At 45.9% G+C, this 144,179-nt stretch overlaps 3 protein-coding genes across 7 annotated transcripts in view; all 3 read right to left on the bottom strand.

The window, feature by feature from the left end:
• LOC129864864 (E3 ubiquitin-protein ligase pellino homolog 1) overlaps nt 1-41,848 on the bottom strand; it is an 84,931-nt gene extending 43,083 nt beyond the window's left edge. Inside the window, exon 1 of the mRNA XM_055937162.1 lies at nt 41,250-41,848. The gene's annotated coding sequence lies outside the window, so the exon portion shown is untranslated. The remainder of the gene's footprint in view (nt 1-41,249) is intronic.
• Nucleotides 41,849-50,102: 8,254 nt separating this feature from the next.
• Nucleotides 50,103-111,881, bottom strand: LOC129864836 (ABC transporter G family member 20-like). 5 transcript variants are annotated; one of them, XM_055937129.1, is made up of 20 exons: nt 111,732-111,881; nt 108,342-108,493; nt 97,256-97,415; nt 96,515-96,669; nt 92,335-92,442; nt 91,688-91,781; nt 81,635-81,709; nt 74,246-74,426; nt 72,468-72,564; nt 72,000-72,168; nt 70,657-70,757; nt 67,222-67,292; nt 66,776-66,825; nt 65,634-65,690; nt 65,132-65,202; nt 61,792-61,880; nt 60,641-60,744; nt 59,237-59,396; nt 58,274-58,378; nt 50,103-55,568 (listed from the first exon to the last, which is right to left on the bottom strand). In XM_055937129.1, the coding sequence occupies exons 1-20, from the start codon at nt 111,807-111,809 to the stop codon at nt 55,462-55,464; spliced, it is 2,184 nt and encodes a 727-aa protein (XP_055793104.1). In that variant the 5' UTR covers nt 111,810-111,881; the 3' UTR covers nt 50,103-55,461. The 5 variants fall into 5 exon arrangements, with proteins under 5 accessions (XP_055793104.1, XP_055793097.1, XP_055793110.1 ...); XM_055937122.1 differs by lacking the exon at nt 111,732-111,881 and adding an exon at nt 111,202-111,654; XM_055937135.1 differs by lacking the exon at nt 111,732-111,881 and adding an exon at nt 111,065-111,651.
• A 6,399-nt stretch (nt 111,882-118,280) lies between these two features.
• Nucleotides 118,281-144,179, bottom strand: part of LOC129864826 (ABC transporter G family member 23-like) — a 41,971-nt gene continuing 16,072 nt past the window's right edge. The window contains exons 7-20 of the mRNA XM_055937112.1: nt 138,862-138,936; nt 137,548-137,728; nt 136,146-136,242; nt 135,802-135,970; nt 134,238-134,338; nt 132,554-132,624; nt 131,310-131,359; nt 131,122-131,178; nt 130,686-130,756; nt 130,060-130,148; nt 123,323-123,426; nt 122,767-122,926; nt 121,801-121,905; nt 118,281-120,025 (exon numbers count right to left, since the gene is read on the bottom strand). Of these exons, the coding sequence (XP_055793087.1) occupies nt 119,919-120,025; nt 121,801-121,905; nt 122,767-122,926; nt 123,323-123,426; nt 130,060-130,148; nt 130,686-130,756; nt 131,122-131,178; nt 131,310-131,359; nt 132,554-132,624; nt 134,238-134,338; nt 135,802-135,970; nt 136,146-136,242; nt 137,548-137,728; nt 138,862-138,936 (1,437 nt within the window). The 3' untranslated portion in view covers nt 118,281-119,918. The remainder of the gene's footprint in view (nt 120,026-121,800; nt 121,906-122,766; nt 122,927-123,322; nt 123,427-130,059; nt 130,149-130,685; nt 130,757-131,121; nt 131,179-131,309; nt 131,360-132,553; nt 132,625-134,237; nt 134,339-135,801; nt 135,971-136,145; nt 136,243-137,547; nt 137,729-138,861; nt 138,937-144,179) is intronic.

The raw sequence follows: 144,179 nt of genomic DNA, 5'->3' as shown, positions 1-144,179 counted from the left end.
TGTAGCTTGTTTTTGTTAGTTAATCAAAGCTTCACTAGGCCTACAGTCAAAGAGGCTCACTACAATACATTTTAATAGAAAGTTAGCAAAAATAGATAAGCTCTTGCTGCCGTAGAAAGGAAAATACCTGTCTATTCATGAAAAAAAAAATCACTCTGATTAACTCTATAATCATATCCCAGTTTTCCTATTTGCAGAAATATTCAATTTTATTTGGAACGGTAAGCCAAACAAAATTAAAAACGGGCCTATTAATATAATGAATATGAATTTGGAGGGCAGAAATGATTAAATATGAAAGCATTAGACCTCTCACTAAAGGCTTCAGTCATACAAAAGTTACACTTAAATCCGAACTGGTTCTCTAACAGATTAGTAAGAATGTCTCACCCCATGTTCAAGAATGGCCTTTTTCCCTTTATTCAGATTACAACCTCACTTTCGGTTATTTCAAAATGAAAACCTCAAAAATACCGCTATTTTTAAAACAAGCCATAGACAGTTGGTTGCAATTTCAGTTCCACCAGAAAATCCAAAAGAAAAGACTCAAATATAGTAATTGATTAAATAATTCTTTTTTGAAAAAATCTTTAAACATAAGGTATAATCTTTGTAAATTATATCATAAATAGGACTGGTGGAGTTGTCACACAAAAATATGGAAATGTTTGCTCTACTCAAAATTACAACCAACTAATTGCAGCATTACAGCACCAATGGAAGAGGCGAGCAGAAGGGGGAGCAAGTAAGGAACTTGTCTGTTGGCCCTGCATTAAAATCCAAAAATTGTCTAAAGAAAATTGTGATAAATAAAAAAGTATACCATTTTCATTTAGGGACAAAAAAATTACAGCTGTGCCATATTGATTGCAAAATAGTTGGGAAAAGATTTACAATGTACCGATTTCCATGGAACATGGTTTATGAACTGATACACAAAATTACGCTGGATTCAAAACGTACGTTTTTCCATTTGAATAATTGCAACCAATAGAATGAGATATATATATATATAACAGTTGAAGTCGGAAGTTTTCATACACCTTAGCCAAATACATTTAAACTCAGTTTTTCACAATTCCTGATATTTAATCCTAGTAAAAATTCCTCGTCTTTGGTCAATTAGGATCACCACTTTATTTTAAGAATGTGAAATGTCAGAATAATAGTAGAGAATGATTTCAGCTTTTATTTCTTTCAACACATTCCCAATGGGTCAGAAGTTTACATACGCTCAATTAGTATTTGGTAGCATTGCCTTTAAATTGTTTAACTTGGGTCAAACGTTTCGGGTAGCCTTTTTGGAGGCAAAACATTACTGAACATAACGCGCCAATGTAAACTGAGATCTTTGGACATAAATATGAACTTTATCAAACAAAACATACATTTATTGTGTAACATGAAATCCTATGAGTGTCATCTGATGAAGATCAAAGGTTAATTAATTAAGATAAATTTTCATCTCTATTTCTGCTTTTTGTGACTCCTCTCTTTGGCTGGAAAAATGGCTGTGTTTTTCTGTGAATAGGTGCTGACCTAACATAATGATATGTTGTGCTTTCATCGTAAAGCCTTTTTGAAATCGGACACTGTGGTGGGATTAACAACAGGTTTATCTTTAAAATGGTATGAAATACTTGTATGTCTGAAGAATTTTAATTATGAGATTCCTGTTGTTTTGAGTTTGGCGCCCTGCACCTTCACTGGCCGTTGTCATATCGATCCCGTTAACGGGAGCCCAGCCATAAGAAGTTTAAGAAGCAAGGTTTGGCGGGTCATGTTTCGGAGGACACATGACTCGATCTTCGCCTCCGAGCCCGTTGGGGAGTTGCAGTGATGAAACTAGATCAAAACTGGGGAGAAAAAGAGAGTAAAATACAACAACAACAAAAAAGAAAAGAGCGTTGAGACTAACTGAAAAGTCACTGGTTTGAATTCCTGAGCCGACGACGTGAAAATCTGTCGATGTGCCCTTGTGCAAGGCACTTAATCATAATCGCTACTGTAAGTCGGTCTGCATAAAAGCGCCTGCTAAATGACTAAAATGGAAAAATGTAAATGATAACACTGTGGCTGCTACAAGATAGCTAGTCTTGGCTGTAGCCGAGTTGGCATGGCTAATTTGTCTCGCTCTTCCCCTCCCAGCTCACACGACCCCTCACCCGCTGCAGAAATAAAGGGGAAGCCATGTTCAAGTTAAAAAAGTAAAAGTTACAAAAGTAAACATCAGAATTTAAAAAATAATATTAGAATAGTGAAATCACTGCAAACGCCCATCCCTACTCTCTACCTTCGATGAGGACTAGCTAGGCCAACACTCTAGTACTACCCCAGGCAGCGCTAGCTGTAGGAAGACAGCAGCAGTGTTAACCCACAGCTCAGTTCCAACAGTATACAGCCACGTGGCTCTGGTTAACATTCTGCCCTTGATGGTTTTTACAGAGAAAGGAGGAAAACAAAGGCTTTGTACAATTACCAGGAATTCCTTTCATGGTTTTCCCAAATGGTATCTAGACTGGCGCATGATGCAGACGTTTTTAAAGTGGCGGAAAGAGGGGTAACCACTTCTATACTACTCGAACAAATATTACACCCCCAAGACATTCTAACCTCTCACCATTACCAATAATAGGGGAGGTTAGCATTTATAGCATTTAGCATTTGGGGGGGGGGGGGGGGTTACTTTGATGCCTCTAATTTTCTCACTCATCATTGTTCACGATTCATTCAAAATCATGGTAGCATCCACATCAATAGAAGTGTTCAGAAACATATTTTATTCTTATTTACAAGAAAAGTGACTCCAAAAATGACCCAATATATTATTTACCATTCATTTCTATTGGGTACGACAGACCCTGAAACAACCAAAAACTGTAAATGCATCCAACAAGTTGGTAGTCACAAGCTTGATGTGAATCACTGTGTGCTCGGATTATGGGACCAAATAGTAAACGTTTGACTACATTTTAAGTCAATTTATCCAAACACTTATGACCCTTCAAAGGACAGCTTCGAATAGATATATAAAGTGCTTTCATTTCTAAACGGTAAAACATATGTATGAAAATACCCTCAAATAAAAGGTGACGTTCTGTACTGTCGCTTCATATGAAATATTTGATCTCAAATCCAAAATGCTGGAGTACAGAGACAAATTAAAAAGTTTAAGTCCGGTCCAGACTCCTTACGCCCTGCGTCCGGTCCGGACTCCTTACGCCCTGCGTCCGGTCCGGACTCCTTACGCCCTGCGTCCGGTCCGGACTCCTTACGCCCTGCGTCCGGTCCGGACTCCTTACGCCCTGCGTCCGGTCCGGACTCCTTACGCCCTGCGTCCGGTCCGGACTCCTTACGCCCTGCGTCCGGTCCGGACTCCTTACGCCCTGCGTCCGGTCCGGACTCCTTACGCCCTGCGTCCGGTCCGGACTCCTTACGCCCTGCGTCCGGTCCGGACTCCTTACGCCCTGCGTCCAGTTTGGACTCCTGAGTGTGTTGGTTGTTGCTTACGCCCTGCGTCTGGTCTGGACTCCTGTGTTGGTTGCATGGAGGGATCAGAGGAGGAGGATGATTGGTTTGCACACGCTGAAGACTACAAGTCTGATGACCAGGTAATCAATCTGAGGGGACGCTCGGGAAAGGAGATCAACACTAACGATACCTCGCACAGTCTCTCTTTCCCTCCCTCTCACAGACTCCCCGTCTTTGTCTCCCTCCCTCATTCTTCCTGTGTAACCCATCTAATCGATGAGCAGGGATGTGTAAAATATCAAAAGAGAGGGAAGGAGAAGAAAGAGAGGAGGAATCATATCTCAGTCACCTGGGATTTGGGAGGGAAATCGTGTTCCACACAGGGAGAGGGGATGTGTGTAGGCTACCTGGGATTTGGGAGGGAAATCGTGTTCCAGGCAGGGAGAGGGGATGTGTGTAGGCTACCTGGGATTTGGGAGGGAAATCGTGTTCCAGGCAGGGAGAGGGGATGTGTGTAGGCTACCTGGGATTTGGGAGGGAAATCGTGTTCCACACAGGAAGAGGGGATGTGTGTAGGCTACCTGGGATTTGGGAGGGAAATCGTGTTCCAGACAGGGAGAGGGGATGTGTGTAGGCTACCTGGGATTTGGGAGGGAAATCGTGTTCCAGACAGGGAGAGGGGATGTGTGTAGGCTACCTGGAATTTGGGAGGGAAATCGTGTTCCAGGCAGGGAGAGGGGATGTGTGTAGGCTACCTGGGATTTGGGAGGGAAATCGTGTTCCACACAGGAAGAGGGGATGTGTGTAGGCTACCTGGGATTTGGGAGGGAAATCGTGTTCCAGACAGGGAGAGGGGATGTGTGTAGGCTACCTGGGATTTGGGAGGGAAATCGTGTTCCACACAGGAAGAGGGGATGTGTGTAGGCTACCTGGGATTTGGGAGGGAAATCGTGTTCCAGGCAGGGAGAGGGGATGTGTGTAGGCTACCTGGGATTTGGGAGGGAAATCGTGTTCCAGGCAGGGAGAGGGGATGTGTGTAGGCTACCTGGGATTTGGGAGGGAAATCGTGTTCCAGACAGGGAGAGGGGATGTGTGTAGGCTACCTGGGATTTGGGAGGGAAATCGTGTTCCAGGCAGGGAGAGGGGATGTGTGTAGGCTACCTGGGATTTGGGAGGGAAATCGTGTACCAGACAGGGAGAGGGGATGTGTGTAGGCTACCTGGGATTTGGGAGGGAAATCGTGTACCAGACAGGGAGAGGGGATGTGTGTAGGCTACCTGTGTTTCCTGTGATGTTCCATACGGATGATAAACAATGTTTTTACTGTGGACTGGGATGGGGTTCTGGAGCACTGGTCTGGGGCCTGGCTGGGAGAGCAGGGAAGGCCGTCTGTATTATGAAACTAACCTGTGGGTTAGGAAGGCCGTCTGACCCCCTGCATTGGGGCGGCAGGTAGACTAGTGGTTAGAGCGTTGGGCCAGTAACCGAAAGGTTGCTAGATCGAATCCCCGAGGTGACAAGGTAAAAATCTGTCGTTCTGCCCCTGAACAAGGAAGTTAACCCACTGTTCCCCGGAAGACCGTCATTGTAAATAAGAATTGCAAATTTGTTCTTGCCTAGTTAAAGGTTAAATAAAATAATGGTTGAGAGCTGAGGGTTGTGTGTGTCTCTCCACAGATAGGCTTAGTCTATTATAAATCCACTGATAACTTTATGATGGGGAAATTCACTAGCGAATGATCCTACCAGTGCTGGGACGTTAATATAGTGCAAGTTATTGGTCATGAAGCAGAGGTCGCCTAAAGCCTACATCAAGGTAATCAGCGTTTATGTGTCTGTGTTTCTAAAAGTCTGTTGCCAAAAGTGTCATGTTGTTCAGGTTTAAAACTGCATTGTTGGTTAAGGCCTGCTGTATTCCGGGCATGTAACAAATACAACTTGATGTCTAGATGTTTGTCCGTCTTTCTAAAACCCTCCTCTACAGGCTGATGTTCTGGACGTTAAACCCTCCTCTACAGGCCGACGTTCGGGACGTTAAACCCTCCTCTACAGGCTGACGTTGGGGACGTTAAACCCTCCTCTACAGGCTGACGTTCTGGACGTTAAACCCTCCCCTACAGGCTGACGTTCGGGACGTTAAACCCTCCTCTACAGGCTGATGTTCTGGACGTTAAACCCTCCTCTACAGGCCGACGTTCGGGACGTTAAACCCTCCTCTACAGGCTGAAGTTCGGGACGTTAAACCCTCCTCTACAGGCCGACGTTCGGGACGTTAAACCCTCCTCTACAGGCTGAAGTTCGGGACGTTAAACCCTCCTCTACAGGCCGACGTTCTGGACGTTAAACCCTCCTATACAGGCTGACGTTGGGGACGTTAAACCCTCCTCTACAGGCTGACGTTCTGGACGTTAAACCCTCCCCTACAGGCTGACGTTGGGGACGTTAAACCCTCCTCTACAGGCTGACGTTCTGGACGTTAAACCCTCCCCTACAGGCTGACGTTGGGGACGTTAAACCCTCCTCTACAGGCTGACGTTCTGGACGTTAAACCCTCCCCTACAGGCTGACGTTGGGGACGTTAAACCCTCCTCTATAGTCTGACGTTGGGGACGTTAAACCCTCCTCTATAGGCTGACGTTGGGGACGTTAAACCCTCCCCTACAGGCTGACGTTGGGGACGTTAAACCCTCCTCTACAGGCTGACGTTGGGGATGTTAAACCCTCCTCTACAGGCTGACGTTAGGGACGTTAAACCCTCCTCTATAGGCTGACGTTGGGGACGTTAAACCCTCCCCTACAGGCTGACGTTGGGGACGTTAAACCCTCCCCTACAGGCTGACGTTGGGGACGTTAAACCCTCCTCTACAGGCTGACGTTGGGGATGTTAAACCCTCCTCTACAGGCTGACGTTAGGGACGTTAAACCCTCCTCTACAGGCTGACGTTAGGGACGTTAAACCCTCCTCTACAGGCTGACGTTCGGGACGTTAAACCCTCCTCTACAGGCTGACGTTGGGGACGTTAAACCCTCCTCTACAGGCTGACGTTGGGGACGTTAAACCCTCCTCTACAGGCTGACGTTGGGGACGTTAAACCCTCCTCTACAGGCTGACGTTGGGGACGTTAAACCCTCCTCTACAGGCTGACGTTGGGGACGTTAAACCCTCCTCTACAGGCTGACGTTGGGGACGTTAAACCCTCCTCTACAGGCTGACGTTGGGGACGTTAAACCGTCCTCTACAGGCTGACGTTCGGGACGTTAAACCCTCCCCTACAGGCTGACGTTGGGGACGTTAAACCCTCCCCTACAGGCTGACGTTGGGGACGTTAAACCCTCCCCTACAGGCTGACGTTCGGGACGTTAAACCCTCCTCTACAGGCTGACGTTGGGGACGTTAAACCCTCCTCTACAGGCCGACGTTGGGGACGTTAAACCCTCCTCTACAGGCTGACGTTGGGGACGTTAAACCCTCCTCTACAGGCTGACGTTGGGGACGTTAAACCCTCCTCTACAGGCTGACGTTCGGGACGTTAAACCCTCCCCTACAGGCTGACGTTGGGGACGTTAAACCCTCCCCTACAGGCTGACGTTGGGGACGTTAAACCCTCCCCTACAGGCTGACGTTGGGGACCTTAAACCCTCCCCTACAGGCTGACGTTGGGGACGTTAAACCCTCCCCTACAGGCTGACGTTCGGGACGTTAAACCCTCCTCTACAGGCTGACGTTCGGGACGTTAAACCCTCCCCTACAGGCTGACGTTCGGGACGTTAAACCCTCCCCTACAGGCTGACTTTGGGGACGTTAAACCCTCCTCTACAGGCTGACGTTCTGGACGTTAAACCCTCCTCTACAGGCTGACGTTGGGGACGTTAAACCCTCCTCTACAGGCTGACGTTCTGGACGTTAAACCCTCCTATACAGGCTGACGTTGGGGACGTTAAACCCTCCTCTACAGGCTGACGTTGGGGACGTTAAACCCTCCTCTACAGGCTGACGTTGGGGACGTTAAACCCTCCTCTACAGGCTGACGTTGGGGACGTTAAACCCTCCCGTACAGGCTGATGTTGGGGACGTTAAACCCTCCTCTACAGGCTGACGTTGGGGACGTTAAACCCTCCTCTATAGGCTGACGTTCGGGACGTTAAACCCTCCCCTACAGGCTGACGTTGGGGACGTTAAACCCTCCTCTACAGGCTGACGTTCGGGACGTTAAACCCTCCTCTACAGGCTGACGTTCTGGACGTTAAACCCTCCTATACAGGCTGACGTTGGGGACGTTAAACCCTCCTCTACAGGCTGACGTTGGGGACGTTAAACCCTCCTCTACAGGCTGACGTTGGGGACGTTAAACCCTCCTCTACAGGCTGACGTTGGGGACGTTAAACCCTCCCCTACAGGCTGACGTTCGGGACGTTAAACCCTCCCCTACAGGCTGACGTTGGGGACGTTAAACCCTCCCCTACAGGCTGACGTTGGGGACGTTAAACCCTCCCCTACAGGCTGACGTTCGGGACGTTAAACCCTCCTCTACAGGCTGACGTTGGGGACGTTAAACCCACCTCTACAGGCCGACGTTGGGGACGTTAAACCCTCCTCTACAGGCTGACGTTGGGGACGTTAAACCCTCCTCTACAGGCTGACGTTGGGGACGTTAAACCCTCCTCTACAGGCTGACGTTCGGGACGTTAAACCCTCCCCTACAGGCTGACGTTCGGGACGTTAAACCCTCCTCTACAGGCTGATGTTCTGGACGTTAAACCCTCCTCTACAGGCCGACGTTCGGGACGTTAAACCCTCCTCTACAGGCTGAAGTTCGGGACGTTAAACCCTCCTCTACAGGCCGACGTTCTGGACGTTAAACCCTCCTATACAGGCTGACGTTGGGGACGTTAAACCCTCCTCTACAGGCTGACGTTCTGGACGTTAAACCCTCCCCTACAGGCTGACGTTGGGGACGTTAAACCCTCCTCTACAGGCTGACGTTCTGGACGTTAAACCCTCCCCTACAGGCTGACGTTGGGGACGTTAAACCCTCCTCTACAGGCTGACGTTCTGGACGTTAAACCCTCCCCTACAGGCTGACGTTGGGGACGTTAAACCCTCCTCTATAGTCTGACGTTGGGGACGTTAAACCCTCCTCTATAGGCTGACGTTGGGGACGTTAAACCCTCCCCTACAGGCTGACGTTGGGGACGTTAAACCCTCCTCTACAGGCTGACGTTGGGGATGTTAAACCCTCCTCTACAGGCTGACGTTAGGGACGTTAAACCCTCCTCTATAGGCTGACGTTGGGGACGTTAAACCCTCCTCTATAGGCTGACGTTGGGGACGTTAAACCCTCCTCTATAGGCTGACGTTGGGGACGTTAAACCCTCCCCTACAGGCTGACGTTGGGGACGTTAAACCCTCCCCTACAGGCTGACGTTGGGGACGTTAAACCCTCCTCTACAGGCTGACGTTGGGGATGTTAAACCCTCCTCTACAGGCTGACGTTAGGGACGTTAAACCCTCCTCTACAGGCTGACGTTAGGGACGTTAAACCCTCCTCTACAGGCTGACGTTCGGGACGTTAAACCCTCCTCTACAGGCTGACGTTGGGGACGTTAAACCCTCCTCTACAGGCTGACGTTGGGGACGTTAAACCCTCCTCTACAGGCTGACGTTGGGGACGTTAAACCCTCCTCTACAGGCTGACGTTGGGGACGTTAAACCCTCCTCTACAGGCTGACGTTGGGGACGTTAAACCCTCCTCTACAGGCTGACGTTGGGGACGTTAAACCGTCCTCTACAGGCTGACGTTCGGGACGTTAAACCCTCCCCTACAGGCTGACGTTGGGGACGTTAAACCCTCCCCTACAGGCTGACGTTGGGGACGTTAAACCCTCCCCTACAGGCTGACGTTCGGGACGTTAAACCCTCCTCTACAGGCTGACGTTGGGGACGTTAAACCCTCCTCTACAGGCCGACGTTGGGGACGTTAAACCCTCCTCTACAGGCTGACGTTGGGGACGTTAAACCCTCCTCTACAGGCTGACGTTGGGGACGTTAAACCCTCCTCTACAGGCTGACGTTCGGGACGTTAAACCCTCCCCTACAGGCTGACGTTGGGGACGTTAAACCCTCCCCTACAGGCTGACGTTGGGGACGTTAAACCCTCCCCTACAGGCTGACGTTGGGGACCTTAAACCCTCCCCTACAGGCTGACGTTGGGGACGTTAAACCCTCCCCTACAGGCTGACGTTCGGGACGTTAAACCCTCCTCTACAGGCTGACGTTCGGGACGTTAAACCCTCCCCTACAGGCTGACGTTCGGGACGTTAAACCCTCCCCTACAGGCTGACTTTGGGGACGTTAAACCCTCCTCTACAGGCTGACGTTCTGGACGTTAAACCCTCCTCTACAGGCTGACGTTGGGGACGTTAAACCCTCCTCTACAGGCTGACGTTCTGGACGTTAAACCCTCCTATACAGGCTGACGTTGGGGACGTTAAACCCTCCTCTACAGGCTGACGTTGGGGACGTTAAACCCTCCTCTACAGGCTGACGTTGGGGACGTTAAACCCTCCTCTACAGGCTGACGTTGGGGACGTTAAACCCTCCCGTACAGGCTGATGTTGGGGACGTTAAACCCTCCTCTACAGGCTGACGTTGGGGACGTTAAACCCTCCTCTATAGGCTGACGTTCGGGACGTTAAACCCTCCCCTACAGGCTGACGTTGGGGACGTTAAACCCTCCTCTACAGGCTGACGTTCGGGACGTTAAACCCTCCTCTACAGGCTGACGTTCTGGACGTTAAACCCTCCTATACAGGCTGACGTTGGGGACGTTAAACCCTCCTCTACAGGCTGACGTTGGGGACGTTAAACCCTCCTCTACAGGCTGACGTTGGGGACGTTAAACCCTCCTCTACAGGCTGACGTTGGGGACGTTAAACCCTCCCCTACAGGCTGACGTTCGGGACGTTAAACCCTCCCCTACAGGCTGACGTTGGGGACGTTAAACCCTCCCCTACAGGCTGACGTTGGGGACGTTAAACCCTCCCCTACAGGCTGACGTTCGGGACGTTAAACCCTCCTCTACAGGCTGACGTTGGGGACGTTAAACCCTCCTCTACAGGCCGACGTTGGGGACGTTAAACCCTCCTCTACAGGCTGACGTTGGGGACGTTAAACCCTCCTCTACAGGCTGACGTTGGGGACGTTAAACCCTCCTCTACAGGCTGACGTTGGGGACGTTAAACCCTCCCGTACAGGCTGACGTTGGGGACGTTAAACCCTCCCCTACAGGCTGACGTTGGGGACGTTAAACCCTCCCCTACAGGCTGACGTTGGGGACGTTAAACCCTCCTCTACAGGCTGACGTTGGGGACGTTAAACCCTCCTCTACAGGCTGACGTTCGGGACGTTAAACCCTCCCCTACAGGCCGACGTTGGGGACGTTAAACCCTCCCGTACAGGCCGACGTTGGGGACGTTAAACCCTCCCGTACAGGCTGACGTTGGGGACGTTAAACCCTCCTCTACAGGCTGACGTTCTGGACGTTAAACCCTCCTATACAGGCTGACGTTGGGGACGTTAAACCCTCCTCTACAGGCTGACGTTGGGGACGTTAAACCCTCCTCTACAGGCTGACGTTGGGGACGGTAAACCCTCCTCTACAGGCTGACGTTCGGGACGTTAAACCCTCCTCTACAGGCTGACGTTGGGGACGTTAAACCCTCCTCTACAGGCTGACGTTGGGGACGTTAAACCCTCCTCTATAGGCTGACGTTGGGGACGTTAAACCCTCCTCTACAGGCTGACGTTGGGGACGTTAAACCCTCCCCTACAGGCTGACGTTGGGGACGTTAAACCCTCCCCTACAGGCCGACGTTGGGGACGTTAAACCCTCCTCTACAGGATGACGTTCAGGATGTAAAAGATTAAAAGACTGGTGAGAGGAGGGGGGGATGATAATAGGGAGAGGTACTGTTTTTGGAAAGGACTGCCTGTGAGCGTTTGATGTGTTCGTGAGCGTGCGTATGTGGATGCGTGTTGCTAGGGAACGTAGGGGGGCAGCTCAAAGCCTTTTTCTTTCTGCCGGTTAGCTAACCAGGGGAAGCCAACTGAGGGAGTGAATCAAACTGGTGAAAAACGGAGAAACCTGAAAGTACTGCATGTCAGGATGCCATAATGCCATCAGGGTCAGGTGATTAGATATCTGTTGACAAAAAAGTAACTGTCCAGTCAAAATCTCACTTTTAAAAGTTAATATTCTGTTAACTCATACCCAAATAATGTTGACTCATTCTATACTCAGGTGGCCAAAGCATAAATTGGAGAAAACCAAACACATAAAAAAAAAACACCTCACAAATTGTATCTCAAACAGACCGTAAAAAAAAATGCTTCAGACCGTAAAAAAAAATGCTTGCTACTTCCTCATAGAATGCAGTCAGATGGCCAATCAGCAGTCTACTCGAATGAATATTTTTAATGGCCGGTATACGCCAACACCAGTGTGTTGTTGGGGTACACCCAACCGATGCCAACTAGGGACCTCAAGATACCATATTATCATCATAATTAGGTGTCGATACAATTCGATACTGTGATTTTATTCAATCAATTTGATGTTGAAACATATTGCTCACTATATGAGTGCTGCAGAGAGACAAGAGAGAGCATGAGAAAACACCTTTTGATCAATCAGGGAAATGATAGTGCTGAAAACATGTTGGCTGACTATTTAAAAAGAAGATGGACAACAGGCTGTAGACAACTTTCCAGATCACGACACACTGACGTCACACACAGATGCACGAGGCTGTAAGAAAGCCATCGCACTCTGCACCCATTCAACACAGAAATAATAAAAACATAAATCTTAGGCTAAACAAAATAACTTACGCTTACAATGATGTTTTGATTCTTGCTTGAACAGTCGCTAAGAGTATATTCGGTTGTGATCTTTGCAAAATAACTGTTTTGGATGCAGCAGTTGTTAGCTAGAATGCTAACGCTCATTGATATAGGCTGTAGCAAAAGCTAGCCAAAGAGCCATTTTACTGGTTGAAGTGATTTTTTTTTAGTTTGGTGAGTATGTGTGTGTCTGTCTGTGTGATGTCCCCCTGAGTATCAGAAACAAGAAGAAAGTGAACACGGGCGCCCTTTAATGAGACAGGAAGTTAGATAGCCTCAGATCAAAACTCTTGCACGTCCAACCCATCCAAACTGTCAGGAGACCGGAGTACAAACCAGCCTAACTGTCAGGAGACCGGAGTACAAACCAGCCTAACTGTCAGGAGACCGGAGTACAAACCAGCCTAACTGTCAGGAGACCGGAGTACAAACCAGCCTAACTGTCAGGAGACCGGAGTACAAACCAGCCTAACTGTCAGGAGACCGGAGTACAAACCAGCCTAACTGTCAGGAGACCGGAGTACAAACCAGCCTAACTGTCAGGAGACCGGAGTACAAACCAGCCTAACTGTCAGGAGACCGGAGTACAAACCAGCCTAACTGTCAGGAGACCGGAGTACAAACCAGCCTAACTGTCAGGAGACCGGAGTACAAACCAGCCTAACTGTCAGGAGACCGGAGTACAAACCAGCCTAACTGTCAGGAGACCGGAGTACAAACCAGCCTAACTGTCAGGAGACCGGAGTACAAACCAGCCTAACTGTCAGGAGACCGGAGTACAAACCAGCCTAACTGTCAGGAGACCGGAGTACAAACCAGCCTAACTGTCAGGAGACCGGAGTACAAACCAGCCTAACTGTCAGGAGACCGGAGTACAAACCAGCCTAACTGTCAGAAGACCGGAGTACAAACCAGCCTAACTGTCAGGAGACCGGAGTACAAACCAGCCTAACTGTCAGAAGACCGGAGTACAAACCAGCCTAACTGTCAGGAGACCGGAGTACAAACCAGCCTAACTGTCAGGAGACCGGAGTACAAACCAGCCTAACTGTCAGGAGACCGGAGTACAAACCAGCCTAACTGTCAGGAGACCGGAGTACAAACCAGCCTAACTGTCAGAAGACCGGAGTACAAACCAGCCTAACTGTCAGGAGACCGGAGTACAAACCAGCCTAACTGTCAGGAGACCGGAGTACAAACCAGCCTAACTGTCAGGAGACCGGAGTACAAACCAGCCTAACTGTCAGGAGACCGGAGTACAAACCAGCCTAACTGTCAGAAGACCGGAGTACAAACCAGCCTAACTGTCAGGAGACCGGAGTACAAACCAGCCTAACTGTCAGGAGACCGGAGTACAAACCAGCCTAACTGTCAGGAGACCGGAGTACAAACCAGCCTAACTGTCAGGAGACCGGAGTACAAACCAGCCTAACTGTCAGGAGACCGGAGTACAAACCAACCTAACTGTCAGAAGACCGGAGTACAAACCTCACAAGAACAACACTCAATACATTTTATGTTCTAATCTTTTTGTTCCATCTCCTAGCCTACGTGTAGACCTATGTAATAGACAGACACTGGTATGGTGCTGAAAACAGCATAGTAAATATTAGGTGAAAAAGTGGCAATTTGTCCCTTTTAACCAACACAGACTATGGAATCTACCAGTGGGCACCAGTGAGTACAAAGGATGAGATGCATTGTTGTGGGCGAGTGTAGATGGTTCGCCTCCAGACATGGGAACATGCAGTGTATTGATGTGATTTTCCTCTGGCTGATGTCATGTGGTGGTTTGTCTGATGCTGCTGATGCTGATATCCTGGTCTCTCTTCAAACAGAGATGTTAATCTCAACAAGACAAACCTAATAAAAAGGTTAAACATCAGTAGACGTGTCCAACTCAACTCAGAAAATTCTCCCACACAGCCACCAACTTGTCTAACGGAAATGTATCAGAATAGTTCCATTGTACCAAGCATCTGACCTAAAAAAATGGTTTCCAGAATGTAGGTGAACGTATGAAAGTTGAATGACGCTTTCACAATTCCATAACTTTTCACAATTTCAAACATTTCTCAGACTTTCAATCAATCTCTGTGTCTGTCTGTGTGATTGCCAGAGTCTTCCTCATTCTCAGATCTATGATCTACCAATGTAGTGCTGGTTGCTGTGTTTGAGATAACCCACATCTATATATCATCTTTCTGAGCAGGTTGAAATCCTTCTCCTCAGTATTAAAATTAGCTTGGTTAAATAAACCATGTTTCAGCTGGAAACAACACGGGACCCGCTTGCCAAGAGAATCTGGGACCAAATCGGTGCCATTCCCACGACAACTGGGTCATCCGTGGCAGCTGATGTCGTTGGGGGAATGGACTGACTGACCACAGTAAGTAAGTAGCCTTGGCTTGTACGAGCCGGAGCCCATCTCCTGTTGCTGTAGCGCGGCAGCTTGTTGTTAAAGTACACCCCCTGGACAGGACACTAGTCTATCTCCTCAGTACACCCCCTGGACAGGACACTAGTCTATCTCCTCAGTACACCCCCTGGACAGGACACTAGTCTATCTCCTCAGTACACCCCCTGGACAGGACACTAGTCCATCTCCTCAGTACACCCCCTGGACAGGACACTAGTCCATCTCCTCAGTACACCCCCTGGACAGGACACTAGTCTATCTCCTCAGTACACCCCCTGGACAGGACACTAGTCTATCTCCTCAGTACACCCCCTGGACAGGACACTAGTCTATCACCTCAGAACACCCCCTGGACAGGACACTAGTCTATCTCCTCAGTACACCCCCTGGACAGGACACTAGTCTATCACCTCAGTACACCCCCTGGACAGGACACTAGTCTATCTCCTCAGTACACCCCCTGGACAGGACACTAGTCTATCTCCTCAGTACACCCCCTGGACAGGACACTAGTCTATCTCCTCAGTACACCCCCTGGACAGGACACTAGTCTATCACCTCAGTACACCCCCTGGACAGGACACTAGTCTATCACCTCAGTACACCCCCTGGACAGGACACTAGTCTATCTCCTCAGTACATCCCCTGGACAGGACACTAGTCCATCTCCTCAGTACATCCCCTGGACAGGACACTAGTCCATCTCCTCAGTACACCCCCTGGACAGGACACTAGTCCATCTCCTCAGTACACCCCCTGGACAGGACACTAGTCCATCTCCTCAGTACACCCCCTGGACAGGACACTAGTCCATATCCTCAGTACACCCCCTGGACAGGACACTAGTCCATCTCCTCAGTACACCCCCTGGACAGGACACTAGTCCATCTCCTCAGTACACCCCCTGGACAGGACACTAGTCCATCACCTCAGTACACCCCCTGGACAGGACACTAGTCCATCACCTCAGTACACCCCCTGGACAGGACACTAGTCCATCACCTCAGTACACCCCCTGGACAGGACACTAGTCCATCACCTCAGTACACCCCCTGGACAGGACACTAGTCCATCTCCTCAGTACATCCCCTGGACAGGACACTAGTCCATCTCCTCAGTACACCCCCTGGACAGGACACTAGTCTATCACCTCAGTACACCCCCTGGACAGGACACTAGTCTATCACCTCAGTACACCCCCTGGACAGGACACTAGTCTATCACCTCAGTACACCCCCTGGACAGGACACTAGTCTATCACCTCAGTACACCCCCTGGACAGGACACTAGTCCATCTCCTCAGTACATCCCCTGGACAGGACACTAGTCCATCTCCTCAGTACACCCCCTGGACAGGACACTAGTCTATCACCTCAGTACACCCCCTGGACAGGACACTAGTCTATCACCTCAGTACACCCCCTGGACAGGACACTAGTCTATCACCTCAGTACACCCCCTGGACAGGACACTAGTCTATCACCTCAGTACACCCCCTGGACAGGACACTAGTCTATCACCTCAGTACACCCCCTGGACAGGACACTAGTCTATCACCTCAGTACACCCCCTGGACAGGACACTAGTCTATCACCTCAGTACACCCCCTGGACAGGACACTAGTCTATCACCTCAGTACACCCCCTGGACAGGACACTAGTCTATCTCCTCAGTACACCCCCTGGACAAGGGAATAAGAAGGAAATCCGGAATCAGAAGGGAATAAGAAGGAAATCCGGAATCAGAAGGGAATAAGAAGGAAATCCGGAATCAGAAGGGAATAAGAAGGAAATCCGGAATCAGAAGGGAATAAGAAGGAAATCCGGAATCAGAAGGGAATAAGAAGGAAATCCGGAATCAGAAGGGAATAAGAAGGAAATCCGGAATCAGAAGGGAATAAGAAGGAAATCCGGAATCAGAAGGGAATAAGAAGGAAATCCGGAATCAGAAGGGAATAAGAAGGAAATCCGGAATCGGGATATCGGGAAAACCAGGGAATTTATTGAACGTTCCCAGAATCCTATTTAGAACAATAGCCTATAAGACTAACAGAAGAAAGTCTTCCAATAGTGGACATGTTTCTTTGGACTGCTCAAATTTAGGCTACAAAGGCAGAGGTTGTCTTAATACTAGACAGTGTATTCCATTAAATGGAGAAGTGGGCTGTAGCCTGAACTCGTATTCAAAGCAATGTTTCTATCCACTCAGCCCAGTCACATGCTGTAATGGACCTAAAACGCATGAAAACTACACAACGTAGTGTAGGTCAATGTAATTAGGTACAGAGACCCCCCCCCCCCCTTCCATCTTCAAAGGCCATCTGGCACCGATTATACAGCCCCACCCTACCACCACCCTGTGTGTGTGTGTGTGTGTGTGTGTGTGTGTGTGTGTGTGTGTGTGTGTGTGTGTGTGTGTGTGTGTGTGTGTGTGCGCGCGCACAGGCGTGGCCGCATTAACAGTAAATGATTGTCACTAGGTAGGTAATCCCCATCAAACACACCCAGGGGAGGGGAGAGAGGGGAGAGAGGGGCCTAGAGAAAGAGAGAGAGAGAGAGAGAGAGGTGTACTGGCTCCAGTAGGAAGTACTGGGATGTAGACTACTGGTGACAGATGGAGAGACTGGGAGATGGAGAGGAGGGGAGGCGTTCAAGTTACAGGCTCATCAATAATTCACTGAGTTGAACACAGACCGACAGCGGACAGACAACAAACAGAACACACACACACACATCGCATGCACTCAAAACCACATGGGCACTCACACTGTCTAGGTACTACTTCCTGCCAGTAGAGAACACACTGTGTGACCTTCCCAGAAATCAACCACCCATTCCAGTGACCAGAAGCTTGGGGAACGTGTGGCTCACTTGACTCACTCTGCACAGGAAGATAGCAGGGAGGGGGGCTGACCTGATAGGGGCAGACTGATCGTAAATCTGTGCCTAAAGCACAGCCTGTACTGGCAGCAGCAGCCCCTGAGAGAGGGGGGAGAGACTGGGGGATATGGGGAGGAGAGAACTACTACCAGCCCTCCTCTCTAACCCTAACTACTCCTACCAGCCCTCCTCTCTAACCCTAACTACTACTACCAGCACTCCCCTCTAACACTAACTACTACTACTACCAGCCCTCCTCTCTAACACTAACTACTCCTACCAGCCCTCCTCTCTAACCCTAACTACTACTACCAGCCCTCCTCTCTAACCCTAACTACTCCTACCAGCACTCCCCTCTAACACTAACTACTACTACTACCAGCCCTCCTCTCTAACCCTAACTACTACTACTACCAGCCCTCCTCTCTAACCCTAACTACTACTACTACCAGCCCTCCTCTCTAACCCTAACTACTACTACTACCAGCCCTCCTCTCTAACCCTAGCTACTACTACCAGCCCTCCTCTCTAACCCTAACTACTACTACTACCAGCCCTCCTCTCTAACCCTAACTACTACTACCAGCCCTCCTCTCTAACCCTAACTACTACTACTACCAGCCCTCCTCTCTAACCCTAACTACTACTACTACCAGCCCTCCTCTCTAACCCTAACTACTACTACCAGCCCTCCTCTCTAACCCTAACTACTACTACTACCAGCCCTCCTCTCTAACCCTAACTACTACTACTACCAGCCCTCCTCTCTAACCCTAACTACTACTACTACCAGCCCTCCTCTCTAACCCTAACTACTACTACTACCAGCCCTCCTCTCTAACCCTAACTACTACTACTACCAGCCCTCCTCTCTAACCCTAACTACTACTACTACCAGCCCTCCTCTCTAACCCTAACTACTACTACCAGCCCTCCTCTCTAACCCTAACTACTACTACCAGCCCTCCTCTCTAACACTAACTACTCCTACCAGCCCTCCTCTCTAACCCTAACTACTACTACTACCAGCCCTCCTCTCTAACCCTAACTACTACTACCAGCCCTCCTCTCTAACCCTAACTACTACTACCAGCCCTCCTCTCTAACACTAACTACTCCTACCAGCCCTCCTCTCTAACCCTAACTACTACTACTACCAGCCCTCCTCTCTAACCCTAACTACTACTACTACCAGCCCTCCTCTCTAACCCTAACTACTACTACTACCAGCCCTCCTCTCTAACCCTAACTACTACTACTACCAGCCCTCCTCTCTAACCCTAACTACTACTACCAGCCCTCCTCTCTAACACTAACTACTCCTACCAGCACTCCTCTCTAACCCTAACTACTACTACCAGCCCTCCTCTCTAACCCTAACTACTACTACCAGCCCTCCTCTCTAACCCTAACTACTACTACTACCAGCCCTCCTCTCTAACCCTAACTACTACTACTACCAGCCCTCCTCTCTAACCCTAACTACTACTACCAGCCCTCCTCTCTAACACTAACTACTACTACCAGCCCTCCTCTCTAACCCTAACTACTACTACCAGCCCTCCTCTCTAACCCTAACTACTACTACCAGCCCTCCTCTCTAACCCTAACTACTACTACTACCAGCCCTCCTCTCTAACACTAACTACTACTACTACCAGCCCTCCTCTCTAACACTAACTACTCCTACCAGCACTCCTCTCTAACCCTAACTACTACTACCAGCCCTCCTCTCTAACCCTAACTACTACTACCAGCACTCCTCTCTAACACTAACTACTCCTACCAGCACTCCTCTCTAACCCTAACTACTACTACTACCAGCCCTCCTCTCTAACCCTAACTACCAGCCCTCCTCTCTAACCCTAACTACTACTACCAGCCCTCCTCTCTAACCCTAACTACTACTACCAGCCCTCCTCTCTAACCCTAACTACTACTACCAGCCCTCCTCTCTAACCCTAACTACTACTACTACCAGCCCTCCTCTCTAACCCTAACTACTACTACCAGCCCTCCTCTCTAACCCTAACTACTACTACCAGCCCTCCTCTCTAACACTAACTACCAGCCCTCCTCTCTAACCCTAACTACTACTACCAGCCCTCCTCTCTAACCCTAACTACTACTACTACCAGCCCTCCTCTCTAACCCTACTCCTACCAGCCCTCCTCTCTAACCCTAACTACTACTACCAGCCCTCCTCTCTAACCCTAACTACTACTACTACCAGCCCTCCTCTCTAACCCTAACTACTACTACTACCAGCCCTCCTCTCTAACACTAACTACTACCAGCCCTCCTCTCTAACCCTAACTACTACTACCAGCCCTCCTCTCTAACCCTAACTACTACTACTACCAGCCCTCCTCTCTAACCCTAACTACTACTACCAGCCCTCCTCTCTAACCCTAACTACTACTACCAGCCCTCCTCTCTAACCCTAACTACTACTACCAGCCCTCCTCTCTAACCCTAACTACTACTACCAGCCCTCCTCTCTAACCCTAACTACTACTACCAGCCCTCCTCTCTAACCCTAACTACTACTACCAGCCCTCCTCTCTAACCCTAACTACTACTACTACCAGCCCTCCTCTCTAACCCTAACTACTACTACCAGCCCTCCTCTCTAACCCTAACTACTACTACCAGCCCTCCTCTCTAACCCTAACTACTACTACCAGCCCTCCTCTCTAACCCTAACTACTACTACTACCAGCCCTCCTCTCTAACCCTAACTACTACTACTACCAGCCCTCCTCTCTAACCCTAACTACTACTACTACCAGCCCTCCTCTCTAACCCTAACTACTACTACTACCAGCCCTCCTCTCTAACCCTAACTACTACTACCAGCCCTCCTCTCTAACCCTAACTACTACTACCAGCCCTCCTCTCTAACCCTAACTACTACTACCAGCCCTCCTCTCTAACCCTAACTACTACTACTACCAGCCCTCCTCTCTAACCCTAACTACTACTACCAGCCCTCCTCTCTAACCCTAACTACTACTACCAGCCCTCCTCTCTAACCCTAACTACTACTACCAGCCCTCCTCTCTAACCCTAACTACTACTACCAGCCCTCCTCTCTAACCCTAACTACTACTACTACCAGCCCTCCTCTCTAACCCTAACTACTACTACCAGCCCTCCTCTCTAACCCTAACTACTACTACCAGCCCTCCTCTCTAACCCTAACTACTACTACTACCAGCCCTCCTCTCTAACCCTAACTACTACTACCAGCCCTCCTCTCTAACCCTAACTACTACTACCAGCCCTCCTCTCTAACCCTAACTACTACTACCAGCCCTCCTCTCTAACCCTAACTACTACTACCAGCCCTCCTCTCTAACCCTACTCCTACCAGCCCTCCTCTCTAACCCTAACTACTACTACTACCAGCCCTCCTCTCTAACCCTAACTACTACTACCAGCCCTCCTCTCTAACCCTAACTACTACTACTACCAGCCCTCCTCTCTAACCCTAACTACTACTACCAGCCCTCCTCTCTAACCCTAACTACTCTACCAGCCCTCCTCTCTAACCCTAACTACTACTACTACCAGCCCTCCTCTCTAACCCTAACTACTACTACCAGCCCTCCTCTCTAACCCTAACTACTACTACCAGCCCTCCTCTCTAACCCTAACTACTACTACCAGCCCTCCTCTCTAACCCTAACTACTACTACCAGCCCTCCTCTCTAACCCTAACTACTACTACCAGCCCTCCTCTCTAACCCTAACTACTACTACCAGCCCTCCTCTCTAACCCTAACTACTACTACCAGCCCTCCTCTCTAACCCTAACTACTACTACCAGCCCTCCTCTCTAACCCTAACTACTACTACTACCAGCCCTCCTCTCTAACCCTAACTACTACTACTACCAGCCCTCCTCTCTAACCCTAACTACTACTACCAGCCCTCCTCTCTAACCCTAACTACTACTACTACCAGCCCTCCTCTCTAACCCTAACTACTACTACTACCAGCCCTCCTCTCTAACCCTAACTACTACTACTACCAGCCCTCCTCTCTAACCCTAACTACTACTACCAGCCCTCCTCTCTAACCCTAACTACTACTACCAGCCCTCCTCTCTAACCCTAACTACTACTACCAGCCCTCCTCTCTAACCCTAACTACTACTACCAGCCCTCCTCTCTAACCCTAACTACTACTACCAGCCCTCCTCTCTAACCCTAACTACTACTACCAGCCCTCCTCTCTAACCCTAACTACTACTACTACCAGCCCTCCTCTCTAACCCTAACTACTACTACTACCAGCCCTCCTCTCTAACCCTAACTACTACTACCAGCCCTCCTCTCTAACCCTAACTACTACTACCAGCCCTCCTCTCTAACCCTAACTACTACTACTACCAGCCCTCCTCTCTAACCCTAACTACTACTACCAGCCCTCCTCTCTAACCCTAACTACTACTACCAGCCCTCCTCTCTAACCCTAACTACTACTACCAGCCCTCCTCTCTAACCCTAACTACTACTACCAGCCCTCCTCTCTAACCCTAACTACTACTACCAGCCCTCCTCTCTAACACTACTACTACTACCAGCCCTCCTCTCTAACCCTAACTACTACTACCAGCCCTCCTCTCTAACCCTAACTACTACTACCAGCCCTCCTCTCTAACCCTAACTACTACTACCAGCCCTCCTCTCTAACCCTAACTACTACTACCAGCCCTCCTCTCTAACCCTAACTACTACTACTACCAGCCCTCCTCTCTAACCCTAACTACTACTACTACCAGCCCTCCTCTCTAACCCTAACTACTACTACCAGCCCTCCTCTCTAACCCTAACTACTACTACCAGCCCTCCTCTCTAACCCTAACTACTACTACTACCAGCCCTCCTCTCTAACCCTAACTACTACTACTACCAGCCCTCCTCTCTAACCCTAACTACTACTACTACCAGCCCTCCTCTCTAACCCTAACTACTACTACCAGCCCTCCTCTCTAACCCTAACTACTACTACCAGCCCTCCTCTCTAACACTAACTACTACTACCAGCCCTCCTCTCTAACCCTAACTACTACTACTACCAGCCCTCCTCTCTAACCCTAACTACTACTACTACCAGCCCTCCTCTCTAACCCTAACTACTACTACCAGCCCTCCTCTCTAACCCTAACTACCAGCCCTCCTCTCTAACCCTAACTACCAGCCCTCCTCTCTAACCCTAACTACTACTACCAGCCCTCCTCTCTAACCCTAACTACTACTACCAGCCCTCCTCTCTAACCCTAACTACTACTACCAGCCCTCCTCTCTAACCCTAACTACTACTACCAGCCCTCCTCTCTAACCCTAACTACTACTACCAGCCCTCCTCTCTAACCCTAACTACTACTACTACCAGCCCTCCTCTCTAACCCTAACTACTACTACCAGCCCTCCTCTCTAACCCTAACTACTACTACCAGCCCTCCTCTCTAACCCTAACTACTACTACCAGCCCTCCTCTCTAACCCTAACTACTACTACTACCAGCCCTCCTCTCTAACCCTAACTACTACTACTACCAGCCCTCCTCTCTAACCCTAACTACTACTACTACCAGCCCTCCTCTCTAACCCTAACTACTACTACTACCAGCCCTCCTCTCTAACCCTAACTACTACTACTACCAGCCCTCCTCTCTAACCCTAACTACTACTACTACCAGCCCTCCTCTCTAACCCTAACTACTACTACTACCAGCCCTCCTCTCTAACCCTAACTACTACTACTACCAGCCCTCCTCTCTAACCCTAACTACTACTACTACCAGCCCTCCTCTCTAACCCTAACTACTACTACTACCAGCCCTCCTCTCTAACCCTAACTACTACTACTACCAGCCCTCCTCTCTAACCCTAACTACTACTACTACCAGCCCTCCTCTCTAACCCTAACTACTACTACTACCAGCCCTCCTCTCTAACCCTAACTACTACTACTACCAGCCCTCCTCTCTAACCCTAACTACTACTACTACCAGCCCTCCTCTCTAACCCTAACTACTACTACCAGCCCTCCTCTCTAACCCTAACTACTACTACTACCAGCCCTCCTCTCTAACCCTAACTACTACTACTACCAGCCCTCCTCTCTAACCCTAACTACTACTACTACTACCAGCCCTCCTCTCTAACCCTAACTACTACTACTACCAGCCCTCCTCTCTAACCCTAACTACTACTACTACCAGCCCTCCTCTCTAACCCTAACTACTACTACCAGCCCTCCTCTCTAACCCTAACTACTACTACCAGCCCTCCTCTCTAACCCTAACTACTACTACCAGCCCTCCTCTCTAACCCTAACTACTACTACTACCAGCCCTCCTCTCTAACCCTAACTACTACTACTACCAGCCCTCCTCTCTAACCCTAACTACTACTACTACCAGCCCTCCTCTCTAACCCTAACTACTACTACCAGCCCTCCTCTCTAACCCTAACTACTACCAGCCCTCCTCTCTAACCCTAACTACTACTACTACCAGCCCTCCTCTCTAACCCTAACTACTACTACCAGCCCTCCTCTCTAACCCTAACTACTACTACCAGCCCTCCTCTCTAACCCTAACTACTACTACCAGCCCTCCTCTCTAACCCTAACTACTACTACCAGCCCTCCTCTCTAACCCTAACTACTACTACTACCAGCCCTCCTCTCTAACCCTAACTACTACTACCAGCCCTCCTCTCTAACCCTACTACTACCAGCCCTCCTCTCTAACCCTAACTACTACTACCAGCCCTCCTCTCTAACCCTAACTACTACTACCAGCCCTCCTCTCTAACCCTAACTACTACTACTACCAGCCCTCCTCTCTAACCCTAACTACTACTACCAGCCCTCCTCTCTAACCCTAACTACTACTACCAGCCCTCCTCTCTAACCCTAACTACTACTACCAGCCCTCCTCTCTAACACTAACTACTACCAGCCCTCCTCTCTAACCCTAACTACTACTACTACCAGCCCTCCTCTCTAACCCTAACTACTACTACTACCAGCCCTCCTCTCTAACCCTAACTACTACTACTACCAGCCCTCCTCTCTAACCCTAACTACTACTACCAGCCCTCCTCTCTAACACTAACTACTACCAGCACTCCTCTCTAACCCTAACTACTACTACTACCAGCCCTCCTCTCTAACCCTAACTACTACTACCAGCCCTCCTCTCTAACACTAACTACTACTACCAGCACTCCTCTCTAACCCTAACTACTACTACCAGCACTCTTCTCTAACCCTAACTACTACTACCAGCCCTCCTCTCTAACCCTAACTACTACTACCAGCCCTCCTCTCTAACACTAACTACTACCAGCCCTCCTCTCTAACCCTAACTACTACTACCAGCACTCCTCTCTAACCCTAACTACTACTACCAGCCCTCCTCTCTAACCCTAACTACTACTACCAGCCCTCCTCTCTAACCCTAACTACTACTACCAGCCCTCCTCTCTAACCCTAACTACTACTACTACCAGCCCTCCTCTCTAACCCTAACTACTACTACTACCAGCCCTCCTCTCTAACCCTAACTACTACTACCAGCCCTCCTCTCTAACCCTAACTACTACTACCAGCCCTCCTCTCTAACCCTAACTACTACTACTACCAGCCCTCCTCTCTAACCCTAACTACTACTACTACCAGCCCTCCTCTCTAACCCTAACTACTACTACTACCAGCCCTCCTCTCTAACCCTAACTACTACTACCAGCCCTCCTCTCTAACCCTAACTACTACTACCAGCACTCCTCTCTAACACTAACTACTACTACCAGCCCTCCTCTCTAACCCTAACTACTACTACTACCAGCCCTCCTCTCTAACCCTAACTACTACTACTACCAGCCCTCCTCTCTAACCCTAACTACTACTACCAGCCCTCCTCTCTAACCCTAACTACCAGCCCTCCTCTCTAACCCTAACTACCAGCCCTCCTCTCTAACCCTAACTACTACTACCAGCCCTCCTCTCTAACCCTAACTACTACTACCAGCCCTCCTCTCTAACCCTAACTACTACTACCAGCCCTCCTCTCTAACCCTAACTACTACTACCAGCCCTCCTCTCTAACCCTAACTACTACTACTACCAGCCCTCCTCTCTAACCCTAACTACTACTACTACCAGCCCTCCTCTCTAACCCTAACTACTACTACCAGCCCTCCTCTCTAACCCTAACTACTACTACCAGCCCTCCTCTCTAACCCTAACTACTACTACTACCAGCCCTCCTCTCTAACCCTAACTACTACTACTACCAGCCCTCCTCTCTAACCCTAACTACTACTACTACCAGCCCTCCTCTCTAACCCTAACTACTACTACTACCAGCCCTCCTCTCTAACCCTAACTACTACTACTACCAGCCCTCCTCTCTAACCCTAACTACTACTACTACCAGCCCTCCTCTCTAACCCTAACTACTACTACTACCAGCCCTCCTCTCTAACCCTAACTACTACTACTACCAGCCCTCCTCTCTAACCCTAACTACTACTACTACCAGCCCTCCTCTCTAACCCTAACTACTACTACTACCAGCCCTCCTCTCTAACCCTAACTACTACTACTACCAGCCCTCCTCTCTAACCCTAACTACTACTACTACCAGCCCTCCTCTCTAACCCTAACTACTACTACTACCAGCCCTCCTCTCTAACCCTAACTACTACTACTACCAGCCCTCCTCTCTAACCCTAACTACTACTACTACCAGCCCTCCTCTCTAACCCTAACTACTACTACCAGCCCTCCTCTCTAACCCTAACTACTACTACTACCAGCCCTCCTCTCTAACCCTAACTACTACTACTACCAGCCCTCCTCTCTAACCCTAACTACTACTACTACTACCAGCCCTCCTCTCTAACCCTAACTACTACTACTACCAGCCCTCCTCTCTAACCCTAACTACTACTACTACCAGCCCTCCTCTCTAACCCTAACTACTACTACCAGCCCTCCTCTCTAACCCTAACTACTACTACCAGCCCTCCTCTCTAACCCTAACTACTACTACCAGCCCTCCTCTCTAACCCTAACTACTACTACTACCAGCCCTCCTCTCTAACCCTAACTACTACTACTACCAGCCCTCCTCTCTAACCCTAACTACTACTACTACCAGCCCTCCTCTCTAACCCTAACTACTACTACCAGCCCTCCTCTCTAACACTAACTACTACCAGCACTCCTCTCTAACCCTAACTACTACTACTACCAGCCCTCCTCTCTAACCCTAACTACTACTACCAGCCCTCCTCTCTAACCCTAACTACTACTACCAGCCCTCCTCTCTAACCCTAACTACTACTACCAGCCCTCCTCTCTAACCCTAACTACTACTACCAGCCCTCCTCTCTAACCCTAACTACTACTACTACCAGCCCTCCTCTCTAACCCTAACTACTCCTACCAGCCCTCCTCTCTAACCCTACTACTACCAGCCCTCCTCTCTAACCCTAACTACTACTACCAGCCCTCCTCTCTAACCCTAACTACTACTACCAGCCCTCCTCTCTAACCCTAACTACTACTACTACCAGCCCTCCTCTCTAACCCTAACTACTACTACCAGCCCTCCTCTCTAACCCTAACTACTACTACCAGCCCTCCTCTCTAACCCTAACTACTACTACCAGCACTCCTCTCTAACACTAACTACTACCAGCCCTCCTCTCTAACCCTAACTACTACTACTACCAGCCCTCCTCTCTAACCCTAACTACTACTACTACCAGCCCTCCTCTCTAACCCTAACTACTACTACTACCAGCCCTCCTCTCTAACCCTAACTACTACTACCAGCACTCCTCTCTAACACTAACTACTACCAGCCCTCCTCTCTAACACTAACTACTACTACCAGCCCTCCTCTCTAACCCTAACTACTACTACCAGCCCTCCTCTCTAACCCTAACTACTACTACTACCAGCCCTCCTCTCTAACCCTAACTACTACTACCAGCCCTCCTCTCTAACCCTAACTACTACTACTACCAGCCCTCCTCTCTAACCCTAACTACTACTACTACCAGCCCTCCTCTCTAACCCTAACTACTACTACTACCAGCCCTCCTCTCTAACCCTAACTACTACTACTACCAGCCCTCCTCTCTAACCCTAACTACTACTACTACCAGCCCTCCTCTCTAACCCTAACTACTACTACTACCAGCCCTCCTCTCTAACCCTAACTACTACTACTACCAGCCCTCCTCTCTAACCCTAACTACTACTACCAGCCCTCCTCTCTAACCCTAACTACTACTACCAGCCCTCCTCTCTAACCCTAACTACTACTACCAGCCCTCCTCTCTAACCCTAACTACTACTACCAGCCCTCCTCTCTAACCCTAACTACTACTACCAGCCCTCCTCTCTAACCCTAACTACTACTACTACCAGCCCTCCTCTCTAACCCTAACTACTACTACTACCAGCCCTCCTCTCTAACCCTAACTACTACTACCAGCCCTCCTCTCTAACCCTAACTACTACTACCAGCCCTCCTCTCTAACCCTAACTACTACTACCAGCCCTCCTCTCTAACCCTAACTACTACTACCAGCCCTCCTCTCTAACCCTAACTACTACTACCAGCCCTCCTCTCTAACCCTAACTACTACTACCAGCCCTCCTCTCTAACCCTAACTACTACTACCAGCCCTCCTCTCTAACCCTAACTACTACTACCAGCCCTCCTCTCTAACCCTAACTACTACTACCAGCCCTCCTCTCTAACCCTAACTACTACTACTACCAGCCCTCCTCTCTAACCCTAACTACTACTACTACCAGCCCTCCTCTCTAACCCTAACTACTACTACTACCAGCCCTCCTCTCTAACCCTAACTACTACTACCAGCCCTCCTCTCTAACCCTAACTACTACTACTACCAGCCCTCCTCTCTAACCCTAACTACTCTTACCAGCCCTCCTCTCTAACCCTACTACTACCAGCCCTCCTCTCTAACCCTAACTACTACTACCAGCCCTCCTCTCTAACCCTAACTACTACTACTACCAGCCCTCCTCTCTAACCCTAACTACTACTACTACCAGCCCTCCTCTCTAACCCTAACTACTACTACCAGCCCTCCTCTCTAACCCTAACTACTACTACCAGCCCTCCTCTCTAACCCTAACTACTACTACTACCAGCCCTCCTCTCTAACCCTAACTACTACTACTACCAGCCCTCCTCTCTAACCCTAACTACTACTACCAGCCCTCCTCTCTAACCCTAACTACTTCTACTACCAGCCCTCCTCTCTAACCCTAACTACTACTACTACCAGCCCTCCTCTCTAACCCTAACTACTACTACCAGCCCTCCTCTCTAACCCTAACTACTACTACCAGCCCTCCTCTCTAACCCTAACTACTACTACCAGCCCTCCTCTCTAACCCTAACTACTACTACCAGCCCTCCTCTCTAACCCTAACTACTACTACCAGCACTCCTCTCTAACCCTAACTACTACTACTACCAGCCCTCCTCTCTAACCCTAACTACTACTACCAGCACTCCTCTCTAACCCTAACTACTACTACCAGCCCTCCTCTCTAACCCTAACTACTACTACTACCAGCCCTCCTCTCTAACCCTAACTACTACTACCAGCCCTCCTCTCTAACCCTAACTACCAGCCCTCCTCTCTAACCCTAACTACTACTACTACCAGCCCTCCTCTCTAACCCTAACTACTACTACCAGCCCTCCTCTCTAACCCTAACTACTACTACTACCAGCCCTCCTCTCTAACCCTAACTACTACTACTACCAGCCCTCCTCTCTAACCCTAACTACTACTACCAGCCCTCCTCTCTAACCCTAACTACTACTACTACCAGCCCTCCTCTCTAACCCTAACTACTACTACCAGCCCTCCTCTCTAACCCTAACTACTACTACCAGCACTCCTCTCTAACCCTAACTACTACTACCAGCACTCCTCTCTAACACTAACTACTACTACCAGCACTCCTCTCTAACCCTAACTACTACTACCAGCCCTCCTCTCTAACCCTAACTACTACTACTACCAGCCCTCCTCTCTAACCCTAACTACTACTACCAGCACTCCTCTATAACCCTAACTACCAGCCCTCCTCTCTAACCCTAACTACTACTACTACCAGCCCTCCTCTCTAACCCTAACTACTACTACCAGCCCTCCTCTCTAACCCTAACTACTACTACTACCAGCCCTCCTCTCTAACCCTAACTACTACTACTACCAGCCCTCCTCTCTAACCCTAACTACTACCAGCCCTCCTCTCTAACCCTAACTACTACTACCAGCCCTCCTCTCTAACCCTAACTACTACTACCAGCCCTCCTCTCTAACCCTAACTACTACTACCAGCACTCCTCTCTAACACTAACTACTACTACTACCAGCCCTCCTCTCTAACCCTAACTACTACTACCAGCCCTCCTCTCTAACCCTAACTACTACTACTACCAGCCCTCCTCTCTAACCCTAACTACTACTACCAGCCCTCCTCTCTAACGCTAACTACTACTACCAGCCCTCCTCTCTAACCCTAACTACTACTACCAGCCCTCCTCTCTAACCCTAACTACTCCTACCAGCCCTCCTCTCTAACCCTAACTACTCCTACCAGCACTCCTCTCTAACCCTACTCCTACCAGCCCTCCTCTCTAACCCTAACTACTACTACCAGCACTCCTCTCTAACACTAACTACTACTACTACCAGCCCTCCTCTCTAACCCTAACTACTACTACCAGCCCTCCTCTCTAACCCTACTCCTACCAGCCCTCCTCTCTAACCCTAACTACTACTACCAGCACTCCTCTCTAACCCTAACTACTACTACCAGCCCTCCTCTCTAACCCTAACTACTACTACCAGCACTCCTCTCTAACCCTAACTACTACTACCAGCCCTCCTCTCTAACCCTAACTACTACTACCAGCCCTCCTCTCTAACCCTAACTACTACTACCAGCCCTCCTCTCTAACACTAACTACTACTACCAGCCCTCCTCTCTAACACTAACTACTACCAGCCCTCCTCTCTAACCCTAACTACTACTACCAGCCCTCCTCTCTAACCCTAACTACTACTACTACCAGCCCTCCTCTCTAACACTAACTACTACTACTACCAGCCCTCCTCTCTAACCCTACTCCTACCAGCCCTCCTCTCTAACCCTAACTACTACTACTACCAGCCCTCCTCTCTAACACTAACTACTACTACTACCAGCCCTCCTCTCTAACCCTACTCCTACCAGCCCTCCTCTCTAACACTAACTACTACTACCAGCCCTCCTCTCTAACCCTAACTACTACTACTACCAGCCCTCCTCTCTAACACTAACTACTACTACCAGCCCTCCTCTCTAACCCTAACTACTACTACTACCAGCACTCCTCTCTAACACTAACTACTACTACCAGCCCTCCTCTCTAACACTAACTACTACTACCAGCCCTCCTCTCTAACCCTAACTACTACTACCAGCCCTCCTCTCTAACCCTAACTACTACTACTACCAGCCCTCCTCTCTAACACTAACTACTACTACTACCAGCCCTCCTCTCTAACACTAACTACTACTACTACCAGCCCTCCTCTCTAACCCTACTCCTACCAGCCCTCCTCTCTAACCCTAACTACTACTACCAGCCCTCCTCTCTAACCCTAACTACTACTACTACCAGCCCTCCTCTCTAACACTAACTACTACTACTACCAGCCCTCCTCTCTAACCCTACTCCTACCAGCCCTCCTCTCTAACCCTAACTACTACTACTACCAGCCCTCCTCTCTAACCCTAACTACTACTACCAGCCCTCCTCTCTAACCCTAACTACTACTACCAGCCCTCCTCTCTAACCCTAACTACTACTACTACCAGCCCTCCTCTCTAACCCTAACTACTACTACCAGCCCTCCTCTCTAACCCTAACTACTACTACCAGCCCTCCTCTCTAACCCTAACTACCAGCCCTCCTCTCTAACCCTAACTACTACTACTACCAGCACTCCTCTCTAACCCTAACTACTACTACCAGCACTCCCCTCTAACCCTAACTACTACTACCAGCCCTCCTCTCTAACCCTAACTACCAGCCCTCCTCTCTAACCCTAACTACTACTACTACCAGCACTCCTCTCTAACCCTAACTACTACTACCAGCCCTCCTCTCTAACCCTAACTACTACTACCAGCCCTCCTCTCTAACCCTAACTACTACTACTACCAGCCCTCCTCTCTAACCCTAACTACTACTACTACCAGCCCTCCTCTCTAACCCTAACTACTACTACTACCAGCCCTCCTCTCTAACCCTAACTACTACTACCAGCCCTCCTCTCTAACCCTAACTACTACTACCAGCCCTCCTCTCTAACCCTAACTACTACTACCAGCCCTCCTCTCTAACCCTAACTACTACTACCAGCCCTCCTCTCTAACCCTAACTACTACTACCAGCCCTCCTCTCTAACCCTAACTACTACTACCAGCCCTCCTCTCTAACCCTAACTACTACTACCAGCCCTCCTCTCTAACCCTAACTACTACTACCAGCCCTCCTCTCTAACCCTAACTACTACTACCAGCCCTCCTCTCTAACCCTAACTACTACTACCAGCCCTCCTCTCTAACCCTAACTACTACTACCAGCCCTCCTCTCTAACCCTAACTACTACTACCAGCCCTCCTCTCTAACCCTAACTACTACTACTACCAGCCCTCCTCTCTAACCCTAACTACTACTACTACCAGCCCTCCTCTCTAACCCTAACTACTACTACTACCAGCCCTCCTCTCTAACCCTAACTACTACTACTACCAGCCCTCCTCTCTAACCCTAACTACTACTACTACCAGCCCTCCTCTCTAACCCTAACTACTACTACTACCAGCCCTCCTCTCTAACCCTAACTACTCCTACTACCAGCCCTCCTCTCTAACCCTAACTACTCCTACTACCAGCCCTCCTCTCTAACCCTAACTACTACTACCAGCCCTCCTCTCTAACCCTAGCTACTACTACCAGCCCTCCTCTCTAACCCTAGCTACTACTACCAGCCCTCCTCTCTAACCCTAACTACTACTACTACCAGCACTCCTCTCTAACCCTAACTACTACTACCAGCACTCCTCTCTAACCCTAACTACTACTACCAGCCCTCCTCTCTAACCCTAACTACTACTACCAGCCCTCCTCTCTAACCCTAACTACTACTACCAGCCCTCCTCTCTAACCCTAACTACTACTACCAGCCCTCCTCTCTAACCCTAACTACTACTACCAGCCCTCCCCTCTAACCCTAACTACTACTACCAGCCCTCCTCTCTAACCCTAACTACTACTACCAGCCCTCCTCTCTAACCCTAACTACTACTACCAGCCCTCCTCTCTAACCCTAACTACTACTACCAGCCCTCCTCTCTAACCCTAACTACTACTACTACCAGCCCTCCTCTCTAACACTAACTACTACTACCAGCCCTCCTCTCTAACACTAACTACTACTACCAGCCCTCCTCTCTAACACTAACTACTACTACTACCAGCCCTCCTCTCTAACACTAACTACTACTACTACCAGCCCTCCTCTCTAACACTAACTACTACTACTACCAGCACTCCTCTCTAACCCTAACTACTACTACCAGCCCTCCTCTCTAACCCTAACTACTACTACCAGCCCTCCTCTCTAACCCTTACTACTACTACCAGCCCTCCTCTCTAACCCTAACTACTACTACCAGCCCTCCTCTCTAAACCTAACTACTACTACCAGCCCTCCTCTCTAACCCTAACTACTACTACCAGCCCTCCTCTCTAACCCTAACTACTACTACTACCAGCCCTCCTCTCTAACCCTAACTACTACTACTACCAGCCCTCCTCTCTAACCCTAACTACTACTACCAGCCCTCCTCTCTAACCCTAACTACTACTACTACCAGCCCTCCTCTCTAACACTAACTACTACTACCAGCCCTCCTCTCTAACCCTAACTACTACTACTACCAGCCCTCCTCTCTAACCCTAACTACTACTACCAGCCCTCCTCTCTAACCCTAACTACTACTACTACCAGCCCTCCTCTCTAACCCTAACTACTACTACCAGCCCTCCTCTCTAACCCTAACTACTACTACTACCAGCCCTCCTCTCTAACCCTAACTACTACTACCAGCCCTCCTCTCTAACCCTAACTACTACTACCAGCCCTCCTCTCTAACCCTAACTACTACTACTACCAGCCCTCCTCTCTAACCCTAACTACTACTACCAGCCCTCCTCTCTAACCCTAACTACTACTACTACCAGCCCTCCTCTCTAACACTAACTACTACTACCAGCCCTCCTCTCTAACCCTAACTACTACTACTACCAGCCCTCCTCTCTAACCCTAACTACTACTACTACCAGCCCTCCTCTCTAACCCTAACTACTACTACTACCAGCCCTCCTCTCTAACCCTAACTACTACTACCAGCCCTCCTCTCTAACCCTAACTACTACTACCAGCCCTCCTCTCTAACCCTAACTACTACTACCAGCCCTCCTCTCTAACCCTAACTACTACTACCAGCCCTCCTCTCTAACCCTAACTACTACTACTACCAGCCCTCCTCTCTAACCCTAACTACTACTACCAGCCCTCCTCTCTAACCCTAACTACTACTACTACCAGCCCTCCTCTCTAACCCTAACTACTACTACTACCAGCCCTCCTCTCTAACCCTAACTACTACTACCAGCCCTCCTCTCTAACACTAACTACTACTACTACCAGCCCTCCTCTCTAACACTAGCTACTACAACCACCAATCAGCTCTTTGTTATTCACTTTCCAAATCTGAGGGGTGAAAGTCAAAGACAACATCATAAATGTTGTGTTCACAATACAAACGACTTAATAAGGCGAACCTTATTGGAGTTGAGTGAAGTTGCTCCTAAATGCTGATTTTGGGACAGTTTAGCATCCCCTCCTAATAGTTTTAGTTAGCATTGGGGGAGGGAAAGCTGATCCTAGATCTGTACCTTGAGCTCCCGAGTGGCGCAGCGGTCTAAGACACTGCATCTCAGTGTTAGAGGCATCACTAGACACACCCTGGTTTGAATCCAGGCTGTATCAAAACCGGACGTGATTGGGAGTCCCATAGGGCGGCGCACAACTTGCCCAGCGTCGTCCGGATTTGGCCGGTGTGGGCCGTCACTGTAAATAAGATTTTGTTCTTAACTGACTTACCTAGTTAAATAAAAAGGTTAAAACATAAAAACCCAGGGGAAACTTCACCTCAGAGCAGCATTTGTAATGTTGTGAACTGCTAGACTAAAAGGTAGAGCTTCACAACACAAACCACAAACACACTTAGATGTTTCCCCCATTCCAGTCAGGTGCAGAAGCAAACTGCTCCAGTGTCCAGATTTAACATTTTCTTTCAGCTCAGCTGTTCGTAGGCATGTCCTTCCATGACTGTATGAATGACCTAACGTGCATGAATAAGAAAGAGAGGGATGGAGAAGTAGGAGAAGAGGGAAGCAGAGAGGGTGAGGGAGAGAGACTGTTTGGAATATACCTAAAGAATTAGAAGGGAAGAAGTAGAGAAAGAGAGACAGAGAAAGAGAGACAGAGACAGAGAGACAGAGACCGAGACCGAGAGAGAGAGAGAGAGACCGAGAGAGAGAGACCGAGAGAGAGAGACCGAGAGAGAGAGAGACCGAGAGAGAGAGAGACCGAGAGAGAGAGAGAGACCGAGAGAGAGAGAAAGACCGAGAGAGAGAGAGAGACCGAGAGAGAGAGAAAGACCGAGAGAGAGAGACCGAGAGAGAGAGACCGAGAGAGAGAGACCGAGAGAGAGAGAAAGACCGAGAGAGAGAGAGAGACCGAGAGAGAGAGAGAGACCGAGAGAGAGAGAAAGACCGAGAGAGAGAGAAAGACCGAGAGAGAGAGAAAGACCGAGAGAGAGAGAAAGACCGAGAGAGAGAGAAAGACCGAGAGAGAGAGAAAGACCGAGAGAGAGAGAAAGACCGAGAGAGAGAGAAAGACCGAGAGAGAGAGAAAGACCGAGAGAGAGAGAAAGACCGAGAGAGAGAGAAAGACCGAGAGAGAGAGAAAGACCGAGAGAGAGAGAGAGACAGAGAGAGAGAGAAAGACCGAGAGAGAGAGAGAGACAGAGAGAGAGAGAGAGACAGAGAGAGAGAAAGACCGAGAGAGAGAGAAAGACCGAGAGAGAGAGAAAGACCGAGAGAGAGAGAAAGACCGAGAGAGAGAGAAAGACCGAGAGAGAGAGAAAGACCGAGAGAGAGAGAAAGACCGAGAGAGAGAGAAAGACCGAGAGAGAGAGAAAGACCGAGAGAGAGAGAAAGACCGAGAGAGAGAGAAAGACCGAGAGAGAGAGAAAGACCGAGAGAGAGAGAAAGACCGAGAGAGAGAGAAAGACCGAGAGAGAGAGAAAGACCGAGAGAGAGAGAAAGACCGAGAGAGAGAGAAAGACCGAGAGAGAGAGAGAGACCGAGAGAGAGAGAAAGACCGAGAGAGAGAGACCGAGAGAGAGAGACCGAGAGAGAGAGACCGAGAGAGAGAGACCGAGAGAGAGAGACCGAGAGAGAGAGACCGAGAGAGAGAGAAAGACCGAGAGAGAGAGACCGAGAGAGAGAGAAAGACCGAGAGAGAGAGACCGAGAGAGAGAGACCGAGAGAGAGAGAAAGACCGAGAGAGAGAGACCGAGAGAGAGAGAAAGACCGAGAGAGAGAGACCGAGAGAGAGAGAGAAAGACCGAGAGAGAGAGACCGAGAGAGAGAGAAAGACCGAGAGAGAGAGACCGAGAGAGAGAGAAAGACCGAGAGAGAGAGACCGAGAGAGAGAGAGAAAGACCGAGAGAGAGAGACCGAGAGAGAGAGAAAGACCGAGAGAGAGAGAAAGACCGAGAGAGAGAGACCGAGAGAGAGAGAAAGACCGAGAGAGAGAGACCGAGAGAGAGAGAAAGACCGAGAGAGAGAGACCGAGAGAGAGAGAAAGACCGAGAGAGAGAGACCGAGAGAGAGAGAAAGACCGAGAGAGAGACCGAGAGAGAGAGAAAGACCGAGAGAGAGAGACCGAGAGAGAGAGAAAGACCGAGAGAGAAAGACCGAGAGAGAGAGACCGAGAGAGAGAGACCGAGAGAGAGAGACCGAGAGAGAGAGACCGAGAGAGAGAGACCGAGAGAGAGAGACCGAGAGAGAGAGACCGAGAGAGAGAGACCGAGAGAGAGAGACCGAGAGAGAGAGACCGAGAGAGAGAGACCGAGAGAGAGAGAGAGACCGAGAGACAGAGACAGACCGAGATAGAGAGAGAGAGACCGAGAGAGACGCAAGGTGTAGAGACTGAGAAAGAGAGAGCAACAGTCAAATCTGCTTCAGCACTTTGGAAAAACGTCTGATGATATTTTACCAGGCCGTTGTCTTTCTTACCCCACGAACAGAAACGACAGTAAAAACATACCCACTGTCTGACCCACTTTCCATGACAAACCCTGGTAATCCTCCATCTCACACGCACAAACCCAGCTCACTGAATGGAGCGAATAAGCTGAACTGGAGAGTAGTGTGCCAAGCTTCACATACACTGCAGAGTGTAGCCTACAGCCTAAGCTGCTCAGATGTCCCGAGCCTCATACACGCACAGCTACGACCTGGGGAACTTACCCAGACATGTCATTCAGAGTACAGACTCAGAAGCTTACAGTATGCACAAACGTAAGCAAAAAACACACACCTACACACCCACAGTTATGACCTGGGGAACTACCCAGGCATTCCATCCAGAGTACAGGCACATACAGTGTGCACACACACAGGCCAAAACACACAGGCCTACAGTGTGCACACACACAGGCCAAAACACACAGGCCCTACAGTGTGCACACACACAGGCCAAAACACACAGGCCCTACAGTGTGCACACACACAGGCCAAAACACACAGGCCCTACATTGTGCACACACACAGGCCAAAACACACAGGCCCTACATTGTGCACACACACAGGCCAAAACACACAGGCTTACAGTGTGCACACACACAGGCCAAAACACACAGGCCTACAGTATGCACACACACAGGCCAAAACACACAGGCCTACAGTATGCACACACACAGGCCAAAACACACAGGCCCTACATTGTGTACACACACAGGCCAAAACACACAGGCCTACAGTATGCACACAAACACACAGTACCAAGCCTCATGAAGCAACAGCTCCAGAGAACAGTACATCACGTACACACACAGGATGCCTAAATTGAAAACCAGATTGATGTATATCTTACACGCCGTACAGGCGGGGCTTCCTACAGACACGCTGGATAGGCGGGGCTTCCTACAGACACGCTGGATAGGCGGGGCTTCCTACAGACACGCTGGATAGGCGGGGGTTCCCACAGACACGCCGGATAGGCGGGGCTTCCTACAGACACGCTGGATAGGCGGGGGTTCCCACAGACACGCCGGATAGGCGGGGCTTCCTACAGACACGCGGTGGACAGGCGGGGGTTACTATCGATACACGCTGGACAGGCGGGGGTTACTATGGATACACGCTGGACAGGCGGGGGTTACTATGGATACACGCTGGACAGGCGGGGGTTACTATGGATACACGCTGGACAGGCGGGGGTTACTATGGATACACGCTGGACAGGCGGGGGCTACTATGGATACACGCTGGACAGGCGGGGGCTACTATGGATACACGCTGGACAGGCGGGGGCTACTATGGATACACGGTGGACAGGCGGGGGTTACTATGGATACACGGTGGACAGGCGGGGGTTACTATGGATACACGGTGGACAGGCGGGGGTTACTATGGATACACGCTGGACAGGCGGGGGTTACTATGGATACACGCTGGACAGGCGGGGGTTACTATGGATACACGCTGGACAGGCGGGGGTTACTATGGATACACGCTGGACAGGCGGGGGTTACTATGGATACACGCTGGACAGGCGGGGGTTACTATGGATACACGCTGGACAGGCGGGGGTTACTATGGATACACGCTGGACAGGCGGGGGTTACTATGGATACACGCTGGACAGGCGGGGGTTACTATGGATACACGCTGGACAGGCGGGGGTTACTATGGATACACGCTGGACAGGCGGGGGTTACTATGGATACACGCTGGACAGGCGGGGGTTACTATGGATACACGCTGGACAGGCGGGGGTTACTATGGATACACGCTGGACAGGCGGGGGTTACTATGGATACACGCTGGACAGGCGGGGGTTACTATGGATACACGCTGGACAGGCGGGGGTTACTATGGATACACGCTGGACAGGCGGGGGTTACTATGGATACACGCTGGACAGGCGGGGGTTACTATGGATACACGCTGGACAGGCGGGGGTTACTATGGATACACGCTGGACAGGCGGGGGTTACTATGGATACACGCTGGACAGGCGGGGGTTACTATGGATACGCGCTGGACAGGCGGGGGTTACTATGGATACGCGCTGGACAGGCGGGGGTTACTATGGATACGCGCTGGACAGGCGGGGGTTACTATGGATACGCGCTGGACAGGCGGGGGTTACTATGGATACACGCTGGACAGGCGGGGGTTACTATGGATACGCGCTGGACAGGCGGGGGTTACTATGGATACACGGTGGACAGGCGGGGGTTACTATGGATACGCGGTGGACAGGCGGGGGTTACTATGGATACACGCTGGACAGGCGGGGGTTACTATGGATACACGCTGGACAGGCGGGGGTTACTATGGATACACGGTGCTGTTTCATCTCCATTCCTGTCTGATCCCATCAGGACTTAATTCCGGTTTCCTGACTGAAACTGAGACGCACTGTGTCTGTGTGTGTGTCTGTGTGTGTGTGTGCGTTACACAGCGAAAACTGTTGCACATGTAAGCCGATACCTGCATCAGGCAGTCATTTTGACTGACCACAAGCTGTGTTTTATCTGAAGACCTGATTTAGAGACAGATTCAATAGAGGACAGACCCCCCCCCCCCCTCAGACCCCCTGGAGTGGGACAGACACCCCCCTCAGACCCTCTGGAATGGGACAGACCCCCCCCCCCCTCCCTCAGACCCTCTGGAGTGGGACAGACCCCCCCCCCCCCCTCCCTCAGACCCTCTGGAGTGGGGCAGACACCCCCCTCAGACCCTCTGGAATGGGACAGACCCCCCCCCCCCCCCCCCCCCCCTCAGACCCTCTGGAGTGGGACAGACCCCCCCCCCCCCCCCCCTCAGACCCTCTGGAGTGGGACAGACCCCCCCCCCCCCTCAGACCCTCTGGAGTGGGACAGACCCCCCCACTCAGACCCTCTGGAGTGGGACAGACCCCCCCACTCAGACCCTCTGGAGAGAAACAGACCCTCTGGAGTGGAACAGCCCCCCCCCACTCAGACCCTCTGGAGTGGGACAGACCCTCTGGAGTGGGAAGGGGTGTGTGTATTACTATCCTTGAGGGTACTGGAAATGCCCACAAGTCCCCACTAGGACAGTAAAACAAGGAACATTAACCCTAGTGGGGACATTTCCCACATCCCCAGAAGGACAAATGCTATTTTAAGTTTAGGGGTTAGGTTTAGTGTTTTGGTTACAATTAGGGCTAAGTTCAGGAGTCAGGTTAAGGCTAGGTACCCACAAGGATAGTAAAACATATGGTGGTGTGTGTGTGTGTGTGTGTGTGTGTGTGTGTGTGTGTGTGCGCACATCCTCTAGTTTAAAAACAAAAAATATTCTGACCAAAAATCAGTTTGTAAACAACAACCTTTGGCAATGCAATGATGACAACGTTTGTAGCTAAACAATAGCTGAGTGGCAAGTCAAATCACAATTCGAGCCATTGATCCGCAATAAAATAAGACATAAGATCATTGGAAAGGGGGAACCGAATGATTGATACGACAACGGGACATGGATGTCAAAAAGGCTGATCCAAGTCATCGCCAGACCGGACCAACAAAGGCAGAAGCGGGACTAGCCAGCAGATCAGATGCTTGAACAAGGGAATGATATCCCATTCCAACTTGACATGCAAAACCTAGTTTGTTAGCTAGTAACGTTAGCTCAGTTGGTAGACAAAGCCGGAATAGTGCGTTCGATTCCCGGGACCACCATGCGTAAAAATGTATGGATTTATGACTAAATAGCTTTGAATAAAATATTATTATATATTACAATGGCCCAAAATAAATAGTTATGACTAACGTTAAGAGAAGATTTGGTTATAGCCTAAATGATGACCATTATTAGTTAGCTAGCTAGGTTTTTGAGAGGAATAACTAGCTACTGTAACGTTAACGTTACCTGGCACATCTCTCCACCAGCAAACAAGCAATAATATTAGCTAGTTATTCTACTGTCCTTATGTTAGCTAGCTAGCGGGTTCACAAAGGAAAACAGGAGATTGTCAACTGATTGGCACGCTAATATGGTTAGTTATATTGTGTAAATGAGAGGAAGGTTAGCCTTAGCTAGTTCTACTTACAGCGGAGTCGATGAGGTGGTTCCCGTCGATTCTCTCCTCCCCGAGCCACACCGCTCAGTGAGCAAGTGACAACAATCTCCCACCAGCCGCTTCAGCCCAACTTCGTTCAGCTAGCTTGTTTACTAGCTAACAAAGGCAATTTGTCAACAAATCTCTCAATGTTTGATACAAAAAAAACTGTCAGAATGGCCAATCATACGACGTTTTCGTGTTAGCTTTCTTCCTGTACAAAGTTACATTCCCAAAATGTATTTAAGAAATGCTTCGCTCTCCGTGCCGACAGCAGAGTACTATGTTGGAGGTATGTTGAACACAAACAGGTACGTCTCGTTTTGAATTGTAGCGTACTCCGATCCGAGAAAAACCTGCCGCGTATGATGCGAAAGGGATTGTGGATATCGTAGTTGAGCTCTCGACCTAACAAGGCACCGCAGAGAGTATCTAAACCTGTCATTGAAGCCACCATGCAAGTACTTGTTTTGAAATGTGAAGTGCAAGTTGTTTATATATTATGCATTAATGTGGTAGCCTACAGCTAATGTAATGAAACTGAGTAAAACCACGCAGTCCGTCAAAGAAGAAGACAGAGCATGCACCCTCCTAGGCCTAACGCCCACCTATCTGAGATACCTACTGCAGCCCTCATGTCCCCAAAGCACACACATCCCTGCGTCGCTCCTCTTTTCAGCTCTCTGCAGCTAGCGACTGGAACGAGCTGTAAAAAACACTGGACAGCTGTATCTCTTCATTCAAAGACTCAATCATTCACACACTTAGTGACAGTTGGACTGCTTCATTCAAAGACTCAATCATTCACACTCTTAGTGACAGTTGGACTGCTTCATTCAAAGACTCAATCATTCACACACTTAGTGACAGTTGGACTGCTTCATTCAAAGACTCAATCATTCACACTCTTAGTGACAGTTGGACTGCTTCATTCAAAGACTCAATCATTCACACTCTTAGTGACAGTTGGACTGCTTCACGTGATGCATCGTTGTCTCTACCTTCTTGCCCTTTGTGCTGTTGTCTGTGCCCAATAATGTTTGTACCATGTTTTGTGCCGCTACCACGTTGTTGTCATGTTGTTGCTACCATGCTGTGTTGTTGACATGCTATGTTGTTGTCTTAGGTCTCTCTTTATGTAGTGTTGTGGTGTCTCCCTTGTCGTGATGTCTATTTTGTCCTATATTTGTATTTTATTTTTAATACCAACCCTGTCCCCGCAGGAGGTCTTTTGGTAGGCCGTCATTGTAAATACGAATTTGTTCTTAACTGACTTGCCTAGTTAAATAAAGGTTAAAAAAAGCAGAAAAGGGCAATATAATATCGCTCATTCAGGTGAACCTAGTAATTTACTGGTCTTATGTCAATCAAACCGTATGTGACAAGGCAGGAACCAAAGTGTTGGTCAGTGTTTCCCAAGGGACCCATAGTTACTGGGGAGCATTTAAAATGGTATTAAACCACTTCCCATGAACTGCTTCCCATTGCTATGTACATTTATGTTGTGGGGTGTGGTCCTGTGTTCTGAGATGGTATGTTTCTTTGTCAGTGCTTGTTCGTAACATGCCGTAGGCGCTTGAATATTAGGTCATGTTTCTGTGGATAGATCCTAGCTCTCAAACTCTAGGCAGAATTCTGCCTTCTCCCTACAGTTTTCAGCAGTTAACTTCACCCATGACTGGCTCATGTGAACTACAATCCCGATGCTGTTGAGAAATGTCAATAATCATTGCTTGCGATACTGCTTTCGAAACATATGGCCCTTTCATCAGCAACGAATAATCTTTTAAATAAAAATGATACTTACTGCAACAGTTTTGCACATATCCTTTTGTGCGTATGGAACATTTCTGGGAACTTTTATTTCAGCTCATAAAACATAGGACCAACACTTCTTGCGCTTATTTTTGTTCAGTATATTCAAAATTCAGTAACTTAAACCGCCAAAACTATTCCCGAGTTACACTTACACACAGGTGTTTGGAGCACACTAGATAGCACAGGTGGTCGCCTCAGTCTTCCGTCTGTTTTCCATAAACACGCACTGTAACATGGAGATATGGCTGTGTGGAAGCACTAGCCCTACGAGGGCCTGTATCAATTTAACTTTTTGTTTTTTTTAAATCAATTCTCACTAATATAAAAGATAAGGCCCTTAAGCAAGAGTATAAGGACTTTATGGGTAGACTGGCCCTCCGCTGTTGCGCCGGGCCGAACAACACCATCTACCTGTGACCATATGTGTGATACAGAACTCCCTACCTTCATGCTGAGGTATAGATCTTGGGCTCGATAGATCCCAGATATAATCTCACTCTACTCCAGACCTTCATGCCACACAGATGAATCATTGTATATGTGGCAAATTCCCTCAAATCTAGTATACTATATAGGGAATAATAGGCTGCCAAATTCATTTGGGACTCTCTCTCTCTCCCACAGAGGAGTTTGAGACGGGCTGTAACAAGCCACCGAAGCCTGGTTGCATGGGGCTCACGGTCTACTGCCCTCACAGCTGATGGTGGACACTCATCGTGTGTGACAAATATGTCACCCGTGTGAACCTGTTCTATAGATGCCAGCACCCTAGATGTCAATGGAAGGGAGAAATTGAAAGGAGTCATAACATAAGCCTACAGGCAGAGGACTTTCCTTCCCATTCCCTAGGAGGGTGTATGTGCTTGTTTGTGTGTGCTTGGCTGTGTGTTTGCCTTTTTCCGTGTATGTCACTTTTTCCTTGCATTGTTCTGTGACTTTTTGTGTGCATTTTTCCATGCACTGCCATTCTTGGTTCCGTTACACAAAGACAAAATGCATCCAAAAGCTGTAAAATGAAGGTGAAAATGAAAGTGTGTGTTTGAAAAATGTTTGTGTGAAGGGAACGAATGCACCATCATCCCTTTGATCACGACCTGGTTTACCTCATCACGTCATGTCTCTTACTCATTCCCCTGGCTCATACAAGCCTGTGTGTTAGAGAGAGAGAGTGAGATAGTGTGTGTGTGTGTCCATGCCAGCGTTTGTCTATCTGTGCAGGGTTGGGGAGTAACTCATTACATATCATCAGTTACATGTCATCTGATTACAAAAAAAACTGTAAATGTAATCAGTTTTGCTACCAGAAAAAATATTGTAATCAGATTACAGATACTTTTGAAAAACTAGATGATTACTTCTTGGATTACTTTTAAATTCAGAAAGGATGTTTGCGAGAAAAAAAAATACATTATGACACCTTTCTGTGTTGTCAATGACAAATTCAGCATTGAAAAAAGGTACAAGTTAAAGTTTGTTCCACCGGAGCGAGTCTGAACACAAGTCAGAGACAACTATGATGAAATCAAATGTGTTGAGATGGGTCCTTTTTGTCTTCTTGTAATGCCTCTTAAGGGGAAAGTAATCCAAAAGTAACTGAAAGTAATCAGGTTACATTACTGAGTTTGGGTAATGCAAAAGATATGTTACTGATTACAATTTGGACAGCTAACTAGTAACTATAACTATAGAAAGTAACTTACCCTGCGTACGTGCGTGCGTACGTGTCTTCTACACCAGTGGTTCCTAAACTGTGGGTCGGGACCCACTTGTGGGTCGCGGGCAGACATTGCCTGCCCCCCAACATTTTCGAGATAGAAAAACACTTTCAGTGTCAACTTGAACAACTAAAACCAAATATAAAGTATGTAAAAAGATAATGGACCTATACATTTGTCAATAATAGCCTATAATCTTTGAGAATTTCTAAACAAATTAGCTTAAAAATTGCAAATGTGTCTCTCAGCTCAATGGAAAAGTGTATAGAATTTCAGGAAATTGGCTTTAAAATTGCAACATTTCTTTCAGCGCCGTGCCAGGATGTGTGGAATTGCAAAAGAATAGCTTTGAAACTGCAACATTTTCTCTAATATTTTTGACTTATTCTTTGGTCTGTGTATGTTTTTTGGGGGTGTGCGGCTCAAAAGACACCTCAATTCGTGGGTCACAAAGGAAGAAAACTTGGGGACCCTTGCAGTAAGTGGGAAAATTCAACTGGGGCCAAAGACAGATGAAATACTAATTAAACTAGACCGTGGTCAAGTTAATCAAAAACACACGATTCCTCACCCCTCTCACTGTCAGAGGGCTATAAAACACACAGCTACGGCCCAAACGGCACCCTACTCCCTACTTTTTACCGGAGCTCTGGGCACTATATAGGGAATAGGATAGGACATAGGACTACAGCAGGGACTACACACATACTCTCTAAGCCTTTACCTAACACGCTTACATAAAAAAATATATTTTAGTCATTTATCAGACGCTCTGCAACTTACAGTAGTGAGTGCATACATTTTCATACTGGTCCCATGTGGGGAATCAAATCCACAGCCCAGGCATTGCAAGTGCCATGCGCTACCAGCTGAGCCACACGGGAACATACAGTACATAGGCCCATGTTCTAATCTCTGTTGGAAAACTACCTGCTACTCCTGTTTATGTTGCCATAGCTACAACACCAACACAACACCTCCCTTTAACATTTCCAACATTGGGACAGAGCACCTCTAGAGTCAAGACCTGGGATCAAATACTATTTGAAATAATTGTAAATACTTTAGCTGGTCCTTGAGCTTGCCTGGCGCAATCGACCAATAGAATAGTTGCAACATGCAAACTTCACCCACGTGGCACGCCAGGCAGGCTAGGGAAAATGCTACAAGTATTTAAAAGGTTGCACATGGTATTTGAACACAGCAGGTCTGACGCAGGCGCTTTGACTCCACGTGCAAAAGCACACAGGACGCTTCAGGTCTGATGGATGTTTAGCAAATAGTTATCTTTTCCAAAAGGCCACTGAAGTGAATACACCTCTGTATGAGGACTCGAGAAACATCACATTGGAACTCAAGAGTTACATTCTGAAGGGGCTCAATTCAAAGAGACCACTGTGTTCTGTTCCGCTCTTACCAAGAGTGCATTTCAGGGTGTTGTTGTTGTTGTCGGGGCTAAAGCAACAAAACATAGCAACGACAGGATTGCGTTCAGCAGCGGCGCAAAGGGCACCTAAAGCACGTGTGTGTGTGTGGAGGGAAGCCTGGTGGTGTCACAGGATTATCACAGGCTCTGGTGTTTAGGGGCCGGCTCGTGCTCTGTTGTCGGGCTGCCATGGAGACAGTAACCATGAACACATTTTTAGAATGTTTAGCATATTGCAGGGAATTTACAGGGAGCATGCGGGTGACTGGGCAGCCACGTACGTGATCTACCTGTATTTGTTTAACACAGTTTGGTGAGAGAAGCTATTAGTAGAAGTTCAAGTGTTAACGTTGGCATCTGTAGGTCACATGACACCAAGGGATTCACACCAACAGAAAAAGCCCGTGCTCTAAATAAGACATCCAATTTAAATAAAGTGTCCTTGACTTTTGAACCAGGACCAATACCATCAGACATCAACAGAGACAACACAGATCAATACCATCAGACATCAACAGAAACAACACAGATCAATACCATCAGACATCAACAACACAGATCAATACCATCACACACCAACAGAAACAACACAGATCAATACCATGAGACATCAACAGAAACAACACAGATCAATACCATCAGACATCAACAGACACAACACAGATCAATACCATCAGACATCAACAACACAGATTAATACCATCAGACATCAACAGAGACAACACAGATCAATACCATCAGACATAAACAGAGACAACACAGATCAATACCATCAGACATCAACAACACAGATCAATACCATCACACACCAACAGAAACAACACATATCAATACCATCAGACATCAACAGAAACAACACAGATCAATACCATCAGACATCAACAGCACAGATCAATACCATCAGACATCAACAGAGACAACACAGATCAATACCATCAGACATCAACGGAAACAACACAGATCAATACCATCAGACATCAACAGAAACAACACAGATCAATACCATCAGACATCAACAGCACAGATCAATACCATCAGACATCAACGGAAACAACACAGATCAATACCATCAGACATCAACAGAAACAACACAGATCAATACCATCAGACATCAACAGCACAGATCAATACCATCAGACATCAACAGCACAGATCAATACCATCAGACATCAACAGCACAGATCAATACCATCAGACATCAATGGAAACAACACAGATCAATACCATCAGACATCAACAGCACAGATCAATACCATCAGACATCAACGGAAACAACACAGATCAATACCATCAGACATCAACGGAAGTAACACAGATCAATACCATCAGACATCAACAACACAGATCAATACCATCAGACATCAACGGAAACAACACAGATCAATACCATCAGACATCAACAACACAGATCAATACCATCAGACACCAACAGAAACAACACAGATCAATACTATCAGACACCAACAGAAACAACACAGATCAATACCATCAGACATCAACAACACAGATCAATACTATCAGACATCAACAGCACAGATCAATACCATCAGACATCAACAGAGACAACACAGATCAATACCATCAGACATCAACAACACAGATCAATACCATCAGACATCAACAGAGACAACACAGATCAATACTATCAGACATCAACAGAGACAACACAGATCAATACCATCAGACATCAACAGAAACAACACAGATCAATACCATCAGACATCAACAGAAACAACACAGATCAATACCATCAGACATCAACGGAAACAACACAGATCAATACCATCAGATATCAACGGAAACACTGATCAAAATCTAAATTTGAATCAGATCAAACCAGGTCAAAATTAGTTACCAAATAACCTTTTGAAGGCTCATTAGGCACCAAAGAAAAGTTTACAAACAGACAGGGACTGCCTGAAATTGTCCAATAACAATAATATTATTATAAAAACATTTGACCCCTTTTTCGTGAAAACCAATTGGTAGCTAGTCTTGTCCTATTGCTGCAACTCCTGTACCGACTTGGGAGAGGCGAAGGTCGAGAGCCGTGCGTCCTCCGAAACACGACCCTGCCAAGCCACACTGCTTCTTGACACACTGCCAGAAGCCAGCCGCACCAATTTGTCAGAGGAAACACTGTCCAAATGCCGACCGTGTCAGGGTGCATGCGCCCGGCCCGCCACAGGAGTCTCTAAAGCGCGATGGGACAAGGATATCCCTGCCGGCCAAACCCTCCCATAACCCGGATGACGCTGGGTCAATTGTGCGCCGCCTCATGGGTTTCCCGGTCGCAGCCGGCTGCGACACAGCCCAGGATCGAACCCGGATCTGTAGTGACGCCTCACTGCTTCTTTTAAGGAGTTGCCTTAGACCGCTGTGCCATTCGGGAGGCCCGTAAGAAACCCACAATTTTGTTTTCTGTTGCACATAATTTTGAAACGTTTTGCTACAGTGGGCCCTAATGAATATTACCCTGGTGTTTTGAGAGAGGTGAGGTTCTTTAAGTAAACAGAGCTGATTAAAAGCCATGCTCCCTCGCTGAGTCCCCTCCTTGAAATGCTAATAGCAGCTGTAATGGAGGTGAGATGAGACGGACTGGATATGGGGAGGAGGACGGGGAGATAGGGAGGAGGACGATGGACGAGGAGAAGGATGGGGAGGAGGGCGGGGACATGGGGAGGAGGACGATGGACGGGGAGAGGGATGGGGAGGAGGGCGGGGAGATGGGGAGGAGGACGGGGAGGAGGATGGGGAGTAGGACAGGGAGGAGGGCGGGGAGGAGGACGATGGACGGGGAGGAGGAGGGAGGGGAGATTGGGACTGACTGAGAAACGCCCCCAGGTATAAACCATGCAGGTGACTACACCCTGACTGAGAAACGCCCCCAGGTATAAACCATGCATGTGACTAAAACCCTGACTGAGAAACGCCCCCAGGTATAAACCATGTATGTGACTACACCCTGACTGAGAAACGCCCCCAGGTATAAACCATGTATGTGACTAAACCCTGACTGAGAAACGCCCCCAGGTATAAACCATGTATGTGACTACACCTGACTGAGAAACGCCCCCAGGTATAAACCATGCATGTGACTAAACCCTGACTGAGAAACGCCCCCAGGTATAAACCATGTATGTGACTAAACCCTGACTGAGAAACGCCCCCAGGTATAAACCATGTATGTGACTACACCTGACTGAGAAACGTCCCCAGGTATAAACCATGCATGTGACTAAACCCTGACTGAGAAACACCCCCAGGTATAAACCATGTATGTGACTACACCTGACTGAGAAACACCCCCAGGTATAAACCATGCATGTGACTAAACCCTGACTGAGAAACGCCCCAAGGTATAAACCATGTATGTGACTACACCTGACTGAGAAACGCCCCCAGGTATAAACCATGTATGTGACTACACCTGACAGAAACGCCCCCAGGTATAAACCATGTATGTGACTAAACCCTGACTGAGAAACACCCCCAGGTATAAACCATGTATGTGACTACACCTGACTGAGAAACACCCCCAGGTATAAACCATGTATGTGACTACACCTGACTGAGAAACGCCCCAGGTACAAACCATGCATGTGACTACACCTGGCTGAGAAACACCCCCAGGTATAAACCATGTATGTGACTACACCTGACTGTGAAACGCCCCCAGGTATAAACCATGTATGTGACTACACCTGACTGAGAAACACCCCCAGGTATAAACCATGTATGTGACTACACCCTCACTGAGAAACACCCCCAGGTATAAACCATGTATGTGACTACACCTGACTGAGAAACACCCCCAGGTATAAAGCATGCAACATGAGTCAGTAGACCACCATCAGCAGGAAAAACAACCCAACCAAAGACACGTTACTCATGAAGGTTTTATTGTTTGAGAGACATGAAGAGTATTTCAGAGCATGTTTGCTGTCACAGCATATACATGATGTCACATGATGTCACAGAGGAGTATGGATCAGACCTGGGTTCCAACACTACACTGAACAAAAACATAAACGCAACATGCAACAATTTCAATGATTTCACAGAGTTACAGTTCATATGAGGAAATCAGTCAATTGAAATAAATAAATTAGACACTAATCTATGGATTTCACATGACTGGGAATACAGATATGCATCTGTTGGTCACAGATACCTTTAAAAAAGTAAGGGTGTGGATCAGAAAACCTGTCAGTATCTGGTGTGACCATCGTTTGCCTCGTACAGCGTGACACATCTCCTTCACATAGAGTTGATCAGGCTGTTGACTGTGGCCAGAGGAATGTTATCCCACTCCTCTTCCATGGCTGGGGGAAGTTGATGAATGTTGTCCCACTCCTCTTCCATGGCTGGGGGAAGTTGATGAATGTTGGCAGGAACTGGAACACACATCCCAAAGATGCTCAATAGGGGGTGAGATGTCTGGTGAGTATGCAGGCCATGGGAGAACTGGAACATTTTCAGCTTCCAGGAGTTGTGTACAGATCCCTGAGACATGGGGCCGCGCATTATCATGCTGAAACATGAGGTGATGACGGCGGATTAATGACATGACAATGGGCCTCAGGATCTCATCAGGGTGTCTCTGTGGATTCAAATTGCAATCAATAAATGCAGTTGTGTTTGTTGTCCGTAGCTTAGGCCTGCCCAAACTATAACCCCCCGCCACAATGGGGAACTCTGTTCACAACGTTGACAGCAAACTGCTCACCCACACAAAGCCATACACGCTGTCTGCTATCTGTCCTGTATAGTTGAAACCAGGATACACCTGTGAAGAGCACACTTCTCCATTGTGCCAGTGGCCATTGAAGGTGAGCATTTACCCACAAAAGTGGGTTATGACGCCAAACTGCAGTCAGGTCAAGACCCTGGTGAGGACGACGAGCATACTGATGATCTACCCTGAGACGGTTTCCGACAGTTTGTGCACAAATTCTTTGGTTGTGCAAACCCAGTTTCATCAGCTGTCCAGGTGGCTGGTCTCAGACGATCCCGCAGGTGAAGAAGCCGGATGTGGAGGTCCTGGGCTGGCGTGGTTACACATGGTCTGTGGTTGTGAGGCCGGTTGGACGTAATGCCAAATTCTCTAAAATGACATTGGAGGCGGCTTATGGTAGAGAAATTAACATTCAATTCTCTGACAACAGCTTTAGAGGAGATTCCTGCAGTCAGCATGCCAATTGCACGCTCTCTCAAAACTTGAGACATCTGTGGCAAAACTGAACATTTTAGAGTGGCCTTTTATTGTCCCCAGCACAAGGTGTACCTGTGTAATGATCATGCTGTTTATTCAGCTTCTTGATATGCCACACCTGTCAGGTGGATTGATTATCTTGACAAAAGAGTAATGCTCACTAACTAGGATGTAAAAAAAATTGTGAACAAAATTTGAGAGAAATAAGCTTTTTGTGCGTATGGAACATTTCTGGGAACTTTTATTTCAGCTCATAAAACATAGGACCAACACTTCTTGAGCTTATTTTTGTTCAGTATATTCAAAATACAGTAACTTAAAATCCTTTAGCTGGGCTTGATCATGTTTGCCTGGCACAATGGAACCAATAGAATATTTGCAAACTGCAAACCCCGCCCATCTCACATTCCAGACAGGCTAAAAGCAAAGGATCAAAGTATTTGAAAGATTCTAAATAGTATTTGAAGCCAGGTCTGGTATGGATACATATATAAAAGGCCCTTTGGGGGGAACATAGAGGAGGTAGAAGTATAAATATGCCACGTTAAACAAGAACGTTTAAGAACGCACCACAAATGACACCCTATTCCCTATACAGTGCACTACTTTTGACCAGAGCCCATAGGGGTTTGGTCAAAAAAATAGTGCACTATGTAGGGAATAGGGTGCCATTTGGGAAGCACAGTAAATGTAACTTCTGCAGTCACCTTGATAAGTTGCCTTACGGTCTAAAATTCACAATTCTGCAGAAAACATCAATCAATTCTGGTTCATACAGTAACACACATGCTGGTGTAGATGCTTTAACTTCATAACTTAACATGGTAACTTCTCTATAATAATATTTATAAACAACAGAGTGACGTGAACTAGCTCCTTCTGCCGTGAGCTATTTTCAGCCTTTGTCGGTTCAAGTCATCAGCACTTTGTCGGTTCAATGCGTGTAAACATATTTCTCATTCAGTAATAGTGGTCAATGGCACGACTTGGAGGATGGACACTAGAAATACAAGATATGAAATCTCAGAACCCCCAGAATACCATGAGCAGCTGTCAATCATACCCACAACCCAATAGAAACTCTGAAATATATAGAGAGCTCCCATTGGATCAGAGAAATTGATTGATCCCGTCCAGGGAAGTTAAGAGACTTCAATATCTGTTGTTGGACACTTTGTTTTCACATATGGAATAATACATTATAGTACCAGCAGTAATAAAACCCAATGAATGGACATGCTGGAGAGATGGTATTGAAACAGAACTGACTGGATACTCTTTGCTATTGTACATGTCCAAGGGTTTTACCCAGCAGCCACCACTCTGTCCAGCAGCAGGGGGGTGATGGGAAGACAAAAGTAATTAAAAGCTGATGACCTTCTCAGGTAACACACACACACACACACACACACGTTGTTGTATATTATTGTATTTTAAATGTGTGTGACTGTCCTTGTCTATCAGTGTATCAGTGTTTTGTTACTTGTCATGTTTTGTGTTTTTTGTGGACCCCAGGAAGAGTAGCTGCTGCTTCTGCAAAAGATAACGGGGATCCCAATAAACAAACAAATCAACACGATCACTGACAGAACAGTCAACCACGACGGGACAAGCCCCATGCAATCACCATCAGGACAATCAATCAAACTGCCTTTTTTTATAAGGGGTATGCTGCAAGCACAGGCACAAAACAGACTCCAGCAATACAGAATTCCACCAATAACCAGAAGCCAAGGCTACTTCAGCAGCAAGCCAATACTGCGAGGTTAGATCACCTGGTAACCAATAGAGACAGGGTCACCACTTCCTGTCAAAACAGGCAACAGGAAGCAAAACAGAACAAAATACAGACCAGAGACCAGAGCTCATATCCACAAATAACCTCAGAGTTGGTGAGCTGGTCTAGGATCAGGTCCCCTCCTGTCCATGTAATCTTATTCATTATGATCTAAATGGCAAAACTGATCCTAGATCAGCACTTCCACTGTGCTTTATTAATTCAGACCCAGAGGCCCCTGGAAATAGCAGAGGACAAACATTGAGTTTAGCATTTCAGTTCATCAAAATACACGTCTATCCATACTGTAGTGCAGATGACATAGCTCCTTGTTCTCCCCGTGGGTTCTAATGTCCACCGTCTGATAGTCGCTCATTGGTTAGTGGGCGTGCCATGATGAGGTTAGCCAGTTGTTTGGTTTTCCCACAGTTAGTTGGGAGGTTTGCTCGCATGCTAATCGCACGGACGTGGACATCGTTCTGTGGCCGAGCGCCTGGACAGAGCCGGGCCGAGCGCCTGGACAGAGCCGGGCCGAGCGCCTGGACAGAGCCGGGCCGAGCGCCTGGACAGAGCCGGGCCGAGCGCCTGGACAGAGCCGGGCCGAGCGCCTGGACAGAGCCGGTGTCGACACCAGAACGTGAATTCCCATCATCAGAGAACATCCTTCAGTAAAACGTCCGTCAAACGGCAGTCCTTGTTGTCGTGGCCATTCTTTACCCAGGCGTCAGTAGCGAGGAAGAGCTCTATCCAGTAACACCACAATACAAAAACATTCAAATTGTATTTCCTTTTTTTACACACAGTTCCCTCAAAAAATATGAAATATATAGTATAATATATCTCTCTATCATTTGTGTAAATACAGTCAACCTATACTGTAGAAGAGGTTATTCATAAAACGTCAACAGCAATTCTAAATATAAACCTCCAATCAATGCATTGTTATGTTCAGAACAGATGGTCCAAGTGAAACATGCCTCAGGCCTATAATAACCTGTACTGTGTACGGTGTGTTCCGGACCAGATAACACATGACGGTGATCAGGGACCCTATTTATCAAGCGTCTCAGAGTAAGGGTGTTGATCTAGGATCAGTTTAGCCGTTTGCATCATAATACATTATTATTATGGACAGGGAGGACCTGACCCCAGATCAGTACTTCTACTCTGCAGTGTTTCTCAACCTCAGTTCCCCGGGTCCACCAGCCGTTTGACTGATGTCTGATTCACACTATAGCAACGACCTGAACCGTACTGGCTCTGATATTTTATCTTCACGTTATCCTTTCCAACATGCTTTCAGCAACTATGGTGGACGCATAACCACGCCAGCCCAGTACAGCTTTGCCCGGCCCTGTGAATCAGACAATACTCCCAGCAAGCACATAACGTTCTGAGAACCATATGTTACTTAGAACTTGGTGAGAGAGTGGTTGTTCTATGGTTATTTAGCATACAATCTTCCCACAACTTCTTGGGAATGGTGAAGGATAGTTGCTTGGCTCTGGAACATTCTCAGCACATTTAATGACAAAAAAAACAACGTATTTTGGTATTTCATTACATTATGTATTTCAACGTTTCATATAAGTACAAATATAGCTACATTTCATTTACATTTTGGTAATGTTCTCCAACTGGTTTGACATTGGGAATGTTCTGAAATAGTTCCGAGAAGTAAGACGTGACAATTTTGCTTGTTCTTGGAACTTCTCTTCTCAGAATGTTTGAAGAACTTTCAGTTTTACCGGTCAGGAAACTATGGCTTCCTTCCCACAACCAATGTGAAACCAAAAACATACGTTCCTTCAACTTCAAAGGAACCAAATGTGCTAGCTGGGCTGTATGTAAAACAACTGGGTTGAGAAACATTGCTGCAGGGCAGATTCAGGCGGCTGAAACATTCAAAGCATTGCAGCTTGAAAGACGACAACATAAAAGAGCAGCCACAACTCTCTAAATGGAATAGCGAACGCTATCCTTTCTGTGAAGTAGATTTCTACCTGCAAGATTTGGAATGATTCACCTCACCTAGTAGTCCTTCACCCATAGACTCTGGTTCTCAGGGTTAGCTACTTTGAGTTGACAAGCAGGAGGGGGGAGGAGGGTGTGTGATTGTGCGTGTCGGTGTGGGTGTGGGTCTGTCTACAAGAGGAACTCTGGAATACCAGCACTTTCTCCCTTAAAGCACAGTGTCCCCCGACACAGACATCCTGAGACTAGGATGCCCCCCCCCCCCCCGGGTAGACGTCTCAGGTCCTCAGCTTGAGGATGACGGTGGCCAGGATGAGGAAGAAAGTGTTCCAGCCCAGGGTGACAGCGAAGCCTCGCCACACCATCATCCTGGAGAGACCCCAGCCTGAGGGAGAGACGTCATCACATGATGTGTGTGTGTGTTGTGTCAGTTTGACTTGGAAGCTCAGGTCCTACTGTGACGTGAAGATGAGACAGACAGACAGACAGACAGACAGACAGACAGACAGACAGACAGACAGACAGGATATCTGTCCTCCACTAGAAGCCTATGACTAAGCCACGTGTGTCTGTCTGACTACTGGCATTGTGAATCATTTAGAACACTGTGTGACTACTGGCATTGTGAATCATTTAGAACACTGTCTGACTACTGGCATTGTGAATCATTTAGAACACTGTGTGACTACTGGCATTGTGAATCATTTAGAACACTGTGTGACTACTGGCATTGTGTATCATTTAGAACACTGTGTGACTACTGGCATTGTGAATAATTTAGAACACTGTCTGACTACTGGCATTGTGAATCATTTAGAACACTGTGTGACTACTGGCATTGTGAATCATTTAGAACACTGTGTGACTACTGGCATTGTGTATCATTTAGAACACTGTGTGACTACTGGCATTGTGAATCATTTAGAACACTGTGACTACTGGCATTGTGAACCATTTAGAACACTGTGTGACTACTGGCATTGTGAATCATTTAGAACACTGTGTGACTACTGGCATTGTGAACCATTTAGAACACTGTGTGACTACTGGCATTGTGAACCATTTAGAACACTGTGTGACTACTGGCATTGTGAATCATTTAGAACACTGTGTGACTACTGGCATTGTGAACCATTTAGAACACTGTGTGACTACTGGCATTGTGAATAATTTAGAACACTGTGTGACTACTGGCATTGTGAACCATTTAGAACACTGTGACTACTGGCATTGTGTATCATTTAGAACACTGTGACTACTGACACTGTGAATAATTTAGAACACTGTGTGACTACTGGCATTGTGTATCATTTAGAACACTGTCTGACTACTGGCATTGTGAACCATTTAGAACACTGTGTGACTACTGACACTGTGAATCATTTAGAACACTGTGTGACTACTGGCATTGTGTATCATTTAGAACACTGTGTGACTACTGGCATTGTGAATCATTTAGAACACTGTGTGACTACTGGCATTGTGAATAATTTAGAACACTGTGTGACTACTGGCATTGTGAATCATTTAAAACACTGTCTGACTACTGGCATTGTGAACCATTTAGAACACTGTGACTACTGACATTGTGTATCATTTAGAACACTGTGTGACTACTGGCATTGTGAATCATTTAGAACACTGTGACTACTGACATTGTGAATCATTTAGAACACTGTGTGACTACTGGCATTGTGAATCATTTAGAACACTGTGACTACTGACATTGTGAATAATTTAGAACACTGTGTGACTACTGGCATTGTGAATCATTTAGAACACTGTCTGACTACTGGCATTGTGAACCATTTAGAACACTGTGACTACTGACATTGTGTATCATTTAGAACACTGTGTGACTACTGGCATTGTGTATCATTTAGAACACTGTGTGACTACTGGCATTGTGAATCATTTAGAACACTGTGACTACTGACATTGTGAATCATTTAGAGCACCATGTGACTACTGGCATTGTGATTCATTTAGAACACCGTGCGACTACTGGCATTGTGAATCATTTAGAACACAGCGTGACTACTGGCATTGTGAATCATTTAGAACACCGCATGACTACTGGCATTGCGAATCATTTAGAACACCGTCTGACTACTGGCATTGTGAATCATTTAGAACAGTGTGTGACTACTGGCATTGTGAATCATTTAGAACACTGTGTGACTACTGGCATTGTGAATAATTTAGAACACTGTGTGACTACTGGCATTGTGAATCATTTAAAACACTGTCTGACTACTGGCATTGTGAACCATTTAGAACACTGTGACTACTGACATTGTGTATCATTTAGAACACTGTGTGACTACTGGCATTGTGAATCATTTAGAACACTGTGACTACTGACATTGTGAATCATTTAGAACACTGTGTGACTACTGGCATTGTGAATCATTTAGAACACTGTGACTACTGACATTGTGAATAATTTAGAACACTGTGTGACTACTGGCATTGTGAATCATTTAGAACACTGTCTGACTACTGGCATTGTGAACCATTTAGAACACTGTGACTACTGACATTGTGTATCATTTAGAACACTGTGTGACTACTGGCATTGTGTATCATTTAGAACACTGTGTGACTACTGGCATTGTGAATCATTTAGAACACTGTGACTACTGACATTGTGAATCATTTAGAACACCATGTGACTACTGGCATTGTGATTCATTTAGAACACCGTGCGACTACTGGCATTGTGAATCATTTAGAACACAGCGTGACTACTGGCATTGTGAATCATTTAGAACACCGCATGACTACTGGCATTGCGAATCATTTAGAACACCGTCTGACTACTGGCATTGTGAATCATTTAGAACAGTGTGACTACTGGCATTGTGAATCATTTAGAACACTGTGTGACTACTGGCATTGTGAATCATTTAGAACACTTCCCTGCTGATTCCGGACGAATAAGGTGTCTAAAGTCTCAGGTAACACATGTGTGTGTGTGTGTGTGTGTGTTTAGGGCTGATGCCACAACTCGGTGCAGACTGGATATAAGCTTCAATGTACTGTGTTGTGTAGCTAATTGCTATTGGATAACGTGTGTGTGTGTGTTACCTCTGTACATGATGCATCGCAGGGCTTCAGAAGCGTAGGTCTGGGGCAGGGCCAGACTGATGTAACGTAGTGGATAGGGGATGCACTCCACAGGCCAGATTATACCTGTAGAGAGAGGAGGAAAGAGAGAGACTTAGAGAAACAGAGAGAGACTTAGAGAAAGAGAGAGACAGAGAAAGAGAGAGAGACATAGAGAAAGAGAGAGAGACTTAGAGAAAGAGGGTGTCAGAGAAAGAGAGAGACTTAGAGAAAGAGAAAGAGAGAGAGACATAGAGAAAGAGCGAGACTTAGAGAAAGAGAGTGTCAGAGAAAGAGAGAGAGACTTAGAGAAAGAGAGAGTCTGTCAGAGAAAGAGAGAGACTTAGAGAAAGAGAGAGACTTAGAGAAAGAGAGAGTCGATCAGAGAAAGAGAGAGACTTAGAGAAAGAGAGAGTCTGACAGAGAAAGAGTTGTAAGAACTGAACTGGAATTTAACTGAATAACATTTTATTAAACTTCATTGTGAGAACATGTAAGAGCTAATATTGTAGATTTACAAAGGGACTCCCCCATAAAATACTACTGAGGTTTGTGTGTGTGTGTGTGTGTGTGTGTGTGTGTGTGTGTGTGTGTGTGTGTGTGTGTGTGTGTGCTAGCGTGCGTCCTTGTGTGTGTGTAAGACCTGGGTTCAAATACTATTTAGGGTATGTGAATTACTTTCAAAGACATTTAAAATAATTTAGATATTTTCTATTTGATAAGACAATTAGCTGAAAATACTCAAACACTCCCATGCATTTAACCGAGGCATTTTAAAATAGTTTTTGAAAAAACTTGCAAATAGTAGGCTATTTATAGGAAATCATTTGAAAATACTTTCAAATACTTTCAACAGAAATTGATTCAGGCAACATGTATTTGAACCCAGGTTTGGTGTGTGTGCGTGCTAGCGTGTGTGTGTGTGTGCTAGCGTGTGTGACGTACCACTGACGATGAGGTTGGGGTAGAAGACACCCAGGGCAGCCTGGTTGGCATTCTGTTCATCATCGATGGCAGATGAGATGACCAGACCAAAGGAGATGCCAGTCACACCCTGCAGCCCGATCAGAGCTATAACCAACACCAGGCTCCCCTCATTAGGGATCTGGAGGGAGGGAGGGAGAGAGATATGATATGATGGACTCAGGTACTGGTAAGAATAGAAATATATTCTCCAGACACCTCTTTGGACTGAGTGACAGCAGGGTAGCCTAGTGGTTAGAGTGTTGGACTAGTAACCGAAAGGTTGCAAGTTCAAATCCCCTGAGCTGACAAGGTACAAATCTGTCATTCTGCCCCTGAACAAGGCAGTTAACCCACTGTTCCCGGTAGGCCGTCCTTGAAAATAAGAATTTGTTCTTAACTGACTTGCCTAGTTAAATAAAGGTAAATAAAGTGTCTCACACCAAACAATTAATGCTAAAAGTCACCCAACAACAGTTCCATCCACGTGCCTATTGACAATCAATGGAGTCTGAAGTTTCTATTCTTCTGTTGACCGATCCAGACCTGGGGGCAAATCTTTCATTTTTCTAACACACTGTTGAAGAAACCTTTTTAAATGTAATTACGCTGCCAGATTATATTTAGGTTTATGGTAAAAAAATATATAACCAATTCCAGGGTAGAGGAGAAAAGAATGTGCCTATTTAAAAGCTATAAATGATTGCAACGTTATATAGAATAAATACAGTATCATGCTATAAAGGAGAAGCGTGACATTGATCCTTAAGAGGATTTATATTCTTCAAAAAGACATGGGTGTTTATCAGTCATTTATAAATAAAACACATGTGGAAAACGCAGAACGTCCCTTTAACATTTTACTAATTCAACTTGACCTGCTTCCCCTTTTTCTGAACTATTTCTCAATTTACAGTATCAGTGCAGTAATAGCACCAAGTGACCACTAGATGGAGGTGTGGCACCACTACATAAGGTAGTGCAGTGTACCGTACCGTGTAGTATTGTAGTAGTCAAGCCAGAACTCATATTCTGCAGTCACAGAGGAGCTTTTGAAGTCAACTCTGCATTACAAGTCAACATCTCTGCCTGACTATCACCCATATTCCCTAACACTCCACAATATATACATCTCCACAGTCACACTGTGCTGCTCAGTGTGTGTAGAACACATATATACATCTCCACAGTCACACCGTGCTGCTCAGTGTGTGTACAGCACCAGTGGAACAGGGATGTGAACATGAGACAGGGATGTTCAATCATTCAGGAGTCATGATAAGCCTTGCTGATGAAGACGGATGGAGGCTGCTGTGTATGTGTGTGTGTGTGTGTGTGTCTGTGTGCTTGTGTGTGTGTGTCTACGTGTGTGTGTGTGTGTGTTACCTTGAAGACGAGCAGCATTAAGAGCAGTAGTAGAATGACCTGGATGCTGATGACAAACAGCTGGGAGATGAGATGGGCCAGCACAGTCTCCAACGAACTAACACCTGGAGAGAGAGATAGAGAGAATGAAGGAGAGAGTGAAATAGAGGAGAGGAGAAAGGGAGGGAGAGAGAGAGAACGAAGGAGAGAGTGAAATAGAGGAGAGGAGAAAGGGCGGGAGAGAGAGGAGACAGGGAGAGCGAGAGAGAGGGAGAGTGAAATAGAGGAGAGAGGAGAAAGGGAGAGAGAGAGAGAGGGAGAGCGAGAGTGAAATAGAGGAGAGGAGAAAGGGAGGGAGAGAGAGAGGAGACAGAGAGAGAGAACGAAGGAGAGTGAAATAGAGGAGAGGAGAAAGGGAGAGAGAGAGAGAGGGAGAGTGAAATAGAGGAAGGAGAAAGGGAGAGAGAGAGAGGGAGAGAGAGAGGGAGAATGAAATAGAGGAGAGGAGAGGAGAAAGGGAGGGAGAGAGAGAGAGGAGACAGAGAACGAAGGAGAGAGTGAAATACAGGAAAGAGAAGAATGGGAGGGAGAGAGATGAGACAGCGAGAGAGAGAGAGAACGAAGGAGAGAGTGAAATAGAGGAGAGAGGAGAAAGGGAGGGAGAGAGAGAGAGAGAGGGAGAGAATAGTGAGACAGGAGAAAAGGAAGAGTAAGGTCGGGAGAAGATCATTTAATGTTCTGACAAACTGGCCCATGGTGATTTAACCAGATCTTCTGATTATTGGTCAGGATAATCCACCTCCCCCTAGTGGTCTGTACTGGTCACTACATAGATAATGACCACAACTGTCAATGCATCACAAATGGAACCACATTCCCTATATCCAAGCCAGTTCCACTGTGTTTTGTCATTGTTCCCCTCTGATGAGGGACAGGTTTAGACCTGGGACACCAGGTGGCTGATATTAATGATCAGGTAGAACAGAAAACCAGTAGGGTAAGAGTTGAATATCCCTGGGTTATATAGTGCACTACTTTTGACCGGTGCGCTATATAGAGAACAGGGTGGCATTGGGGACACTTGGGCCCTCGTCAACAGTAGCGCACTAAATAGGATATAGGGTGCCATTTGGAACAGATTGTTATCCACTTAATGAACTTTGACCTCTTACCTGCAACCCAGCACCTGTCCATTAGTCCCTCCTTCCTCTCTATCACGAAGGACAGAGCCGTCAAGCCCACTGCCAGGTAGAAAGTGATGCTGTGTAGAGAGAGGGGAGAATGAGGGAGAAGGGAGGGTGACAGAGAGAAGGGAGGGTGGGATAGAGAAAGGGGGAGAGAGAGAAGGGAGGGGGGAGAGAGAGCAGAAGGGAGGGGGGAGAGAGAAGGGGGGGAGAGAGAGAGAAGGGAGGGGGAGAGAGAGAGAAGGGAGGGGGAAGAGAGAGAAGGGAGGGGGGAGAGAGAGAAGGGGGGGAGAGAAGGGAGGGGGGAGAGAGAGAAGGGAGGGTGAGATAGAGAGAAGGGGGAGAGAGAGAAGGGAGGGGGAGAGAGAGAAGGGAGGGGGGAGAGAGAGAAGGGAGGGGGGAGAGAGAGAAGGGGGGGAGAGAAGGGAGGGGGGAGAGAGAAGGGAGGGAGGAGAGAGAGAAGGGAGGGGGAGAGAGAGAGAAGGGAGGGGGGAGAGAGAGAAGGGAGGGGGAGAGAGAGAAGGGAGGGAGGAGAGAGAGAAGGGAGGGGGAGAGAGAGAAGGGAGGGGGAGAGAGAGAGAGAAGGGAGGGGGAGAGAGAGAAGGGGGGGAGAGAGAGAGAGAAGGGAGGGGGAGAGAGAGAAGGGGGGGAGAGAAGGGAGGGGGGGGGGAGAGAAGGGAGGGGGGAGAGAGAGAAGGGAGGGGGGAGAGAGAGCAGAAGGGAGGGGGGAGAGAGAGAAGGGGGGAGAGAAGGGAGGGGGAGAGAGAGAAGGGAGGGAGGAGAGAGAGAAGGGAGGGGGAGAGAGAGCAGAAGGGAGGGGGAGAGATAGAAGGGGGGAGAGAAGGGAGGGGGAGAGAGAGAAGGGAGGGGGAGAGAGAGAAGGGAGGGAGGAGAGAGAGAAGGGAGGGGGAGAGAGAGAAGGGAGGGGGTAGAGAGAGAAGGGAGGGGGGAGAGAGAGAAGGGAGGGGGAGAGAGAGAAGGGAGGGGGAGAGATAGAAGGGAGGGGGGAGAGAGAGAGAAGGGGGGGAGAGAAGGGAGGGGGGAGAGAGAGAAGGGAGGGGGGAGAGAGAGAAGGGAGGGGGAGAGAGAGAAGGGAGGGAGGAGGGAGAGAAGGGAGGGTGGAGAGAGAGAAGGGAGGGGGAGAGAGAGAAGGGAGGGAGGAGAGAGAGAAGGGAGGGAGGAGAGAGAGAAGGGAGGGGGTAGAGAGAGAAGGGAGGGGGTAGAGAGAGAAGGGAGGGGGGAGAGAGAGAAGGGAGGGGGGAGAGAGAGAGAAGGGAGGAGGGAGAGAGAGAGAAGGGAGGGGGGAGAGAGAGAGAGAAGGGAGGGGGAGAGAGAGAGAAGGGAGGGGAGAGAGAGAGAAGGGAGGGGGAGAGAGAGAAGGGAGGGGGGAGAGAGAAGGGAGGGGGAGAGAGAGAAGGGAGGGGGGAGAGAGAGAAGGGAGGGGGAGAGAGAGAAGGGAGGGGGGAGAGAGAAGGGAGGGGGAGAGAGAGAAGGGAGGGGGGAGAGAGAGAAGGGAGGGGAGAGAGAGAAGGGAGGGGGGAGAGAGAGAAGGGAGGGGGGGAGAGAGAGAAGGGAGGGGTGAGAGAGAGAAGGGAGGGGGAGAGAGAGAAGGGAGGGGGAGAGAGAGAGAGAAGGGAGGGGGGAGAGAGAGAGAGAAGGGAGGAGGGAGAGAGAAGGGAGGATGGGGGAGAGAGAGAATGGAGGGGGAGAGAGAGAGAAGGGAGGGGGAGAGAGAGAGAAGGGAGGGGGGAGAGAGAGAGAAGGGAGGGGGGAGAGAGAGAAGGGAGGGGGAGAGAGAGAAGGGAGGGGGAGAGAGAGAAGGGAGGGGGGAGAGAGAGAGAAGGGAGGGGGAGAGAGAGAAGGGAGGGGGGAGAGAGAGAGAAGGGAGGGGGAGAGAGAGAGAAGGGAGGGGGAGAGAGAGAGAAGGGAGGGGGGAGAGAGAAGGGAGGAGGGAGAGAGAAGGGAGAGAGAGAGAGAAGGGATGAGGGAGAGAGAGAGAAGGGATGAGGGAGAGAGAGAGAAGGGAGGAGGGAGAGAGAGAGAAGGGAGGGGGAGAGAGAGAGAAGGGAGGGGGAGAGAGAGAGAAGGGAGGGGGGAGAGAGAGAGAAGGGAGGGGGAGAGAGAGAGAAGGGAGGGGGAGAGAGAGAGAAGGGAGGGGGGAGAGAGAGAAGGGACAGGGAGAGAGAGAGAAGGGGGGGGAGAGAGAAGGGGGGGAGAAGGGAGGGGGGAGAGAGAAAAGGGAAATAGGAGAGACAGAAGGGAAATAGGAGAGACAAGGAAAGGAGGAAAAGAGAGGATAAAGAGAGAACTACATCTTTGTCTCAGTAAAGCTGACTATGTTCAGACTGAACCTCTACCAGGAGGGAAACCATAAGACATACAGTATTTTAACAGATTATCATCTTTGTCTCAGTAAAGCTGACTAGGTTCAGACTGAATCTCTCCGAGGAGGGAAACCATAAGACATACAGTATCTTAACAGATTATCATCTTTGTCTCAGTAAAGCTGACTAGGTTCAGACTGAACCTCTACCAGGAGGGAAACCATAAGACATACAGTATCTTAAACAGATTATCATCTTTGTCTCAGTAAAGCTGACTAGGTTCAGACTGAATCTCTCCGAGGAGGGAAACCATAAGACATACAGTATCTTAACAGATTATCATCTTTGTCTCAGTAAAGCTGACTATGTTCAGACTGAATCTCTACGAGGAGGGAAACCATAAAACATACAGTATCTTAACAGATTATCATCTTTGTCTCAGTAAAGCTGACTATGTTCAGACTGAACCTCTACGAGGAGGGAAACCATAAGACATACAGTATCTTAACAGATTATCATCTTTGTCTCAGTAAAGCTGACTAGGTTCAGACTGAACCTCTACCAGGAGGGAAACCATAAGACATACAGTATCTTAAACAGATTATCATCTTTGTCTCAGTAAAGCTGACTAGGTTCAGACTGAATCTCTCCGAGGAGGGAAACCATAAGACATACAGTATCTTAACAGATTATCATCTTTGTCTCAGTAAAGCTGACTATGTTCAGACTGAATCTCTACGAGGAGGGAAACCATAAAACATACAGTATCTTAACAGATTATCATCTTTGTCTCAGTAAAGCTGACTATGTTCAGACTGAACCTCTACGAGGAGGGAAACCATAAGACATACAGTATCTTAACAGATTATCATCTTTGTCTCAGTAAAGCTGACTAGGTTCAGACTGAACCTCTACCAGGAGGGAAACCATAAGACATACAGTATCTTAAACAGATTATCATCTTTGTCTCAGTAAAGCTGACTAGGTTCAGACTGAATCTCTACCTCAGAACGGCTCCTGGTGTCACAAACGTGGTGAAGTCTGAGTCCATGCTGCCATAGATGGGCTCCTCAAACTGGAAAGAGATACGGGACAAAGAGAAAGAGTCAGTTGAATATTTTCCTCCCAGTACACCGTGTATACACGGTTATACATTCAATAATGCAGGCTACATCACAGTCCTTCAGAAGGAATATGTGCGACTCTCGCTCACAATAAAACACTTCATACTTAATCTAATTTGAGTTAAAATCATGACGTTTCGGCCGTCAATGGCCCTCGTCAGAATCAATGGTCTTGGCAAGACAACAACATGTTGCTATAGCATAAGGAAGCCAGGTTAGCATCAAGGCTAGTGGATGTGGATGGCAAAATATTATCAACAGAGTGTGATACCCAAATAGCACCCTATTCCCTACATAGTGCACTACTTTTGACCAGAGCCTTATGGGAATAGGGTGCCTTTAAGGGTGCAGTCAGGGTTTTAAGGGTTTATTGTTGTCCTACCTTGACAGGAAGAGAGACCAGGTAAGACATGCTCCCCATCTTATACTGGACGAAGTCCTGAGGAGGGAACAGAATGTTTCACTTCACTACTGGATGTATCTTTATCAACAGCTGGGCTGCATCTCAACAGTCTGAACAAGCTACTTCAACAGCTGGGCTGCATCTCAACAGTCTGAACAAGCTACTTCAACAGCTGGGCTGCACCTCAACAGTCTGAACAAGCTACTTCAACAGCTGGGCTGCATCTCAACAGTCTGAACAAGCTACTTCAACAGCTGGGCTGCATCTCAACAGTCTGAACAAGCTACTTCAACAGCTGGGCTGCATCTCAACAGTCTGAACAAGCTACTTCAACAGCTGGGCTGCATCTCAACAGTCTGAACAAGCTACTTCAACAGCTGGGCTGCATCTCAACAGTCTGAACAAGCTACATTAACAGCTGGGCTGCATCTCAACAGTCTGAACAAGCTACTTCAACAGCTGGGCTGCATCTCAACAGTATGAACAAGCTACTTCAACAGCTGGGCTGCATCTCAACAGTCTGAACAAGCTACTTCAACAGCTGGGCTGCATCTCAACAGTCTGAACAAGCTACTTCAACAGCTGGGCTGCATCTCAACAGTCTGAACAAGCTACTTCAACAGCTGGGCTGCATCTCAACAGTCTGAACAAGCTACTTCAACAGCTGGGCTGCATCTCAACAGTCTGAACAAGCTACTTCAACAGCTGGGCTGCATCTCAACAGTCTGAACAAGCTACTTCAACAGCTGGGCTGCATCTCAACAGTCTGAACAAGCTACTTCAACAGCTGGGCTGCATCTCAACAGTCTGAACAAGCTACTTCCTCACCTCGTCACGTTTCATTAATCTGCACTGATGTAAAAAAGAACTGGACAGGTTGAAAGCGTTTCCAGTAGGCATTGATTTGCCTTGTTACTTTCATCCATGGTGTTTTTAGATCAGTCCAGATGAGGAGAAGAGAGAAAGACCCTGCTGCCATGCAGTCAGTGTGTATTACACTAGATAAAGATATCCTCTGTATAAGGTTTTGAAAGCCAGACGGCGCCAATAAGTCTACGTTCACATTGAAGAAAGAGCAGGTAGATCTGCAGGGAGGAAACCACAGGGAACTCTGGTTGTACCTCAAAGGCATCGGCTAGTTTCTTCTGAAGCATCATGGCGATCTGTTGATCTGGTGACAAAAACACACTACGAGGTGAAAACAATGGCATCATTATCAAGTCTATTATCGCTTGAAAAAACACTTTTGATTGATCAATTTAATAAATATAAAAAAAATGTCTCAAGATTAATCATCATTAAAATGCCTTTTCCAATCTCCATCATTTGGGAGATAAACCATCATTCAGAAGACCCACACAGTTACACTACCACCTAGTGGCCATTTTCACAGACAACGTATCTATTCTATTCCATTGTATTGTATTGTATTGTATTGTATTGTATTGTATTGTATTGTATTGTATTGTATTGTATTGTATTGTATTCTAATTCTACTCTAGTCTCTCTGAGGGTGAATTCTTTCACACATTGTCACACGCCAACAGACTGCGGAGTGAGAGCTTACTGGTCAGGTCCAACCAGACGTGCACTGACCCTCCATCCACTACCTCCTTAGAGACCTGGCGCTGGACCATCCTGTATAACACAACACACACCACAGAGACATGATACAGTAAGGATCCTGTATAACACAACACACACCACAGAGACATGATACAGTAAGGATCCTGTATAACACAACACACCACAGAGCAAACATGATACAGTAAGGATCCTGTATAACACAACACACACCACAGAGACATGATACAGTAAGGATCCTGTATAACACAACACACCACAGAGCAAACATGATACAGTAAGGATCCTGTATAACACAACACACCACAGAGACATGATACAGTAAGGATCCTGTATAATACAACACACACCACAGAGACATGATACAGTAAGGATCCTGTATAACACAACACACCACAGAGCAAACATGATACAGTAAGGATCCTGTATAACACAACACAGAGACATGATACAGTAAGGATCCTGTATAATACAACACACACCACAGAGACATGATACAGTAAGGATCCTGTATAATACAACACACACCACAGAGACATGATACAGTAAGGATCCTGTATAACACAACACACACCACAGAGACATGATACAGTAAGGATCCTGTATAACACAATACACACCACAGAGCAGACATGATACAGTAAGGATCCTGTATAATACAACACACACCACAGAACAGACATGAGTACTTTATTGCTTGGCAACATTACATGCCTTCCTGGAATACAGTGCATTGGGAATGTATTCAGACCCCTTCTCTTTTTCCACATGTTGTTAAGTTACAGCCTTATCGAAAAATTGATTAAATATTTTTTCCCCACATCAATCTACTCACACTACCCCATAATGACAAAGCAAAAACACACATTTTTGCAAATGGCTGTGTGCTTAGGGTCGTTGTCCTGTTGGAAGGTGAACCGTCGCCACAGTCTGATGTCCTGAGCGCTCTGGAGCAGGTTTTCATCAAGGATTTCTCTGTACTTTGCTCTGTTCATCTTTCCCTCAATCCTGACTAGTCTCCCAGTCCCTGCCGCTGAAAGACATGATGCTGCCACCACCATGCTTCACCGTAGGGATGGTGCTAGGTTTCCTCCAGATGAGACGCTTGGCATTCAGGCCAAAGAGTTCAATCTTGGTTTCATCAGTCCGGAGAATCTTGTTTCTCATTGTCTGAGAGTTCTTTAGGTGCCTTTTGGGAAACTGAAAGTGGGCTGTCATGTGCCTTTTACTGAGGGTTGGCTTCCGTCTGGCCACTCTACCACAAAGGCCTGATTGGGGGAATGATGCAGAGATGATTGTCCCGGAAAGTTCTCCCCTCTCCACAGAGGAACTCTCGAGCTCTGTCAGAGTGACCATCAGGTTCTTGGTCACCTCTCTGACCAAGGCCCTTCTCCCCCGATTGCTCAGTTTGGCCAGGCAGCCAGCTCTAGGAAGAGTATTTGTGGTTCCAAACTTCTTCCATTTAAGAATGATGGAGGCCATTGTGTTCTTGGGGACCTTCAATGCTGCAGAAATGTTTTGGTGTCCTTCCCCAGATCTGTGCCTCAACACCATCCTGTGTCATGGCTTGGTTTTTCCTCTGACATGCACTGTCAACTGTGGGACCTTATATAGACAGGTGTGTGCCTTTCCAAATCATGTCCAATCAATTAAATTTACCACAGGTGGACTCCAATCAAGTTGTAGAAACATCTCAAGGATGATCAATGGAAACAGGATGCACCTGAGTTAAATTTTGAGTCTCATAGCAAAAAGGGTCTGAATACCTATGTAAATATGGTATCCGTTTTTTACATTTATAAACTTGCAAACATTTCTAAAAACCTGTTTTTGCTTTGTCATGTTTTGTATCCATGTTATCCAACGGAATGCTTTTTGTCAGTCACATTTGCCACTTGAAGATGCACATGTTTCCATTGAGAAGAATCTGGACAATGACCTTGGTTTTATAATGGTGGACTTAACCAACAGCATTACAAGTCAATAGCTCTGTTTACACCTTGGTTTTATAATGGTGGACTTAACCAACAGCATTACAAGTCAATAGCTCGGTTTACACCTTGGTTTTATAATGGTGGACTTAACCAACAGCATTACAAGTCAATAGCTCGGTTTACGTCCAATTGGCGACAGATCGTCATGTGAATAATCCTAAAATCCGTATAAAGAAGTTAATATCTCCCACAAGTGGTGTGATTCCACCAAACGGACTTGTTGGGGATGAAAGTCAGTCCATGATGACCTAGTTTCCATGTATCGAAATAAAATCTTGTGAAGTTCAATGTGTTTCCATCGCATAGTTTTGTCGCAGAAACTGTTGAGTTAAATCGCAAATGTGTCTAATCTGGTCCTGGCAGGTGCGCTCTAGGCAACAGCTCACAGATACAGTGTGGGTAGGCTGTGTGGGTAGGCTGTGTGGGTAGGCTGTGTGGGTAGGCTGTGTGGGTAGGCTGTGTGGGAAAACTGTGTGGGAAAACCTGAGTCGTAGTGGGAGGACCACACAACATGTTTCATCTGTAGTCTAATAAGCTGCATGGTTTCCTGAGTCGTAGTGGGAGGACCACACAACATGTCATCGCATGACTTCAAGTTGACTTCGATATGATGGTTATTATATCAATATTTGTGCATTTTACAGACACAAAAAGGTCCCACCATGTCGAATGAACAAATTATCTGTCTGCTAACTGTTTTCATCACAACTGTCATGATAAAAAAGAATTTTGTATATGTATGACCTGTGGATGGAACCTGGTTATTGACAGTGTTTTAGAGTGAAGGGGAGAAGAGAACAGAAGAGAAGAGAGGAGAATAGAAGAACAAGGGGAGAAGAGAACAGAAAAACAAGGGGAGAAGAGAACAGAAGAGAAGAGAGGAGAACAGAAGAGAACAGAAGAGAAGAGAGGAGAACAGAAGAACAAGGGAAGAAGAGAACAGAAAAACAAGGGGAGAAGAGAACAGAAGAGAAGAGAGGAGAACAGAAGAGAACAGAAGAGAAGAGAGGAGAACAGAAGAGAACAGAAGAGAAGAGAGGAGAACAGAAGAGAAGAGAGGAGAACAGAAGAGAACAGAAGAGAAGAGAGGAGAACAGAAGAGAACAGAAGAGAAGAGAGGAGAACAGAAGAGAACAGAAGAGAAGAGAGGAGAACAGAAGAGAAGAGAGGAGAACAGAAGAGAACAGAAGAGAAGAGAGGAGAACAGAAGAGAACAGAAGAGAAGAGAGGAGAACAGAAGAGAAGAGAGGAGAACAGAAGAGAACAGAAGAGAAGAGAGGAGAACAGAAGAGAACAGAAGAGAAGAGAGGAGAACAGAAGAGAAGAGAGGAGAACAGAAGAGAACAGAAGAGAAGAGAGGAGAACAGAAGAACAAGGGAAGAAGATGAGACAAGACAAGAGACAGGTCCAGAGGTAGGACTCACCTCTTGGTCAGGTAGCTGGTAAAATTCTTTCCAAACCCGATGACGCCCCAGTACTCTCCGTTATAGGCCCCTGCAAAAGCCTCAGCATGGGACAGGTTCACCTAGGGCAGGGAGGGACAGGGGACACCATCAGTGACTATAGCTAGGTCTTAAATTACACCCTATTCCTCCATCTAGTGGACTACTTCCCAGTGAGCATGGTCCAATGCCTTTGTCCATTGATGCTGAAAAGACGTTGAAATTTGGTCTGTCCGCCCTGGCTTTGATTTCAACGACCACAGACAACGTTTTCTGGTCACCTCTGTACCGGCCTTAATTTCAACGTCCAAAAACATCCGGTCCAGCCTCAATTTGGTCCCAAAAAAGTGTACTGTACAGCACTGCACTGTACCCTACTGTACTGTGAAACAGACATTATGATTGGTTAAGATTTGGTCCGGTTGGGAACACCCAAATGTGGTCTTTATTCGGGGGGTGCAGCTCATTAGAATAATGTTCAGATTTACATGTTGGTAATTCAGCAGACGCTCTTATCCAGAGAGACTTTCAGTCAGAGCATTCAACTAATGTAGATAAACAATCACATATCACAGTCAAAACAACAACAACAACAAAAGAAAAAACCAAGACGAATGTATTGATAAAATGCACCTTGTTTAAATAAAGGTTTAAAAAAAATTGAAAGTCCTAAAGAGATTTACACGGTTATCAAAACGTCACACCAGGGTAAGAATACACGAAACACAGCCCTTATTTTAAGTGTTTCTGAAATCCCCTATGGTAATAAATGAATGGTGGAAAAATGATGGGAACCAATTCCCTGTTTGACAGCTAGGTTTTATGGGTATTATGACTCATAACGTGGTACTCTATACGTCTTTTAGACATCATTTTGCTCACTGGATTTTGACCAGGAGGACAGTGTGGTAGATACTCAAACTGTTTCACCGTACTGTAATAACAAAACACACCTTTTAAAGGTGAATTATGGAGTTCGCTCTGAAAGTGCTTTTGCTTGGCTTGTTTCTGTACAGACACACAGCACATGAACGTGTTCTTGGATAAAGAGCAGCGCAGAAGTGAAACCAGCTTCCTAGAGGTAAACAGGTAGTGAGTGTAGAGTGAAACTCTTGTTACTTCCTCTTTTAGGTCGTGCCCCTCCTCCACAACAAACTCTGTCTGACCCCATAATACCGAACAAACATTTAGTTTGCCTCCAGATTGAAACAGGGAGGGACAACCTGAACTTGTCCAATAAGAAACGCTTGTTTTTCCTATTCCGTGGCAAAACGCTTTGCAACGGTATGCAATAATGAATGCCACCCAGTTGATTGGTCCAGTACCTGTTGCACGCTGGAGTTGTCCAGGAAGGAGAGCAGGGATTGGCTGAAGGAGCTGGAGGAGGTCTCATTGTTGACCACAGCCACCTGTATTTCTTTGGGATCTCCTCCGATACACAGACACATGAGAGAGATCTGGATGACTGGCAGCAGGAACTGGAAACACAGGGACCTGGACAGATACCAGACACTGGGTCAAATACTATTGGAAATCTTTCATGCTCATTCTACTACTACTCCTCTTCGTCATCATCCTCTGCCTCCTCCTCATTATCATCCTCACCATCATTATAATTGTTATCATCCTCATAAACACCATCAGCCTTCATCATCATCACCACCACTACCATTAGCACTACCACCCTTCATCACCCCCCCACCACCACCACCACCATCACCCCCCTTCATCATCACCACCACCAAAATCACTATCACCATCACCATCACTACCACCACCATCATCATCCTCACCCGGGCATTCTCTTCATCCGCACCATGGTCTTAATCATCAGAGCTGCGATGTTCCTCCACTTTGGCATCACATGCCTGACTCGTACCTTCCAGTCCGCTACACACACACACACACACACACACACACACACACACACACACACACACACACACACACACACACACACACACACACACACACACACACACACACACACACACACACACACAGTTTAAGCAGCAATGTTCAACAATGTTCGTCTACAGTGTAGTGTCCATACAACCCTACATTTACCTGAGTATATACAGTGTAGTGTCCACACAACCCTACGTTTACCTGAGTATATACAGTGTAGTGTCCATACAACCCTACATTTACCTGAGTATATACAGTGTAGTGTCCACACAACCCTACGTTTACCTGAGTATATACAGTGTAGTGTCCACACAACCCTACGTTTACCTGAGTATATACAGTGTAGTGTCCATACAACCCTACATTTACCTGAGTATATACAGTGTAGTGTCCACACAACCCTACATTTACCTGAGTATATACAGTGTAGTGTCCACACAACCCTACATTTACCTGAGTATATACAGTGTAGTGTCCATACAACCCTACATTTACCTGAGTATATCCAGTGTAGTGTCCATACAACCCAACATTTACCTGAGTATATACAGTGTAGTGTCCACACAACCCTACATTTACCGGAGTATATACAGTGTAGTGTCCATACAACCCTACATTTACCTGAGTATATACAGTGTAGTGTCCATACAACCCTACATTTACCTGAGTATATACAGTGTAGTGTCTATACAACCCTACATTTACCTGAGTATATACAGTGTAGTGTCCATACAACCCTACATTTACCTGAGTATATACAGTGTAGTGTCCATACAACCCTACATTTACCTGAGTATATACAGTGTAGTGTCCACACAACCCTACATTTACCTGAGTATATACAGTGTAGTGTCCACACAACCCTACATTTACCTGAGTATATACAGTGTAGTGTCCATACAGCCCTACATTTACCTGAGTATACAGTGTAGTGTCCATACAACCCTACATTTACCTGAGTATATACAGTGTAGTGTCCACACAACCCTACATTTACCTGAGTATACAGTGTAGTGTCTACACAACCCTACATTTACCTGAGTATACAGTGTAGTGTCTACACAACCCTACATTTACCTGAGTATATCCAGTGTAGTGTCCATACAACCCTACATTTACCTGAGTATATACAGTGTAGTGTCCATACAACCCTACATTTACCTGAGTATATACAGTGTAGTGTCCATACAACCCTACATTTACCTGAGTATATACAGTGTAGTGTCCATACAACCCTACATTTACCTGAGTATATACAGTGTAGTGTCCATACAACCCTACATTTACCTGAGTATACAGTGTAGTGTCTACACAACCCTACATTTACCTGAGTATATCCAGTGTAGTGTCCATACAACCCTACATTTACCTGAGTATATACAGTGTAGTGTCCATACAACCCTACATTTACCTGAGTATATCCAGTGTAGTGTCCATACAACCCTACATTTACCTGAGTATATACAGTGTAGAATCCATACAACCCTACATTTACCTGAGTATATACAGTGTAGTGTCCATACAACCCTACATTTACCTGAGTATATACAGTGTAGTGTCCACACAACCCTACATTTACCTGAGTATATACAGTGTAGTGTCCATACAACCCTACATTTACCTGAGTATATACAGTGTAGTGTCCATACAACCCTACATTTACCTGAGTATTTGGGAAGCTCTTCTACTGGTTCCGGTCCGGCTCCCAGGATTGGTTGACTCTCTTCCCGGCCACTCTCGAATGATTGGCTGCTCTCTAGTACCCCGCCCAGAGGGGAGGTGCTGTGTTTGGAGCCCACCTGGTCTGAGGTCTCACACAGCTGCAGGAAGGCTTTCTCCAGGGTCTGCAGTGGGTGGATGGGGCAGTAGAGGAGATAGACAACACAGTCAATTGAACACACAGATAACACAGTCAAGGGTTTATATGATCAGTGGTCAACACAGAAAGCAGTCAACACAGAAAGCAGTCAACACAGTCAGATGTCTCACACAGCTGTAGGAAAGCTTTCTCCAAAGTCTGCAGTGATTGGATGGTAGGAAGCAATAGGGTCAATGTAGGGCTAATGCCTGCAGGACTGTTGTCTAGTGGTGATGAAGGGTTACTGTTAACAGGACTGTTGTCTAGTGGTGATGAAGGGTTACTGTTAGCAGGACTGTTGTCTAGTGGTGATGAAGGGTTACTGTTAGCAGGACTGTTGTCTAGTGGTGATGAAGGGTTACTGTTGTCTAGTGGTGATGAAGGGTTACTGTTGTCTAGTGGTGATGAAGGGTTACTGTTGTCTAGTGGTGATGAAGGGTTACTGTTGTCCAGTGGTGATGAAGGGTTACTGTTGTCTAGTGGTGATAAAGGGTTACTGTTAGCAGGACTGTTGTCTAGTGGTGATGAAGGGTTACTGTTGTCTAGTGGTGATGAAGGGCTACTGTTGTCTAGTGGTGATGAAGGTTTACTGTTGTCTAGTGGTGATAAAGGGTTACTGTTAGCAGGACTGTTGTCTAGTGGTGATGAAGGGTTACTGTTGTCTAGTGGTGATGAAGGGTTACTGTTGTCTAGTGGTGATGAAGGGTTACTGTTGTCTAGTGGTGATGAAGGGTTACTGTTGTCTAGTGGTGATGAAGGGTTACTGTTGTCTAGTGGTGATGAAGGGTTACTGTTGTTTAGTGGTGATGAAGGGTTACTGTTGTCTAGTGGTGATGAAGGGTTACTGTTGTCTAGTGGTGATGAAGGGTTACTGTTGTCTAGTGGTGATGAAGGGTTACTGTTGTCTAGTGGTGATGAAGGGTTACTGTTGTCTAGTGGTGATGAAGGGTTACTGTTGTCTAGTGGTGATGAAGGGTTACTGTTGTCTAGTGGTGATAAAGGGTTACTGTTAGCAGGACTGTTGTCTAGTGGTGATGAAGGGTTACTGTTGTCTAGTGGTGATGAAGGGCTACTGTTGTCTAGTGGTGATGAAGGGTTACTGTTGTCTAGTGGTGATGAAGGGTTACTGTTGTCTAGTGGTGATGAAGGGTTACTGTTGTCTAGTGGTGATGAAGGGTTACTGTTGTCTAGTGGTGATGAAGGGTTACTGTTGTCTAGTGGTGATGAAGGGTTACTGTTAACAGGACTGTTGTCTAGTGGTGATGAAGGGTTACTGTTAGCAGGACTGTTGTCTAGCGGTGATGAAGGGTTACTGTTGTCTAGTGGTGATGAAGGGTTACTGTTGTCTAGTGGTGATGAAGGGTTACTGTTGTCTAGTTGTGATGAAGGGTTACTGTTGTCTAGTGGTGATGAAGGGTTACTGTTGTCTAGTGGTGATGAAGGGTTATTGTTGTCTAGTGGTGATGAAGGGTTACTGTTAACAGGACTGTTGTCTAGTGGTGATGAAGGGTTACTGTTAGCAGGACTGTTGTCTAGTGGTGATGAAGGGTTACTGTTGTCTAGTGGTGATGAAGGGTTACTGTTAACAGGACTGTTGTCTAGTGGTGATGAAGGGTAACTGTTAACAGGACCGTTGTCTAGTGATGATGAAGGGTTACTGTTAACAGGACTGTTGTCTAGTGGTGATGAAGGGTTACTGTTAGCAGGACTGTTGTCTAGTGGTGATGAAGGGTTACTGTTAACAGGACTGTTGTCTAGTGGTGATGAAGGGTTACTGTTAACAGGACTGTTGTCTAGTGGTGATGAAGGGTTACTGTTAACAGGACTGTTGTCTAGTGGTGATGAAGGGTTACTGTTAACAGGACTGTTGTCTAGTGGTGATGAAGGGTTACTGTTAACAGGACTGTTGTCTAGTGGTGATGAAGGGTTACTGTTGTCTAGTGGTGATGAAGGGTTACTGTTGTCTAGTGGTGATGAAGGGTTACTGTTGTCTAGTGGTGATGAAGGGTTACTGTTAACAGGACTGTTGTCTAGTGGTGATGAAGGGTTACTGTTGTCTAGTGGTGATGAAGGGTTACTGTTAGCAGGACTGTTGTCTAGTGGTGATGAAGGGTTACTGTTAGCAGGACTGTTGTCTAGTGATGATGAAGGGTTACTGTTAGCAGGACTGTTGTCTAGTGGTGATGAAGGGTTACTGTTAGCAGGACTGTTGTCTAGTGGTGATGAAGGGTTACTGTTGTCTAGTGATGATGAAGGGTTACTGTTAACAGGACTGTTGTCTAGTGGTGATGAAGGGTAACTGTTAGCAGGACTGTTGTCTAGTGGTGATGAAGGGTTACTGTTAGCAGGACTGTTGTCTAGTGGTGATAAAGGGTTACTGTTGTCTAGTGATGATGAAGGGTTACTGTTAACAGGACTGTTGTCTAGTGGTGATGAAGGGTTACTGTTGTCTAGTGGTGATGAAGGGTTACTGTTGTCTAGTGGTGATGAAGGGTTACTGTTAGCAGGACTGTTGTCTAGTGGTGATGAAGGGTTACTGTTGTCTAGTGGTGATAAAGGGTTACTGTTAGCAGGACTGTTGTCTAGTGGTGATGAAGGGTTACTGTTAGCAGGACTGTTGTCTAGTTGTGATAAAGGGTTACTGTTAGCAGGACTGTTGTCTAGTGGTGATGAAGGGTTACTGTTAACAGGACTGTTGTCTAGTGGTGATGAACGGTTACTGTTAGCAGGACTGTTGTCTAGTGATGATGAAGGGTTACTGTTAGCAGGACTGTTGTCTAGTTGTGATAAAGGGTTACTGTTAGCAGGACTGTTGTCTAGTGGTGATGAAGGGTTACTGTTAACAGGACTGTTGTCTAGTGGTGATGAAGGGTTACTGTTAACAGGACTGTTGTCTAGTGGTGATGAAGGGTTACTGTTAACAGGACTGTTGTCTAGTGGTGATGAAGGGTTACTGTTAACAGGACTGTTGTCTAGTGGTGATGAAGGGTTACTGTTGTCTAGTGGTGATGAAGGATTACTGTTGTCTAGTGGTGATGAAGGGTTACTGTTAACAGGACTGTTGTCTAGTGGTGATGAAGGGTTACTGTTAACAGGACTGTTGTCTAGTGGTGATGAAGGGTTACTGTTAGCAGGACTGTTGTCTAGTGGTGATGAAGGGTTACTGTTAACAGGACTGTTGTCTAGTGGTGATGAAGGGTTACTGTTAACAGGACTGTTGTCTAGTGGTGATGAAGGGTTACTGTTAACAGGGCTGTTGTCTAGTGGTGATGAAGGGTTACTGTTAACAAGACTGTTGTCTAGTGGTGATGAAGGGTTACTGTTAGCAGGATTGTTGTCTAGTGGTGATAAAGGGTTACTGTTAGCAGGACTGTTGTCTAGTGGTGATGAAGGGTTACTGTTGTCTAGTGGTGATGAAGGGCTACTGTTGTCTAGTGGTGATGAAGGGTTACTGTTGTCTAGTGGTGATGAAGGGTTACTGTTGTCTAGTGGTGATGAAGGGTTACTGTTGTCTAGTGGTGATGAAGGGTTACTGTTGTCTAGTGGTGATGAAGGGTTACTGTTGTCTAGTGGTGATGAAGGGTTACTTTTGTCTAGTGGTGATGAAGGATTACTGTTGTCTAGTGGTGATGAAGGGTAACTGTTAGCAGGACTGTTGTCTAGTGGTGATGAAGGGTTACTGTTAGCAGGACTGTTGTCTAGTGGTGATAAAGGGTTACTGTTGTCAAGTGATGATGAAGGGTTACTGTTAACAGGACTGTTGTCTAGTGGTGATGAAGGGTTACTGTTAGCAGGACTGTTGTCTAGTGGTGATGAAGGGTTACTGTTGTCTAGTGGTGATGAAGGGTTACTGTTGTCTAGCGGTGATGAAGGGTTACTGTTGTCTAGTGGTGATGAAGGGTTACTGTTGTCTAGTGGTGATGAAGGGTTACTGTTAGCAGGACTGTTGTCTAGTGGTGATGAAGGGTTACTGTTGTCTAGTGGTGATAAAGGGTTACTGTTAGCAGGACTGTTGTCTAGTGGTGATGAAGGGTTACTGTTAGCAGGACTGTTGTCTAGTGATGATGAAGGGTTACTGTTAGCAGGACTGTTGTCTAGTTGTGATAAAGGGTTACTGTTAGCAGGACTGTTGTCTAGTGGTGATGAAGGGTTACTGTTAACAGGACTGTTGTCTAGTGGTGATGAAGGGTTACTGTTAACAGGACTGTTGTCTAGTGGTGATGAAGGGTTACTGTTAACAGGACTGTTGTCTAGTGGTGATGAAGGGTTACTGTTAACAGGACTGTTGTCTAGTGGTGATGAAGGGTTACTGTTAACAGGACTGTTGTCTAGTGGTGATGAAGGGTTACTGTTGTCTAGTGGTGATGAAGGATTACTGTTGTCTAGTGGTGATGAAGGGTTACTGTTGTCTAGTGGTGATGAAGGATTACTGTTGTCTAGTGGTGATGAAGGGTTACTGTTGTCTAGTGGTGATGAAGGGTTACTGTTGTCTAGTGGTGATGAAGGGTTACTGTTGTCTAGTGGTGATGAAGGGTTACTGTTGTCTAGTGGTGATAAAGGGTTACTGTTAGCAGGACTGTTGTCTAGTGGTGATGAAGGGTTACTGTTAACAGGACTGTTGTCTAGTGGAGATGAAGGGTTACTGTTAACAGGACTGTTGTCTAGTGGTGATGAAGGGTTACTGTTGTCTAGTGGTGATGACGGGTTACTGTTAGCAGGACTGTTGTCTAGTGGTGATGACGGGTTACTGTTAGCAGGACTGTTGTCTAGTGGTGATGAAGGGTTACTGTTAACAGGACTGTTGTCTAGTGGTGATGAAGGGTTACTGTTAACAGGACTGTTGTCTAGTGGTGATGAAGGGTTACTGTTAACAGGACTGTTGTCTAGTGGTGATGAAGGGTTACTGTTAACAAGACTGTTGTCTAGTGGTGATGAAGGGTTACTGTTGTCTAGTGGTGATGAAGGGTTACTGTTGTCTAGTGGTGATGAAGGATTACTGTTGTCTAGTGGTGATGAAGGGTAACTGTTAGCAGGACTGTTGTCTAGTGGTGATGAAGGGTTACTGTTAACAGGACTGTTGTCTAGTGGTGATAAAGGGTTACTGTTGTCTAGTGATGATGAAGGGTTACTGTTAACAGGACTGTTGTCTAGTGGTGATGAAGGGTTACTGTTAGCAGGACTGTTGTCTAGTGGTGATGAAGGGTTACTGTTGTCTAGTGGTGATGAAGGGTTACTGTTGTCTAGTGGTGATGAAGGGTTACTGTTGTCTAGTGGTGATGAAGGGTTACTTTTAGCAGGACTGTTGTCTAGTGGTGATGAAGGGTTACTGTTGTCTAGTGGTGATAAAGGGTTACTGTTAGCAGGACTGTTGTCTAGTGGTGATGAAGGGTTACTGTTAGCAGGACTGTTGTCTAGTGATGATGAAGGGTTACTGTTAGCAGGACTGTTGTCTAGTTGTGATAAAGGGTTACTGTTAGCAGGACTGTTGTCTAGTGGTGATGAAGGGTTACTGTTAACAGGACTGTTGTCTAGTGGTGATGAAGGGTTACTGTTAGCAGGACTGTTGTCTAGTGATGATGAAGGGTTACTGTTAGCAGGACTGTTGTCTAGTTGTGATAAAGGGTTACTGTTAGCAGGACTGTTGTCTAGTGGTGATGAAGGGTTACTGTTAACAGGACTGTTGTCTAGTGGTGATGAAGGGTTACTGTTAACAGGACTGTTGTCTAGTGGTGATGAAGGGTTACTGTTAACAGGACTGTTGTCTAGTGGTGATGAAGGGTTACTGTTAACAGGACTGTTGTCTAGTGGTGATGAAGGGTTCCTGTTAACAGGACTGTTGTCTAGTGGTGATGAAGGGTTACTGTTGTCTAGTGGTGATGAAGGATTACTGTTGTCTAGTGGTGATGAAGGGTTACTGTTGTCTAGTGGTGATGAAGGGTTACTGTTAACAGGACTGTTGTCTAGTGGTGATGAAGGGTTACTGTTAACAGGACTGTTGTCTAGTGGTGATGAAGGGTTACTGTTAGCAGGACTGTTGTCTAGTGGTGATGAAGGGTTACTGTTAGCAGGATTGTTGTCTAGTGGTGATGAAGGGTTACTGTTAGCAGGACTGTTGTCTAGTGGTGATGAAGGGTTACTGTTGTCTAGTGGTGATGAAGGGTTACTGTTGTCTAGTGGTGATGAAGGGTTACTGTTGTCTAGTGGTGATGAAGGGTTACTGTTGTCTAGTGGTGATGAAGGGTTACTGTTAGCAGGACTGTTGTCTAGTGGTGATGAAGGGTTACTGTTGTCTAGTGGTGATAAAGGGTTACTGTTAGCAGGACTGTTGTCTAGTGGTGATGAAGGGTTACTGTTAGCAGGACTGTTGTCTAGTGATGATGAAGGGTTACTTTTAGCAGGACTGTTGTCTAGTTGTGATAAAGGGTTACTGTTAGCAGGACTGTTGTCTAGTTGTGATAAAGGGTTACTGTTAGCAGGACTGTTGTCTAGTGGTGATGAAGGGTTACTGTTAACAGGACTGTTGTCTAGTGGTGATGAAGGGTTACTGTTAGCAGGACTGTTGTCTAGTGATGATGAAGGGTTACTGTTAGCAGGACTGTTGTCTAGTTGTGATAAAGGGTTACTGTTAGCAGGACTGTTGTCTAGTGGTGATGAAGGGTTACTGTTAACAGGACTGTTGTCTAGTGGTGATGAAGGGTTACTGTTAACAGGACTGTTGTCTAGTGGTGATGAAGGGTTACTGTTAACAGGACTGTTGTCTAGTGGTGATGAAGGGTTACTGTTAACAGGACTGTTGTCTAGTGGTGATGAAGGGTTACTGTTAACAGGACTGTTGTCTAGTGGTGATGAAGGGTTACTGTTAACAGGACTGTTGTCTAGTGGTGATGAAGGGTTACTGTTAACAGGACTGTTGTCTAGTGGTGATGAAGGGTTACTGTTAACAGGACTGTTGTCTAGTGGTGATGAAGGGTTACTGTTAACAGGACTGTTGTCTAGTGGTGATGAAGGGTTACTGTTGTCTAGTGGTGATGAAGGGTTACTGTTAGCAGGATTGTTGTCTAGTGGTGATGAAGGGTTACTCTGTCAGCAGTCCACTCCGTCAACAGTCCACTCCGTCAACAGTCCACCCCGTCAACAGTCCCTTCCGTCAACAGTCCACTCCGTCAACAGTCCACTCTGTTGTAAGGTACTCGCCGGTGCATTGTGCTGTTTCATCATGGTTTCTGGATGTCCCTCTGCCAACAGTTGGCCATTCCTCATCAGACCCACCTGGAGAGATAGAAAACAGCAGGGTTATTTATAATGGAGTTGAGGAAGGAGGCGAGGAGAGAGGATGAACACAGACGTAGTACTGTAGACAATAACACAGAGGTAGTACTGTAGACTAGAACACAGAGGTAGTACTGTAGACTAGAACACAGAGGTAGTACTGTAGACTAGAACACAGAGGTAGTACTGTAGACTAGAACACAGAGGTAGTACTGTAGACTAGAACACAGAGGTAGTACTGTAGACTATAACACAGAGGTAATACTGTAGACTAGAACACAGAGGTAGTACTGTAGACTAGAACACAGAGGTAGTACTGTAGACTAGAACACAGAGGTAGTACTGTAGACTATAACACAGAGGTAATACTGTAGACTAGAACACAGAGGTAGTACTGTAGACTAGAACACAGAGGTAGTACTGTAGACTAGAACACAGAGGTAGTACTGTAGACTAGAACACAGAGGTAGTACTGTAGACTAGAACACAGAGGTAGTACTGTAGACTATAACACAGAGGTAATACTGTAGACTAGAACACAGAGGTAGTACTGTAGACTAGAACACAGAGGTAGTACTGTAGACTAGAACACAGAGGTAGTACTGTAGACTAGAACACAGAGGTAGTACTGTAGACTAGAACACAGAGGTAGTACTGTAGACTAGAACACAGAGGTAGTACTGTAGACAATAACACAGAGGTAGTACTGTAGACTAGAACACAGAGGTAGTACTGTAGACTAGAACACAGAGGTAGTACTGTAGACTAGAACACAGAGGTAGTACTGTAGACTATAACACAGAGGTAATACTGTAGACTAGAACACAGAGGTAGTACTGTAGACTAGAACACAGAGGTAGTACTGTAGACTAGAACACAGAGGTAGTACTGTAGACTATAACACAGAGGTAATACTGTAGACTAGAACACAGAGGTAGTACTGTAGACTAGAACACAGAGGTAGTACTGTAGACTAGAACACAGAGGTAGTACTGTAGACTAGAACACAGAGGTAGTACTGTAGACTAGAACACAGAGGTAGAACTGTAGACAATAACACAGAGGTAGTACTGTAGACTAGAACACAGAGGTAGTACTGTAGACTAGAACACAGAGGTAGTACTGTAGACTAGAACACAGAGGTAGTACTGTAGACTAGAACACAGAGGTAGTACTGTAGACTAGAACACAGAGGTAGTACTGTAGACTAGAACACAGAGGTAGTACTGTAGACTAGAACACAGAGGTAGTACTGTAGACAATAACACAGAGGTAGTACTGTAGACTAGAACACAGAGGTAGTACTGTAGACTAGAACACAGAGGTAGTACTGTAGACTAGAACACAGAGGTAGTACTGTAGACTAGAACACAGAGGTAGTACTGTAGACTAGAACACAGAGGTAGTACTGTAGACTAGAACACAGAGGTAATACTGTAGACTAGAACACAGAGGTAGTACTGTAGACTAGAACACAGAGGTAGTACTGTAGACTAGAACACAGAGGTAGTACTGTAGACTAGAACACAGAGGTAGTACTGTAGACTAGAACACAGAGGTAGTACTGTAGACTAGAACACAGAGGTAGTACTGTAGACTAGAACACAGAGGTAGAACTGTAGACTAGAACACAGAGGTAGTACTGTAGACTAGAACACAGAGGTAGTACTGTAGACTAGAACACAGAGGTAGTACTGTAGACTAGAACACAGAGGTAGTACTGTAGACTAGAACACAGAGGTAGTACTGTAGACTAGAACACAGAGGTAGTACTGTAGACTAGAACACAGAGGTAGTACTGTAGACTAGAACACAGAGGTAGTACTGTAGAATAGAACACAGAGGTAGTACTGTAGACTAGAACACAGAGGTAGTACTGTAGACTAGAACACAGAGGTAGTACTGTAGACTAGAACACAGAGGTAGTACTGTAGACTTGAACACAGAGGTAGTACTGTAGACTAGAACACAGAGGTAGTACTGTAGACTAGAACACAGAGGTAGTACTGTAGACTAGAACACAGAGGTAGTACTGTAGACTAGAACACAGAGGTAGTACTGTAGACTAGAACACAGAGGTAGTACTGTAGACTAGAACACAGAGGTAGTACTGTAGACTAGAACACAGAGGTAGTACTGTAGACTAGAACACAGAGGTAGTACTGTAGACAATAACACAGAGGTAGTACTGTAGACTAGAACACAGAGGTAGTACTGTAGACTAGAACACAGAGGTAGTACTGTAGACTAGAACACAGAGGTAGTACTGTAGACTAGAACACAGAGGTAGTACTGTAGACTAGAACACAGAGGTAGTACTGTAGACTAGAACACAGAGGTAGTACTGTAGACTAGAACACAGAGGTAGTACTGTAGACTAGAACACAGAGGTAGTACTGTAGACTAGAACACAGAGGTAGTACTGTAGACTAGAACACAGAGGTAGTACTGTAGACTAGAACACAGAGGTAGTACTGTAGACTAGAACACAGAGGTAGTACTGTAGACTAGAACACAGAGGTAGTACTGTAGACTAGAACACAGAGGTAGTACTGTAGACAATAACACAGAGGTAGTACTGTAGACTAGAACACAGAGGTAGTACTGTAGACTAGAACACAGAGGTAGTACTGTAGACTAGAACACAGAGGTAGTACTGTAGACTAGAACACAGAGGTAGTACTGTAGACTAGAACACAGAGGTAGTACTGTAGACTAGAACACAGAGGTAGTACTGTAGACAATAACACAGAGGTAGTACTGTAGACTAGAACACAGAGGTAGTACTGTAGACTAGAACACAGAGGTAGTACTGTAGACAATAACACAGAGGTAGTACTGTAGACTAGAACACAGAGGTAGTACTGTAGACTAGAACACAGAGGTAGAACTGTAGACAATAACACAGAGGTAGTACTGTAGACTAGAACACAGAGGTAGTACTGTAAACTATAACACAGAGGTAATACTGTAGACTAGAACACAGAGGTAGTACTGTAGACTAGAACACAGAGGTAGTACTGTAGACTAGAACACAGAGGTAGTACTGTAGACTAGAACACAGAGGTAGTACTGTAGACTAGAACACAGAGGTAGAACTGTAGACTAGAACACAGAGGTAGTACTGTAGACTAGAACACAGAGGTAGTACTGTAGACTAGAACGCAGAGGTAGTACTGTAGACTAGAACACAGAGGTAGAACTGTAGACTAGAACACAGAGGTAGAACTGTAGACTAGAACACAGAGGTAGAACTGTAGACTAGAACACAGAGGTAGTACTGTAGACAATAACACAGAGGTAGTACTGTAGACTAGAACACAGAGGTAGTACTGTAGACTAGAACACAGAGGTAATACTGTAGACTAGAACACAGAGGTAGTACTGTAGACAATAACACAGAGGTAGTACTGTAGACTAGAACACAGAGGTAGTACTGTAGACTAGAACACAGAGGTAGTACTGTAGACTAGAACACAGAGGTAGTACTGTAGACTAGAACACAGAGGTAGTACTGTAGACTAGAACACAGAGGTAGTACTGTAGACTAGAACACAGAGGTAGTACTGTAGACTAGAACACAGAGGTAGTACTGTAGACTAGAACACAGAGGTAGTACTGTAGACTTGAACACAGAGGTAGTACTGTAGACTAGAACACAGAGGTAGTACTGTAGACTAGAACACAGAGGTAGTACTGTAGACTAGAACACAGAGGTAGTACTGTAGACTAGAACACAGAGGTAGTACTGTAGACTAGAACACAGAGGTAGTACTGTAGACTAGAACACAGAGGTAGTACTGTAGACTAGAACACAGAGGTAGTACTGTAGACAATAACACAGAGGTAGTACTGTAGACTAGAACACAGAGGTAGTACTGTAGACTAGAACACAGAGGTAGTACTGTAGACTAGAACACAGAGGTAGTACTGTAGACTAGAACACAGAGGTAGTACTGTAGACTAGAACACAGAGGTAGTACTGTAGACTAGAACACAGAGGTAGTACTGTAGACTAGAACACAGAGGTAGTACTGTAGAATAGAACACAGAGGTAGTACTGTAGACTAGAACACAGAGGTAGTACTGTAGACTAGAACACAGAGGTAGTACTGTAGACTAGAACACAGAGGTAGTACTGTAGACTAGAACACAGAGGTAGTACTGTAGAATAGAACACAGAGGTAGTACTGTAGACTAGAACACAGAGGTAGTACTGTAGACTAGAACACAGAGGTAGTACTGTAGACTAGAACACAGAGGTAGTACTGTAGACTTGAACACAGAGGTAGTACTGTAGACTAGAACACAGAGGTAGTACTGTAGACTAGAACACAGAGGTAGTACTGTAGACTAGAACACAGAGGTAGTACTGTAGACTAGAACACAGAGGTAGTACTGTAGACTAGAACACAGAGGTAGTACTGTAGACTTGAACACAGAGGTAGTACTGTAGACTAGAACACAGAGGTAGTACTGTAGACTAGAACACAGAGGTAGTACTGTAGACTAGAACACAGATGTAGTACTGTAGACTAGAACACAGAGGTAGTACTGTAGACTAGAACACAGAGGTAGTACTGTAGACTAGAACACAGAGGTAGTACTGTAGACTAGAACACAGAGGTAGTACTGTAGACTAGAACACAGAGGTAGTACTGTAGACAATAACACAGAGGTAGTACTGTAGACTAGAACACAGAGGTAGTACTGTAGACTAGAACACAGAGGTAGTACTGTAGACTAGAACACAGAGGTAGTACTGTAGACTAGAACACAGAGGTAGTACTGTAGACTAGAACACAGAGGTAGTACTGTAGACTAGAACACAGAGGTAGTACTGTAGACAATAACACAGAGGTAGTACTGTAGACTAGAACACACTTTGTGGGGATAGAATGTGCCCTAAATGCATTCAGAATACATTACACAGGTGGTACAAGGAACCTTTGTGTCCCAAATGGCACCCTATTCCCTATATAGTGCACTACTTTTAACTTGAGCCCTATGGGTTCTGGTAGAAAGTAGTGCACTATAATAATAATAATAATAATATGGTGCCATTTGGAACATAGCGAGTCTTATCAGTGTGTTTCCAGTAAGATCTGTGTTGAGTGTGAGAAGCTAAATGCAGAATACAGTACTATGCACCACCCACTACTTTCACTTCTGCCTTAGTGGCTCCGCAGGACATTGGAACGGGCTACAATAGAGAAGTGAGAACTGTCCATCTCTCTGGATAACAACATCTGCTACATTACTCAGATGTAAATGTCTGTCTCATGGTAATAGGTCAGAGGAGATGTAGTACAGTAGGCAGAAGTTGTCTAAATGTCTGTCTCATGGTAATAGGTCAGAGGAGATGTAGTACAGTAGGCAGAAGTTGTCTAAATGTCTGTCTCATGGTAATAGGTCAGAGGAGATGTAGTACAGTAGACAGAAGTTGTCTAAATGTCTGTCTTGTGGTAATAGGTCAGAAGGGATGTAGTACAGTAGGCAGAAGTTGTCTAAATGTCTGTCTCGTGGTAATAGGTCAGAGGAGATGTAGTACAGTAGGCAGAAGTTGTCTAAATGTCTGTCTCATGGTAATAGGTCAGAGGAGATGTAGTACAGTAGGCAGAAGTTGTCTAAATGTCTGTCTCGTGGTAATATGTCAGAGGGGGTGTAGTACAGTAGACAGAAGTTGTCTAAATGTCTGTCTTGTGGTAATAGGTCAGAGGGGATGTAGTACTGTAGGCAGAAGTTACCACTAACCACTGACACCTCAGACACAGGGTCAGATATGTTCCATCCCTATATTGAAACAGCTCCATGGAGGGTTAAAGGTAATCTGATCTTAGATCTGTATTTTAAAGGACATCTATCGTGCGTACCAAACGGCACCCTATTCCCTATTTAGTGCACTACTTTTAACCAGGGCCCTTAGAGGCACATAACCAGATATACTGTGAAGACTTCCTCCTTTGGTTTTCTGTACATATTCACATCAGTTATTTACAGACAATCTACTGTATAGTCTTACTGTATGTTTTTCACCTGTTCATGGATCAGCTCATGAATCTGTTAGGAGTACAATATGAGCAAGCATACGGATCTTAAACAACCACTGTTTGCTCAAATGAAGCTCTATGCAGATATGAACACATAAGGCATGTAAATACTGTAGTCCATGTGGTACAGGACCAAAACATCCCTCAGTACTGTAGTCCATGGTCCATGTGGTACAGGACCAAAACATCCCCTCAGTACTGTAGTCCATGGTCCATGTGGTACAGGACCAAAACATCCCCTCAGTACTGTAGTCCATGTGGTACAGGACCAAAACATCCCCTCAGTACTGTAGTCCATGTGGTACAGGACCAAAACATCCCCTCAGTACTGTAGTCCATGTGGTACAGGACCAAAACATCCCTCAGTACTGTAGTCCATGTGGTACAGGACCAAAACATCCCCTCAGTACTGTAGTCCATGTGGTACAGGACCAAAACATCCCTCAGTACTGTAGTTCATGTGGTACAGGACCAAAACATCCCCTCAGTACTGTCGTCCATGTGGTACAGGACCAAAACATCCCTCAGTACTGTAGTTCATGTGGTACAGGACCAAAACATCCCCTCAGTACTGTAGTCCATGTGGTACAGGACCAAAACATCCCCTCAGTACTGTAGTCCATGTGGTACAGGACCAAAACATCCCCTCAGTACTGTAGTCCATGTGGTACAGGACCAAAACATCCCCTCAGTACTGTAGTCCATGTGGTACAGGACCAAAACATCCCCTCAGTACTGTAGTCCATGGTCCATGTGGTACAGGACCAAAACATCCCCTCAGTACTGTCGTCCATGGTCCATGTGGTACAGGACCAAAACATCCCCTCAGTACTGTAGTCCATGTGGTACAGGACCAAAACATCCCTCAGTACTGTAGTCCATGTGGTACAGGACCAAAACATCCCCTCAGTACTGTAGTTCATGGTCCATGTGGTACAGGACCAAAACATCCCCTCAGTACTGTAGTTCATGGTCTATGTGGTATAGGACCAAAACATCCCCTCAGTACTGTAGTCCATGTGGTACAGGACCAAAACATCCCCTCAGTACTGTAGTCCATGTGGTACAGGACCAAAACATCCCCTCAGTACTGTAGTCCATGGTCCATGTGGTACAGGACCAAAACATCCCCTCAGTATGTAGTCCATGTGGTACAGGACCAAAACATCCCCTCAGTACTGTAGTTCATGTGGTACAGGACCAAAACATCCCCTCAGTACTGTAGTCCATGTGGTACAGGACCAAAACATCCCCTCAGTACTGTAGTCCATGTGGTACAGGACCAAAACATCCCCTCAGTACTGTAGTCCATGTGGTACAGGACCAAAACATCCCCTCAGTACTGTAGTCCATGTGGTACAGGACCAAAACATCCCCTCAGTACTGTAGTCCATGGTCCATGTGGTACAGGACCAAAACATCCCCTCAGTACTGTGGTCCATGTGGTACAGGACCAAAACATCCCCTCAGTACTGTAGTTCATGTGGTACAGGACCAAAACATCCCCTCAGTACTGTAGTCCATGTGGTACAGGACCAAAACATCCCCTCAGTACTGTAGTCCATGTGGTACAGGACCAAAACATCCCCTCAGTACTGTAGTTCATGTGGTACAGGACCAAAACATCCCCTCAGTACTGTAGTTCATGTGGTACAGGACCAAAACATCCCCTCAGTACTGTAGTCCATGTGGTACAGGACCAAAACATCCCCTCAGTACTGTAGTTCATGGTCCATGTGGTACAGGACCAAAACATCCCTCAGTACTGTAGTTCATGTGGTACAGGACCAAAACATCCCTCAGTACTGTAGTTCATGTGGTACAGGACCAAAACATCCCTCAGTACTGTAGTTCATGGTCCATGTGGTACAGGACCAAAACATCCCCTCAGTACTGTCGCCCATGGTCCATGTGGTACAGGACCAAAACATCCCCTCAGTACTGTAGTCCATGTGGTACAGGACCAAAACATCCCCTCAGTACTGTAGTCCATGTGGTACAGGACCAAAACATCCCCTCAGTACTGTAGTTCATGTGGTACAGGACCAAAACATCCCCTCAGTACTGTAGTCCATGTGGTACAGGACCAAAACATCCCCTCAGTACTGTAGTCCATGTGGTACAGGACCAAAACATCCCTCAGTACTGTAGTTCATGGTCCATGTGGTACAGGACCAAAACATCCCCTCAGTACTGTAGTTCATGGTCCATGTGGTACAGGACCAAAACATCCCCTCAGTACTGTAGTTCATGGTCCATGTGGTACAGGACCAAAACATCCCCTCAGTACTGTCGCCCATGGTCCATGTGGTACAGGACCAAAACATCCCCTCAGTACTGTAGTTCATGTGGTACAGGACCAAAACATCCCCTCAGTACTGTAGTTCATGGTCCATGTGGTACAGGACCAAAACATCCCCTCAGTACTGTAGTCCATGTGGTACAGGACCAAAACATCCCCTCAGTACTGTAGTCCATGTGGTACAGGACCAAAACATCCCCTCAGTACTGTAGTCCATGTGGTACAGGACCAAAACATCCCCTCAGTACTGTAGTTCATGTGGTACAGGACCAAAACATCCCCTCAGTACTGTAGTCCATGTGGTACAGGACCAAAACATCCCCTCAGTACTGTAGTCCATGTGGTACAGGACCAAAACATCCCCTCAGTACTGTAGTTCATGTCCCCTTCACCACTATATCACATTTAATTTCCTCACTGAGGAAAACAGCTGCTCAGAAACAAACATCATCTCAGAGGAAAAGCAGGGGAAAGGTTTTACAGTAACCTAATCTGTAGATTTACAGAGCAGTAGCTCCTAGGCATTAGACTTTGAACCAGTCAGGATAGGGAATGCACACTACTAGTCTGATGGAGAACACGATGAGGGCCATGCAACTGGAATAGTGTATATCACTGGAATAGTGTATACAACTGGAATAGTGTATACAACTGGAATAGTGTATACAACTGGAATAGTGTATATAACTGGAATAGTGTATACAACTGGAATAGTGTATATAACTGGACTAGTGTATACAACTGGAATAGTGTATATAACTGGAATAGTGTATATAACTGGAATAGTGTATACAACTGGAATAGTGTATATAACTGGAATAGTGTATACAACTGGAATAGTGTATACAACTGGAATAGTGTATATAACTGGAATAGTGTGTATAACTGGAATAGTGTATATAACTGGAATAGTGTGTATAACTGGAATAGTGTATATAACTGGAATAGTGTATACAACTGGAATAGTGTATACAACTGGAATAGTGTATATAACTGGAATAGTGTATACAACTGGAATAGTGTATATAACTGGAATAGTGTATACAACTGGAATAGTGTATATAACTGGAATAGTGTGTATAACTGGAATAGTGTATATAACTGGAATAGTGTATATAACTGGAATAGTGTATATAACTGGAATAGTGTGTTCTGATTGAAGACAACCAGGCCATTGGCGCTGTGACACACACGCAGACCCATAGTCCACCTCTCCCCCCTTTCTAAAACGGTGAAACACAGAAGAACTAACAGGAACTACCAAAGGACCCATTGTTTCTCAGCGGAGGGGACCTGATATTTGCCTGCTCATAAAGCATTTGAGGAGGGACGGTCAGTTGAGCTGTGTGTGTTTCCCCTTTCCTCTTATGACAAGAGATAAACAAGGCACAGCGTTCACAGAGGAGCATTTAATAAAAGGACTGTGTGGTGTGTGTGTGTGTGTGTGTGTGTGTGTGTGTGTGTGTGTGTGTGTGTGTGTGTGTGTGTGTGTGTGTGTGTGTGTGTGTGTGTGTGTGTGTGTGTGTGTGTGTGACAGAGTGAGTATTTTACCACATTGGCTTGCCTGGCCTCCTCTATGTAGTGTCTATCAGTAGGTAGTTATCATGTATATAGTCTGTATCTTACCACATTGGCTTGCATGGCCTCCTCGATGTAGTGAGTGGTGATGACCACTGATACTTTTCCAGTTTTCACAATCTCTACTAGATGCTGCCAGATCCTACAGGGACACATGACACAACTCAGTTTAAGGGCAACATCCTATGGTCCCAAATGGCACCATATTCTCTATAAAGTGCACTACTTACCAGAGCTCTATGAGCCCTGGTAGGGCACTATAAAGGGAATAGGGTGCCATTTGACACACAACCTTAGCCTTATGACCTGCCTGGGATTACCCTGACTGGACTGATTTGGCTGGGCTTGGTAACAGAGCACTGGTACCATTACACAATCAGATTATACACCCAGATACTTCCAACAGGATTTATACAGTCATTCTGAATGAGAGACAACATGGTTTCTGTAACGAGGGGCAGAGAGTGTGTTTGACAGGTTAAGACTGTTGGAGACAGAGTGTTGTTCATAAACATGGCATCTTCAGACTGTATATGACATTCATTATACTGGATGTAAAAGGGGGAAATGTGAAGCAGGTGAATTGTTGCAGAAGGTTTTGTGTGTGTGTGGTGTGTGGTGTGTGGTGTGTGGTGTGTGGTGTGTGGTGTGTGTGTGTGTGTGTGTGTGTGTGTGTGTGTGTGTCCAGTACATACTTGGCTCTCAGCACAGGGTCCACCCCGACTGTGGGTTCATCCAAAATCAATAACTGGGGGTTCTGAAGTAAGGCTGCTCCAAGAGACACCCTCCGTTTCTGCCCTCCGCTGTAAACACACACAATGTTACACAAAACACCTGATATACTCTGTGACTTATCTGATCCATCCAGCTGCCTTTGTTTGACATGGGTCACACTCACTGGCTTCTCAGTGTAGTAGGTGTGTTAGCAGGGCTGGTAAGGCAGCAACGCAGAGAAACCCTGCAACACTAACCTTGTGAGGTACAAGGGGGATGTTTCCTGTACTACAGGGCAACACTGGGTCCTTGTGAGGTACAAGGGGGATGTTTCCTGTACTACAGGGCAGCACTGGGTCCTTGTGAGGTACAAGGGGGATGTTTCCTGTACTACAGGGCAACACTGGGTCCTTGTGAGGTACAAGGGGGATGTTTCCTGTACTACAGGGCAGCACTGGGTCCTTGTGAGGTACAAGGGGGATGTTTCCTGTACTACAGGGCAGCACTGGGTCCTTGTGAGGTACAAGTGGGATGTTTCCTGTACTACAGGGCAGCACTGGGTCCTTGTGAGGTACAAGGGGGATGTTTCCTGTACTACAGGGCAGCACTGGGTCCTTGTGAGGTACAAGGGGGATGTTTCCTGTACTACGGGGCAGCACTGGGTCCTTGTGAGGTACAAGTGGGATGTTTCCTGTACTACGGGGCAGCACTGGGTCCTTGTGAGGTACAAGGGGGATGTTTCCTGTACTACGGGGCAGCACCGGGTCCTTGTGAGGTACAAGTGGGATGTTTCCTGTACTACAGGGCAGCACTGGGTCCTTGTGAGGTACAAGGGGGATGTTTCCTGTACTACAGGGCAGCACTGGGTCCTTGTGAGGTACAAGGGGGATGTTTCCTGTACTACAGGGCAACACTGGGTCCTTGTGAGGTACAAGGGGGATGTTTCCTGTACTACAGGGCAGCACTGGGTCCTTGTGAGGTACAAGTGGGATGTTTCCTGTACTACAGGGCAGCACTGGGTCCTTGTGAGGTACAAGGGGGATGTTTCCTGTACTACGGGGCAGCACTGGGTCCTTGTGAGGTACAAGTGGGATGTTTCCTGTACTACGGGGCAGCACTGGGTCCTTGTGAGGTACAAGTGGGATGTTTCCTGTACTACAGGGCAGCACTGGGTCCTTGTGAGGTACAAGGGGGATGTTTCCTGTACTACGGGGCAGCACTGGGTCCTTGTGAGGTACAAGTGGGATGTTTCCTGTACTACGGGGCAGCACTGGGTCCTTGTGAGGTACAAGGGGGATGTTTCCTGTACTACGGGGCAGCACTGGGTCCTTGTGAGGTACAAGTGGGATGTTTCCTGTACTACGGGGCAGCACTGGGTCCTTGTGAGGTACAAGGGGGGTGTTTCCTGTACTACGGGGCAGCACTGGGTCCTTGTGAGGTACAAGTGGGATGTTTCCTGTACTACGGGGCAGCACTGGGTCCTTGTGAGGTACAAGTGGGATGTTTCCTGTACTACGGGGCAGCACTGGGTCCTTGTGAGGTACAAGGGGGGTGTTTCCTGTACTACAGGGCAGCACTGGGTCCTTGTGAGGTACAAGGGGGATGTTTCCTGTACTACAGGGCAGCACTGGGTCCTTGTGAGGTACAAGAGGGATGTGTCTTGTTAACAGTCTTGTTAACAGTCATCTAATAATTTAATTAAATGGATATACTAGTGCACTACTAGTGACCAGGGCACTGTGTATAGGGAATAGGGTGCAATTGGGGACTTTTCCATAGTCTCTAGGCACAGGTCACATGGTTTTGTGGACATGATGTAATCATGGACCTATGCCGGTTAGAAAAGAGGGAGGAGATTGAGACCCACTAACCCTTTAACTCACTAACCCTTCAACCCACTAACCCTTTAACCCACTAACCCTTTAACCCACTAACCCTTTAACCCACTAACCCTTTAACCCACTAACCCTTTAACCCACTAACCCTTTAACTCACTAACCCTTCAACCCACTAACCCTTTAACCCACTAACCCTTTAACCCACTAACCCTTTAACCCACTAACCCTTTAACCCACTAACCCTTCAACCCACTAACCCTTTAACCCTTTAACCCACTAACCCTTCAACCCACTAACCCTTTAACCCACTAACCCTTTAACCCACTAACCCTTTAACCCACTAACCCTTCAACCCACTAACCCTTCAACCCACTAACCCTTTAACCCTTTAACCCACTAACCCTTTAACCCACTAACCCTTTAACCCACTGACCCTTTAACCCTTTAACCCACTAACCCTTTAACCCACTAACCCTTTAACCCACTAACCCTTTAACCCACTAACCCTTTAACCCACTAACCCGTTAACCCACTAACCCTTTAACCCACTAACCCTTTAACCCACTAACCCTTTAACCCACTAACCCTTTAACCCACTAACCCGTTAACCCACTAACCCTTTAACCCACTAACCCTTCAACCCACTAACCCTTTAACCCACTAACCCTTCAACCCACTAACCCTTCAACCCACTAACCCTTCAACCCACTAACCCTTCAACCCACAAAGGCGTGTGTGTTCTGGGGACAGCACTGATAACTCCATTGCATCTCCATAATGAGGACATGAGTCACTGCTTCTGTATTTGACCTCTCCTCGTCGTGGGCAAGGGGAAACTATCCCACGCCAAATCAACGTGAACCAGAACATCTTGCGGGTCGCGTACGCTCTTCACAGAGGTCCGGAGTGACGCATTTAAAATGTATTATATTTCCTTAACGTCAACATAAAAACATATATAGTCCTTTATACATCGCTTTGGAATGTTTCATGCACCTGACTGTATAACTTCTGTTAAGATGACTGTTATCAAGCTGGACAGAGTGTAGAGACTATAGATGACTACTATCAAGCTGGACAGAGTGTAGAGACTATAGATGACTGTTATCAAGCTGGACAGAGTGTAGAGACTATAGATGGCTGTTATCAAGCTGGACAGAGTGTAGAGACTATAGATGACTGTTATCAAGCTGGACAGAGTGTAGAGACTATAGATGACTGTTACCAAGCTGGACAGAGTGTAGAGACTATAGATGACTGTTATCAAGCTGGACAGAGTGTAGAGACTATAGATGACTGTTATCAAGCTGGACAGAGTGTAGAGACTATAGATGACTGTTAGCAAGCTGGACAGAGTGTAGAGACTATAGATGACTGTTATCAAGCTGGACAGAGTGTAGAGACTATAGATGACTGTTAGCAAGCTGGACAGAGTGTAGAGACTATAGATGACTGTTATCAAGCTGGACAGAGTGTAGAGACTATAGATGGCTGTTATCAAGCTGGACAGAGTGTAGAGACTATAGATGACTGTTATCAAGCTGGACAGAGTGTAGAGACTATAGATGACTGTTAGCAAGCTGGACAGAGTGTAGAGACTATAGATGACTGTTATCAAGCTGGACAGAGTGTAGACTATAGATGACTATTATCAAGCTGGACAGAGTGTAGAGACTATAGATGACTGTTACCAAGCTGGACAGAGTGTAGAGACTTTAGATGACTGTTATCAAGCTGGACAGAGTGTAGAGACTATAGATGACTGTTATCAAGCTGGACAGAGTGTAGAGACTATAGATGACTGTTATCAAGCTGGACAGAGTGTAGAGACTATAGATGACTGTTATCAAGCTGGACAGAGTGTAGACTATAGATGACTGATATCAAGCTGGACAGAGTGTAGAGACTATAGATGACTGTTATCAAGCTGGACAGAGTGTAGAGACTATAGATGACTGTTATCAAGCTGGACAGAGTGTAGACTATAGATGACTGTTATCAAGCTGGACAGAGTGTAGAGACTATAGATGACTGTTATCAAGCTGGACAGAGTGTAGAGACTATAGATGACTGTTATCAAGCTGGACAGAGTGTAGAGACTATAGATGACTTTTATCAAGCTGGACAGAGTGTAGAGACTATAGATGTAGGTACATTATCATTTATACATAGTTTCCATTTGGTTTTTGTTATTTTAATGTCTATTGAGATTGTTTTCCCTCGAATTAAAAAACATAAATTAACAATAATATAAATCCAACCCATCCGTGGGCCATATTTAATGGGCTCATATGTTTGACACCACTGTGTACGGTTGTGTTACCTGAGGTTTCGGACTAGTTTGCTCTTCTGAGGTAGGTCCAGGAAGTCCACCAGGAAGTCCATGCGTGCCTGGGTGTCCTTAGATGACAGGCCGTGGATCCGTCCGAAGAACGTCAGGGTGTCACTGATGGTAAACTCGTTGTACAACGCCAGGTCCTGAAGAAGAAACACAATGTTAAGTCACGGTATGTGTTGTGTTGATATCAAATCAAACTTTATTTATACAGCACATTTATTACAAAGGTGAGAAAGATACAAACACAATGTTATGTCACGGTATGTGCTGTGTTGATATCAAATCAAACTTTATTTACACAGCACATTTATTACAAAGGTGAGAAAGATAAAAAGACTAAATGTTTTCTATACAACTTTGAAATGAAGATAGACAAGAACTAAATTACGAGACAAATTCAAATGGTGTGTTTTGCTACAGTATGTTATGTTGACATATCATGTTGTCATGGTATTTATAGTCATATGTCAATATACTTCCATAGTGTCTAAAGGTTAGGAGTCCATTTGGAACTGAGGCGCGTTTGTGCATCTGTCAAATGAAATCAAATTTGATTGGTCACATGCTTGGTAAACAACAGATGTACACTAACAGCAGAACAGCATTCTCACGTAGGTGTTCCTCTTGTCCAGGTGGGAAAGTGCAGTGTGGAGTGCGATAGAGATTGCGTCATCTATGGATCTATTTACCTGTGGTATGTTGTGTACCTATAAGTTAACAGTTTACCTGTGGCATGTACCCCACCATCCTCCCAGGGACCTGGTGACCAGGAAATGCGGGCGGCTTCCCCAACACGCTGATGTGCCCTCGGGAGATCTTCAGTGTTCCCACAATGCATTTCAACAGTGTGGTCTTCCCACACCCACTCGGACCCAGCAGGCCGTAGCTGTAAGATAACAGGAAGAACATTTGCACTAAATCATACATATTACCACAGTATGATAGCATAGTATGATAGTATAGTATGATAGTATAGTATGATAGTATATCATAGTATGATAGTATAGTATGATAGTATGATAGTATATCATAGTATATCATAGTATGATAGTGTAGTATGATAGTATAGTATGATAATATATCATAGTATATCATAGTATGATAGTATATTATGATAGTATAGTATAGCATATTATGCCGCAGTATGATAGTATGATATGATAGTATATCATAGTATGATAGTATGATATGATAGAATATTATGATAGTATAGTATATCATATTATGCCGCAGTATGATAGTATAGTATGATAGTATGATATGATAGTATAGTAGGATAGTATTGTATGATAGTATATGATATTATATCATAGTATGATAGTATAGTATGATAGTATAGTACGATAGTATGATAGTATATCGTAGTCTGCTAGTATAGTACGATAGTATGCTATGATAGTATAGTATGATAGTATATCATAGTATGTCATAGTATGATAGTATAGTATGATAATATGATATGATATTATAGTATGATAGTATAGTATGATAGTAGGGTATGATAGTATAGTATGATAGTATAGTATGATAATATGATATGATATTATAGTATGATAGTATAGTATGATAGTATATTATAGTATAGTATGATAGTATGATAGTATGATATGATAGTATAGTATGATAGTATATCATAGTATATCGTAGTATGATAGTATAGTCTGATAGTATAGTATGATCATATGATAGTATATCATAGTATATCGTAGTATGCTAGTATAGTACGATAGTATGATATGATAGTATAGTATGGTAGTATATCATAGTATATCATAGTATGATAGTATAGTATGATAGTATGATATGATAGTATAGTATGATAGTATATCATATTATATCATAGTATGATAGTATGATATGATAGTATAGTATGATAGTATAGTATGATATGCCAGTATGATAGTATAGTATGTAATCTGTATTACTCAGTATGGTCTGACTCTTAATCGTAACTCGCATAAAACTTCCAATGACATCGATGCATGATTCACGTGGAAATCCAAGTTAAACGTAATTTATATATGCAAGATGTCACGTTCCTGACCTGTTTTCCTTTGTTTTGTATTCATTTTAGTTGGTCAGGGCGTGAGTTGGGTGGGTTTGTCTATGTTTGTATTTCTATGTGGGGTTTTGTGTTCGGCCTGGTATGATTCTCAATTAGAGACAGGTGTGTATTGTTTGTCTCTAATTGAGAGTCATACAAAGGCAGCCAGGGTTTCACTGGTGTTTTGTGGGTGTTTGTTCCTGTGTCCTCACAGGACAGTTGAAGGTTAGTCACGTTTGTTGTTTTGTAGTTTGTAGTGTCTTGTTTGCTGTTTTTTATTAAAAGATGGCTTATTTCCCCCAATCCGCATCTTGGTCCTATCCATGCTCCTCCTCGTCTAAGGGGGAGAACAACAATGACTGCCTTTACAGAAACACCCACCACAACAGGACCAAGCGGATTGAGGAGAGAGAACAAGAACTAAAGCAATGGAGAGAAGAGGAATGGAGTTGGGAGCAAATTTTCAATGGAGAAGGACCCTGGGCTAAGGTGGGAGAGAATCGCCGCTCTCGGGAGGAGAAGAAGGCAGCCACAGCCCAGGAGCGCAGGTATGAGGGTACGCGGCTAGCACGGAAGCCCGAGAGGCTCACCCAAAAATTTCTTGGGGGGGGCTAAAGGGGAGTGTGGCGAAGCCGGGTTGGATACCTGAGCCAACTCCCCGGGCTTGCCGTGGAGTAAGAGGGCGTCGTACTGGTCAGACACCGTGTTATGCGGTAAAGCGCACGGTGTCCCCAGTACGCGTGCTTAGCCCAGTGCGGGCTATTCCACCTTGCCGCACTGGGAGGGCTAGGTTGGGCATCGAGCCGAGTGCCATGAAGCCGGCCCAACGTATCTGGTCTCCAGTACGTCTCCTCGGGCCGGTGTACATGGCACCAGCCTTACAGGTGGTGTCCCCGGTTCGCCTGCATAGCCCAGTGCGGGCTATTCCACCTCGCCGCACTGGCAGGGCTACGGGGTCCATTCAACCTGGTAAGGTTGGGGAGGCTCGGTGCTCAAGAGCACGTGTCCTCCTTCACGGTCCGGTATATCCGGCGCCACCTTCCCACCCCAGCTCAGTACCACCAGTGCCTACACCACGCACCAGGCTTCCAGTGCATCTCCAGAGCCCTGTTCCTCTTCCACGTACTCTCCCTATGGTGCGTGTCTCCAGCCCAGTGCCTCCAGTTCCGGCACCACGCACCAAGCCTCCTGTGCGTCTCCAGAGCCCTGGACGCACTGTTCCTTCTCCCCGCACTCGCCCTGAGGTGCGTGCCCTCAGCCCGGTACCTCCAGTTCCGGTACCACGCACCAGGCCTAGAGTGCGCCACGAGAGTCCAGTGTGCCCTGTTCCTGTTCCCCGCACTCGCCCTGAGGTGCGTGCCCTCAGCCCGGTACCTCCAGTTCCGGTACCACGCACCAGGCCTATAGTGCGTCTCAGCCGGCCAGAGTCTGCCGTCTGCCCAGCGGTGCCTGAACGGCCCGTCTGCCCAGCTCCGTCTGAGCCATCTGTCTGCCCAGCGCCGGCTGAGCCATCTGTCTGCCCAGCGCCGTCTGAGCCATCTGTCTGCCCAGCGCCGTCTGAGCCATCTGTCTGCCCTGCGCCATCTGAGTCATCCGTCTGCCACGAGCCATTAGAGCCGCCCGTCTGCCACGAGCCAGTAGAGCCGTCCGTCAGTCAGGAGCCGCTAGAGCCGTCCGTCAGTCAGGAGCCGCCAGAGACGCCCGCCAGTCAGGAGCCGCCAGAGACGCCCGCCAGTCAGGAGCTGCCAGAGACGCCCGCCAGTCAGGAGCTGCCAGAGACGCCCGCCAGTCAGGAGCTGCCAGAGACGCCCGCCAGTCAGGAGCTGCCAGAGACGCCCGCCAGTCAGGAGCTGCCAGAGACGCCCGCCAGTCAGGAGCTGCCAGAGACGCCCGCCAGTCAGGAGCTGCCAGAGACGCCCGCCAGTCAGGAGCTGCCAGAGACGTCCGACAGTCCGGAGCTGCCCTACAGTCCGGAGCTGCCCTACAGTCCGGAGCTGCCCTACAGTCCGGACCTGCCAGAGTCCCTCAGCCCGGACCTGCCGGAGTCCCTCAGCCCGGACCTGCCGGAGTCCCTCAGCCAGGACCTGCCGGAGTCCCTCAGCCAGGACCTGCCGGAGTCCCTCAGCCAGGACCTGCCGGAGTCCCTCAGCCAGGACCTGCCGGAGTCCCTCAGCCAGGACCTGCCGGAGTCCCTCAGCCAGGACCTGCCGGAGTCCCTCAGCCAGGACCTGCCGGAGTCCCTCAGCCAGGACCTGCCGCCCCTTATCCCGGTGCTGCCCCTTGTCCCGGTGCTGCCCCTTGTCCCGGTGCTGCCCCTTGTCCCGGTGCTGCCCCTTATCCCGGTGCTGCCCCTTATCCCGGTGCTGCCCCTTATCCCGGTGCTGCCCCTTATCCCGGTGCTGCCCCTTCATTTAGGTGGGGTTAGTGGGAGGGTGGTCATTGGGAGGGGGATAAAGAAGCGGGGATTGAGTATGGTGGGGTGGGGACCTCGTCCACCGCCAGAGCCGCCACCGTGGACAGACGCCCACCCAGACCCTCCCCTAGACTTTGTGCTGGTGCGCCCGGAGTTCGCACCTTAAGGGGGGGGTTCTGTCACGTTCCTGACCTGTTTTCCTTTGTTTTGTATTCATTTTAGTTGGTCAGGGCGTGAGTTGGGTGGGTTTGTCTATGTTTGTATTTCTATGTGGGGTTTTGTGTTCGGCCTGGTATGATTCTCAATTAGAGACAGGTGTGTATTGTTTGTCTCTAATTGAGAGTCATACAAAGGCAGCCAGGGTTTCACTGGTGTTTTGTGGGTGTTTGTTCCTGTGTCCTCACATGGACGGTTGAAGGTTAGTCACGTTTGTTGTTTTGTAGTTTTGTAGTGTCTGGTTTTGCTGTTTTCATTAAAAGATGGCTTATTTCCCTCAATCCGCATCTTGGTCCTATCCATGTTCCTTCTCGTCTAAGGGGGAGAACAACAATGACTGCCTTTACACAAGAACCCAATTACATTGTCTACTTTATGTAAGGTTTAGAGCAGGGGTATTCAACTCTGACCCTACGAGGTCCGAGAGCCTGCTGGTTTTCTGTTCTACCTGATCATTAATTGCAAGGACCTGGTGTCCCAGGTCTAAATCAGTCCATGATTAGAAGGGAATCACCCATCTGGTGTCCCAGGTCTGAATCAATCCCTGATTAGAGGGGAATCACCCACCTGGTATCCCAGGTTTAAATCAGTCCCTGATTAGAGGGGAATCACCCACCTGGTGTCCCAGGTTTAAATCAGTCCCTGATTAGAGGGGAATCACCCACCTGGTGTCCCAGGTCTAAATCAGTCCCTGATTAGAGGGGAACAATGCAGTGGAACTGGCTTGGAGGCCCAGAGTTCAGTTTGAAGGTAGAGAGTATCATTAGGTTTAAAGCAGGTTGCAAATTATACTGTGGAGAAATACAACACAGAATAACAGTAAAAACTGTGAAAAAAACTGTAAAAAGAAAAATATGTTGATTCAACATACTTTTGTAACGCTGCAAGAGGAGTGTGAGTTTGCTCAGCATTTTGGCATACTGGCTGACCCTACAGAAATTCTCAAGTTGAATTGTATGTTCACTCAACTTTACATTTTAGGTTCAGTAAACATACAATTCAATCTGAGAATGTATTTGCATATTTCCCAGTGTGCCTTGCCTTTTCCAGTGAATTGTAGTTACCACCCATGACTGTATTTGTTAATGACATGGTTGTTGAATGGCTTTCATTCCTGTAGCCTTCACCAAGTGAGTGTTATCTTTATAATTCTATTCTTTATGACCATACATCATAAGGCCTTTCATTGAGGGCCAAGTTACACCCTAACACTGTTATTTGAAACTCTTGTTTTACACGCCACATCAAGCCTGTAAGTAATATTATGCTGGCTTGAAAAGTGATGTGTAATTCCTATTGGAATCCAGCCAGAGTTAGGATATTCAACAACTGGAACTTTTAATTAATGTGCAACCTGCATTGAGGATGACTGCAGGGGTAGGGAAGATTATTGAGACTACCTAAATCATTTTACCTGGAACAGGGTACAACTACTGTAACGGCGTTCCCCCTCCTCTTCATCCGAAGAGGAGGAGCAGGGATTGAACCAAACTGCAGCGTTTTTGAAATGACATATTTTAATTAAACAAGACGGGAAAAACACGAAACGAAAACACTTGAATAATTAACAAAATAACAAAACGAATGTAGACAAACCTGAACATACGAACTTACATAAAACACGAAGAAAACACAACAGAAAAAATGACTACATAAACCGATGAACGAATGAAACAGTCCCGTATGGTGCAACAAACACTGACACAGGAAACAACCACCCACAACAAACAGTGTGAAAACACCTACCTTAATATGACTCTCAATCAGAGGAAATGAAAACCACCTGCCTCTAATTGAGAGCCATATCAGGTCACCCTTGAACAAACATAGAAACAGAAAACATAGACTGCCCACCCAAACTCACGTCCTGACCAACTAACACATACAAAAACTAACAGAAACAGGTCAGGAACGTGACAACTACGAACAGATTGGATTAGTTTAGAGAAATCTATTATGTTATTTATGTTTGTGTAGCATAAGACTGATCAACCAACAAATGTATGCTACATTAAAAAAAACAGGTATTGAAACAAACAATTTCTGAAAATCAACCTGCAAGAGCATGGTGGGAAATATTGTAATGATGGGTGTGGTTTTGAGCAAACATGAATGAGTAATTTTACTAAACAAGCTTGTTCAAATGCAGCTCACTTCCAGCAGAGATCAGTAAACAAACTTTAACACATTTGCTCAAATTCTTGTCCTTTTGAAGTCCACTCAACTCACAGAATAACGCAGATTAAGCAGTTGGCTTTGTGTAGGTGTGTGTGTGTGTGTGTGTGTGTGTGTGTGTGTGTGTGTGTGTGTGTGTGTGTGTGTGTGTGTGTGTGTGTGTGTGTGTGTGTGTGTGTGTGTGTGTGTGTGTGTGTGTGTGTGTGTGTGTGTGTGTGTGTGTGAGAGAGAGAGTGAGGACGGAGAGAAAGAGAAACAAAAACAGACAGAAACAGAAAGAGTAAGAGAGCGAGAGGAAAGAGAAAGATAGTTTAAACATCAACAAGATGTTTAAAAATACTGTAGATAAATACTGTAGATATTTATTTTACTGGGTTTTCTTAATCTATTTCTTATGTTATTTTCTTTCTAAAGTCCATCCTGTCACCCTACTCCTCCTTCTCTGAGTGTTCACCACCCTGTCACACTACTCCTCCTTCTCTGAGTGTTTATCACCCTACTCCTCCTTCTCTGAGTGTTCACCACCCTATTCCTCCTTCTCTGAGTGTTCACCACCCTACTCCTCCTTCTCTGAGTGTTTACCACCCTACTCCTCCTTCTCTGAGTGTTCACCAGCCTACTCCTCCTTCTCTGAGTGTTTATCACCCTACTCCTCCTTCTCTGAGTGTTTATCACCCTACTCCTCCTTCTCTGAGTGTTCATCACCCTGTCACCCTACTCCTCCTTCTCTGAGTGTTTATCACCCTACTCCTCCTTCTCTGAGTGTTCATCACCCTGTCACCCTACTCCTCCTTCTCTGAGTGTTTACCACCCTACTCCTCCTTCTCTGAGTGTTTATCACCCTACTCCTCCTTCTGAGTGTTCACCACCCTACTCCTCCTTCTCTGAGTGTTTACCACCCTACTCCCCCTTCTCTGAGTGTTTATCACCCTACTCCTCCTTCTCTGAGTGTTCACCACCCTGTCACCCTACTCCTCCTTCTCTGAGTGTTCACCACCCTGTCACCCTACTCCTCCTTCTCTGAGTGTTCACCACCCTACTCCTCCTTCTCTGAGTGTTCACCACCCTGTCACCCTACTCCTCCTTATCGGAGTGTTTACCACCCTACTCCTCCTTCTCTGAGTGTTCACCACCCTACTCCCCCTTCTCTGAGTGTTCACCACCCTACTCCTCCTTCTCTGAGTGTTTACCACCCTACTCCTCCTTCTCTGAGTGTTCACCACCCTGTCACCCTACTCCTCCTTCTCTGAGTGTTTATCACCCTACTCCTCCTTCTCTGAGTGTTCACCACCCTGTCACCCTACTCCTCCTTCTCTGAGTGTTTATCACCCTACTCCTCCTTCTCTGAGTGTTCACCACCCTACTCCTCCTTCTCTGAGTGTTCACCACCCTACTCCTCCTTCTCTGAGTGTTCACCACCCTACTCCTCCTTCTCTGAGTGTTTACCACCCTGTCACCCTACTCCTCCTTCTCTGAATGTTCACCACCCTACTCCTCCTTCTCTGAGTGTTCACCACCCTACTCCTCCTTCTCTGAGTGTTCACCACCCTACTCCCCCTTCTCTGAGTGTTCACCACCCTACTCCTCCTTCTCTGAGTGTTTATCACCCTACTCCTCCTTCTCTGAGTGTTTACCACCCTACTCCTCCTTCTCTGAGTGTTCACCACCCTACTCCTCCTTCTCTGAGTGTTCACCACCCTACTCCTCCTTCTCTGAGTGTTTATCACCCTACTCCTCCTTCTCTGAGTGTTTATCACCCTACTCCTCCTTCTCTGAGTGTTCATCACCCTATCACCCTACTCCTCCTTCTCTGAGTGTTCATCACCCTGTCACCCTACTCCTCCTTCTCTGAGTGTTTATCACCCTACTCCTCCTTCTCTGAGTGTTCACCACCCTACTCCTCCTTCTCTGAGTGTTCACCACCCTGTCACCCTACTCCTCCTTCTCTGAGTGTTCACCACCCTACTCCTCCTTCTCTGAGTGTTTACCACCCTACTCCCCCTTCTCTGAGTGTTTACCACCCTACTCCTCCTTCTCTGAGTGTTCACCACCCTACTCCTCCTTCTCTGAGTGTTCACCACCCTGTCACCCTACTCCTCCTTCTCTGAGTGTTCACCACCCTACTCCTCCTTCTCTGAGTGTTCACCACCCTGTCACCCTACTCCTCCTTCTCTGAGTGTTTAACACCCTACTCCTCCTTCTCTGAGTGTTTACCACCCTACTCCTCCTTCTCTGAGTGTTCACCACCCTACTCCTCCTTCTCTGAGTGTTTACCACCCTACTCCTCCTTCTCTGAGTGTTCACCACCCTACTCCTCCTTCTCTGAGTGTTCACCACCCTGTCACCCTACTCCCCCTTCTCTGAGTGTTCACCACCCTACTCCCCCTTCTCTGAGTGTTCACCACCCTACTCCTCCTTCTCTGAGTGTTCACCACCCTACTCCCCCTTCTCTGAGTGTTCACCACCCTACTCCTCCTTCTCTGAGTGTTCACCACCCTACTCCTCCTTCTCTGAGTGTTTACCACCCTGTCACCCTACTCCTCCTTCTCTGAATGTTCACCACCCTACTCCTCCTTCTCTGAGTGTTCACCACCCTACTCCTCCTTCTCTGAGTGTTCACCACCCTACTCCTCCTTCTCTGAGTGTTCACCACCCTACTCCTCCTTCTCTGAGTGTTTACCACCCTACTCCTCCTTCTCTGAGTGTTTACCACCCTACTCCTCCTTCTCTGAGTGTTTATCACCCTACTCCTCCTTGTCTGAGTGTTCACCACCCTACTCCTCCTTCTCTGAGTGTTTATCACCCTACTCCTCCTTCTCTGAGTGTTTACCACCCTACTCCTCCTTCTCTGAGTGTTCACCACCCTACTCCTCCTTCTCTGAGTGTTCACCACCCTACTCCTCCTTCTCTGAGTGTTTATCACCCTACTCCTCCTTCTCTGAGTGTTTATCACCCTACTCCTCCTTCTCTGAGTGTTCATCACCCTATCACCCTACTCCTCCTTCTCTGAGTGTTCATCACCCTGTCACCCTACTCCTCCTTCTCTGAGTGTTTATCACCCTACTCCTCCTTCTCTGAGTGTTCACCACCCTACTCCTCCTTCTCTGAGTGTTCACCACCCTGTCACCCTACTCCTCCTTCTCTGAGTGTTCACCACCCTACTCCTCCTTCTCTGAGTGTTTACCACCCTACTCCCCCTTCTCTGAGTGTTTACCACCCTACTCCTCCTTCTCTGAGTGTTCACCACCCTACTCCTCCTTCTCTGAGTGTTCACCACCCTGTCACCCTACTCCTCCTTCTCTGAGTGTTCACCACCCTACTCCTCCTTCTCTGAGTGTTCACCACCCTGTCACCCTACTCCTCCTTCTCTGAGTGTTTAACACCCTACTCCTCCTTCTCTGAGTGTTTACCACCCTACTCCTCCTTCTCTGAGTGTTCACCACCCTACTCCTCCTTCTCTGAGTGTTTACCACCCTACTCCTCCTTCTCTGAGTGTTCACCACCCTACTCCTCCTTCTCTGAGTGTTCACCACCCTGTCACCCTACTCTGAGTGTTCACCACCCTACTCCTCCTTCTCTGAGTGTTCACCACCCTACTCCTCCTTCTCTGAGTGTTTACCACCCTGTCACCCTACTCCTCCTTCTCTGAATGTTCACCACCCTACTCCTCCTTCTCTGAGTGTTCACCACCCTACTCCTCCTTCTCTGAGTGTTCACCACCCTACTCCTCCTTCTCTGAGTGTTCACCACCCTACTCCTCCTTCTCTGAGTGTTTACCACCCTACTCCTCCTTCTCTGAGTGTTTACCACCCTACTCCTCCTTCTCTGAGTGTTTATCACCCTACTCCTCCTTGTCTGAGTGTTCACCACCCTACTCCTCCTTCTCTGAGTGTTTACCACCCTACTCCTCCTTCTCTGAGTGTTTACCACCCTACTCCTCCTTCTCTGAGTGTTTATCACCCTACTCCTCCTTGTCTGAGTGTTCACCACCCTACTCCTCCTTCTCTGAGTGTTTACCACCCTACTCCTCCTTCTCTGAGTGTTTACCACCCTACTCCTCCTTCTCTGAGTGTTCACCACCCTACTCCTCCTTCTCTGAGTGTTCACCACCCTGTCACCCTACTCCTCCTTCTCTGAGTGTTTACCACCCTACTCCTCCTTCTCTGAGTGGTCACCACCCTACTCCTCCTTCTCTGAGTGTTCACCACCTTGTCACCCTACTCCTCCTTCTCTGAGTGTTTAACACCCTGTCGCCCTACTCCGGCTTTTCACTAGGTTCAGATCCAGGGCCCTTTGTAATGGAATCTGAGGCTCTGTGTAAATCAAATCTCATTTAGCTGTTTGTCAGTGGAGCTCACATCACCTGCCACTAAGGGACAGAGATGTTGAAATAACAATACTTTATAAGAAAGAGAATTGTGCTTAAGAGAAATTATTCAGCTGTTACAACTGTCAAAGGACAATATTCAGCTACTACTGTTGAGGCAACAAACATTTTGGCTGTTAGGCTATCATCAGTGTGTGGACAAAAACACCATTACATATTAATAACATGAAAGACCATTACATATTAATAACCTGTAAGACCATTACATATTAATAACATGAAAGACCATTACTTATTAATAACATGTAAGACCATTACTTATTAATAACATGTAAGACCATTACTTATTAATAACATGCAAGACCATTACATATTAACAACATGTAAGACCATTACTTATTAATAAAATGTAAGACCATTAGATATTAACAACATGTAAGACCATTACTTATTAGCGATCTTAACATGCTCTGTCTTACTGCTGGGTGAAGTGGTGTTTTGACTTATCCTGGACACTCAGGACAACCTTTTCTGATTGAATACCCCACAGGGCAGTAAGCACTACTGAGGTCAGTGTCATGGTATAAGGTTAGGGTTAGGACTGGGTAAGATTGTAGTGTCAATGTGGTTTACTAACATCTGTCCCTGTGGCACGGTCAAGTTGAGATTATTCAGGACTTTGAGTTCACCGTACGACCGACACACTTCCCGACAACGGATAGCCGAACCGCCCAGTCCCGGGGAGGGGGGAGGAGCTTCCTCGTCTGCCTTCATCCTTCCCTCCGCCAACTAGAAGAAGAAAAACAAATGTAAAAAAATCAATCACCCCCTTCACAGCATTATGGCCCAGTGTTGTGATTAGGGTTTCTTTCCCAAGACTCCCAGGTTTTCCAGAAACCCCAGTTAGAAGATTCATGGAATCAGAAAGCAATAAGCAGGAAATCCAGGAATCCTCCAAACAGGGTTTCAGGAAAACCTGAGAATTTGGGGAAAGTTACCTGAATGTTGCAGCCCGAGTAGCAACAGCCTGGGCGGGACGTGAACCGGCGACTATGGTTACGGGGCAAGTGTACTACCACCTATGCCATTAAGAGTCTCTTTGCAGAAACAGACGCAGTAGCACATACAGGGAAAACACACCAGGCTGTGTTACAAAGGGCACCACCATATTCCATACGTAGTGCACTACCTTTGACCAGAGCCCATATAGGACCCTGGTCAAAAGTAGTGCACTACCTTTGACCAGAGCCCATATAGGACCCTGGTCAAAAGTAGTGCACTACCTTTGACCAGAGCCCATATAGGACCCTGGTCAAAAGTAGTGCACTACCTTTGACCAGAGCCCATATAGGACCCTGGTCAAAAGTAGTGCACTACCTTTGACCAGAGCCCATATAGGACCCTGGTCAAAAGTAGTGCACTACCTTTGACCAGAGCCCATATAGGACCCTGGTCAAAAGTAGTGCACTACCTTTGACCAGAGCCCATATAGGACCCTGGTCAAAAGTAGTGCACTATGTGGAAAATAGGATGACATTTGGGATGCAGAGCAACTAAGGACTTGCTCATTACGGACAACAGAAAGTGAACTAAATGACATCTTCTCAGCAACAGCTGCCATGAATCTGTGTCTGTGTTGTGTAGCAGATCTGTGTTGATATTATATTTTAATAGTATTTGAAAATCATTTCAAATGCTTTCTCTGTGCTTGATTGATCTTGCCTGGTTTAATAGTCCCACAACTGTAAACCCTGCTCATCTGGCATTCCAGGCAGGCTAAAGCAAACGCTCAAAGTATTTGAGAGATTTCAAAACAGAATATGAACCCAGGTCTGGTGGTGGCGTGCCTGTAACTTGGCGTGCATTGGATCTAGGTCGTAGAGCAACCCCGACTGGCATCCTATTCCCTACGTAGCGCACTACTTTTCACCAAGGCCCATAGGGATATAGTGGTCTATATAGGGAATAGGGTACCATTTGGGATGCACCCTGGGTCAAAATCATCTTTAATCCCTGCCTCCTTTCCCTGGCTTCCACTGTTTCATTCTCCCTTTCTCTGTGTTGGCTTCCCTGTTCTCCCTCACATAATCCAGCATCTTTCATTCCACCGTTGGGAGATTAGAGGGAAACCACTCCGTAATCTGACTCATTTGATCAAGGTCACCTTCTTTGACACAATTCCACACGGCAGCATATTTACAGAACGGTACTATTGTTATAATAGTAATAGCTAGGACATTGTTGTACTGTAATAACATTGTAATATAGGGTATTGATAAGTGAGGCATTATAAAGCCTATCTACATAGACAGACATATTCATTCACTGTCAGGGAATCTGTCCAGGGTTCTATTCTTTCTGCTTGAAGTTCAACGTTTTTATTCATCAAATTGCAGACCGCAAATGGTCTGAAATACTTGATATTAACAGATTAAAGACTCCAGTTCACGTTTAAAGAAGCTCCATAAAAATAAGAAAAAGGTTAAAAAAATATATAATTTGAGCCATCCAACAAGATGTTGAAGTAAACTACTGTGTACACCAGATTACTTAAAATGAGAAGAAAAACATTTGGAAGCCAGGTAGGCTACATTTGATGCTTAACGACAAGTGTCATACCGATTCGTCGTTATTATTTCAGATACTCACTGATACTGTACCATACGTTTAACCTACCTAGTCTTTGAAAGAGGGACAACCACAAACTATATAAAATTACGAAAACACAAGCTGAAGGCTTAATGTAGCCAACTAGGAAAACAACTTGTCCAACATTGTGACAGGGACTCACCTGAAATAGTCCCTCTACTCAAGAAGAAGTCTAGTATGTCCCGTGTGGCTCAGTTGGTAGAGCATGGCGCTTGCAACGCCAGGGTTGTGGGTTCAATTCCCACGGGGGGACCAGGATGAATATGTATGAACTTTCCAATTTGTAAGTCGCTCTGGATAAGAGCGTCTGCTAAATGACTAAAATGTAAATGTAAATGTAGTAGCCTACTGGGGATGAAGAGCAACAATGTAGCCACCTGCACTGCACTATGTGTGAGTCTGCCGAGACAACGGTGTAGGTAGGCTATATTGTAACGTGGTAGAGCAGGTTGGGTTTCGAAAAGGGAGAAGCCTCTCTCTGGAATAAATGCACCTGTTATTCTACTACTAAATTACATTAACAGAGAATCAGCGAGACAGACTATAAACAAGAAAAACAAACCACGACACTCCTACCACGACACCTTCCTATGATTTCCTTCAGTTTAGGTAGCCTATATATGGCAGCGGGACTCCATCGTAATAAACGGAGCAGCCATATATTCTGTTGTAACGGTAACAGCAAATTCATTTATAGGCGCAATAACGTACCAACTGGTGCCGTTTCGCTCTTTCGTGAATCTGCAGTGCATTTATCCAAAGCTACATTAGCCTGTCTGCTATAATCACAATCCGATATAGAACAATCTTTCACTCTCCAATCATCTTGTAGGCAAAAACTACCTTACAGAGAGCCTGCCAACTTCCGCTTCACAGCACCTCCAAAACGGAGCATGTCGGACTCTGTCGGTTCGCTCAACTAGCGCATTTAGCCTACAATTGACCATGAATTCGGCAGCGAAAGCGTCATGCATGCGTGACCTGTGATGCGTGTTGGTGCCTGGCTATTTTTATACAACGGTTGGCTACATGCCGGTATAGCCAGCTGCTAGGTTTCCCTGTCATTTCAAATCAATGCTTCTTTTATAAACGCCGCAGTGCACTTCCACTCTGCACCAGACATTCCATTTTTATGCGTACAGCAACGGAATTCAAACACGCGTCTCCTTTTATTCCATCACTATATTTTCCCACATCCTGAGGATGTCCCTATTCACTGGGCCTATAGTGGTTTTTCTGAAATGCTAATTGTCTATGGAGTTATTTCAGCATAGACATATCAGCGTTAGCCGTATTGCATTGTCAGATCTTCCATAAAATACCTCACTAAATAATGCCACCACGAATCCAGCTTTGCCAGCTTACAAACTGTGCATACCTGCTCCTCCATCTCGGTGCATTCGGGCGGTCCTCCTGTCGTCGCAGCATCATCCGCGGCTGCTGCCTCCGTGGCCATGGTCGTCGATTGGCGGGAGATGCATCCAGCCTCAAACCCCCCCAGCAGATAGCCTCTCACTAAAATCCATAGGCTACTATCTCCATCTACTGGCCGTGTAGGAAAGGGAACTAGGAAAGGTGTCTGAAAACAGACCAATACTTTTTTTTATTAGCAAGCATCAAATGCAAACAATACAGGCAATCGTATAAACATGTTCAGTAACATCAGACCACACAAAACAGAGACAATTAATTTACATAATATCAACAGAAAAGAGCCTTAGGCCAAATTAAGATTCTGTGTCTGAAAATTTCAGATGAGCCAAAACTTTTTAAAATGGGAGTAGAAAAAAAAACGTGTGCATCAACTATATCGTTTTTGGTCATCCCTGTCTAAACCGCCCCTCTGTCTGACTGGGACTTCATGTGAGGCTGGTGGGATGTCTCTAAACCGCCCCTCTGTCTGACTGGGACTTCATGTGAGGCTGGTGGGATGTCTCTAAACCTCCCCTCTGTCTGACTGGGACTTCATGTGTTGTGGTGGGATGTCTCTAAACCTCCCCTCTGTGTGACTGGGACTTCATGTGAGGGTGGTGGGATGTCTCTAAACCTCTCCTCTGTGTGACTGGGACTTCATGTGAGGGTGGTGGGATGTCTCTAAACAACTCCTCTGTGTGACTGGGACTTCATGTGAGGCTGGTGGGATGTCTCTAAACCGCCCCTCTGTCTGACTGGGACTTCATGTGAGGCTGGTGGGATGTCTCTAAACCTCCCCTCTGTGTGACTGGGACTTCATGTGAGGCTGGTGGGATGTCTCTAAACCGCTCCTCTGTGTGACTGGGACTTCATGTGAGGCTGGTGGGATGTCTCTAAACCGCCCCTCTGTCTGACTGGGACTTCATGTGAGGCTGGTGGGATGTCTCTAAACCTCCCCTCTGTGTGACTGGGACTTCATGTGAGGCTGGTGGGATGTCTCTAAACCGCTCCTCTGAGTGACTGGGACTTCATGTGAGGCTGGTGGGATGTCTCTAAACCTCCCCTCTGTGTGACTGGGACTTCATGTGAGGCTGGTGGGATGTCTCTAAACCTCCCCTCTGTCTGACTGGGACTTCATGTGAGGCTGGTGGGATGTCTCTAAACCTCCCCTCTGAGTGACTGGGACTTCACGTGAGGGTGGTGGGATGTCTCTAAACCGCTCCTCTGTGTGAATGGGACTTCATGTGAGGCTGGTGGGATGTCTCTAAACCTCCCCTCTGTCTGACTGGGACTTCATGTGAGGCTGGTGGGATGTCTCTAAACTGGAGGTATGTCTTCAGTAGGGCAGGAAGAGGAAGCTGCTGCACCAGATCGGTCTGCATCAGAACCCCTGAACCCAACTCTTCCCTGACCCGCAGCCTGCAGAGATGAGAGAGGCCACACACTCTAGATAGAGATAGAGAGAGGACACACACTCTAGATAGAGATAGAGAGAGAGGCGACACACTCTAGATAGAGATAGAGAGAGAGCCCACACACTCTAGATAGAGATAGAGAGAGAGGCCACACACTCTAGATAGAGATAGAGAGAGGCCACACTCTAGATAGAGATAGAGAGAGAGCCCACACACTCTAGATAGAGATAGAGAGAGAGCCCACACACTCTAGATAGAGATAGAGAGAGAGCCCACACACTCTAGATAGAGATAGAGAGAGAGCCCACACACTCTAGATAGAGATAGAGAGAGAGCCCACACACTCTAGATAGAGATAGAGAGAGAGGCCACACACTCTAGATAGAGATAGAGAGAGAGCCCACACACTCTAGATAGAGATAGAGAGAGGACACACACTCTAGATAGAGATAGAGAGAGAGCCCACACACTCTAGATAGAGATAGAGAGAGAGGCCACACACTCTAGATAGAGATAGAGAGAGAGCCCACACACTCTAGATAGAGATAGAGAGAGAGCCCACACACTCTAGATAGAGATAGAGAGAGAGCCCACACACTCTAGATAGAGATAGAGAGAGGACACACACTCTAGATAGAGATAGAGAGAGGACACACACTCTAGATAGAGATAGAGAGAGGACACACACTCTAGATAGAGATAGAGAGAGAGCCCACACACTCTAGATAGAGATAGAGAGAGAGCCCACACACTCTAGATAGAGATAGAGAGAGGACACACACTCTAGATAGAGATAGAGAGAGGACACACACTCTAGATAGAGATAGAGAGAGGACACACACTCTAGATAGAGATAGAGAGAGGACACACACTCTAGATAGAGATAGAGAGAGGACACACACTCTAGATAGAGATAGAGAGAGGACACACACACACTTTGGAATTAAAATACGTCACTCTAAATAGCATCTACTGAATGACAAAAATGTAATGTGTCCATGTTATTGTGTTACCTAGCCTTTACAGGGCTACCCCTGCCCCTCCAACCTAACCTTCACAGGGCTACCACTTTCCCTCCAACCTAGCCTTCACAGGGTTACTAACCCTGCCCCTCCAACCAAGCCTTCACAGGGCTACCCCTGCCCCTCCAACAAAGCCTTTACAGGGCTACCTCTGCCCCTCCAACCAAGCCTTCACAGGGCTACCCCTGCCCCTCCAACCAAGCCTTCACAGGGCTACCCCTGCCCCTCCAACCAAGCCTTCACAGGGCTACCCCTGCACCTCCAACCAAGCCTTCATAGAGCTCCCCTTTGCCCTCTAACCTAGCCCTCATAGGGCTACCCCTGCCCCTCCAGCCAAGCCTTCACAGGGCTACCCCTGCCCCTCCAGCCTTCACAGGGCTACAGCTGCCCTTCCAACTAGCCTTCACATGGCTACCCTTATGCCCTCCAACAAAGCCTTCACAGGGCTACTGCCCCTCTAACCAAGCCTTCACAGGGCCTGTCTGCAGTTGTAAATCAAGGAGTGGCCTCCATTGCCACCAAAAGACTCACAAGTAAAGGAAACAGGCACGATGGACAACCATAAGTAAGTAAATGTGTGTCTTACACCATTACAGCAGTAGGGAGGGCTCCAGTCCTGCCTGCAGTAGCGGGGGGAGCCAGTAGGAGGCGTAGAACAGCTGACTGAGGCCCTCACACAACAGTCCACATAACTCCTCTCCAGTGAGAATGCTCCCATTCGGCTGCTCTGGTCTGGAGAGGCTCCTGCTCGGCTGCTCTGGTCTGGAGAGGCTCCTGCTCGGCTGCTCTGGTCTGGAGAGGCTCCCGCTCGGCTGCTCTGGTCTGGAGAGGCTCCCGCTCGGCTGCTCTGGTCTGGAGAGGCTCCTGCTCGGCTGCTCTGGTCTGGAGAGGCTCCCGCTCGGCTGCTCTGGTCTGGAGAGGCTCCCGCTCGGCTGCTCTGGTCTGGAGAGGCTCCCGCTCGGCTGCTCTGGTCTGGGTATGCCCCTGTGTTTGAGGATGTACTGCATCTCCTCTGATTTACAACATGTCCGAATGTAGAACCATATCTGTTCTATATATGTGTGTGTGTGTGTGTGTGTGTGTGTGTGTGTGTGTGTGTGTGTGTGTGTGTGTGTGTGTGTGTGTGTGTGTGTGTGTGTGTGTGTGTGTGTGTGTGTGTGTGTGTGTGTGTGTGTGTGTGTGTGTGTCTGTTTACCTTAAGAGCAGCCTGATGAAGGCAGGTCCTCTTGGAGCCATAGTGTCTTGTGTATGTTCCGTTGACCTCTGCCCCTTCCCGGACCAGCAACTCCACCATCTCTGCGTGTCCAGCGTCTACAGCTACACAGACCATCCAATAACATTTGTTGTAAAACTTCTAATAAGGTTGACGAAGTCCTTCCGTTGTGTCTGTGTTACCTGAGTATAGAGGACAGGACATAGAGATGCCGTCAGCTGACTTGTTGGGGGTCAGCGTCTGTTTCAAGGAGGAGTTGGACCACATCCAGGTGTCCATTCTGAGCAGCCATGTACAGCGCCGACTGACCCGCATCTGTCAGTGTTCACGTAGGCAAGGCAACCAAGGGAAGAGCTTGCTGCACCGAGCCAATGGAAAGAGGATCCTCTTTAGCCTATTGAGGTGCACTTTCAGGTGCCAAGTAGGCTTGGGCGGTGTACCGTATACCGGGGTATTTGTAAAAAGCCACGGGATGTTTTTTTTTTTAATACCATCGTAACTATTTATTTGAAGTTTATTTTAAAACATTTGAATATTTGTATCTACTTTTTAAGTGAATACCTGCAGTCAACTCGTGCAATACATTAGGAGATGAAGGAGATTAAGTTGTTCCCTTCAACTGTCACAATGTTTCATTATGAAGCTTACCGGTCGTCCCCAGTCATGTGCTGTTTGTTTACTCTCTGTTGTGCAGCATCGGCCAGCAGCATGACACCCTGCATCCCACTGCTGCTTCCCTCTGAAGCTAAGCAGGGTCAGTCCCTGGATGGGAGACCAGATGCTGCTGGGAGACCCTCATTTCTGTCTCCAACCTATACTAAACCACATGTCTGTCTCCAATCTATACTAAACCACATGTCTGTCTCCAACCTATACTAAACCACATTTCTGTCTCCAACCTATACTAAACCTCATGTCTGTCTCCAACCTATACTAAACCTCATGTCTGTCTCCAACCTATACTAAACCACGTCTGTCTCCAACCTATACTAAACCCCATTTCTGTCTCCAACCTATACTAAACCACATTTCTGTCTCCAACCTATACTAAACCACATTTCTGTCTCCAACCTATACTAAACCACATTTCTGTCTCCAACCTATACTAAACCACGTCTGTCTCCAACCTATAAACCACATTTCTGTCTCCAACCTATACTAAACCTCATTTCTGTCTCCAACCTATAAATCACATTTCTGTCTCCAACCTATACTAAACCACATGTCTGTCTCCAACCTATACTAAACCTCATTTCTGTCTCCAACCTATACTAAACCTCATGTCTGTCTCCAACCTATAAATCACATTTCTGTCTCCAACCTATACTAAACCACATGTCTGTCTCCAACCTATACTAAACCTCATGTCTGTCTCCAACCTATACTAAACCTCATTTCTGTCTCCAACCTATACTAAACCTCATGTCTGTCTCCAACCTATAAATCACATGTCTGTCTCCAACCTATACTAAACCACATTTCTGTCTCCAACCTATACTAAACCTCATTTCTGTCTCCAACCTATACTAAACCTCATTTCTGTCTCCAACCTATACTAAACCTCATGTCTGTCTCCAACCTATACTAAACCACATTCTGTCTCCAACCTATACTAAACCACATTTCTGTCTCCAACCTATACTAAACCTCATTTCTGTCTCCAACCTATAAACCACATTTCTGTCTCCAACCTATAATAAACCTCATGTCTGTCTCCAACCTATAAACCACATTTCTGTCTCCAACCTATAATAAACCTCATGTCTGTCTCCAACCTATAAACCTAATTTCTGTCTCCAACCTATACTAAACCACATGTCTGTCTCCAATCTATACTAAACCACATTTCTGTCTCCAACCTATACTAAACCACATGTCTGTCTCCAACCTATACTAAACCTCATGTCTGTCTCCAACCTATACTAAACCACATTTCTGTCTCCAACCTATACTAAACCACATATCTGTCTCCAACCTATACTAAACCACATTTCTGTCTCCAACCTATACTAAACCTCATTTCTGTCTCCAACCTATAAACCACATATCTGTCTCCAACCTATACTAAACCTCATTTCTGTCTCCAACCTATAAACCACATTTCTGTCTCCAACCTATACTAAACCTCATTTCTGTCTCCAACCTATAAACCACATATCTGTCTCCAACCTATACTAAACCTAATTTCTGTCTCCAACCTATACTAAACCTCATTTCTGTCTCCAACCTATAAACCACATGTCTGTCTCCAACCTATACTAAACCACATTTCTGTCTCCAACCTATACTAAACCTAATTTCTGTCTCCAACCTATACTAAACCACATGTCTGTCTCCAACCTATACTAAACCTCATTTCTGTCTCCAACCTATACTAAACCACATGTCTGTCTCCAACCTATACTAAACCACATTTCTGTCTCCAACCTATACTAAACCTCATTTCTGTCTCCAACCTATACTAAACCACATTTCTGTCTCCAACCTATACTAAACCACATATCTGTCTCCAACCTATACTAAACCTCATTTCTGTCTCCAACCTATACTAAACCACATTTCTGTCTCCAACCTATACTAAACCACATATCTGTCTCCAACCTATACTAAACCTCATTTCTGTCTCCAACCTATACTAAACCTCATTTCTGTCTCCAACCTATACTAAACCACATTTCTGTCTCCAACCTATACTAAACCACATTTTACAACATCTAACATAAATCAGTGTAACAAATACAGGGTAATTAGTTTGCTTGTGTCAGCAAGAACATCACTGTTATTCTCCAGGCTTCTTATATTGTTCCACTTCTTCCCAGTTGCCAGGACAACAAACTGCTTATTTGTAGTCTGATATGCCTAGTTGTCTTTTTTATTTTATTGTTAAAAAAATACCCATATAGAAAAACAGAGTACACAACAGAGAATCCACACATGGCAAACAACAGTCAGGGTAATACAGACCATACATTATGTCAACACCTTGTTACTACATTCAACCTTTTGGTTGCTTTCTTGTTATCAGAAGAAGAAATGTTGTTTATATATTGTTCAATTTCATTCTCAAAAATAGTAAAGAGGTTTTTGACTCAGTCATTTACATTTATGAATATGGAATTGAGCTAAATTAACAATGAGGTTGATTTAAGAAGAAAGACTTTGCTATACTTTTAAAACCAAATATCACATTTTCAAGTAGAAGGGGAAATGTTTATGATCAAAAACAATCTCCAGATATCTTGCCACAGCTTCCTGGTATAAGAGCAATACCAAACTAAATGTGAAGCGGTCTCCTGTTGATCATTACAGAAGGTACAAGAAACATCAATGTATTTTTTAAACTTCAAGAAAATGTTTAGTAGGGTAGCACTTGTGGATTCATTTATATTAAACTTCTTTAATCTTATTAGTTAAAAGAAACTCCTGAGAAAGAGACCAAACATTTTCCCAATGAATATTTCTTAAAAGGGCATTCTAGAAAGACATGACATATGGGACTGAAACAACACATACGCCTAGTTCGCCTGACTACCCCAAATCCTTGCTCTGGCCAAAAGCTACGCCATGCCCACGGACGTTAGTTCCTTCTCCACAATGAAGTATGTAGCGAACATAGAGCGGCGGAAGAATTCAGTTTGAGTTGTCAGGCAACCTAGTTGTGCTTTTGAAAATAAGTCTAATGAGGCTATACATTTTTGTAGGCAATTGAATTTTTGATGTCCTGGACAGTGTTGAAGTCAAAAGGAAACATTGAAATGCCCCTCAAGTAGCTTGTTTTGTCCTTTTAGTTTTGAGGTTTCATTCCAAATTCCAAGCATCCTGAATACACCTGAATTGTGATAGAATTGTGTTTGAATTCCCCCTGGACATAGGCCTAAGCCTCCTAGGAGTCCTCAGAATTGTCCAATTAACAGCTGCTTTTACAAAAAAGCACGCCCTTTCTTAACTTTTAACAATTCGACCCTTGTGTAACCAGTACAACAAATCTCCTACATAAAACACCTGTGCAACCAAAGCAATAATGGCAATTAACTATCAACAATATGCAAAGCAGTATCGGGAATACACACTAACATTACAGAGTTATAAGGGCAGTACAGTAGAATCCTGCTGTAAACGTATTATACCCATTCATGTTATTGTCCATAATAACAGTCCTCAGACGATGGTCACACTCTGACGGCGATTACACTTCATAACACCTGAGTGGGCGGGTGCAGTGTCCAGACGCACATTTCAGGCATTCTGATTGGTTTGTGAATGACAAATAGATAGGTTGAGTAGCCAAACTAACGTGACTGAAGGGGAAAGTTACCCTATCTGCACTGACCCTACACACACTCACTAGACGATATATACACACACCATATACACACTCACTAGACTATATATACACACACCATATAGACACTCACTTACACACACCACATTGACACTCCCACACAAAACCCCCACACACTCACATACACTACATAGGCACACATCTTCCCTGGGTAGGCATCTCACATCCTCAGCTTGAGGATGACGATGGCCAGGATGACGAAGAAAGTGTTCCAGCCCAGGGTGACAACAAAGCCTCGCCACACTATCATCCTGGAGAGACCCCAGCCTGAGGGAGAGGCAAAATAAGATGGTGTCTTTCTCTGTGTGTGTGTGTGAGAGAGTTTGTGTGTGTTTGTACTGTGATGTGAAGATCAGACAGACAGACAGAGAGAGAGAGAGAGCAGAATATCTCTCCTCCACTGTGAGCTCGGGACTATGTATGTATGTATGTATGTACAGTATGTATATATGTCTGTGTGTATGTATGTAAACTCAGCAAAAAAAGAAACGTTCCTTTTTCAGGACCTTGTCTTTCATAGATAATTCGTAAAAATACAAATAACTTCACAGATTTTCATTGTAAAGGGTTTAAACACTGTTTTCCATGCTTGTTCAATGAACCATAAACAATTAATGAATATGAACACGTGGAACGGTCGTTAAGACACTAACAGCTTACAGACGGTAGGCAATTAAGGTCACAAAACTTAGGACACTAAAGAGGCCTTTCTACTGATTCTGAAAAATACCAAAGAAAGATGCCCAGGGTCCCTGCTCATCTGCGTGAACGTGCCTTAGGCATGCTGCAAGGAGGCATGAGGACTGCAGATGTGACCAGGGCAAAAAATTGCAATGTCAGTACTTTGAGACGCTTAAGACAGCGCTACAGGGAGACAGGACGGACAGCTGATCGTCCTCGCAGTGGCAGACCACATGTAACAACACCTGCACAGGATCGGTACATCCGAACATCACACTTGCGGGACAGGTACAAGATGGCTACAACAACTGCCTGAGTTACACCAGGAATGCACAATCCCTCCATCAGTGCTCAGACTGTCCGCAGTAGGCTAAGAGAGGCTGGACTGAGGGCTTGTAGGCCTGTTGTAATGCAGGTCCTCACCTCGCCTATGGGCACAAACCCACCGTCGCTGGACCAGACAGGACTGGCAAAAAGTGTTCTTCACTGACGAGTGGCAGTTTTGTCTCGCCAGGAGAGATGGTCGGATTCGCGTTTATCATCAAAGGAATGAGCGTTACACCGAGGCCTGTACTCTGGAGCGGGATCGATTTGGAGGGGGGGGGGGATCTGTCATGGTCTGGGGCGGTGTGTCACAGCATCATCGGACTGAGCTTGTTGTCGTTGCAGGCAATCTCAACGCTATGCGTTACAGGGAAGACATCCTCCTCCCTCATGTGGTACCCTTCCTGCAGGCTCATACTGACATGACCCTCCAGCATGACAATGTCACCAGCCATACTGCTCGTTCTGTGTGTGATTTCCTGCAAGACAGGAATGTCAGTGTTCTGCCATGGCCATCGAAGAGCCCATATCTCAATCCCATTGAGCACGTCTGGGACCTGTTGGATCGGAGGGTGAGGGCTAGGGCCATTACCCCCAGAAATGTCTGGGCACTTGCAGGTGCATTGGTGGAAGAGTGGGGTAACATCTCACAGCAAGAATTGGCAAATCTGGTGCAGTCCACGAGGAGGAGATGGACTACAGTACTTAATGCAGCTGGTGGCCACAGCAGATACTGATTGTTACTTTTGATTTTGACCTTTGTTCAGGGACACATTATTCCATTTCTGTTTGTCACATGTCTGTGGAACTTGTTCAGTTTATGTCTCAGTTGTTGAATCTTGTTATGTTCACACACATATTTACACATGTTAAGTTTGCTGAAAATAAACGCAGTTGACAGTGAGAGGACATTTTTTTGTTGTTGCTGAGTTTATGTACAGTATTTATATTTGTGTGTGTGTCTGTGTGTGTGTGTGTGTGTGTCTGTGTCTGTGTGTGTGTGTGTCTGTGTGTGTGTGTTTGTGTGTGTGTGTTACCTCTGTACATGATGCATCGTAGGGCTTCAGAAGCGTAGGTCTGGGGCAGGGCCAGACTGATGTAACGTAGTGGATAGGGGATGCACTCCACAGGCCAGATTATACCTGTAGAGAGAGGAGGAAAGAGAGACTTAGAGAAACAGAGAGAGACTTAGAGAAAGAGAGAGACAGAGAGAAAGAGAGAGTCTTAGAGAAAGAGAGAGACAGAGAGAAACAGAGAGTCTTAGAGAAAGAGAGTGTGAGATGTGTGTGTGTGCTGTTCTTCTTTGTGAGGCTCAGAAGACAGAGACATGTCCTAAACTGATCTGCTTCGGCAACATGGATTTTCTTCCAAGAAAGTGTTATTTTCAGAAAGAGTAATTGGACTGAACTGAATAGGATTTAATTCAACTTTATTGAGAGAACATGGAAGACACTATTGTAGTTTGGCATAGTTACGGAAATCAACCCCCCTAAAACGTACCACTCACTATTGAGGTAAAAGACAGTGTGTGTGTGTGTGTGTGTCTGTGTGCTAGTGTGTGTCCATGCGTCCGTGTGTGAGTGTGTGTGTCTCTGTTCGTCCTTATGTGAGTGTGTGACGTACCACTGACGATGAGGTTGAGGTAAAAGACAGTGTGTGAGTGTGTGTGTGTGTCTCTGTGCGTCCGTGTGTGAGTGTGTGACGTACCACTGACGATGAGGTTGAGGTAAAAGACAGTGTGTGAAGTACAACTGACGATGAGGTTGAGGTAAAAGACAGTGTGTGAGTGTGTGAAGTACCACTGACGATGAGGTTGAGGTAAAAGACAGTGTGTGAGTGTGTGAAGTACCACTGACGATGAGGTTGAGGTAAAAGACAGTGTGTGAGTGTGTGAAGTACCACTGGCGATGAGGTTGAGGTAAAAGACAGTGTGTGAGTGTGTGAAGTACCACTGACGATGAGGTTGAGGTAAAAGACAGTGTGTGTGTGTGTATGTGACGTACCACTGACAATGAGGTTGGGGTAGAAGATACCAAGGGCAGCTTGGGTGGCGTTCTGTTCGTCATCGATGGCGGATGAGATGACCAGACCAAAGGAAGTGCCTGTTATGCCCTGCAGCACGATCAGAGCTATAACCAACACCAGGTTCCCCTCGTTAGGGATCTGGAGGGAGGGAGGGAGGGAGGCGGAGGAGGGGGAGAAGGACGAAGAGAGAGGGGAAGGAAAGCGAGAGTTGGAGGAGGGGGAGAAGGACGGAGAGAGAGAGGACAGGGATTGGAGGAGGGGGAGAAGGACGGAGAGAGAGAGGACAGGGATTGGAGGAGGAGAGAGTAAAAAGTGAGAAAGACAGCAAAGGAGGGATGGTAACAAGAGAGGGGAAGGTGAAAGAGCATGTCATGTTATTCAATGATATAGTGTCTGTTGCATAAGGGTCTGACTCTTTCTATTGTCACAATACAGAGACCTGTGTGTGTGTGTGTGTGTGTGTGTGTGTGTGTGTGTGTGTGTGTGTGTGTGCGTGCGTGCGTGCGTGCGTGCGTGCGTGCGTGCGTGTGTTACCTTAAAGACAAGCAGCATTAAGATCAGTAGTAGAATGATCTGGACACTGATGATAATCAGCTGGGAGATGAGATACGCCAGCACGGTCTCCATTGAACTCACACCTGGAGAGAGAGACAGTACACTGTGGCGAAATATTTGACCATGGTTACTGATCAAAACCTTAGAAAAACCTTGACAAAGTACAGGCTCAGTGAGCACAGCCTTGCCATTGAGAAGGGTAGACACAGGAAAATCTGGCTCCCTGTATAGGAAAGGCTGTGCAACCACTGCACCACAGCAGAACCTGAGACGGAGCTGCATTTCCTGACAAAATGTAAAAAATATAAAACAATTAGAGAGTGTAATTTCCCCAAATTTGAAACCCTTATTCAAGGTTTCAAAGACCTCTCTGATGAGGACAGACTGCCCGTCCTGTTGGGGGAGGACGCAGAGAGCTGTGGGTTGGCAGCGCACTACAATGCTGTCTGCCGTAATTTGAGGGACAGTGTCTGACAGACCAATCAACTTGCACATGTACTCTACTGTATGCTTATTGTTATTGTTGAATGTATGGTTATTTTGACACTTGGTTATTGTTGTTACTGTTGTCCCTTTGACAATTTTGATTCTCATTTTAATTTTTTGTATTGTAAATATCCAAAATAAGCTTTGATAATATGTACATTGTTACGTCATGCCAATAAAGCAAATTGAATTGAATTGAATTGAGAGATAGGGAGAGAGTGAGAATGAGGAATAGAGAGAGAGAGAGAAAGAGAGAGAGTGAGAGAAAGAGAGAGAGAGAAAGAGAGAGAGTAAGGAGAGAGAGAGAATAAGAAAGAGAGGGATAGAGAGAGAGAAGGAGGAATAGAGAGAAAGAGAGAGGAGTAAGAAGGAGAGAGAAAAGAAGAGGGAGAGGTAGAGAGAGAGAGAGAGAGGTAGAGAGAGAGAGAGAGAGGTAGAGAGAGAGGAGTAAGAAGGAAAGAGAAAAGAAGAGGGAGAGAGAGAGGATAGGAAGAACATAGAGGAAAATGTGGGGCCCATGGTGATTTAGCTAAATAGTCAATTATTGGACTGACCCTATCAGCACTGAGCCTATCAGCACTGAGCCTATCTGCACTGAGCCTATCTGCATTGAGCCTATCTGCACTGAGCCTATCTGCACTGAGCCTATCTGCACTGAGCCTATCAGCACTGAGCCTATCAGCACTGAGCCTATCTGCACTGAGCCTATCTGCACTGAGCCTATCTGCACTGAGCCTATCTGCACTGAGCCTATCTGCACTGAGCCTATCAGCACTGAGCCTATCTGCACTGAGCCTATCTGCACTGAGCCTATCTGCACTGAGCCTATCTACACTGAGCCTATCTGCACTGAGCCTATCTGCACTGAGCCTATCTGCACTGAGCCTATCTGCACTGATCCTATCAGCACTGAGCCTATCTGCACTGAGCCTATCTGCATTGAGCCTATCTGCATTGAGCCTATCAGCACTGAGCCTATCTGCACTGAGCCTATCAGCACTGAGCCTATCAGCACTGAGCCTATCAGCACTGAGCCTATCTGCATTGAGCCTATCTGCACTGATCCTATCTGCATTGAGCCTATCTGCACTGAGCCTATCAGCACTGAGCCTATCAGCACTGAGCCTATCTGCATTGAGCCTATCAGCACTGAGCCTATCTGCACTGAGCCTATCTGCACTGAGCCTATCTGCACTGAGCCTATCTGCACTGAGCCTATCAGCGCTGAGCCTATCTGCGCTGAGCCTATCTGCACTGAGCCTATCTGCACTGAGCCTATCTGCCTATCTGCATTGAGCCTATCTGCACTGAGCCTATCAGCACTGAGCCTATCAGCACTGAGCCTATCTGCATTGAGCCTATCAGCACTGAGCCTATCTGCATTGAGCCTATCTGCATTGAGCCTATCAGCACTGAGCCTATCTGCACTGAGCCTATCTGCACTGAGCCTATCTGCACTGAGCCTATCTGCACTGAGCCTATCAGCGCTGAGCCTATCTGCGCTGAGCCTATCTGCACTGAGCCTATCTGCACTGAGCCTATCTGCCTATCTGCATTGAGCCTATCTGCACTGAGCCTATCAGCACTGAGCCTATCAGCACTGAGCCTATCTGCATTGAGCCTATCAGCACTGAGCCTATCTGCACTGAGCCTATCTGCACTGAGCCTATCTGCACTGAGCCTATCTGCACTGAGCCTATCTGCACTGAGCCTATCTGCACTGAGCCTATCAGCGCTGAGCCTATCTGCGCTGAGCCTATCTGCACTGAGCCTATCTGCACTGAGCCTATCTGCGCTGAGCCTATCTGCACTGACCCTATCAGCACTGAGCCTATCTGCACTGAGCCTATCTGCGCTGAGCCTATCTGCGCTGAGCCTATCAGCACTGAGCCTATCAGCACTGAGCCTATCAGCACTGAACCTATCTGCACTGAGCCTATCTGCATTGAGCCTATCTGCACTGAGCCTATCTGCACTGAGCCTATCTGCACTGAGCCTATCTGCACTGAGCCTATCTGCACTGAGCCTATCAGCACTGAGCCTATCTGCATTGAGCCTATCTGCACTGAGCCTATCTGCACTGAGCCTATCTGCACTGAGCCTATCTGCACTGAGCCTATCTGCACTGAGCCTATCTGCACTGAGCCTATCTGCACTGAGCCTATCTGCACTGAGCATATCTGCGCTGAGCCTATCAGCGCTGAGCCTATCTGCACTGACCCTATCTGCACTGAGCCTATCAGCACTGAGCCTATCTGCACTGAGGCTATCAGCACTGAGCCTATCTGCATTGAGCCTATCTGCACTGAGCCTATCAGCACTGAGCCTATCTGCACTGAGCCTATCAGCACTGAGCCTATCTGCATTGAGCCTATCTGCACTGAGCCTATCTGCACTGAGCCCATCAGCACTGACCGTGCACACACTCACTAGACTATATATACACACTCACACACACTACATTGACACTCCCACACAGAACCCAAACACACTCACATACACTACATACACACACACACACACCCATTAGACACAACGCATACCGAAACAACACAAACACACATTCACATATAGTACCAGTCAAAAATGTGTACACACCTATTCATTCAAGGGGTTTTCGATATTTTTACTATTTTTACTCAATTTTTTTGAAGACATCAAAACTATGAAATAACACATGGAATCGTGTCGTAACCAGAAAAGTGTTAAACAAATCAAAATATATTTTATATTTGAGATTCTTCAAAGTAGCCATCCTCTGCCAAATATCAAATATCAAAAATCAAATCAAATTGATTTATATAGCCCTTCTTACATCAGCTGATATCTCAAAGTGCTGTACAGAAACCCAGCCTAAAACCCCAAATAGCAAGCAATGCAGGTGTAGAAGCACAGTGGCTAGGAAAAACTCCCTAGAAAGGCCCAAACCTAGGAAGAAACCTAGAAAGGAACCAGGCTATGAGGGGTGGCCAGTCCACTTCTGGCTGTGCCGGGTGGAGATTATAACAGAACATGGCCAAGATGTTCAAATGTTCATAAATGACCAGCATGGTCAAATAATAATAATCACAGTAGTTGTCGAGGGTGCAGAAAGTCAGCACCTCAGGAGTAAATGTCAGTTGGCTTTTCATAGCCGATCATTAAGAGTATCTCTACCGCTCCTGCTGTCTCTAGAGAGTTGAAAACAGCAGGTCTGGGACAGGTAGCACATCCGGTGAACAGGTCAGGGTTCCATAGCCGAAGGCAGAACAGTTGAAACTGGAGCAGCAGCACGGCCAGGTGGACTGGGGACAGCAAGGAGTCATCATGCCAGGTAGTCCTGAGGCATGGTCCTAGGGCTCAGGTCCTCCGAGAGAGAGAAAGAAAGAGAGAATTAGAGAGAGCATACTTAAATTCACACAGGGCACCTGATAAGACAGGAGAAGTACTCCAGATATAACAAACTGACCCTAGCCCCCCGACACAAACTACTGCAGCATAAATACTGGAGGCTGAGACAGGAGGGGTCAGGAGACACTGTGGCCCCATCCAATGATACCCCCGGACAGGGCCAAACGGGAAGGATATAACCCCACCCACTTTGCCAAAGCACAGCCCCCACACCACTAGAGGGATATCTTCAACCACCAACTTACCCTCCTGAGACAAGGCCGAGTTTAGCCCACAAAGATCTCCGCCACGGCACAACCCAAGGGGGGGCGCCAACCCAGACAGGAAGATCACGTCAGCGACTCAGCCCACTCAAGTGACGCACCCCTCCTAGGGACGGCATGGAAGAGCACCAGTAAGCCAGTGACTCAGCCCCTGCAATATGGTTAGAGGCAGAGAATCCCAGTGGAGAGAGGGGAACCGGCCAGGCAGAGACAGCAAGGGCGGTTCGTTGTTCCAGAGCCTTTCCATTCACCTTCACATTCCTGGGCCAGACTACAATCAATCATATGACCCACTGAAGAGATGAGTCTTCAGTAAAGACTTAAAAGTTGAGACCGAGTCTGCGTCTCTCACATGGGTAGGCAGACCATTCCATAAAAACGGAGATCTATAGGAGAAAGCCCTGCCTCCAGCTGTTTGCTTAGAAATACTAGGGACAATTAGGAGGCCTGCGTCTTGTGACCGTAGCGTACGTGTAGGTATGTACGGCAGGACCAAATCGGAAAGATAGGCAGGAGAAAGCCGATGTAATGCTTTGTAGGTTAGCAGTAAAACCTTGAAATCAGCCCTAGCCTTAACAGGAAGCCAGTGTAGGGAGGCTAGCACTGGAGTAAAATGATACCATTTTGGGGTTCTAGTCAGGATTCTAGCAGCAGTATTTAGCACTAACTGAAGTTTATTTAGTGCTTTATCCGGGTAGCCGGAAAGTAGTGCATTGCAGTAGTCTAACCTAGAAGTAACAAATGCATGGATACATTCTTCTGCATCATTTTTAGACAGAAAGTTTCTGATTTTTGCAATGTTACGTAGATGGACAAAAGCTGTCCTTGAAACAGTCTTGATATGTTCATCTAAAGAGAGATCAGGGTCCAGAGTGACGCCGAGGTCCTTCACAGTTTTATTTGAGACGACTTTACAACCATCAAGATTAATTGTCAGATTCAACAGAAGATCTCTTTGTTTCTTGGGACATAGAACAAGCATCTCTGTTTTGTCCGAGTTTAAAAGTAGAACGTTTTCAGCCATCCACTTCCTTATGTCTGAAACACAGGCTTCTAGCGAGGGCAATTTTTGGGCTTCACCATGTTTCATTGAAATGTACAGCTGTGTGTCATCCGCATAGCAGTGAAAGTTAACATTATGTTTTCGAATGACATCCCCAAGAGGTAAAATATATAGCGAAAACAATAGTGGTCCTAAAACGGAACCTTGAGGAACACCGAAATGTACAGTTGATTTGTCAGAGGACAAACCATTCACAGAGACAAACTGATATCTTTCCGACAGATAAGATCTAAACCAGGCCAGAACTTGTCCGTGTAGACTAATTTGGGTTTCCAATCTCTCCAAAAGAATGTGGTGATCGATGGTATCAAAGGCAGCACTAAGGTCTAGGAGCACGAGGACAAATGCAGAGCCTCGGTCTGACGCCATTAAAAGGTCATTTACCACCTTCACAAGTGCAGTCTCAGTGCTATGATGGGGTCTAAAACCAGACTGAAGCATTTCGTATACATTGTTTACTCTACAGAAAATGACCATGGTGATGAATCAACTAGTTTTAGGCACTGTTATCATGTAGTTAGGAGTAGACACTTGGCTGTTGTCAGAATAATTCATGCGGTAGTCTTCCAACATGGCCGCCAGGAGGCGTCGTACGTCAACTGCAAGCCCTCTATAGTGCACTATGGGCTCAGATCATCATCCGTGTACTGACCAGTATTGACCACTAGGGGGAGATGGAGGATCATTCTGATCAAAATCTAATCACATTGTATTTGTCACATGCACGTAACTGGTTTACACTATTGTGATATGTTTGCTTATGAGCCCTTCCCAACATGTGTATGCAGAATTAAATAAATAAATAATACAAATAAAAAATTGAATTAAATATACTGAACAAAAATATAAACGCAACATACAAACATTTCTACGATTTTACTGAGTTACAGTTCATAACAGTTCATAGGAAATCAGTTCATAGGAAATCAGTCAATTGAAATAAATTCATTAAGCCCTAATCTATGGATTTCACATCACTGGGCAGAGGTGCAGCCATGCGTGGGCCTGGGAAGGCATGGGAGTTACAACGATAAATACATCAAGATAACTAACTAGCTAATATGAAGCTAGCAAACTGGTGATATTTAATTCACCTAGCTAGCTACAGTATGTAAAGTTAGGTAACTAGCGGACATTACGTTAGCAGCTAATTTGAGTTAGCCTGCACACTTAGTTTCTGTAGCAAGCTAGCTAACAATATAATTTTCAACATATATTTACTTACTTGAATAGGTTCTCCCACTGACTCTGTTTTCTTGGTCCTTAGAAATAATGGGAAATCTTCCTGAAGTTTCCGGTGGTAACAAAACGCAGCCAGCCATGTGGTTGGTTGGAGGGCTTTCATCAGCCTTCAGTTTGGTCTTCCAACATGGGGGTTGCTAGGTGATTTGTGACGTACTTGCAAGCCCTCTATAGGATGCTGTTTGGGACGCTCTGCCCAGGTCAAAATGTAAGCCCTAAATAGGGTATAGGGTGGCATTTTGTTGCCCACTGTGTGAACTTTGACCTCTTACCTGAGACCCAGCACCTTTCCATTAGCCCCTCCTTCCTCTCTATCACGAAGGACAGAGCCGTCAAGCCCACTGCCAGGTAGAATGTGATGCTGTGTAGAGAGAGAAGGCGTGCGGGAGAGAGAGACGAAGGGAAGGGAGAGAATGAGGGGGAGCGAGAAGGAGGGAGGGGGAGCAAGAAGGAGGGAGACGGGAGGGGGAGAGAGGAGGGAGAGGGTAGAATGAGGGAGGGAGAGAGAGGAGGGAGGGGGTAGAATGAGGGAGGGAGAGAAGGGGAAAATAAGAGGATACATTGAGAGAATAAAAAGAGGAAACATGAGGAAGTTATATGGAGTAGAGAGAGAGACAATAGCGAGAGAGAGACAGGAGAGAGAGAGAGAGAGAGAGACAGGCGAGAGAGAGAGACAGAAAGAGAGAGAGACAGAAAAAGAGAGAGCGACAGGGGGAGAGTAAGAGGAGGGAAACCATAAGACATACAGTATCTTAACAGATTATCATCTTTGTCTCAGTAAAGCTGACTATGTTCAGACTGAATCTCTACGAGGAGGGAAACCATAAGACATACAGTATCTTAACAGATTATCATCTTTGTCTCAGTAAAGCTGACTATGTTCAGACTGAATCTCTACCTCAGAACGGCTCCTGGTGTCACAAACGTGGTGAAGTCTGAGTCCATGCTGCCATAGATGGGCTCCTCAAACTGGAAAGAGATACGGGACAAAGAGATATAGATATAGTGAGCAAGAGGTGTTAAAAAATTAGAAATGTGACACAGAAATAGTAAGTGAAATAATTTCCCCCTATGCACAGTACATCTGTGTTTTCATCAGGAAGGGATCAAACATTTGAATACGTTCAACAATACTGGTTACATTGAGGTCTTGGGAAGACAACAGCTTGTCTATATCAGACACTAGCAAGGCTAGTAGATGTGGACGGCAGAATACTATCAACACAGGGCCTGCTTCCCAAATGACACCCTATTCCCTACATAGGACACTACTTTTGACCACGGACCTATGGACCATTTGGGACGTAACCAGGGTTTTAAGGGGATTGTCATACCTTGACAGGAAGCGAGAGCAGGTAAGACCTGCTGCTCATCTTATACTGGACAAAACCCTGAGGAGGAAACAGAGAGGCAGAAGCCATATGAATAATAACACTAACACTCTCAAAAGTCAAATAACTCTTCCAAAACAGTATCATTCGTCACCTAATGACAAAACAAAGAAAAGGGAACTCTGGTGTACCTCAAAGGCATCTTTAATTTTTTTCTGAAGCATTAAGGCGATTTGTCGATCTGGAGAAAATACATTAAAAGGTTAAAACAATGTCACCATAAGTTTGACTATTATCACTTGAAAAATGTTTGATCTATTTCAATGATTTGAACGTTTACAGTATTTGGATTAAAACTAATCAATAATTTACTTTGAAAAGCATTCAAAATCCATTTCCATTACTTGGGAGATGAGCCATCATTCAGAATACACCCACAGTATTGTAAAATAGTTACACTAACACCTAGAGGTCAATTTCACAGCCAAACTATCTATGCTATTCTATTGGCATTCTATTCTAACAGTGTTCTATTCTATTCAGATCTACTCTATCGACATTCTATTCTGTCAGTGTTCTATTCTATTCAGATCTATTCTATTCTAACAGTGTTCTATTCTATTCGGATCTATTCTATTCTAACAGTGTTCTTTTCTATTCAGATCTATTCTATTCTAACAGTGTTCTATTCTATTCAGATCTATTCTATTCTAACAGTGTTCTATTCTATTCGGATCTATTCTATTCTAACAGTGTTCTTTTCTATTCAGATCTATTCTATTCTAACAGTGTTCTTTTCTATTCAGATCTATTCTATTCTAACAGTGTTCTATTCTATTCGGATCTATTCTATTCTATCGGCATTCTATTATATTCTAACAGTGTTCTATTCAGATCTATTCTATTCTATCGGCATTCTATTCTATCAGTGTTCTAATCTATTCAGATCGATTCTATTCTAACAGTGTTCTATTCTATTCAGATCTATTCTATTCTATCGGCATTCTATTATATTCTAACAGTGTTCTATTCAGATCTATTCTATTCTATCGGCATTCTATTCTAACAGTGTTCTATTCTATTCAGGTCTATTCTATTCTAACAGTGTTCTATTCTATTCAGATCTATTCTATTCTAAAAGTGTTCTATTCAGATCTATTATATTCTAACAGTGTTCTAATCTATTCAGATATATTATATTCTATCGGCATTCTATTCTAACAGTGTTCTATTCTATTCAGATCTATTCTATTCTAAAAGTGTTCTATTCTATTCAGATCAACTCTATTCTATCAGTATTCTATCAGTCTTCTATTCTATTCAGATCTATTCTATTCTAACAGTGTTCTATTCTAGAGGTATTGTATTCTACTCTATTTGAAGGTACATTCTGGAACACTGTCACACGCCAACAGACTGCGGAGTGAAAGCTTACTGGTCAGGTCCAACCAGACGTGCACCGAACCTCCATCCACTACCTCCTTAGAGACCTGGCGCTGGACCATCCTGTATAACACAACACACACCACAGAGACATGATACAGTAAGGATCCTGTATAATACAACACACACCACAGAGACATGATACAGTAAGGATCCTGTATAACACAACACACCACAGAGCAAACATGATACAGTAAGGATCCTGTATAACACAACACACCACAGAGACATGATACAGTAAGGATCCTGTATAATACAACACACACCACAGAGACATGATACAGTAAGGATCCTGTATAACACAACACACCACAGAGCAAACATGATACAGTAAGGATCCTGTATAACACAACACACCACAGAGACATGATACAGTAAGGATCCTGTATAATACAACACACACCACAGAGACATGATACAGTAAGGATCCTGTATAACACAACACACCACAGAGCAAACATGATACAGTAAGGATCCTGTATAACACAACACACCACAGAGACATGATACAGTAAGGATCCTGTATAATACAACACACACCACAGAGCAAACATGATACAGTAAGGATCCTGTATAACACAACACACCACAGAGACATGATACAGTAAGGATCCTGTATAATACAACACACACCACAGAGACGTGATACAGTAAGGATCCTGTATAATACAACACACACCACAGAGACATGATACAGTAAGGATCCTGTATAATACAACACACACCACAGAGACATGATACAGTAAGGATCCTGTATAATACAACACACACCACAGAGACATGATACAGTAAGGATCCTGTATAATACAACACACACCACAGAGCAGACATGATACAGAACACTGTGTGTGTGCATGCAGTAAGCTACCTGGTCGGCCTGATCAACAGGCAAGACCAGACTTTTCACTTCACGGCTGATGTAACGCACGCACGCACGCACGCACGCACACACACACACACACACACACACACACACACACACACACACGTATGTGAAGAGGCATCCACGCAGATGCACACTGTCACAGAGACATACTGGTGACTGTAGTGATGTGATTGGCTCCTGAAGATATCACTGTACCCTTCCTCACCACAGAGTCATCATCACATGTTAGATGCCTTTTTGACATCACTGTGTGTGTGTCCGTGTGTGTGTGTGTGTCCGTGTCTGTCTGTCTGTCTGTCTGTCTGTCTGTCTGTCTGTCTGGCTGGCTGGCTGGCTGTGTGTGGGTGTGTCCATGTGTGTGTAAGACAGTGCAATGCTTTGTCACATTGGCAGTCATGGACAGTCATGGACAGTGATTTAAGAGAAGAGATAGAAGAGAAGAGGAGAGGAGAGGAGAGGAGAGGAGAGGAGAGGAGAGGAGAGGAGAGGAGAGGAGAGGAGAGGAGAAGAGAAGAGAGGAGAGGATAGGAGAGAACAGAAGAGAACAGAAGAGAAGAGAACAGAAGAGAGAAGAACAAAAGAGAAGAGAAGAGAGAAGAACAGAAGAGAAGACAGGAGAACAGAAGAGAAGAGAGGAGAACAGAAGAGAAGACAGGAGAACAGAACAGAAGAGAAGAGAAGAGAGGAGAACAGAAGAGAAGAGAAGACAGGAGAACAGAACAGAAGAGAATAGAAGAACAAGGGAAGAAGATGAGACTAGACAAGAGACAGGTCCAGAGGTAGGACTCACCTCTTGGTCAGGTAGCTGGTAAAATTCTTTCCAAACCCGATGACGCCCCAGTACTCTCCGTTATAGGCCCCTGCAAAAGCCTCAGCATGGGACAGGTTCACCTAGGGCAGGGAGGGACAGGGGACACCATCAGTGACTATAGCTAGGTCTTAAATTACACTCTATTCCTCCAACTAGTGGACTACTTCTGACCAGGAGGACAGTGTTACAGCCTATTCCTCCATCTAGTGGACTACTTCTGACCAGGAGGGCCGTGTTACACCCAATTCCTCCATCTAGTGGACTAAGTCTGACCAGGAGGACAGTGTTACAGCCTATTCCTCCATCTAGTCGACTACTTCTGACCAGGAGGACAGTGTTACACCCAATTCCTCCATCTAGTGGACTAAGTCTGACCAGGAGGACAGTGTTACAGCCTATTCCTCCATCTAGTCGACTACTTCTGACCAGGAGGACAGTGTTACACCCTATTCCTCCATCTAGTGGACTAAGTCTGACCAGGAGGACAGTGTTACAGCCTATTCCTCCATCTAGTGGACTAAGTCTGACCAGGAGGACAGTGTTACAACCTATTCCTCCATCTAGTGGACTAAGTCTGACCAGGAGGACAGTGTTACACCCTATTCCTCCATCTAGTGGACTACTTCTGACCAGGAGGACAGTGTTACACCCTATTCCTCCATCTAGTGGACTACGTCTGACCAGGAGGACAGTGTGGTAGACAGTGTGGTAGATAGAAGCAGGACAGTGTGGTAGATAGAAGCAGGACATTGTGGTAGATACAAGCAGGACAGTGTGGTAGATAGAAGCAGGACAGTGTGGTAGATAGAAGCAGGACAGTGTGGTAGATAGAAGCAGGACAGTGTGGTAGATAGAAGCAGGACAGTGTGGTAGATAGAAGCAGGACAGTGTGGTAGATAGAAGCAGGACAGTGTGGTAGATAGAAGCAGGACAGTGTGGTAGATAGAAGCAGGACAGTGTGGTAGATAGAAGCAGGACAGTGTGGTAGATAGAAGCAGGACAGTGTGGTAGATAGAAGCAGGACTGTGTGGTAGATAGAAGCAGGACAGTATGGTAGATAGAAGCAGGACAGTGTGGTAGATAGAAGCAGGACAGTGTGGTAGATAGAAGCAGGACAGTGTGGTAGATAGAAGCAGGACAGTGTGGTAATTAGAAGCAGGACAGTATGGTAGATAGAAGCAGGACAGTGTGGTAGATAGAAGCAGGACAGTGTGGTAGATAGAAGCAGGACAGTGTGGTAGATAGAAGCAGGACAGTGTGGTAGATAGAAGCAGGACAGTGTGGTAGATAGAAGCAGGACAGTGTGGTAGATAGAAGCAGGACAGTGTGGTAGATAGAAGCAGGACAGTGTGGTAGATAGAAGACACTGTGCCATCTACTCAAACTGTTTCACCGTACTGTAATAACTAAACACACAACATACATAGTTGTTTTTAGGTTTTAATTAGTATTGGGGGAGGGGGAGCTGATCCTAGATTTTTACCTTGTGGAAACTTCACCCCGGAGAAAAGTCTCTCTGACTAACAACCGATTGGTCCAGTACCTGTTGCACGCTGGAGTTGTCCAGGAAGGAGAGCAGGGATTGGCTGAAGGAGCTGGAGGAGGTCTCATTGTTGACCACAGCCACCTGTATTCCTTTGGGGTCTCCTCCGATACACAGACACATCAGAGAGATCTGCATGACTGGCAGCAGGAACTGAAAAAACAGGGACCTGGACAGATACAATGCAATCAGACTGGGGTTGCAGAATTCTGTCAACTTTCCCAGAATTCCCAGGTATTCCAGAAATTGTGGATGGAATATTACAGGATCATCATCTTCATCATTATCCTGTCTGCCTTCCTCCAGCTCATTCTACTCCTTTAAATCATCCTCATCATCCTCACCCGGGCATTCTCTTCATCCTCACCGTGGTCTTGATAATCAGAGCTGCGATGTTCCTCCACTTTGGCATCACATGCCTGACTCGTACCTTCCAGTCCGCTACACACACACACACACACACACACACACACACACACACACACACACACACACACACACACACACACACACACACACACACACACACACACACACACACACACACACACACACACACACACACACACACACACACACACACACGTTTGTTTTACTATCCTTGTGGGGACCAAACAATTGATTGCTATTTTTCCTAACCTTAACACTTAGCCTAACCCTTACCTTAACCCCTAACCTAACCTAACCCTAACTCCTAACGTTAACTGCTAACCCTAGTTCTAACCCTAATTGTAACCCTAAACCTAACCCTTAAGATTAAAATAGCCTTTTTCCTTGTAGAGACCGACAACATGTCCCCACTTGTCTGAATTTTCCTTATTTTACTATCCTTGTGAGGACGTCTGGTCCCGACAAAGATAGTAAAACCCAACCCAACACACACACACAGTATCAAATATCTTAGGAAATTCAAGACAATAGCTGAAGCACTGTAGTATTGGCATCGGTATCCAGAGAGAAGTTAAGTTATCCAATGTCATCATGATTTCTGTAATCAGAAGAAAATAAGCTAGGAGGGAATCATCCTACCAGGAATCCTGAAATCCTCCATCTGGAATTCCCAGAAAACCTAGAAATTTCAAGAAAGTTTCCGGAATTTTGCAACCCTACATTTACCTGAGTATATACAGTGTAGTGTCCATACAACCCTACATTTACCTGAGTATATACAGTGTAGTGTCTATACAACCCTACATTTACCTGAGTATATACAGTGTAGTGTCCACACAACCCTACATTTACCTGAGTATATACAGTGTAGTGTCCATACAACCCTACATTTACCTGAGTATATACAGTGTAGTGTCCATACAACCCTACATTTACCTGAGTATATCCAGTGTAGTGTCCATACAACCCTACATTTACCTGAGTATATACAGTGTAGTGTCCACACAACCCTACATTTACCTGAGTATATACAGTGTAGTGTCCACACAACCCTACATTTACCTGAGTATATACAGTGTAGTGTCCACACAACCCTACATTTACCTGAGTATATACAGTGTAGTGTCCACACAACCCTACATTTACCTGAGTATATACAGTGTAGTGTCCACACAACCCTACATTTACCTGAGTATATACAGTGTAGTGTCCACACAACCCTACATTTACCTGAGTATATACAGTGTAGTGTCCACACAACCCTACATTTACCTGAGTATATACAGTGTAGTGTCCATACAACCCTACATTTACCTGAGTATATACAGTGTAGTGTCCATACAACCCTACGTTTACCTGAGTATTTGGGAAGCTCTTCAACTGGTCCCGGCCCGACTCCCAGGATTGGTTGACTCTCTTCCCGGCCGCTCTCGAGTGATTGGCCGCTCTCTAGTACCCCGCCCAGAGGGTAGGTGCTGTGTTTGGAGCCCACCTGGTCTGAGGTCTCACAGAGCTGCAGGAAGGCTTTCTCCAGGGTCTGCAGTGGGTGGATGGGGCAGTAGAGGAGATAGACAACACAGTCAATTGAACACACAGACAACACAGTCAAGTGTTTATGTGATCAGTGGTCAACACAGAACCAACTAAGCACGGACCGACGCAGGCGTCTTTTGGACTTCTTTTTTTGTCCAGACCGGCCTTGATTTCAACGTCCACGGACATTCATTCAAATCTGAGCCAATCATAGACATCTATTTTTCACAAGTTTGGATAGCACAGCACAGTACAGTAGAGCACAGCAGAGTACATTACAGTACAGTAGAGCACAGCAGAGTACATTACAGTACAGTAGAGCACAGCAGAGTACATTACAGTACAGTAGAGCACAGCAGAGTACATTACAGTACAGTAGAGCACAGTAGAGTACAGTACATGAAAGAAAAGTATGAAATAACACATATGGAATCATGTAATAACCAATAAAGTGTTAAACAAATCAAAATACATTTTATTTGAGATTCTTCAAAGTAGATCTCATGAAGCTGGTTAAGGGAATGCCAAGAGTGTGCAAAGCTGTTCGTCAAAGGGTGACTACTTTGAAGAACTATTTTGGGGTTACTACATGATTCCATATGTGTTATTTCATAGTTGTGATGTCCTCACTATTATTCTACAATGTAGAAAATAGTAAAAATAAAGAAAAAACCTTGAATGAGTAGGTGTGTCCAAACTTTTGACTGGTACTGTATGTATTTTCACCTTTCATTCAGAACCTAAAATGAACATCTGGAAAATATGTTTTTAAGACGTCTTTTCAATATAATGTTGCCTACTGGGAAGGCAGTCAACAGTCAGACGTCTCACACAGCAGTAGGAAAGCTTTCTCCAGAGTCTACAGTGACTTGGTGGGTGGATGGTAGGAGGCAATAGGGTCAATGTAGGGCTACTGTCTACAGGGCTGATTGTCTAGTGGTAACACTCCTGTCACATTAAATATACTCTAGTATATACCGCCATTCAATCCCTGCTTCTACTGTATTCCCGCTTGCCTGCCCCCCTGTCTCCCTGTCCCCCTGTCTCACCCCCTCTGTTTCCAAATGTCTGAATAAAGTGCGAAATGTACAAAATATTCTTCTAAGTAAATTGTTTCCACTGTTGTTAGCTACTCACCACAGCAGTGTTCTGTTTCATCAAGGTTTCTGGTTCCCCCTCTGCCAACATTCGGCCATTCCTCATCAGACCCACCTGGAGAGATAGAAAACAGCAGTGTCATTCCAAATAATATAATAATAATATAATATATATAATATATAATATAGAGACAGTATAGAGACTGTTGTAGAGTATAGAGACAGTATAGAGACTGCTATAGAGTATAGAGACTGTTATAGAGTATAGAGACAGTATAGAGACTGTTATAGAGTATAGAGACATTATAGAGACTGTTATAGAGACAGTATAGAGACTGTTATAGAGACAGTATAGAGACTGTTATAGAGTACAGAGACAGTATAGAGACAGTTATAGAGTATAGAGACAGTATAGAGACTGGTGTAGAGTATAGACAGTATAGAGACTGTTATAGAGTATATAGACAGTGTAGAGACTGTTATAGAGCATAGAGACAGTATAGAGACTGTTATAGAGTATAGAGACAGTATAGAGACTGGTGTAGAGTATAGAGACAGTATAAGGACTGTTATAGAGTATAGAGACAGTATAGAGACTGTTGTAGAGTATAGAGACAGTATAGAGACTGTTATAGAGTACAGAGACAGTATAGAGACTGCTATAGAGTATAGAGACAGTATAGAGACTGCTATAGAGTATAGAGACAGTATAGAGACTGTTATAGAGTATAGAGACTGTTATAGAGTATAGAGACTGTTATAGAGTATAGAGACATTATAGAGACTTTTGTAGAGTATAGAGACAGTATAGAGACTGTTATAGAGTACAGAGACAGTATAGAGACTGTTATGAATTATAGACAGTATAGAGACTGTTATAGAGTATAGAGACGGTATAGAGACTGTTGTAGAGTATAGCGACAGTATAGATACTGGTATAGTGTATAGAGACAGTTATAGAGTACAGAGACAGTATTGAGACTGTTATAGAGTATAGAGAGAGTATAGATACTGTTATAAAGTATAGAGACTGTTATAGAGTATAGAGACAGTATAGAGACTTTTGTAGAGTATAGAGACAGTATAGAGACTGGTATAGTGTATAGAGACAGTTATAGAGTACAGAGACAGTATAGAGACTGTTATAGAGTATAGAGAGAGTATAGATACTGTTATAAAGTATAGAGACTGTTATAGAGTATAGAGACAGTATAGAGACTGTTGTAGAGTATAGAGACAGTATAGAGACTGTTATAGAGTATAGAGGCAGTATAGAGACTGTTATAGAGCATAGAGACAGTATAGAGACTCTTATAGAGTATAGAGACTGTTATAGAGTATAGAGACAGTATAGAGACTGTTATAGAATATAGAGACTGTTATAGAGTATAGAGACAGTATAGAGACTGGTGTAGAGTATAGAGACAGTATAGAGACTGTTATAGAGTATAGAGAGAGTATAGATACTGTTATAAAGTATAGAGACTGTTATAGAGTATAGAGACAGTATAGAGACTTTTGTAGAGTATAGAGACAGTATAGAGACTGGTATAGTGTATAGAGACAGTTATAGAGTACAGAGACAGTATAGAGACTGTTATAGAGTATAGAGAGAGTATAGATACTGTTATAGAATATAGAGACTGTTATAGAGTATAGAGACAGTATAGAGACTGTTATAGAGCATAGAGACAGTATAGAGACTCTTGTAGAGTATAGAGACTGTATAGAGACTGTTGTAGAGTATAGAGACAGTATAGAGACTGTTATAGAGTATAGAGGCAGTATAGAGACTGTTATAGAGCATAGAGACAGTATAGAGACTCTTATAGAGTATAGAGACTGTTATAGAGTATAGAGACAGTATAGAGACTGTTACAGAATATAGAGACTGTTATAGAGTATAGAGACAGTATAGAGACTGGTGTAGAGTATAGAGACAGTATAGAGACTGTTATAGAGTATAGAGACAGTATAGAGACTGTTATAAAGTATAGACAGTATAGAGACTGTTATAGAGTATAGAGACGGTATAGAGACTGTTGTAGAGTATAGAGACTGTTATAGTGTATAGAGACAGTATAGAGACTGTTTCAGAGTATAGAGACTGTTATAGTGTATAGAGACAGTATAGAGACTGTTATAGAGTATAGAGACAGTATAGAGACTGTTATAGAGTACAGAGACTGTTATAGAGTATAGAGACTGTTATAGTGTATAGAGGCAGTATAGAGACTGTTATAGAGTATAGAGACAGTATAGAGACTGTGATAGTGTATAGAGACAGTATAGAGACAACCAATGTTTGCTCAGATCTGAAAACATATTGCATGTATATAGAATAGAGAGTTGTCTATTAGTAGGTAGCTGTCTATCAGTAGGTAGTTGTCTATCAGTAGGTAGTTGTCTATCAACAGGTAGTTGTCTATCAGTAGGTAGTTGTCTATCAGTAGGTTGTCTATCAGGAGGTAGTTGTCTATCAGTAAGTAGCTGTCTATCAGTAGGTAGTTGTCTATCAGTAAGTAGTTGTCTATCAGTAGGTAGTTGTCTATCAGTAGGTAGTTGTCTATCAGTAGGTAGTTGTCTATTAGTAGGTAGTTGTCTATCAGTAGGTAGCTGTCTATCAGTATTAGTAGGTAGTTGTCTATCAGTAAGTAGTTGTCTATCAGTAGGTAGTTGTCTATCAGTAAGTAGTTGTCTATCAGTAGGTAGTTGTCTATCAGTAGGTAGTTGTCTATCAGTAAGTAGCTGTCTATCAGTAGGTAGTTGTCTATCAGTATCAACAGGTAGTTGTCTATCAGTAGGTAGTTGTCTATCAGTATCAGTAGGTAGTTGTCTATCAGTAAGTAGCTGTCTATCAGTAGGTAGTTGTCTATCAGTATAAACAAGTAGTTGTCTATCAGTATCTGTAGGTAGTTGTCTATCAGTAGGAGGTTGTCTATCAGTATCAACAGGTAGTTGTCTATCAGTAGGTAGTTGTCTATCAGTAGGTAGTTGTCTATCAGTAGGTAGGTGTCTATCAGTAGGTCGTTGTCTATCAGTAGGTAGTTGTCTATCAGTAGGTAGTTGTCTATCAGTAGGTAGCTGTCTATCAGTATTAGTAGGTAGTTGTCTATCAGTAAGTAGTTGTCTATCAGTAGGTAGTTGTCTATCAGTAGGTAGTTGTCTATCAGTAAGTAGCTGTCTATCAGTAGGTAGTTGTCTATCAGTATCAACAGGTAGTTGTCTATCAGTAGGTAGTTGTCTATCAGTATCAGTAGGTAGTTGTCTATCAGTAAGTAGCTGTCTATCAGTAGGTAGTTGTCTATCAGTATAAACAAGTAGTTGTCTATCAGTATCTGTAGGTAGTTGTCTATCAGTAGGAGGTTGTCTATCAGTATCAACAGGTAGTTGTCTATCAGTAGGTAGTTGTCTATCAGTAGGTAGTTGTCTATCAGTAGGTAGTTGTCTATCAGTAGGTAGTTGTCTATCAGTAGGTAGTTGTCTATTAGTAGGTAGTTGTCTATCAGTAAGTAGCTGTCTATCAGTAGGTAGTTGTCTATCAGTATCAACAGGTAGTTGTCTATCAGTAGGTAGTTGTCTATCAGTATCAGTAGGTAGTTGTCTATCAGTAAGTAGCTGTCTATCAGTAGGTAGTTGTCTATCAGTATAAACAAGTAGTTGTCTATCAGTATCTGTAGGTAGTTGTCTATCAGTAGGAGGTTGTCTATCAGTATCAACAGGTAGTTGTCTATCAGTAGGTAGTTGTCTATCAGTATCAACAGGTAGTTGTCTATCAGTAGGTAGTTGTCTATCAGTAGGTAGTTGTCTATTAGTAGGAGGTTGTCTATCAGTAGGAGGTTGTCTATCAGGAGGTTTGTCTATCAGTATCAGTAGGTAGTTGTCTATCAGTAAGTAGTTGTCTATCAGTAGGTAGTTGTCTATTAGTAGGTAGTTGTTTATCAGTAGGTAGTTGTCTATCAGGAGGTTGTCTATCAGGAGGTTGTCTATCAGTAGGTAGTTGTCTATCAGTAGGTAGTTGTCTATCAGTAGGTAATTGTCTATCAGTAGGTAGTTGTCTATCAGTAGGTAATTGTCTATCAGTAGGAGGTTGTCTATCAGGAGGTTGTCTATCAGTAGGTAGTTGTCTATCAGTAGGTAGTTGTCTATCAGTAGGTAGTTGTCTATTAATAGGTAGTTGTCTATTAATAGGTAGCTGTCTATCAGTAGGTTGTTGTCTATTAATAGGTATTTGTCTATCAGTAGGTAGTTGTCTATCAGTATCAGTAGGTAGTTGCCTATCAGTAGGTAGTTGTCTATCAGTAGGTAGTTGTCTATCAGTATCAGTAGGTAGTTGCCTATCAGTAGGTAGTTGTCTATCAGTAGGTTGTTGTCTATTAATAGGTATTTGTCTATCAGTAGGTAGTTGTCTATCAGTATCAGTAGGTAGTTGCCTATCAGTAGGTAGTTGTCTATCAGTAGGTAGTTGTCTATCAGTAGGTAGTTGTCTATCAGTAGGTAGGTGCCTATCAGTAGGTAGTTGTCTATCAGTTGGTAGTTGTCTATCAGTATCAGTAGGTATTTGTCTATCAGTAGGTAGTTGTCTATCAGTATCAGTAGGTAGGTGTCTATCAGTAGGTAGTTGTCTATTAATAGGTAGTTGTCTATTAGTAGGTTGTTGTCTATCAGTAGGTAGGTGTCTATCAGTAGGTAGTTGTCTATCAGTAGGTAGTTGTCTATCTGTAGGTAGTTGTCTATCTGTAGGTAGTTGTCTATCAGTAGGTAGTTGTCTATCAGTAGGTACTTGTCTATCAGTAGGTAGTTGTCTATCAGTAGGTACTTGTCTATCAGTAGGTAGTTGTCTATCAGTAGGTACTTGTCTATCAGTAGGTAGTTGTCTATCAGTAGGTATTTGTCTATCAGTAGGTAGTTGTCTATCAGTATCAGTAGGTAGTTGTCTATCAGTAGGTAGTTGTCTATCAGTAGGTAGGTGCCTATCAGTAGGTAGTTGTCTATCAGTTGGTAGTTGTCTATCAGTATCAGTAGGTATTTGTCTATCAGTAGGTAGTTGTCTATCAGTATCAGTAGGTATTTGTCTATCAGTAGGTAGTTGTCTATCAGTATCAGTAGGTAGTTGTCTATCAGTAGGTAGTTGTCTATTAGTAGGTAGTTGTCTATCAGTATCAGTAGGTAGTTGTCTATTAGTAGGTAGTTGTCTATCAGTAGGTACTTGTATATCAGTAGGTAGTTGTCTATCAGTAGGTAGTTGTCTATCAGTAGGTAGTTGTCTATCAGTAGGTAGTTGTCTATCAGTAGGTAGTTGTCTATCAGTATCAACAAGTAGTTGTCTATCAGTATCAGTAGGTAGTTGTCTATCAG

Source organism: Salvelinus fontinalis, chromosome 1 (assembly GCF_029448725.1).
Source record: "Salvelinus fontinalis isolate EN_2023a chromosome 1, ASM2944872v1, whole genome shotgun sequence".
Classification (NCBI taxonomy): domain Eukaryota; kingdom Metazoa; phylum Chordata; class Actinopteri; order Salmoniformes; family Salmonidae; genus Salvelinus; species Salvelinus fontinalis.
The sequence above is the reverse complement of the archived record's forward strand: the minus strand, read 5'-3'. Positions and strand labels throughout refer to the sequence as shown.

Coding starts and splice junctions, on each gene's coding strand:
- LOC129864836 (XM_055937122.1), bottom strand. CDS start 111,327: ATGCATGACGCTTTCGCTGCCGAATTCATGGTCAATTGTAGGCTAAAT. Junction 72,169..72,467: donor CGGATGAAGAGAATGCCCGG/GTGAGGATGATG, acceptor GTATCTGTCCAG/GTCCCTGTGTTTCCAGTTCC. Junction 60,745..61,791: donor GGACAGGTGCTGGGTTGCAG/GTAAGAGGTCAA, acceptor CTCTCTCTCCAG/GTGTTAGTTCGTTGGAGACT.